Here is a 143,099-nt window from a genome sequence, read left to right on the forward strand (position 1 = left end):
ATTTATGTGAGCAGACCTTCTCAGTGATAACCTTTAAGAAAGAAACCAAACACAGATACTGTGTTTAAAGCCCATGTGCCAAAAACAGAACTTCATAGTAAAGGCATTTTTATCTTCCAAGCACATCTACCATGACGCATAGTAAATGTTTGTGTGGTGGTCATTTGCAGTGTCCTAGACATAGATTTACAAGGCCTGAGATGACCTCTGACATCTACAGCTTCTGAGCTATTCAGACACATTTCAGACAAGCCATTAGGATGAATAAACAAAGACAGAAACAAGTCAGGAGAATACAAAACAAGAGAAAAAGTGTATTCATGAACAAGCAGTTCAAGGTGGAAGAGCTTTTTAGGATGAATATTATGAGTGCGGTGTCTGTCTAATATCAGGCTGACTCAGGGCTTGACTCTATCCCATTTCTCAAGCTGCATCAACACCTTAAGGCCTTAAACGACCTCGCAGACAGGAAATGTCAATCACACCAAGTTGGGACCTGAATGCAAGGCATGAAGGGAGAGGAAAAAAGTGAAGCGCAGGCAAAAGACCATGACTCACATTCCCAAACTATAAGTTAGCACAACATCATCATCACGCTTTTAGTTTAAATCATGAAAATTAAACATAAATAATGCTGTCATTTGGCCACAGAATTCTGCTTATGACCAATCACAATGAAAATCCTACATAAATCCATGCCTGTTATTTTTATTAACGTTTTTTCTGCACACGTTTCTTGACTCATCTGTACATTGTAAAGCATCTGTTACATGTTACATTTTCATATAATTTAGAACTCTTACAAGCTTGTTTGACATACACAAATAGTTTTCTTTATTTGAAAGATTAAAAACCGGGTGACTTTTTGTTATAGATATAAATCTTAACAAACTTTGACCTTGATTTGATTTGAGTCTAAGTGGTCATGCACAAAATGTTTGCTTGTACAATTGATGGTGATTATTTTTACTACTTCGGGGGAAATTAGCATTATATGTAATTTCATTCAAAAAAGTTACACTCCTGTGGACTGTGGCATCCAAAAAACCAAAAACCCGAAAGAAGGGCCCCAAAAAGAAGATTTAGGGTTTGTTTTGTGAAAATGAGACAGAAAACTGAAAGCATCAGTGTGGTTAAATTCCTCTCACTCCCTTGTCTTCAGAGACAAAAGATGGGTGTGATAATGACAGACTGTTTTTTCTTGAAAAAAACTCACTCTCTCACAAGCCATATATATAGACACAAGACTCCTTTTTTCTTCTGCGTGGGCAGAGAGAGTGAAACAGAGGGAGAAAGAGAGAGAGCGCTCTAAAAATAAACCATCTGTTCCAGGAGCAGGTCAGGTGGGAGGCAGGTCTGACGCGGCATGACTAGGAAGATGAGAAGAGAGAAAAGCAGAATTATAAGCTGTGAGGAAAATGATACGTGATCTGTTAGATAGAAAGGACGAGGGAGAGACTGAAAGAGAGAGATGCCAAGAAGGGGGGTTTCACTGGACAGCTTGCTATACCCCTGCGTGAGTGTGTGTGTGTGTGTGTGTGAGTGTTTGGTAAAGCCACAGGCAGACTTAAAGACAAACACCAGGGCCAGCTTGTGGAGTGATGAATGTGTGGAGAGAGTCAGCAGAGAGCAGAGCCGAGCAAACGAGAGGAAATGAAGGCATAGAGAGAGAGAGAGTGAGAGCGAAGGGAGCACAGAGGGGCCCTGAAAAATATCATGTGTCATCGGCGTGCTTGTGCTCGAGCAAAAGTTTGTTTGGTGTGCTTTTTGAAAGTGTGATTTATGGGTGCAGATGAGTGAGTGAGTGAGTGAGTGAGCCGGGTTCTGTGTGAGACTTCAGGGAAAGAAAGAATAGAGTGGAAAGACGGACAATGTGTGTGATGGAAAAATTATAGCTTTAAGACACAATTGGTACAGTACAAGTTATGAGCACATTGAGGAAATGATCTGATTTCAAAAAGTTTGCCAACTGGATTTTTATGAATAAATTAAAGAATTTAAAACATCAATGTTAATACAACTATGTAAGCCATTCATGCTTGACGGTTTTAAAGTTTCGAAGTAGGGATTTTTATGGATATAAATGGATAATAATAATAAATGAGCAGCAAATCAGCATATTATAAAGATTTCTTAAGGATCATGTGACACTGAAGACTGGAGTAATGATGCTGAAAATTCAGCTTTGTATCACAGGAATAAAGTACATTTTAAAATACATTAAAACAGATATTTTCAATTGTAATAATATTTCATAGCATTACTATTTTTACTGTATTTTTTTAAAGAAATAAATGCAGCCTGGGTGAGCAGAAGAGTATATTTGAAAAGTAGTTTAGGTTGATTTTCCCAATAGTTTTTTTGAGCATTTCCAATTACGGTTGCACCGATATGAGCATATTGGCCAATACCGATAACCGATAATTCTTTGAAAGCCGATAACCGATATATTGGCCGATGAATTAAAATCCAAAGTTTTATATCATTTTTGAGAGTCTGATTACAAAAACAAAACTCTCACCATTAAAAGCCATGTCCCAAGCACATGATTATAATGTTCTCATTACAATTTTATGTAGCCTATGACAGTCTATATGACTGCACTTGTTGCAGTTGAGTGTATTTTCCTTTTTTTGAAGCTATTCCAATCATATTCAAGCGATTCAAAAGCATCATGGCGAACAGTGCACATCTGAAGCATCTCAGCTGAAGGAAATAATGCATTATTTATCGGCTTTAATATTTCAGCCAAATTTTCTTATCGGGTCGATAACGATAAAATTAAGAATTGACATATATCGGCCGATACTGATATGGTGGCTGATATACATCGTGCATCCCTAATTCAAAATCAACACACCGCAACAATGGTACAACCACTATGAATTTGGGGCGGGACTATCTATTTGTTTGACCAATGGCTGATATAGTTTGCTGGTTTTAGAGGGGTTTTGCTCACCTTTAAGTGTTAGGCTGGGATACCGCCCACTGGGAGACCACCTTAAAGGAGAACTCCGGCACAAAATAAACCTTTGGTCCAATTACACATTGGTACATAGTCAACCGTTCTCACTCTGAGATTTGTTTTCAAGATTATCGAATGTAAAGAGTTATCTCAAAAAACTGTTTAGCTTATTGTATAGAGAAATGAAAATACGAATCGCTAGTTAATACCACCAACAAGGCTCAAAATAGCCCAACACTATCACGGTAGCATAATCGGGGTCCCTGCATGCAAACCGAAGCATTGAGAACGTTGCAAGTGTACAGACCGTTTAATAAGAAGATATTTTATAAACACAGTCCACTTCGCGAAAACAGGCAGGAGCCATCTTTGCAAAACAGTCTCGAGCAGTCGAACCACGAACGGTGTTCGTGGTTCGACTGCTCGAGACTGTTTTGCAAAGATGGCTCCTGCCTGTATATGCCCCATATACTAGCATTGTAAGCTAAACAGTTTTTAGAGATAAAACTCTTTACATTCGATTATCATGAAAACAAATCTCAGAGAACGGTTGACTATGTACCAATGTGTAATTAGACCAAAGGTTCATTTTGCGCCTGAGTTGTCCTTTAAATCAGCGAAGAGACAAGCAAATCAGTGTAGTTTAGCAGGCTAAGGAACCTTTTTATGAACCAATACACAACTCAAACTTTAACATCATGACACTTTTATTTTAAACCATGCAAATTAATCATAACTAATCCTGTCATTTGGCCACAGAATTCTGCTTATGACCAATCACAATGAAATATTACATAAAGCCATGTCTGTTATATTATTTTATTTATAATATGTCAGCTATTTGAATTCAGTTTTCAGATTGATTAATTTGAGTAATGGTATCTGACCAGTTATTTCCTGGAAGAAAATGAAAATTAGTGACGTTTGTTTGCTGGCCACATCATTTACTCTGCAAGCCATAAAAATGTAATGATTGACAGGAAAAATAGGAAAACAGACAATAAAGGGGAAGGGGGCTCATCAGGCCTCTGGGAAGTCTCACAAAAAAGTCTTTCTAGTGCCCTTCTTTCTCTGTCTGTCTCCCTCTCTTCAGAGCCTCTTGTGACAGGAGTTTCCTGGAATAAAGGAGTCCATCTGCTTTTCATTCAGGCACATAATGCGTTTCAGAAGACTACATTACCCCCCCCAACACACACATACACACAAAACACAGAGTGCTCATTCACCCCTTTACCCAGAACTTCACACTTACTTGTTAATGCAGCGTCCCAGCACAGCACTATCCAAATAACAGAAGCCGTATTTCACTTTGCCATTCAAAGTTGATAACCCTTCTGTGATTACATCATAGTTTGGATAAGGACAGATTGGGTTAAAACCTAGAAAATAACCCTTTCATAATTACAAGGTAACCCGAGCACAGAGTGAAGTTAGTAAAAAGGTACAATTTCCTTGTGTATTGTCTAAATTTGAGGGTAGATATGACAGATGTGTTGCTTGCTTTACAATGAGAGTTAAATATTTCTGATCCCGTCATTGGAATGCTTCCATTTCCTGAAATGCCAACGAGCAGACTTAGGGGGCGGGGGGTTTTCTGGGCGTGTGGATGATGAGCCAATCATCTTGCGATTGCGAACGCATGGGGTGACTCGCCCCGCCCCTTCACTCACGCTGCTGAAAGAGTCTGCATGCTCATGTCCCGCAGAATCAGAGACGCGATAGAAGCCGATTAGACGCGATGTGTTATCTACCCTCCTTTTGAACTTACCCGTGGCATCAAAGTCTTTTATCAGTCTTTTTCTGAAGTTGGACAAGTATTTGGATATATCCCGTTTGATAAAACGCGGCATTTCTGTGTTGTCCCAGCCGAAGTACAGGAGTTTACTATCTTGTATCAGCCCGTTTCATGTGACTAGACGTGCTCCATCGGGCCCATCTGCACGACAGCACAGGGACGGTGGACATCACTGGACATTTACGGATAGAGACTGGGCGACACGCTGTGATTTGAATGCCTTTGCAGGGACTTTGGTGGCTTGTGTGCTGCAGACAAGGCTTCAGTTTGCTGGCTCGGGATCATGGAGAGAAAGAGGAGGAAGAGTCTTTCGAGTTACGCAATCAGGACGAACACGCACATACGGGACGGGTATGTAGACAAAACTAAAGCTGTGTCACAAAACCTAGTAAGCTGACTATCTAGACATCAAAACAAATATCTGACTGTATTGTTGTTTTTGTTTTTTTCCCCAAAAAGTGTATCATTTTCAAATTGTCTAGTAGCCAATTTAATACTTTTCCACTAGTCATTACCACAAGTAACTTTCTTTTTTTTTTCGAAATAAATTAAGTTATTTCTGTTTTTATGTGGATGGATGTGCTGTTCAGATCTCAATTCACAACTTTCATCTAGCCTATATTGCTAGTTGCTGATTGTATCCATTCCAGTTTACTAATAACTTTTTACTTGGCTACTTTGTTAGGTATGGAAACTCTAACAATAGCTAGTATTTAGTCCTTCTTTACTACTGGACTACTTATTTACTAGACACTTGTAGTCTAACGATTTCTGAGACCCTATAGTATCTAAATGACTGTCACTAGTTATATTTCTTGTCTCGCTAGTCACAATTGCCTTTTGTAATCATATCATGTAACGTAAATATGTAACGTAATAGTGTCTTTTTAATAAGTACTAGTAAAACTAATGACTTGTAGTAAAATAAATAAGTGCTTATGAAATGAATAAGTGCCAATGGTTAATGGAATGGCTTGTCAGTCAAATTTGCATAAGTGCCAGTATCTAAAGAAAAAGTGCTAAAATTGAATGAATAGTGAAATTGGAAAGGATGTTAGGGGAAAAAAGTACTGTTAACATTAAAATGATTATTATCCTTATTTATTGCCATAATCAGCCATTCACAAACATTATCTAGGCCTACATGCGTATAATGCTGGAAAGATCATGGATTTTTTAATATGGATTCATATATGTGAGAATTTTTTATTATATAGACAAAATGTTGAAATATTTTTGAAGCAGCACTGACCGAATTCATTTCATATTCATTCATTTCTCATTTGTAAGTGGTGGAAATGGAGTGTGACAAACACCTAGGCTATTCTTGCAAAACTAGTTTTACCGGTCATATTTTGAGAATTAACGTGAAGCGCTCAAGTTTTATCTAGCAAGATACCAATGCTTCCCATATATCATTTGTGTGACTTTCATTTTGAGGTTTTGAGGGCTTTTTAATCCTAGCAACCCGATTACATTAAGAAAATGAATGATACAAAATATGTAGCTGATCTTTGTCTGTAGGGCAACTGTACTTCCGATGTATTATTTTCACTGTTCTCGCACACAAGAGCTTGTTGAGGTGTTTCATGATTAGCCCATGTGTGTTAAGAAGGCACAAATCATTGTGAAGAACAGAGATGAAGGGTTCCTGTGAAATATAATGAACAGTGAAGGGCATTCAGCTGAGCCAGCACTCCAGTTCCCCATCTATTTTACGCCTCTGTGCAACTGAACACATCCGCATGATCAAATATTTAATAATGGCTCCTCTGTCAGTAAAATCTCTGGTATTGATCCCCGCTTGTACACTAAATTAGTTTTTCGACAGCCAGGGAGACTTTTTTACACTCACACAAAAGCTGTTTTGAGCTGATGTTAGGAATTAAAGCAGAAATATTTCTATTAAACCCTTTGCACTTGGGATGGATAATTGGCTACAATCGGCAGTATTCCACGCTGCATTATGACCCAACACCCACATGTAATGCTGACTTACCTCAAGTGTACTGTATGTACAGTTAATATCAGTCCTCCACTAGGCAATATGAAGAGATCTCTTGACATGTCTGGACATACACACACTTTATGAGACTAACATTTTACATTTCTAATCAGGCCCATATTGTGAAAACCATGTTACACACAATACAGTGGGCCAATCAATTAGAAACAGCCTAAGGGACCATTTGCACCAATCTCTTATGGACTGACCTCTTATCTCTCCCTACTCCTTTTATCCCCACTCCATCCATCCTCTATGGACTAATCACCCTAAAATCAATAATCTTCATATTCCCTTAGTGAAGTCTTATGCCATTAACCCATTTATTGCTCTGTGAAAGATTTCTGCGTGTGTGTGTGTGTGCATGTGTCAGGGTAATGGGGGTAGAGTATAGGAGGTTAATAGGTCAGTGCATCCCCCCTTTTCCCCTGGGTCATCATGCACCTATTTTTTAATGGCAGTCCTTGGTGTCTATAGAAAAGACATGGCCAAAGGGGAAAAAAGAGAAAAGGCATGGCCAAAGGAAACAAAAAACGTTTTAAAGTGTAATGGGAGATAAGATAAAGACCAAATTTGGACATCTGATTGGGTGATTACTGGATTTTTTGACTCAACTCATTTTGAATTTGATTGCATGATTAAATTTGATGAATTTGATCCATTGAACACAGCCAGACTCCGTTGTGTGATGTAAAACATTAGATAATGTTACGTAGTCAACTGAGTGGCAGCCATATCTTTGGGTATCACATATAAAGTAATGAATCAGCTTTTAAGACTTGATAATCAGCTTTAACTGTTTGAATGGCTATTGTAATACCATTTGCTGAGTCATTATTTAAAGGGGTGGTATAATGCCCTTTTCACAAGATAAATAAATCTCTGATGTCCTCAGAGTGCGTATGGGAAGTTTTAGCTCAAAATACCCCAGAGATATTTTTATATAGCATGTTAAAGTTGTCACTTTTTGATGGTTAGTAAAAAAGCACCATTTTGTGTCTGGCCCTTTAAATGCAAATGAGCTGCAGCTCCCGACACAGTGGGCGGAGCTTCAAGAGTGTGTGTGTGTGTGTGTTAACAGCTCCAATTACGTCATGCAGACACATGCTAAATGTCAGAAACTGTTTTGCCTTTCATGTTTAAACCGGAGTCAGACAAAGATGGAGAGACTAAGAAGTGACAACACGTAGAATGCAACAGGGTGTCTCTGAATGGTTAGTTGATGAATTTATGTTCCTGATGATGTGGAGTTAACTATCTTCAATCAGCATAGTCTGTCAGGATAATCTATAAATCACTCGTATAGGAACTGTTGTGAGATGCACACATACTGACTTTCTATTGCATGTGAAAAACAGATTGTACAGTTTGAGCTGACTCACAAATGTGCTTGACTACAACAGCTCTTTTCTTCTCATCATGGACTGTTGCGGGGTTTATGTACATTTTAGGCTTAGTGATGTCACTAACCCATGAGGAAGCTTGTGTAGTTCCTACCAGCCATTTAGTTGTTGTCCTTAAATGATTTCTTTAAAAGTAAATATCTCCCTTTGCTTTGAACTTTGAGCGTTGTAACTTTGCAGATGTTGTTTATGCTCAAACAGCAACATTATACACTAACTAAAGTTAGAAAAGTGAAATCATAATCAACCACCCCTTTAAGAGCACAGAGCCTGAACTTTTATTTTGATTTATCAGCCTTTTCTTGCTTTTGCACCACCACAATTCACTCTTGCTATTTTCATTGTTGCCACAGTGCTGTTATTGATTATTGCTGAAAGATATTGATATCTAGAGTGCATCTGCAAGGCCTGGCTTCCTCTTCATGCCAGGCAGGATCAATAGACTGAGTAACAACCTTCAGTTGTCCTTCCTTCCTAGGAGAAACTGGTATGGTTCCTGCTCAGATCTTGGAGGATGGCATCTATTTTTCTGATCTTTATAATTAGCACCCTGCCCGTTGGGGGTTTGGACTAACAAAACGGATTCTAACATGGACTTTCTAACATGTTGGAAAATCAAGCTAAACTAACTGTGTTTTGCCACATGGTAGCTGGTTTAGAACTGGACTAATCTGATTACTAAACTTGTTCAAGCTAGACATTAGCTGCTTGACCACCATGTGGTACTCCACTTTTTTGGGAAATAGGCTCATTTTACAACTCCCCCAGAGTTAAACAGTGGGGTTTTACCGTTTTCGAATCCATCCAGCTGATTTTCTGATATTTAGAAGAAAATCAGTTACCACAGAAAAAATATACTGTATACTATGGAAGTCAATGAGACCAGAAACTGTCTGGTTACTGACATTCTTCTAAATATCAGTAAATCAGCTGGATGGATTCGAAAATGGTAAAACCCAACTGTTTAACTCTGGGGGAGTTGTAAAATGAGCCTATTTCCAAAAAAGTGGAGAGTCCAAAATGGCCTACCAGCCCATGACTGGCTTTTATGTTGTTGGGCAAATTTCCGTGTGAGAAATTCAGTCATTTCAATAAGAATCCACACAAATGGGAATTTCCCCATGCAGATTTTGCCTAGAGTTCAAGTTGGTCATGCGAATTCTCCACGTTGACCAACAGAAAGCAGCTTGGTTTGAAAGTGACCTCCTTGTAAGCTGTGTTTCATACATCTCTATACTACTGACAATACACAATGGACTTCTTTGCCCACTAAATTTCACTAATGTGACCACACCTTTAGATTAGCTAGCTACCATGTTCCAATACCCTCCCCCCCAGTCAGACTTAAAACCAGGTACTTTGGGAAGGAAGCCAGGAAGTTGGGCTTTTACTGTCAACTATTATTGCCAAAGAGGAATTGCATGCTTGGAAGACATGGATGGTTCGGATAGGATTGGTTTGGCTGTCGTCTAGGAAAGCTCCGGAAACATCCAATGACGTGTTTACACAAAGACCTCCTCCATTGCACACAACCCTCTGTAGGCCACACGCTCAAGCAGGTGGTCAGACCCCACAGACGTGTGTGTTTGGATACTTCCTCTCTGCAGTGACTGTTAACGGTCCTTTTTTTTGTGCCACAGGAGACCGCAGCTGAATGTATAATCTCGACAGATCCACCTTTAACTCAAATGTACTTCTGTACTATATTTATGCTGAAACAAACCCTACATTTCATCCTACAGAATGTAAAGTTAATAATACTTTGGCTCATAACTTATTATCCTAAATTAAAGGGTATTAGTTTAACCAAAAACGACAACAAAAACGTCAAATGACTGACTTTCTTTAGTGAAACAAATTTTGAGAAATGTTTTTTCTCCATACAATGAAAGTCTGTTCCACAATGACGTTCTTCCACTGAAGAAAGCAGGTTTGGGGATAACATTAAGATACATCTAAGGCCATTTTAGTCTGTTGGAGATGTAGTGCTGGTTCAGGGATCTGCTCCTCCATGTGTGAGACTCTGACGTCAGCAGCCGTCCCCTAATCAAGCTGGCCAAACAGACAGCGGGCGAACTGAAAGAGCGCCTCTGTTTGTCCTGCATGCTCTGTGCTTCCCCCTCTTTCCTATTTTAGAGTGACAAACTACCCTTGCTTTACTCTTCTGTGTTTCTCTTGCAAAACCTTTTTATTTTTTAGTTTTGAAGATGTTATGACACGAGGACACCCGCCCACTGCAGCTGTTGAGGTGAGAAGCAGGGCATCCTGGGAAAGAACACAAACTGGCAGGAGTTTCTGGCACAGACCTGGTGCTGTTAATGTATAACTGTAGAACCACAGAGCTTTGAGATGGTATTTCCCCCACACCCTCTTCAACGAGCCAAAATCTTGTGCTATGCGGGTTGAAGTTGAGGTTTAATGTTTTGTTGTGTTCTTTGTTGGGCAAATATGGGCAAAATAAACTGATTTTCCATAATGCTACATTTGTTTTCCCCTTATGTTTTGACTTTTTAGTCTTAAAGTTTGCCAGCAACACATACACTGTAAAAATATTTTCATGATTTGTAATCACATCATTATTTCTTTTGTCAAATCAACTTAAATAATTTATGTAGTTCAGATAACATAATTAGTTTCTGATGATTAAATCAATCACCTTCATTGTATTAACTCAATTTTTCCATTTCAATGAACTTAAATTTTTAAGGCAGCCAGGTTACTTCATTTTTTTTTTTAAGTTAAACCAACAATATTTTTTTACAGTGTATTAACTTAGACAAAAACGTGTTTGACTGATGCCTTGAAATTCAATATAAAAAGTTGGTGGCGTTTCACATAACAAACCCATATTTTATTAATATTAATAATTAATATTTAATTTGAATTAATATTTAGTTTTGTTTGGCTAGTCCTGCCTGTCCCTAAAAGTCCATATAGGGTAGAATCAAAAAAAAAACAAAAAAAAAAAAAACGCACACAGCCACACATGCTTTAGAGGCCAATGGTTGGCAGGGCAGTGGCATTTCCGCCCCCTTACTCAACCCTGTCTCTTGGGACACAGGAAAGGAAGTGAGCCACGGAACAAACCCATCACTGCATCTCCTTCCCGGATGATTCATCCCGCTCCTCATCCCAGAATGCTCTTGCAAGTGCTCACACGCCATACCTTTCTCTGCTTTCCTTACTGACTTTAACGCAGATCAAGCCCCACTTGCCACTAGGATATAGAGTGCTGCAGGCCAGGGATGACATTTTTGTTGGCCAAAACCCAGTAACCAGTTATTATTTTTAGCACTTCAGGTTCCATCGTCCCGAAGTCTATGGATTTTTGAACTGGTTATTGGTTAAATGCCTGAAATGGAGTCTGTGGTTTTGAACACAATATATTTTCACTTTTTATTCTATGGCATATAATACCACACCCTAGTGATTTTTAAAAATGCTTTTTTTTTTGTCTTGAAAAGGGCGGTTGATAACAAGTGGCTAAATAGGTTATCAGGGACATTAAATGTCATCACCGAACTGGAAACCTAATCTCATTGTGTTTATAATTGCGCTCTTTCAAACTCGCAGGGAAAATGTTTTTTTTTTTTTATATATAAAGACTGAAAGAGCTTAGTGATTGTGACGCTGAAGTAATTTGACCATGGTCTTTTTATTGCCTATAGCTATTTACATCTAGTGATTATATTTAGGCTTCAAAATTCATCAATTTCATCAATTCATCAAGGGCGGCAGTAGCTCAGTGGTTCAGTGGGTTGTCTACAAACTGAAAGGTTGGTGGTTCAAATCTCGGTTCTGACACCGCCGTCAGTGTATGGATGGGTGAATGTGAGGAAAATGTAAAGCGCTTTGCTGGTCATTAGGTCTATGAAAGCGCTATAAAAAAATGCAGTCCATTCATCAATGTTGTGTTCATTTGTGAAGATTGAACCAAATGCTCATAGAGCTTTTTTCTGCAATAATCCAAAAGCTAATGGAAACATTCTATTAGGTTTTTGTTGCATGAACCAGAGAGCCGATTTTTGAAATTCATCTGGATTTTAATTCTGGTCTGTGCCTTTGTGCCTAAGCACTACGGGTTAAAAGAAAAAGCATGCACCACTCAGAGGAAGAGAAAGTGTGTGTGTGTAAGAAAAAGAGAGGTTTAATGACAGCTCTCTATCTTGCATGCTGAGCCTGTCCAACATTTATGGTGCCTCTGCACCCTGATTAAACATTAAGCAAGTCTCATTATACACACCCCCTTTTGGTCACTTTTACCTTCTTTCTCACCTCCATCCTCCTGCTCTTTTATTTCCACTGGCACTGGCAGATACCTCAGCCGTCCATCTTACTAGGCCATCATTGTGAATGCATGTGTGTACTAAACTTAGCAGCATAGTTGTAAATTGTGGCATGCTAATTGTGAAGCATCTTGCCGCTGATCCCTTTAAGTTTTTTTTTTTTACAGTACTTTTTTTCCAATAAATGCGCCTCGGTGAGTATAAGAAACTAATTTAAACCTGAAATAGAAAAAAAATTGTATTTGCTTTTCATTGAAATATTTGGCGTTTCTTTGAAAGTGTTTGTGTAAGAAAAGATCGTGATGTTTTGGCTGTTTAGCCTCCTGACCCTCAGGAGCCCCCGGTCCGGCACGGAACGTTCCTCCGAGGCTATGCCAAAGCCCAGAAACATGATACTGCAGTGTGGCACAGACTTAGACATACGCTCTCTCTCTCTCTCACACACACATTCAGACAGAGGTGCGTGTCTGTGAAAGAGGTCAAGGTGAGGGGGAGCTAGAGTTACAGCTGATGTGGAGTTTCAGACTGAGTCAGTTTACAGCCAGGATCGATTTTGATAAACCCCACCGAGTCACTGGACCAAAGGGCAGAATCAGAGCCAAAGCATACCAGCCGTTAACGGGAACCCGCAGCCCAGCCGAGCGTGGCACCGCAGCCAGGGGCTGCCAGTGGGTGGTTGACGGGTCAGATGGTCATCTCAGTGGGTAGAAATACAAGGTTGTATAAATGCGTCTCCTTGTAATTTTCCTGGAAATCAACTTTTAACTAGAATCCGCTCATAAACAGTATTTATTGCAAATTGCGGGCTGCTCGCTTGCCTGTATGGTGAAACACTGCTGTTATTGACTACAGCACCATTCACAAGAAAATTGCTGGCAAAAATGGTAGGAGCAAACTAATCCTTCAGGACACTTTTGAACATGTTTATTTGTAGCCATCACCTCCCAGAAGGTATCGGAGGCTTTGCTCTGTGTGTGTTTTAGGTTAATAGTGTTGACAGAGGCAACATAGTTCAAAGTAGGAAATGTTTCCCTCTATGTATTTTTCTCTTCGTCCCTTCCTCTCATATGCCAGTAAAGGGATAGTTCACCCAAAAATTATTCATCCTCACGTCGCTCCAAAACTGTATGACGTATGAATAAAAAAGTTTTTTGTCAATACAATGAAAGTCAGTCTTTCTTTAAAAAAATCTTCTCTGTGTTCCACAGAAGAAAGTAAGTCGTACAGTTTTGGAAGAACACGAGGGTGACTAAATCATAAAAGATTTTTCATTTTAGGGGTGAACTCTCCCTTTATTCAGGTTTACATGCATGTCAAGTAGCACAGAGAGGAAACTAAAGCTGACATCAGATCCGTTTGCAGGGAAGGGCAGTGTGTATTTACTGTCCGCTGGGTGTGAAGGGTCTGAGGGCTGGCTGCGGGACAGAGTTGGTCCAGAGGGGCTGGGTGGAGCAGAACTGGGTTGGTATTTCGTGTAGACGGATTGAGCACAAAAGCACTCTGTGTCTTTGTCAGTTCTGAGTACGGCCCTCGTTTTGAATGTTATGATCTGCCTGCAGCAGTTGTGTGCGTGTGCGTGTGTGTGTTTGAATCCACTGCCAATTACTACAGAAGAGGTGCTGTTTCTAAGTGCACTTGTTCAAAGAGGTATGTGTGTGTGTGCGCGTACTCATGACCTAGTGACTATATTACTAAAGAATGTAAGCCAAATCGGAAAAGCTCAAACGCAAAAGGGTTTGCAAAGAAACGAACAATGTTACATTTTACTGGTATGAATGAATGGATGAACATCTGCACATCATTCATTTTACTGGACGATCCAGTTATAAACTTTTGTTGAAGAGGTCAAACGTAAATAAAAAACAATAAACGAATTGTTCACAATAAGATCAATAACATACTTTTAGATAATAGTTAAAGTGATTTTTCATTTCATTTCATTTATGCAAACCGCTTATCATTTCGTTTGGTCGCTGGTTTTCATTTCATGGCGACTTTGCCTTTTATTTATGTCAGGGTTCAGGAATTGGTCACAGAAAGTAACTAGATTTTAACTCTACATTGTTTTTGTAGCATGTTTTGTATGTAGTTGCTAGGGTGTTGTGAGTGTGTATTTAGTGCGTTGTTGTGCAGTCACTAGAGTGTTTTGAGTAGTTTCAGTACGTGTCTTTGCAGTTGCTATAGTGTGCTCTGAGTCTTCTGATGGTAATTTTACCAGTTGAAAGTTGTAAGTCAACTTGGAATGGAAATAGCATACGTCTCCTCGGAAAGCTGCATAGTTTGAAATATCATATGCTAGTGTACCTAAGGGTTTGTTAAAATGCCTAAGTGTGTGTAGTTATAGTGATGCTAGCATTGTTAGCTTCATTTAAGGACAATAGAGGTCAATGGGAAGTCCAAATTTAGATTGCTAGGTAATTGTGTGTGTATGTGTGGTAGATTCAGAGCGTTACAATACAGTATATCATGTAGCAAAGAGGAAGTGTGGTCAGTTTGGCACCACTTGGCTTTATATCCGCAGAGCCTTGGAGGTTTTCTCCAACCAAGGGAGAGTTTGAGTCCAGGAAATGACCTTATGTCTCACAGCACTAGACTAGGCATTTAAACAATTGTTAGACAATTACCAAACAAATTACATGACTAAATATATCATTAATTCATGATTCAATTTCAGACTGATGAAACACCATACAGCCAGCTGACTGCCAATGTGACCAATTGTTACATTTTTCTTTTGCTTAGTTTGCTGTGAGCCACATCAAAGTGTTTCCAGGTCATTCAGGTTGACCTTTCCTGGACCTCTGCTGCAGTCCAGAGCTCTTTTCTGGTTCTGTCTTCCTCTCTTTAATATGAGCTTTGAGATTGAGAAGGGGAAGCCAGACCTGAGGAATGCACAAAAGAATCCGGACGTCCCGTCGAGCCCTAGCCTACCATGCTGTCAGTCATCTGCGTAGGCGTCAACATATTTTGAGTCCGCGGCTCTTTTTAGCACCTTTTTGAATGGCTTTGGACAACAATTAATATTTTGGTATAATACTAAACATATCATGGCAAACCAAAACTGAAGCAGCAAATCAAACCATATGATGTTTGTTGAACATATCGAAACAGAGGAAGTGAAAGAGACTGAATGTTCTCTATGTACCGCACGCACATTCTTCTAGATTAAGAATATGTAGCAGAGTTAACTGGAAAGGAAGTGTGAGATCAATACCTGCCAGATGCCCATGTGTTCTGTCCTTTCTCCTTTACAGGGGCAACTAGAGGTCACTCTGTCTCAGCCCACTCGCACAGCCAACGGCACACCCTGGTGAGTTCAGACATTAATGATGTTTAATAGGAGTGTGTGTGTGTGTGTGTGTGTGTGTGTGCACGCACATGTGTCTGTCTTGCATCTCTTTCACTTATCTGGACTGAGAGAGATGTGAATACAAATAGATTTTTCAGTCCATACGGCACATACATACCCTCACCAAAAGCCATTGTGACAGTGAAATCAGATTGTAATACCATGGTATTTTGATATAAAAGCATAATATATTTTAATAAAATAAAGCAAAACAGTATATTGTGAAATATTATTAGAATTTAAAATAAATATTTCTTAAATTTATTTTAAAGTAATTTATTCCTGTTACGTCAAAGCTGAATTTCCAGGATCATTGCTCCGGTCTTCAGTGTCACATGATCCTTCAGAAATCATTCTAATATGCTGATTTGCTGCTCGAGAAACATCTCTTATTATTATCAGTGGTTTTGTTTGAAGAGAAGGTTGAAAAGAAAAGCATTTTTTTCTTTATTATACACAGCTGGTTATACAGCCACTTATAAGATAATGGTATGTGGGCCAGCCTGACTGTGTCATAGATTTTGGGTGTGTCAGTGCAAAGAATCAAACACACAGAAAATGTTTTACAGTGCATTTAATCACTACAAATGAGCAGTTATTTTATTGTATTATCAAGATTGTGTGTGTTTGAGATTAGCTTGAAACCTTCAGCCAGACGGTGACTCAGTTTTTATTTATTTATTTTTTTATATCGCGTGTAGAGGTCACTCAGTCTCATCACAAATTAGACATGCACGTCCTGCCATCCTGAGTGCATCTTTCTGTCTCGCTCAGCTGGCTGGATGTGGAATATTTTGGATTTCTGGATGTCTTGGCAGTATTCTTGAGTAAACCGTATTATTTTTAGCAGAGGTCAGAACAACTCACTCCATCATACTGTCCTCCACCATATCTGAAAGAATGTATTGTCTTTGTATCTGTCTCTTGGTTTATTTCCTCTCCCTGCCTTTTCTAAATCTCAACAAAAGAACATTTTGTTCATGTTTGGCTGTAGGTTTCAGGTCTTTCTTCTCTTGGCCAGCTGTTCTGTACTGTCAGTCCATTTAAAGGGTCAACCTGACAGGTCACAGCTTGGTGCTAATGTGTTTCCCACGCTTCAAAAGATGAGTGCCTGGACTTTCATGGTTTCTCTATTGAAATCTGTGTTTTTGTTTTTGACTAAAATTTATATAATTCTTTTTGCTTGTTGTGCATATTCTCTCTCTCTCTCTCTCTCTCTCTCTCTCTCTCTCTCTCTCTCTCTCTCTCTCTCTCTCTCTCTCTCTATCACACACACACACACACACATTTAATTTGCTGTGTAAATGGTAGCATATCATGGACTGTTTTTATAAAGCTAATTATAATTACCAGAGACTAACCGAAATATATAAATATGTAATTATTGATAATAACTCTGAAAGAATGCCTTTTAGAATGAATTAAAAAAAATGTGTATTTTCGTTTTATGAATTATTTTTCCAAATGAGCCTTCAAACATGGCAGTATACAAACGTACTGAATATAAATGTGGTAAAATGTGTGTGCAAGCCTTCCAGCAAGGGCATAGCTTACTTGGTTACTAAATAAGCAGCAATGCATTTTAATTGGATTCAAATCAATCATCTATTGACCACAGTTCAATACGCCACATAAATGCACTATAGAGAATAGTGTGTTATAGAGATTGTTAAACAAACTTTAATTAAATAAAATTGTAAATAAGGAGTGAAGCACCTACTGAGTTCTTTGTGTCAGCTATAACAGTGGGCACATAGCAGAGCAGTTATAACAGTGATGAACCAATGATTTATTTAAACTTAGACAGTGTGTATGTGTGAGTACAATGGGTAACTGGGATATATTAGCTTTTAGCATTATTGTGTTAAGTTAACCATTGATTAATCAATCTATTGATGTCTGTTACTCTAAGTCATTTGGAGTTGGCAGTAAAAGTTTTACACACACACACCCAAAAATCCCCTTGATTCAGTGGACGTTTATGGAGGGGAGCATAAAAATGTTTCCCTTCTTTTCTACCTTTTCTCCATCCCTCCATTTCTTTTATCAGTTTCCTGTCAGTGTGGGCCACACAGATGGTTTAGGTTAGCAAGCCTAGGCCACAGAGAGCGTCAGAGAGGGAGGGATACACACATAATAGTGCTACGTTGCCTTCATATTAACCGTTTTGCCTGGCAATATTACCCACCCCAGAGTTTCCAGTTCCATGACGCTATTCCACTGAAAACTTACAAAACATTTGAGTTCAAGTCTTAAACCATAAGAAGATCAAACGGCCCCCCTCACTCATAAAACAACAACAACAACAACATCAAAAAAAACACGCTATCCTTAAAGGAGTTTTGCTGATAATTTACTCACCCACATGTCATCTAAGATATCCATGTCATTCCTTCTTCAGTCGAAAAGAAATGAAGGTTTTGGTGAAAACATTCCAGGATTTTTCTCCAAATAATGGACTTTACTGGTAACCAAATGGTTCAAGGTCCAAAAGACACTTTGAGTGCAAACTGCAAACTGTTCAAAGGGCTTTAATCGATTCCAGACGATGAATAAGGGTCTTATCAAGCGTAAAGATCGCTCATTTAAAAAAAAAACAAAGTTTAAGTTTTATAAGCTCAAATGGTCACCTTGCTCTTCTGTGTATACTACTGCTCGTGACTCTCCTGTTCGAACTCGTTTATCAAAATGAATTTCTGTATATAGATTTAATATATATATATATATATATTAAATCCGCATTAATCATTGCTTTTTAGTCTTCAGACAATACAGTTTGGGGTTAGTAATATTTTTCTTTTTACTGGTAAGTCTTTTCTGCCCATAAGGCTGCATTTATTGAATCAAAAACAAGTAAAAACAGTAATATTGTGAAATATCATTACACTTTAAAATAAGTGTTTTCTGTTTTAATATATTTTTTAAAAATGTAATTTATTCCTGTGATGTTAAAGCTGAATTTTCAGGATCATTACTCCAGTCTTCAGTGTCACATGATCCTTCAGAAATCATTTTAAATGCTGATTTACTGCTCAATAAAACATTCTTCTTCTTCTTCTTATTATTATTATCATCAATGTTGAAAACTGTTGTTGCTGTTATTGTTGGAACATTGATTAAACAATAGAAAGATCAAAAGAACAGCATTTATTTGAACTTTACAAATGTCTTTTTCACTTTTAATGCATTCTTGTTGAATAAGAGTATAAACTTCTTATTGACCCCAAACTATTCAAATAATTCTTAAACAATCCTTTTAATTGTGCTTATAAAAGCACTTCAGCTACTCAACTGTCCCCCAGGTCATTTAAGTTCAAGACCTCTAATGTGCAGGCACAGTTTTGTATTCGTGACATGAGGTGAGAGTAGTTTTTTTTTAACATGCAGGACTGCAGAGGTTTTTTGGGGGGTGAATTTGTTGTCACTTCCGCAAACAAGCACTACAGTATGTGCTTATTTTCCTTTCTCCCGTCATCAAATCAGTCATTTGACATATTTCTACAAAAAAATGGTTACATTCTTAACAGCACTTTCCACTTTCCCTTCCAAATAATCGTTCCTGTTCTCTCTTGCTCGCTCTCAAATTCTTTAACCTGTCTTATAATGTGTTGAAACGAGGTTTATGACTCTATCCCATGTGTCAGTAAAGTCAACATCCTACTTGATTGACAGTTCGGTTTGATATTTTGTCTAGGCCCTTTTATCTTATATTTCCATTTATTTGTATTTCTCTCTTGCTGTTTCTCCCTCAAGTCTCCCATGCCTAGATTTGGAGAAAGGCATTTAATTTTTCCTCTCCTCCTTCTATTATTCCTGCCGTTTAATCCTGTGTGACAAATTGTTTCCTGTTCTGCTCTCCCTCTTACAAGAAGTCGACTCGTAGGCCCCTCTTGGGGCCACTGTTGTGGACTCTGGGAAAAGAGTGGGCCGCGTGGGTTGGTTTGGGATGGGTTTGATTGGACAGCTGTGGAAACCTTGGAGACCCCCAGACCCTCCACACACACACACACACACCCCTCACCCCCCTATACAGCAGTCCAAACCTGCGTTCCAGCTGTGACTATTGAATAAACCTCTACTTTACAGTTTCCAGACTTAAACTTCAAACGCCAACATCTGACACTTACTCACTCTCCCTCACACAATCACAGCACAAATCTGCCTATGAATTTCAGTCTCCCATAGGAAAGAAAATGACAAATGAGACCTTTAAATGTCTCCATTTAATTCTTTTTTAATTTATGAAAAAATTGTGATAAAGTTCTGAGGAAATTGGCACAGTATAAACAATTGTTGTGGCATTCACTGGAAAAAAAAGCTTCTGTGACTCTTTATTACATGTAATAAGTTAATTACAATTTAAAGTGCAATTTAAATTACAATTTAAGTACAATTTAAAGATAAAATTTAAACTTTTACCAAGTTTTAGCTGTGATCATTGGTAAATACTTTGTTAGGGAACCGTAGGGACCAAACATGTTGATGGGAAATTTTAAGACGTGAATTCAGTCACATGACTTTGAGACAAAGTCACATAAGTATTTCCATCATACGTAGTTTATGCAAACGTATTTCCTATAGACAGTAAAAGAAAGGGACACAGCGACCCCATTGATTTCAACAAAGAAAATTGAGAACGTTAAAGCTACACTGTGTGATTTTTACGTCCATCTAGCGGTGAAAAGGTATATGACCATCCATTGAATATTAGTTTCTGTTCCTCTCAATTACGATTTCATTTTAACTCCTACGGTGGCCAATGTAGTCCAAGATTAACATGGCTTCCAGTTCGACCTTGTCCATGAGTGTTAACTCAAACGTAAACGCGAAAGGCGAAGCTTGAATTATCGGGTATGTCCCTCTTTGGCTAATGCACTTTCAAGATGAAGGGGCAACATGGCGACCGACATTAGAACCCCTTACCCGTATGTGTTTCCAATGACATATTATACACTCAAGAAAATACTTTATTACTTGAACGAAGTAAATATACATTAATGAGCACATATATTTTTGAAAGAACTAAGTGTTTTAGCTAAGAATAAACTAAAAGAGTTACACAGTGTAGCTTTAAAAGCTGATCGCCAGGTCGATTCGTTATGACACAATCGTTAGCCTATTTTTACAAAAACAGCTTCTACGGGGCCGTAACGTAAGATACAGGGCAATGAAGCCTTTTATACATTGTTGTGTTTCTTTATAAATAAATAACGGACAAATAAAGTCTTTGGATGCCTCAGATGTAAAGTTGTCCGCTGTCAAAATGACGCCAAAATGAATGGGAGTCAATGGGATGCTAACAGCAGGTGAAGTTCTGCTACAATGGCGGCTCCCACGAGATTTCAACTTCAGGCTGATGGATTTGATCTTACCAAATAGAACATAATATCCACTTTAAGTGAGCATATCCTTTTTTCCCCTGTGCATTATGCATTTTATTCGTATTACATCTTGGTAATTTCAGCATAAATTTAATTTCTTCCCATACTGAATTAGCTGAGCTATGCTATTCGTGTTCTTTTTATCGTTCTATAAAATTACATTTTTATTTCTCCAAACGAATTTAAGGAGAAACATCTGGGGTGAAGTTAATATGAAACTCCATAAGTCTCTTGAGCAATCGAAGATCAGTGTCTAAACAATAAAATTTGGGCAAACATATCCACACGACATGTAAACACACAGACACATCATAATTCATGATCGTCGCCATCATTTAAAAACACCTCTTCAGTCAGAATGGCAGCGTCTCGTTCATTTCTACATTTCTATAGAGGAAATAGTACTTTCTTCTTCCTCATTCAGCTGAAAGGATGGCAGAGTCAGAGCGCATAGGTTTGGCCTATAGTGCCATGCTGATGTCACTGTTTGATCTATTACATAGGATAAGAGTGGTGCACAGTCACACCACGCCAAACCCTGTGCGTTATCAGTGCCTTCGCGTGTAGGTGTGGCATTTCAAGTTCAGACACACATTAACTGCACAGAAACGCGTGTGTGTGTGTGCGCGCGCAGACTACTGCTATATAGCTATACTTTGAGAGGTTTGAACGAGACGTGACCCGCCTCGTGTCGATCGGGAGCTGGTATTGTTGGGTAATCAACGACATGTTATTGTGTTGTGTGTCATCTGGCTCCGAGGGTCCAAGGTGCTCAATTGATCTCATTCACTCAAAAGGGCATCACTGTTTAGACAGCCCAAGCCAAACTGCAACCCTTACTTCCTGCCTTTCTTGCTTTCTTTACTCGCTAACTATATTTTCCCAGAGAAAAGGGCAGATAGGTTAACATGGTTCAAATGATCATGCCTGCACTTCAAACAAAAAAGTTCTTCAGCCACTTAGATACCATTCTGTTATCAAGAGCCATTCTTCACTAGATGTGTCTATCTATATCTTTATCCATCACAAGTTCGTCATTGTTGAAGAAAGTACTCGGTAAATGAAATCACTTTATTTGCTACAGTTTGTAGAGCCATGGCTCTGTCATTTCATGTTGTGAGTCTGTGGATGCTGTTGGAAACAGGCCTTTGATTATGAGTTCCTAATTTGTAGTGCACGCTGTACGGTCTCCTGTACTGTCATGTCCTGTACAGAGCTAAGAGATAATCCGATGAGTCAGTGTTTCGTATCTCTCCATAACTTTTCAGTGAAATGCGGTGTGCGCCGACTCCGATCTGGATATATCTTGGCCTGCTCCGGTTTTACAGTTTAGCACCAAAATATCTATCCTTTTAGGTCACCGTCACAGACTTCTCTGATCCCCATATTCTTAAAAACGTTTTTAGTTTTACTGATAGTCTAGACAGATAGTAAAACAGATCTAGCCCCTGAGACATGAGTCATAAAGCTCATTTCCACTTTTACACCTCATATCCATAAGATATCTTACTGCCCTCTAAAGTCTCTATATAGCAGAGCATGTTTATCATCTGTATCTGCGTGCTGGTCTCATTCCAGAGCTCGACTCATTTTTATCTGTGTATGTGTGTATTAATGCTGTCTAGATTAGGATGAGGGTTATTCTCATGCCTGAGGGACAGAGAATGTTTTTTGTTAAAACCAAATTGTTGATCTTGATTCTGCTCTGATCCATAAACCGGTTCTGGCAGGTTCTGACCGGCTGATTCCAGCCCTCACAGCTCCTGCGAATGGAGGCTTCCTCTTTTTGTGCTGCCCCCCTCTCTCTCTCTCTCTCTCTCTCTCTCTCTCTCTCTCTTTCGGATGGATGTCTGTAAACTCTTGACTCTGCCTGAGCTTTAACTTAAATTAGAGAATGATGCAAATCCACAGGGATCTACCACTGCATCTTCATTACAAACACACACACACACACACACACACACACACACACACACACTTGTAAACAGACCTGTAAATAAATGTACAGAACATCGACATGGTTCAAGATATTCAAAGAACACAAAAATACTGCACAGCTATCATCTGTTATCTGTCATATCATGATATTATCTGTCATATCAAACTATTTCATCAGCTTGTTGGTGTCGGCTTATTGATATAAGCAATATGTTGACTTTATCAGTGTGTTAAGGAAGACAGAATGAGAGATTTTAACTTGTGTGCGGCGCGCATAAAGTATGATTGATTGTGTGTGAGATCGATCTGATCATTTGCTCTCCCATCAGATCCTATATGTGCTCCGGGCTAGTATTCGTCCATACGATCAGTGATCAAATGATCTCTGGTTACGAACCATGTTTTTCCAGGGCATTAGCAAGAGGAAGTGAGTTTTCAGGACTCTCAATTTCATTGACTTAACAAATGGCTAATTTGGGTGAGAAACTAGCAAGTCCAAATAATTAGTGTCACTTGAAGCTCTCTCTCAGATGATAACAGGATGTTCAGGAATCTCTTGTTTAATTAACCGATTCACTGCCACATTCAATTCCTCCAATACAGCCCGGTGTGTGTGTGTGTGTTTTAGTCTGTCTGAGTGCCAGTGTTATCAGAGTGATTATCTATCCGTCACTGTCTGCTTCAAGGTGCTTGTGCTCCCAGCATTCCTCAAATCCTCTATCAGTTGATGGCTACTGACGTCCTCTGACTAATCTTTTACCTGCTCATTACAAGTTGCTATTCTGCATTTAACAAGAGTCTTTTAGTCCAATTGTACAGTAGACGCTTGTGGCCTTGAACTCTATCCATAGTGATTTCTATCCTTTAACCACTACACCACAAAACATTTTACATGGCAGTACCATGGTACTTTAAACATACCTTGATACTGAAAGATTATTAATTAAACATGGTACAAATACAAATAAATCTGAAAACACTGTCCTTGGCCCAATGATGAGGAATGTCCCACTAAGGTCCTTTATAGTATAGCATATTGGAACCACCACCAGTACTATTTTCTTGCCCCTAGACCTCTCTTGTTCTCCTCGTCTCTTCCCAGTTCTCTGTTAGCGTGCGAGTGTCCTTGGCGTCTCTTAGTCACGTTTATTTTCAGTCTTTTCCCTGGCTGCCAGACCGATAAAGCTCTGCTTGCCTGGCCATGGTGGTGGAGGGTGGAGGGATGTGCGTGTGTGTGAGTGTTGTGTTTGTGTGTGAGATGTGAAATGTCTGCATATGCGAAGTGGTTTCATGCTATGTTGGGCTCTGTTTTAGCAGCAGAATTATGATGTTGACCCCAGCTTCCCTCAAGGGATGGTGTGCATATATATGTATGTGTGTGTGGGGGCCAGGGGAAGGGGTCGTACAGTACACATTGCTGACGTCTATGTTGTGTTCCATGTTGTTCAGTCTGTCAGGAGTTCCTGAGGAGAAGAGAAGTCTCATCATGCAGAAGGGGAAGATGACGATGGACGAAGACCCAGAGGTGCTCGTAAAGGGTGAGACAGAAATTCTGCTGATTAATAATTCTCTGACACCATAGTTGTCATTATGGCTGTAAGTGTATTTTTGTGTATGTAAAACCAAATGTATTTTTTTGCATGCATTGGTGCATTTGGGGGTATGAACAAAGTCCACTATTAACAACAATTATGGAATCAGATTGATTTGAAGCGTGAAGATTGCAATTTCGAAGATAGCGTGAATATCGAAGATTTGAAGGTTGCAATTTCTGAGGTTGAATTGGTTTTAACTTTGACATTCTGGTAACTTTATCTGCAGTGAGTTCATCTCAAATCTGTCTCACAACTATCTCCCTAAAAACACACACTTGTGACTTGTTTCTATATAAAGGTATTTGTGGGCTAAATATACTGAACAAAATTTGTATTATTATAAACATAATCATTATTGTTAGTTATCAGGTTTACAGATATTACCATTCAAAAGTCTGGGTCGTAAGATTTTTTTTTATATTTTTGAAAGAAGTCTCTTATGATTCTTAAGGCTGCATTTATTTAACCAAAAATAAAGTAAAACACGAAATCTATCAAATATTATTATTTTAAATATTATTACTTTAAATAAATATTATTACAATTTAAAATAACTGCTTTCTGTGTAAATATAATTTATTCATGTGATGGCAATCTGAGTTTTCAGCATCATTACTCTGCTCTTCAGTGTCACATGAACCTTCAGGAATCAATCTATGATTATTTGATGCTCAAGGAACATTTCTTATTATGGTCATCAATTTTGAAATATAATTGGTTATTGAACACTAATAATCATTATTGTTATTTGTTGTAGACAGAAAATATGAATATTGATCAATCTGACACAAACCTTACCATCAAAACAATAGTTTCCTCATTTCCTCACACACACACATGCATTTGTTATAGCTTACAGTATTATCAGTGACACACTGACACAATCATCAGACATCGTTAACCAACACCTAATTTGCTGTCCACGGGTTTAAGTGTGTGAGTGTTATTCAGAGTTGTCTGTGATCTCAGGGTGTGTAAATGTGAGCACTGTGCACATAATACTCAATCACATGTAATGAGTAATAATAAGTTGGGCAGAGTAATATTAGTGTGGAGGGGTCCAAATACTCCGCCAGCCTGTCTCATGCTGGCCCGTGGAGCTGCTAAATAAGACAGTCTTCCCCCAGTCTGTCTGGGTGACTCACTCTCTCTCTCACACACACACACACACACACACACACACACATTGAACGGGAAAGGTAGCTGATGCGGTATCTGCAAGCAGCAGTGGAAAAAGGTAACATGGTCTGGGTGTCATGAGGGTTTCTCCAAAAAAACAAAGGCAGTTTTCCCATGAAACGTATCTTGATTATTGTCTCTGAGACACATTTGTGCATAGCTGACAAACTTGGTTTGAAGGGAGATTTTATCCTGGAGGGAGATTTTATCCCCTGTGTGACCTTAACACAACCCTCTATTAAGATGGGTGAGCGATGGTTTGGTAAGCTGCTCTCGACTGGATGTGGACGGGCTGGTTTGTGCTTTCGCCTTTTTCCATGAGCGCTCTCAAACAATTATATTTCAAATTAAACTATTTATTTCTGCCAGGTTTTGAAATTGAGCCTTAATATTCTCAGATTGATCTGTTGCAATATTCATCATGTATAATATGGGTATTTTTTTCTTTCTTTTTCAGGCTGGCTCCTGCGAGAGGTGCAGGGAGGCTGGCTCCGGCAGAGGAGGTTCTGGTTTGTGTTGACAACCGACTCCCTCGATTACTACAGCGGCTCAGACAGAGATGCTCGCAGACTCGGCACGCTTGTACTCACGTCCCTCTGCTCTGTGCTGTGGCCTGATAAATACACCTACAAACAGACAGGTAACACACCTGCAAATAATCTGGAACAGTCACCATTCCCTTTCATTGTGTATGCTCTCTGGAAATTGGTTGGACAATAACTTGTTACTGGAGCAGTGCCCTTGAAGGGACAACTGTGTGCCTTTCCCTAAATGATTCAAAGTCGTACTCAAATCCACCGGAAAGGTGGATTTGACTTTCTTCTTTCAGCCAAACTTAATTGGAGTTATGTTAAAAATATCCTGTCTCTTTCAAGCTTTATAACGAGAGTGAATGTTACCTTAGATTTTGAAGCCCAAAAAAGCACATCCATCCATCATAAAAGTAATCCATATCCGGCTCCAGTTAAGGCCTTCTGGAGCGAAGAAGGTGTGTTTTTGCAAGTAAAATATCCCTATTTATAACTTTATAAACTATAATGGATTACTTTTATGATGGATGGATGTGCTTTTTGGTCTTCAAAATCTGATGTACCATTCACTCCCATTATAAAGCTGGGAAGAACCAGGATAAATATATATATTTTTTTACTTCGATTGTGTTTGGCTGGACGAAAAGTCATATTTAATTTTTTGAAATTATTGAAAGGATAGCCCATATACATGTTGGATGGCTTGAGTTTTTGGATGATACAAAGTTGTTAGAAGGTACAAAGTTGTCTTTTTAAGTGTTCTGCCCTAGTGATAAGTACTTTTGCATATTTTTGTGTATATGGAAAAAATATTTCTATTTTGGATTTTATGGTTTATAAGCGGATTTTATATTTTATTTATGCATATTTTTACCTTTTGAGTATGTCTTTAAAAGAAGGTTAAAAACAACCAATCAGAGCAGTTCTTTCTGTTTGCACTGAAAGAGTGTAAAAATACATTCCCTGTATTCACATCTTCTGAAATTTCACCTTTTGGAACAATATTTATCATGTTATTCAAAACCCAAAAGACCATTGTTTAGCTTCAAAACACAAATGAAAATATTGTAATATTTAATATTTTATTGAAACCTGAAAGGTTTCTGTCCCTCCATTCAAAGTAAGTGTAACAGAATCATAGAAGATTTTACTATGCCATAAAGGCATAGTAAAACAAATATATATGAATTGAGCAGTTATGAAGTACCATTCTGAAGTTATAAAGTAATAAAGTTTAAAAAAAACAACTTTCATTTGCTTTCAGTCTTGTGAAGAGATATGATTGCTTTATATGATGACATTTACGTTTTATTTACATCTAAACATTCATTGACAGGCACATTACATTTGGTAAACATTGGAAACTCCTTGGTTGTGTGAGAACCAATGTGGTTTGTTCACGCATGTGACGCACAAACGAGTTTCCATTATTATCATATGCGATGTGCTCTACGTATACGTGAACTAAAGCATATGTTCATATGTAAACAAAGCCTTAAATGTTAAAATTGGAATTTTTGGGTAATCTATCCATTTAATACCTTCAAGGTTGTCCTTGTGGTTAACTGTACAATATTTTTCCATCTCTCCTCATCCACATTGCAGAAATATTAGCAAAATCGCTTGTCACTTTTTTTGTATCACGGTTAGTGAACTTGCCTTTTAATGTTCAATGGAAGATAAACTTAGTATTTCACTCACTATTTTAGGATTTGTCCTCCCGATGACATCCATTTTTTTCGAAGAAAACAGATCTTTTGGTCAGATCACAGGCACAGAGCAGGCGTGAGACTGCTGATCTCTTTTTGACATTGGGTTTGAAATCTTTCTTGTGGGAAGACTTTGATCACAGAAATGAAATGCAGGATTGTTTGAGAGCAAAAGCGAAATGAAGGCAGACAAATGGCATGCATTGTTGTCTGGGGAGATTGTGATGACCAGACAGAATCAAAGACTTATACTGTACAGTGTGTGTGTGTGTGTGTGTGTGTGTGTGCATATTCACATGGCAAATGTTTGGATTTCTGAAACACACACACATGCAAACTTTCAACCAGCACAGTCTACAGAACTCTAAACTTTTGCCAGATTAACTTTAGGGACTTTCCTAGATAAAAGTGTGTGTATGTGTGTATATGTCTGAAAGTGTGTGTACAAGAGCAGCAGTTGGTCAGGAGTCATTCATTATCCAGCACAGCGGACACGATGGCAACAGTTTCTTATTTTAACAAACAATTCGTCATATAATATCATGTCTAATGGCTCGTCCACAGAGTAAAACAGCTCTTTTAATGAATACATTAATGAGGTACAATTTCGTGGCCAAGAAATAGGAGTTATTTACAGCGGACACCGAATAACACAGTGGTCCTGAAAAACCCAAATTAATTACAGGAAATTTTCCACTGTGAATATACATTGTTCTGCTCTAAAATATTTCATATTGTTGAGAGCAAGATCTTGCCTAGTCTAGAGAGATTGGTGGGCTTTATGGAGATTGTAAAGAATTGCTGTGTCTTTTATAAGTCTCAGTTAATTTGAACCAAAACTTCATTCTTTTGACTGCCAAAGTTAACAAAAAAAGGGAGAAATTATGTATTCGTAAGATCCTCATAAAAGATCCAGATCCGGCTTTAGGAACATCTGAACACATTTACTGCAGGCCAGGCACGTGAAATATGAGGTTGTCAGAAATCTGGAGCTCTCGTACATTTGTCTTTAATCAGAAATAGCACAAGCACATACAAGTTTTCTTGCATTTTTGTTTTTACTTTTCTTTATGTACATACTCTCGTTATTTGTTAGGAGATGCTATTTTTGTGTTGTACCGCTTCTGTGAATTTTCTTCACAGAGCAGCACTAAAATATTTGAAATGTGTGCGACAGGTTACTGGAGTCTGACGGTGTATGGCCGCAAACATTGCTACAGACTATTCACAAAGCACTACAATGAGGCGGTGCACTGGGCGTGTGCCGTGCAGAAAGTCATCGACAGCAAAGCGCCGGTGGAGACGCCAACACAGCTCCTCATACGAGACATCGAGGTAAGAGAACACGCCTACATGAAGCGATTATAAATGCCAGAGCTAAGTGTGTGTATATATACATTCAGTGAAAAAATATTACATTTTATTAGTTCATTCAGCTTAGCTCCTAAACTGTCCATGGTCAGGATGGCACACATACACAGACACGGTGTGTAAACCGTCTAAACCCCACCCACTGTCGTCTCTCTGCCTCAGTATATTATTATTAGTTTGTTGGCTGGTGATTTTACACTTATAGATATGCTGCTCGGTATCTCGTGTCCCTGGAAATAGTTTTGATGGCAGTGAGTAGCTCTTTAGAAGAACCCTGTTGTTATGATGTAATGCCGGCACTCTTGGAGAGATCTATATTAATAGGATGTTAGTTGCTAGCCCACAGAACTCCCAGGAATCTCATTGACAGACAGGCAGACAGACAGGCGTGAAAACCGTAATGGTTGAAATGTTAAGTGGACCGACCCAAAAATTATCGTGCTGATTACTATATTACTCTTAAAGATAAGTTATGTATGGATATTAAATATTGAAGCAAAAAGACATGGGAGGCTATGCTATATTCTCAATAAAGTCATGACTATGTTCTTGCCTTATTATTTTTTATGGTATTAGAAAATTTTGTTTTGATGAAGATATAGTTCCTGACATGGATACCATAAACTTAAGTTTAGTATCTATACTATTATTTTATGGTACTATTTACATATACTATTTATTTGACCTCTCACATACTCAAACACAAAGTACATAGTGGTAAGGTTAGGATATCTTGTCATGTTTAACTGATCTTGGGATGGTTTATAAGGTAATTTTTAAGCAAACACCCCACAACCAATATAAACAGGCCCAATTCACACTTGAAATGTACACAGCAGCTTTCATTATACACACATACACAGAGCTGGCCTGCAAGCTGAAATTAATTTCCATTTACATTTGAAACACCATTTCATTACCAACCCCATAACAAAGAGGTCATCTGTTTATAGTGACATAATGGTACACAGAAGATATATTTGTCTTGAGTTTATTTATTTCAAGGTGTTTAATTGTCCTTGCATTACTGTATGTGTGTTTATGTGCAATGTTTTTGTACAGGAGAATAAATTCAACCCAGAGGTTGTGGAGCACATCTATCAGCATAATCCCATCCTGAGGTACACACAGAGCCCCCTCTACGCCCCACTGCTGCCTTTCCCCTACGGCAGTCTCCACAACACACGTGAGTCAAACTTTGGCTCTCTTTATTTAACTCTGTCTGCCTATTTCTTTCAATTTATCATAAATTAAAAATGGACAAATCGTTTTTTTTTTTTTATGGAAAAACATAAACTTCCCTTCCCCTCGCAAGGGAATCTCCATCAACGTGTCAGTCACATAAGATTGCAGCGAATAGCAAACATCAAAGATCTACTGATCCAATAGTGTCCTGATAGAAGAACTCAAGTCAAGCCCTGCATTTTTTTTCTTTTTAGAGAAGCCATTTCACTCAGCTATACACCGATGAGCCAAAACATTAATGACCACCTGGCTAATATGTTTTTGGTCCTCTTCGTGCTGCCAAAACAGTGCAGACCAGCCGAGACATAAACTCTTGTGTCTGGCACCAGGACATTAGCAGCAGTCAGATCCTTCAAGTCCTGTAGGTTGCCAGGTGGAGCCACTGTGGATCAAACTTGTTGGTCTGGCACATCCCACAGATGCTCGACTGGATTGAGATCGGGGGAAATTTGGAGGCCAGGGCAACATTTTGAACTCTTTATAATGTTTCTCAACCCATACCTGAACAATGAGTGCCATTATAATGCAGGTGCATTTTCCTGCTGAATGAGGCCACTTTCACCGGGGAACAACATTGTCATGAACCAAATTTTTCCCTTGTTGGGGAAATTTTAATCTTACAGTGATTATTAGTAAGGATTACTAGGTAATTTAAGAGATTAGTTTTTTTTTTGTGAAACCAACTGCATGAGCAAAATGTTGGTGTGTGCATGAGAATGACCCACAGGAACAGATGGGACAGGACCTCTGACCTTAGACACAGTTAGAATAGACCAAGTTATTTCAGCGGGCTCTGGCCTTGTGTAGAAACTCACGGAGTGGTCTGGGGTGTTCACTGATATGCTCACACAAAAATCGCTGCAAAAGATGCTTTCCAACAGGTGTTTTACCATTCGTTGTAAAACTGTAGACCTATTTTTCCGAACGCCTCACAACCGTACATTCTTCCGGTGAGAGCTTGAATAATAGACACTCCAGCCCAGTTGGTGGCGATAATGCACCTTTGCCAATTGCAAGCAAACCACTTGTATAGTGCAGCCTACGATACCGCGACTGCATGAGACTACAGAAAGAATACAAACAACCCCATTTCTGTTTCCGGTGGCGGAGTAATACCGTACATCACAGAATATACAATACAAGTCAATGTAGTTTTACAAAAACTATGATAAAACCTGTTGGAAAGCATCTTTTGCAGGGATTTTTGTGTGAGCAAATCAGTGAACACCCCAGACCACTCGTGAGTTTCACGTCTTTGTAAACTAAAGTTTTATGCGTTTTTAAAGGATTGTTCCTTTACACCTATGCTACCTTTGTGAAGGAAAACTAAAACTGAAAATTCTCGGGACAGCAGCATCTGTCTAAAAAACAATCTTAACCATTTTATTTCATCAGAAACTATCTTAAAATAGGGCTTTAATTGTAAAATACCAAACTTGTCCTTTAATATGTGGTCCTGTTAGAAGATGATCAATGATATTCGCTTCACCCGTTTGGCTGTGTAAGCTGTTCTTGACACATTTTGTATTCTCCAAGCTCATGAAGTTTATCTATCATGCTTTCAGCATCTGGCTTAAAGACTGCTGCTCTGAATGTGCAAAATGATTGGCTGGCGTAAATCACCTCAAAGGTTGTTCTGATTGGTTAAAATTGGTTCTGATCTGCCATCCATAAAATTTAATCACATCTGATTTTAAATCTTTAGAAATTTTTGAAAGTTGAAACACCAAACATTTATTTTCACAGAAAACGGGAGTCGGGAGTCCTTAAAAAGCTGGTTTATATTGTCCTATTTGATTTCTTCCCATTGTGCCAACACACCTTCTGTCTCTCTTCTTCTTAGATATGGCTGGTAAAGGCTACACATCCGTCCGCGAGGAGGCGGTGAGGCTGTTTAACTGCCTCCAGCAGTTAGAGTCGGCCCACGAGCCCATTCCTCTCATACAGGGAATCCTCCAGACCTGCCTCGACCTCCGGCCGCTCCGAGATGAACTCTACTGCCAGCTCATCAAACAGACCAGCGTTACCAAATCATGTGTGCAGACGCAGCCAAACCCGCAGCTCAGATACTGGCAGCTGCTCACCTGCATGAGCTGCACCTTCCTGCCCAGCTGCAGCATCCTCAAATACCTGCGCTTTCACCTGAAGAGGTCAGTTACACACGAATAATACAGATCTCTCAAAAAGTAACATCATGAATATATACACTCCTCAGGATGTGTATGCTCACTCACCCACCACAATGTCAAAATTACTTTCAATTTCACTTTTAATTCAATGCGTTTATTGCCGTGTCTCTGTAATTGTGAAATTTTCTGTCAATTTCTGAATGAAAATTGCTTCCACACCAAGACGCACAACTGCGGTTGAGTGTTTAGGAAATATGGGCTGCCTGAGACTGGATTTGAAAGTTGGTCATTTGGATATGACCATGGCTAATTGACTCTAAATAAGAGAATGGCTAAATAAACGAGTGTGCCTTAAGGAAATGGTGCGTTGACCACAGGGCTTTGATTACAGAGGCGGCTGGTGTAATGGAGACGGAAGAGTCTCTGTTCTCCTGAGGCCTCCGGTCGCTTCCCGCATGTGTTTACTTAACACAATTAGGGCCTACGGGCATGCATGTGATTACCAAGTGGCTGACACTTCATATCGCAAATAGACAAACTAAACAGAGAGGCCACACAACTTCCCCCAGATTTTTTGGGAGGGAAATTTTGTGGTTTGTGTGTGAAATCCTGTAAATGGTCCCAATAAAGTTTAAAATCTCTTTCTTTGTTTGTCTTCCCCCATGTATCAGGGTTCAAAGTTTGAGTGCGGACTCGGAGGTGGAGAGCTACGCGTCCTTCATAGCCCAGGCTCTAGAGAAGACGCGCGGCCGTGAGTGTGTGCCCTCTTGGGAGGAGATCCAGGGGCTGATGGGAAGGCAGGAGATACTGTGTACTGTGCACTACCCTGGACCGGGCTGCTGCCAGATACCGATCACCTCGCACACTACGGCTAATGAGGTATTGCATCATTTGTTTCCTCTACAGCAGGGCTTGGGAACCTTGTGCCGCTCATGTGTCACTATTGACACACAAAGTAATCATTAGCATACAAACATAAGAACGAGACATTCAGTTAGTAGTTTATTATTTTTGTATTAGTTCTTAGTTTTTTAATAATTTACTAATTAATTAATTTAATAATTTTCTTTTAGCAGCTATCCTTCCACATAAATGTATTGCTTTATTCATTAATGGAAGTAAATGTACTTTTTGTTGCGTATATTAAAGAAAATATTCGACAATATTTCTTTAATTGTTTTTTTATGGTCTTAAATAGTTTTTTTTTTTTTTTTTAATGTAACCAACATTACCTCCCCCCCACACATATACTGTATATATATATATATGAAGAGCTCTTTTCCAAAACGCGTTAAACGACATTTTTAAAAAAAATGAGTTTGTCGTGTCATTCTGCTGCGGACAGAACCCTTTCACTGCTCTATCAACGTTTCATGCCGAATCGCTATATTTCCTTGTTTAAAATGTACTGCAAGATACAGTTTCTTTCCAAACCACGATAAGCGCCAGCCCTGTTTTTAGCCTAAACACGATAAATCCTCAAATTCAATGAGCGCTCTACACAATCCAGCACGGCGGCACTCTGAACAGAGGTTTATTATGTTCATTCATTCCTCAAAATGAGTCCTAGTTTTCTAGTCGACTAGTAGTAGATCATTTAAGCCATTTGTATTATCAGTAATCACATATATTGATTTAATTAAATGGGAGAGAAACCATATGAGCGTTTTTAATTGCATATTCCGCATCTCAACGTATGCATAAAGCTTGCCACAAAGAACCGGCAAAAGTAATGATTATGCATGAAACATTTGAATTGTTTATTAATAAACTAGTGTTTTCTGTCAGACCCCGTTTACACCTGGTATTAAAATGCGATCTGTATCCAGATAAGTTATCCGGATAATAAAAAACGCATGTTGTAAACGCGTTGTGATCGGATCGTGATCGGATCTGCCTGACCACATCTGGAGGTAGTCTGGCTCGCATTGTGTCCGGATCTTTACTAGGTGTAAACGCAATCTGGTTGTTGAAACCACATATGTATATTTTACTCCTCCCAAAAATGCTAAAAAATAAACGAGTGAGAGCGTGTTATATAGGCTATATGTCATGTTATAGCCTAGTCAGATGCGACACGCGACACGCATCACCGCAGATGAGCAGCTGAGCGTCTATTCAACGTGCAAACATCGCAAATAAAAGTGAAAGTAAGTCACAGACGCAGTTAACACATCTTCAAGTAAAGAAACGAAATTATCTTACCAGGCCTGTTGCCACTCTCTCTTATTGATGTCTCTGATTTGGAAATTAGCTGATGATCAATAAAATGCCGCTCAGATCTGTTGCTTTTGGTGGCGTGCAATCCAATAAATCTGCATATAACGCAGGAGGTGAAGATCGGATTTATATCCGTTTTGCAAAAACACATTTATGTGGCCAGGTGTAAATGGAATCAGTACTTATTATCCGGATAACTTATCTGGATACAGATCGCATTTTAATAAGCAGGTGTAAACGGGGTCTCAGTGTCAGCAACAAAGATAAAGTTGATGATGCTTACTCGCCATCTTCGCAGTGAACGCGCATAGAGAAACGCATACTTCGAATTAGCCTACATACGCAGAGAGTTGCCAATTTATTTTAGTTTTTAATTGTTTTGTTTAAAAGTAGATATTTAAAGCTTTCTGTAGCTTAGTTCTCAGGCCTGTGTGAGGCAAGCATCGCGGTGTTTCGGTTCATATTATGAGACGCGCTCCGGTTCACCTGCGCGCCTCTGTGTCCTGATTATATTGTCTGATATTTACTTCTAATGTATTAATCCAGTCAATTTGTCGATGAAACATTTATTAAAATGAAGATACAATTTATATGAAACGAAATTTACAAGCTTTCTACAAAACAAAACTTAATAAGTGGTCAAAATCATGTCTGACGCACTGCAAATATTTTCCGATATTGGGCAGCTTTTGAATTTTGATCCTATCTTACTCATCTCATGCGGTTTCCTTTTCATAGCCTACTCAACATAGATGAAATAATAAAAATAAGTAATGTAATATTATTAAAAACAAATGTGAAATGTTTATTTTGTTTTTTTGTTTTTTTTTTAACTTATATTTAAGCGTCATGCTGCTCCGCTTTGCTCACATGTTATGTAGCCTGTGTGTGTGTGTGCATGTGCTGGAGGGGTGCCCATCCCTTTTTTGAATATCGTTATCATATATTGATTGTTTTTAATAATTCGTTTTTTTCATGCATATGTTGAAATTGGTATTAATAATTTGTTTTTTTCATGCATATGCTGAAATTGGTACTATTTGTTTGAGGTTTATTTCGATTTATAGCGTTTTGGAAAAAAATAAAATTAACTTTTAAATTATCATTAACAATATTGTTGTTTGATTTAATAATTATTGTTCAAAATGTTCAGACTGAACCAATAAAACATTTAAACAGGATAATTTGAATATTCACAAAATGTGTGGGTCTAGGTAAAAAATGTAGTTTTCCTGAAAACTATTGAAATGGATTTATAGCGTTTTGGAAAAGAGCTCTTCATATATATATATATATATATATGTATAAACGAAGGGAAAAAAAATATGTATATACTGTACATAAACTAAGAAAAATGACAAAACCACAGAACAAAATGACCAGAATTTAAATATTTAAATGAGAATATTATAATAAAAACTACAATAACACTAATTTTCTTTGTCCAGGTTGTGAGGAAGTTGGCGGAACGCCTCGGACTGCAGGACAGCCGAAACACATTTGCTCTTTTTGAGCAGAACACATGCTGGGAGAAAGCTATCGGAGGCAGCACCATTATTGCTGATGTCATCACCAGATTTGAAAAGTAACTCAGTCTAAATTTCTTCAATCAGTTGTATTATGTGGAATACAACAAATAGCTGAATGTACCAAACCTGAAGTACCACGTCTATACCAGTCTTTGTTGGACATTGTACTAGGGCATTACTGTTTTTTTTTTTTTAACATGTACCATGGTAATACTATGGTATTTTTTAAGTACTATGTAAAGACCATGTTACATGAATTTGGTAATCATTCATTACCATGATATTACCATCTACGATTGTGCTACAGTACAGTGCAGGTCTGTTTTTTCTTTATCTTTTGATTTATTCACTTTCCCAACACTTTATCACACTTTAACCGACACTGTGAGAATGGACAAGCAGCTCTTTATTAGTATTCAGTAAGCCAGCAGGGATCTCAAGGTGAGACTGATGTCATCGCTTTAACTGATGTGGAAAGCAAACTGAAGGAGAGATAAGCCCAGCCAGCCAGAATTCAAGGCATCCGCTTTATTCTGGGAAGTGTGTTTGTGTTAGTCTGTGTGTGTTCTCCGTGCCAACTCTTCCCAGAAGTGGGTTCATGGACACACGCCTAGTCTTTCTCTCACACTCATACATGCGTGCAGACTCGAACACAAACTCGCGCATGCAGCAGAAAAAGCTGAGTGAATCAGGGTGCCATGTGATTGAGAATGATGACTTTGCTCTGTTAGGGTGGTTTTAGCCATGTGTTCAGGGAGCATTGGCGGATTTCAATTGTTATCGTCATGCCATGCCTTCCTAAGACTTGTGGACTTGTGTAAACAGTTGAAACAGTTTTGGGGTGCTTGAGGGATAGTTCACCCAAAAATTGAAAATCTGTCATTTACTCCATATTTTGGATAATTTCATTAACCAAACTGTAGGTCACTGGGTTCCATCAACTGTTTGGTCATTTTTCATAATATTTTTAAATTAAGCCCTTCTTTGTGATGCCCATTGGACCCCTATGGTGTGGTGTGCATGAGTTGTATCTACTGTATATTGGAAAGTGTATTTGCTTAATGCTTCACATGTAATGCTTCATCTGATCCATATGCATGTTCCATTAACCAATCCTTGTCTTTCTGTCTTCCAGTTTGTCAGCTAAAGACCCAGACTCTGTCTGCCAGTTCCGACTCTGCTTCAAACTCTATTGTCTGTTGGACACCGATAACATCAGTACCGACAGCATTGAGTACCTCTTCTTCTATGAGCAGGTAAAACGACACGAGACAGACATGGACGAGCAGAAATGAGAAAGTTGAATAGATTAAGTAAACTATAGGCCGAAAGAGAAATGAACCTTCTGTGGAATGTGTTTTATAAAGACCTAATGATGGATGCCTTCCTCAGAACATTTATATTACAAGCCATTAATTCTTACTGAATAATATAAACAGGATTAGTGTTACACGACTGCTCTCAACCTAGTTTGGATGTGTCTGCAAACATCCGTTGAATGCATTTTATATGTGCATGAAACAGCAGAGAGTGGCTTGGGGGCATAGAGAGAAAGAGGGATTTCCAGTTCTTCCTTTCTGTTTGTGTTAAATGTGGACTAGTTTCACACTTGTGTGGACAGATGTGTGCATATCGTCTTTATCAGTCGGATGAAAAGCAAACATGCAAACACAACACATTAGTGAACTCAGTAAACCTTCCCATGCTTGACTTCCTCCCTCCCTCTCTCTTTCTGTATCAGTGTCATGAGATGGTAGTGCGTGGGCAGCTGCCAGCCTGTGAGGATGACCTTCTTTCTCTGGCGGCACTGAGACTGCAGTGTCTGCTGGGAGATTTCAGCGCCCTCTCTCCGTACCCGCCGTTGGAGCAGCTTTTTCCGGCTGAAGTGGTGGAGGCCCGGGCCCTACTTGCTCCCGTCGATCCCCCTGGCTGCCCTTCCTTCCCCGGGGGTCTGCTGGCTGGGACATTATGGGGGCACAAGCGGCGTCAGGAACAGGACCAAAGACTCCGAGCCAGGCTGAGAGAGGAGGGAGCCGTGGTGATGTCGACCATTTTAGAGCACTGGAAAGCACTAGTGGGATACAGTCGCAGAGACAGCATGGCCGCCTATCTCACCATCGCCCGGCAGTGGTCAGGGTTTGGCTGCACGCTCTATGAAGTGGACTTCTACATTGTGAGTGGATGATTGTTACTGGTGAAACGTTTGTAATCAATAACCCTTTCCCCACCAGTGTTTCAAAAAAAGAAAAAAAAGAAAAAAAAGTTGTCCGCCACTGTCACACGCCAACTTTTTGATCTTTTTCACAAAATTTGCATGGCCCCAAGCAGTGTTGTAGTACTCGATACTCGGACTCGTCTCGGACTCGGTCTCGAGACCATATTTTAATGGTCTTGGTCTTGTCATGGACTCGTGTCCATTTGAACTCGGAATTGACTCGTACTCAAACATTTTTTTTTTAGGACTCGGACTTATTCCCGAGTCCACTCGAGTTCAATTAAAAATCTTTTTCATGATTATTAATGTATGTTAATAAAATATTTCTTTAAATTGATTGACACGCCCAGTGATTGGTGATTTTCTAGTGCGCAACTGCGCATGACAAATTGTAATAAAATTACTTTTAACACCATCTACTATGTGGCCTTTTTACCCTAAACTGATCATATTTTTTAAACTCTAAGTAAATTCAGTAAATAAAAGTAAATTAGGTAATCAACCCTCACTGGTCTCGGTCTTGACTCGGACTCGACCATCTCTGGTCTCGGACTCGACTCGGACTCGACTCTCTATGGACTCGGTCTTGACTCGGACTCGACTCTCTATGGACTCGGTGTCGACTCGGACTCGAGTGAGGTGGTCTCGACTACAACACTGGCCCCAAGAATATTTTGTTGTCTGAATATCTGAATATCTGAATATGCAATATTTTAAAAGAAAGAACATACCCTCTTCTTTAAACAAACCAAAAAAAAAAAGTTATATTCTAGTTTATTAAATTATTTTTCCATCAACATGTGGGTATAAGTTTCATTAAATAAGCAACATTTCGAGTAAAAAGCTGAGAAAATTACATTTTTTTTCAAAGACTGGATTGGATTCAGTAGATCGAGTCCATCAACACCCCCAAAGCTTGCACGGTCCTGTAGCTCATCCTGGGTCGACATTTCATTCATAACATTAGGCAGTTTTGATTTATATGCGGTGTAATGTTAATGATCGCGTTATTTTACGTATGTATATGCTTACATATGGTATTGCTCATAGATATCCATAGAAGGCTAGATGTCTCGTCCGCGCTGCTGGACAATGGAGGTCGACATCCGCACCTGGCGGCCATCTTGTCGCAGGCAGTTTCGCTCACTCGTAACATTGTGTTTCACTGGTGCATGTACTTTTTAAATAACCATAACTATACCAATTTTCAAACGGATTGGTTTGTTCTAAACGTCAGAATATTAAGTGTATAAATAAATAAATAATCATCCAGAATTATAGCCATGTTAATAATGTTTGTAAGAAACCAAACCGTTTGAAAATCCGTCAAGATTTCAACGAGATAAGAGTATTTGTGTTTGTGCTGATCACTCATCTTACATCAGCTTGCCTGTGACAAGATGGCCGACGGTGATGACGATAAAGACTCCATCGTAAGACATTCTATGGATATCTATGAAAATGCTTGTTTCTGCTTCTTCTTCGCCTGTTTTGATCAGGAGAGTCAGTAATCTTTCAGATAATGTGTTATAGCGCCCCCTACCGTATAACAGTGAAAACACAGAAAGCTGGAAATTTCCGTCAATGGCAGGGAAGTGTTGTCTCATAACTGACGGAAATTTCCGTCAAATGGCGGGGAAAGAGTTAGGATTCTTTTGTTTCGTAAAAGAAGTCTTTTATGCTCACCTGGTCTGCATTAAAAATACAATAAAAACAGTGATATTGTCAAATTCCACAAAAATATTTAGCAGCACATCTGTTTTCAGCACTGATAATACTCAGAAATGTTTCTTGAGCACCAAATCAACATGATAGAATGATTTCTGAAGGATCATGTGACATTTTGAATCACAGCTGTGCCTAAACATCCTTGTGTTTCTTGTAGAGCTCGACAGGAAGCTTCTCTCAGAAGTTGTGGCTGGGTGTGGCGGCTTCCTGCGTGTCTCTGTATCGTCAGGGTGAAGCTGAAGCGTTGGAGTCGCTACCGATAGGTCAGATCTGCTCCTATGGCGTCTCTGATAGCAACACATTCAGGATCACAGCAGGAGATCGAGACCTGCTCTTTGAGACCACAAAGGTAAGCAGGCTCGAACTGCTATCACAACGTTTGTACTATGGACTTTCAAATATTCTTCAAACCATGCAACTTGTTAAAAATATATATTTTTTGAAGTGGCTGGAGTTACGTTGTTAGTCTGTTAAGCAATTAAAACACAACATAACTATGAGCTAGTTGCCATACAAGCCAGGTCTTCCTGCCATAGCTTTACTCTAGCAATAATGTGCATATGCAACTTGGCCATGTTATCACTGTGCATGATACAGTTAGGCCAAAATATTATAGGGAAGGCATATACTCCTAGCCGAGACAGAGTGTTAACATGAACCGTGATGCTTTTAGACCTAAAATAACATCGACGTTGATGTCAAAAGGGTTTTTATCATGTATACTTTCCAGTACTCACACAATACAGGTCAGACCAGCTGTGACTTTTAGTGTGTACACATGTGGAAACACTGAGACAACCAGTTTTTCTTCTCCTGATATCAGCTACAGGCTCACACCCATCCTGTGCCCTCAGTCCTATACGTTTTAAGCTGAAAAATCTCTTGAGTTTTCATGCCAAACTACATCTGCCTGCCTCCTGAGTGATGCATGAATGTCTCTGCTAGCTCACACATACACCATAAATAACAGACAGTCATCAACCGTCGCCCAAAGTTGTTCTAAACCCGAATAACTCTTATAAAAAGCAATGCGACAAATTCTAAAATTTAAATATATATAGGGGTGGTGATGGCACAGTGGATGAGACACATGCCTTTGGTGTGAGAGACCCGGCTTCGAATCCACTGTGAGACACCAATGTGTCCCTGAGCAAGACACTTAACCCCAGAGGCGTGCGACCTCTGACATATATAGCAATTGTTAAGTCGCTTTGAATAAAAGCATCAGCTAAATGAATAAATGTAAATATAAATATGACCAATTAAAAGTGAGGTCATCTGTAAGTTGCTTTTTGATTTAATTTAAATTCATTTATATAGCACCTTTCACTATATTTACCAAAAATATTGCCCCTTATAAACCTTTTTTAAATTATTATATATTAGTTTTATTTAATGTAGCAATTATATTTAAATGAATATTTTTTTATTTAATATTTACATGCAATTATGTTGAATGAGTAAAGCATTTAGTTTATGATTTGTTGCCTCTTGCTAAAAAAATAGATAAAACTCTACTGCATTGTTTCACACTACATTCAATACCGAATTTAATTAAAAATTGATACTTTTATTCATCAACGATGCATTGTTGTTTCCACAAAAATATTAAGAGAGTAGTTCAAAACTTTTGCTGATGAAAACATTCCAGGAATTCTCCATACAATGGACTTCAATGGGAACCAAACGGTTCAAGGTCCAAATGAGAGTTTCAGTGCAGCTTCAAAGGGCTTTAAACGACACCAGACGATGTATAAAGGTCTTATCTAGCGAAACGATCGCTCATTTAAAAAAATAAATAAATTAGTTTAAGTTTTATAAGCACAAATCCTCACCTTGCTCTGTTCTGTGATGAGCGTTCGTGACTCACCTGTTCAAAATTGTTAATCAAAATGAACAAATCTTTTTTGGATCATGACTTGAAGGGTCCTAGATAAGACCCTTATTCATCGTCTGGTGTCGTTTAAAGCCCTTTGAAGCTGCACTGAAACTCTCATTTGGACCTTGAACCCTTTGGTTCCCATTGAAGTCCATTATATGGAGAAAATCCTGGAATGTTTTCATCAAAAACCTTAATTTCTTTTCGACTGAAGAAAGAAAGACATGGACATCTTGGATGACATGGTGGTGAGTAAATTATCAGCAAAAGTTTTTTTTTAAAAGTGAACTACTCCTTTAAGCAGAACAACGGATTTCAACACTTACAATATTTAGTGTTTCTTGAACAGTAAATCATCATATTATAATGAATTCTGAAGGATCATGTGACACTAAAGACTGGAGTAATGATGTGGAAAATTCCAATTTGCATCACAGGAATAAATTCCATTTTAAAATATATTAAATCTGAAAACCGTAATCTTAAAGTTTTTTGAACTAATAAATAGTAAAACAAATGCAGCTTTGTCAGTATAAGAAACTTTTTACAAAAAAGTCATACTAACCTCAAAACCATGTTAACTCAGGATTAAGTGTAGTGTACAAGGACTTCTAGAGCATAACAGAGTCATTGTACTAGTGTAAACTGCATAGCACTGACAAAAATGTCTGTAACAAATTTTACAGTGGAAATTTACTACAGTCATTTCTCTCTCTCTCTCTCTCTCTCTCTCTCTCTCTCTCTCTCTCTCTCTCAGCTGACTGAGATCATGCAGCTGATGAATGCTTACTTCAGTGCCACCCGTCGCCAGCTAGGCAAAGATGACTGCATCTCCATAGAAACAAACCCTAAGCTCCACCCCTCCCTACTTGAGCTCCCCTCTCACCCGGTGTGAAGAGAGAATGACTTGCTCGCTCATGCGCGCACACACACACACGCACACACACACTGAGACTGACTCTGACTGATGCACACATGCATATGCAGTCCTGGCTGATTGCTTCCCTGTGAGCTTTGTAATGAGGACAAACTCTGATGAGACTGAAAGGAGCAGATGCTGTGGAAATGGAAGAGGAGTGGAAGGTGTCCAGGGAGCCACAAACAGGAGAAGACGGTTCAGGAACTCACTTGCTACACACCGCCAGCCAAATCCAGAAAGGACACGGAGGCCCTCAACAGCCCCTGCCACCTGGGAGCCCGCCAAATATCACAGAGAGGAAAATAGCGTGACTTTAGAGATCAACAGTGAAAAAAAAAACATTTTCTTAAGGAGAATTTTGGTCTTGCTTTTTTTAGTATTCAAAATACTTTTACTTAATTTGAAAAATTAATTTGGTTTTACTTCAACTCATTAAATATTAAGACTTATTTTTAGACCATCTTTTCAATTTACATGATAATTTAATTTGTTTTAGGGATTTTTTTTTTTTTAAAAACAAGACAAGATTTTTTTTGCAGCAATGTCTTTGTATTGCACTACAGGAAGACTACACAAACATGCTGCCGTTGCACTCACACACACACACACACACACACACACACACACACACGCAGTTTTTGCGCTTTAAACGTTCCTTTCGAGACTCCTGCCTGGCTCGCTGTTAAACTCATTCATCAAACCGTACATGACCTTGAAACGAAAGCAGGTGAATGTCACTTTCACACCGACCTTTACCGAACTGACAGTGGTGCATGTGTGGGTGAGAGACGTATTTGAATATTTTAAGCTGTAGAAACCAAAGGATCCTTAGCTCATCTGAATGATGCAAGTGTATTTGTGAAAAGCTTTGAGCCCGACCTGGTGCTGCTTGACTGTGCTGTTAGCTTACGGTAACTCTGCACTGTTCGTCCTGTAGCCACAACAGCCTCAGATCTTTAGATTATCTTAACTCTTACATCCGCATACCTGTGAGGGTAAATTACATTTTGACATAGAAAAAATAATAATACAATTTTGGGTCAAACCAAGCGTCCCAGACCTCTCGAACACTGAAGATAGACACTATTGATATACAACACTATCATCCCATATTCTAAAGAAATTACATTTCCATTAAAAGGGATAGTTCATCCAAAAATTTACATTTTGTCAGCATTTAATCATGCGCATGTTGTTCCAAAGCTGTGTGACGTTATTTTATCTTGCTGAACACAAAATAAGTTTTTTTTTTTTCATTTAATGGAAGTCAACGGGATCCCAAAACGACATTGTTTGGACCCCATTGACCTTCATTGTGTGGACACAAAAAACACTGAGACCTTTTTCAGAATGTCTTCATTTGTGTTCCACAGAAGAAAGGTTGACACAAAAGTAAGTAAATCATTTTTGAGTGAACTATCCCTTTAAGCCTAACCTGTAGCCTCTGTCTGTTGTGCTATGTTACGAAGCCTCATTTCGGCTTCATGACGGCTTATTGTCTCCTTTAATGTGTGTTAGTTTCTACTAGTTTTATTTATGGCTGTCTGTTGAATACATTGTGTGAAAGTTTTTTTTATTGTCCTTTTTTACTTTTGTTTTATATATCTTTCATAAAGACCCGTATTTGTATTTTAGAGCTTGCATTGAAATAATTACAAAAGAGCTGATGATGTCATAGGTAAATTATGATGTCATAATGTTTATTTACTTTTTGGGTTATTTGTTGTTTATTTTCCCCCGTAATGTGAGGTCTACGAGTGACAAAAAAAACTTGATAATAATCAGTTTATTTTGTAGATCTTATTATTTTGTCATAACCAAAAAATTCAAAAAGTCATTCGCCCTTTTAAAGTCACATGGACCAAATTTCTTGGGGTTGGGGTCTTTTTTCCCCTTTGAATGACTGCCAAACTATCACTGTAGCAATAAAACCTGCCCAGTTGTCCTGAGGATGAGCCCATTTTCAGTATGAGGCTTCAGGTTGCCTTTGAGGAACCACTAGTGCCTGTCAAACAGTCTGTACAATCTTTAATTCGCTCTTACTCTATGAATACAGAAACACTTGAGCCTGATTATGGAGTATTTTGGTTCTGCACTATCTTTGCCCCACAGCAGTTTGTCTGCCTGAATACAAATTTGAAAAAAAGGTTGCCAGCTACTTGGAAGTTCAAAGGTGGAGGGCAATCATGCCTTGAATGTTGTTTATATTGTTTAAAGAAGTTTATTTTGCCCAAACCATGTTCCTCCTACAGCCCCTGTGACGGCCGTAGTGGTTGTCACATTTGCTTGTCTTCTTTTCATGGCACTCTTTAGCTGCAGGCAGCTCTGACCCAATGTCATATGTAACAAAACTTGACAAACTCTGATGCTTTGGTTTGTATGCTGCATGGTACCTTTATTATGTTACACGTGTAATAGTCAGTTGCACTATTGTTTGTACAGCTAACTTAAATGTGCAATAATGCAAAATGATGAATACTGTATGTAATAAAAAGCAGCACCATTACATCACTTGAGTGTCTGTTATAATATTGGTGGGAATAAATAAATTATATATATATATATATATCGCTCATTTAAAAAATAAATAAAAAAGTTTAAGTTTTATAAGCACAAATGCTCGCCTTGCTCTGTTCTGTGATGAGCGTTCGTGACTCTCCTGTTCAAACTCGTCCATCAAAATGAACAAATCTTTTTGTCATGACTCGAAGGGTCCTTGTTAAGACCTTTATTCATCGTCTGGTGTCGTTTAAAGCCTTTTGAAGCTGCACTGAAACTCTCATTTGGACCTTGAACCGTTTGGTTCCCAATGAAGTCCATTATATGGAGAAAATCCTGGAATGGTTTCATTATGGACAACATGGACATCTTGGATGACATGGGGGTGAGTAAATTATCAGCAAAAGTTTTTTTTTTTTTTAAAGTGAACTACTATATTGGTGGTAAAAAAAAAAGTATATATATATATATATATATATATATATATACACTGATGGGAATAAAAATAAATAAATATATATTAATATATTGGTGGAAATAAAAAAAATAAATAATATCAAGTTCCACAGGATTATTAGCAAATTTTAGTTGTGTCAGGGTTTCCTTTCATTAAACATATTTAGATATATCGAAATCGTCATCCATTACGATTTCCCGTATTTCTAAATATCAGGCATGTGATTGGCTAAGGACAAAAAAGCAGGAAAATATACGAGCCCCCCCCCGGATCGATATATATCCCAATATCTTTTCCGCAAAGTGAGAGCAAATGTTCAATCAAAGTCAAATATAGTCTTCACTGTATAAATTATACATTGATTATTATCAAAGCTACTATTAAAGTTCTCAGTCAAGAGCAGTGAGTGATTTCCTCTGTGTTTTGTTGTACATTTAACAACAAATAGTACATTTAACATTAAATAGATAGTTCTCCCAAAAATTGTAATTGTCATCATTTACTCTCTCAAGTTGTTTTAAACCTGAATAAGTTTCTTTCTTCTGTTTAAGTTATTTGGAAGAATGTGGGTAAACAAACAGTTGATGTACCCCAGTGATTTCCATAGTAAATTTTTCCCTATGGAAGTCAATGGGGACCAGCAACTGTCTGGTCACGCACATTCTTCAAAATATCTTCTTTTTTGTTCAGCACAAGAAATAAATTAATACAGGTTTGAAACAACATTACAGTGAATAAATAATGACATAATTTTTATTTTGGGGTCAACTATCCCTTTAAGAACAAGCGGCTGCATTTTTATTTTTAGGGCTACTGTCACTTTAAGACCTGTACGCGACACGTCTAATATACACGGAGCATTTGACAAGCAGATTTCTCGCAATTTTCTCGGTTTGCATTGAGTTTAGACATAACCAAATGTTCTTATGTAAACCTTGTATGTATTTGAGAGTATTAGCGAAATAATACTCAAAAGATAACTTAGTCCAGCAACCAGGCGCTGTTAGACAAGCTTTTAGTTCATGTGCGCGTCGGGTGTTCGCGCTCAGAACAGCGCATCAGCAGTGAATGACATGTTTAACCGGCAAGGCTTTTAAAGCACATGCAAATTAACTTTTGTGAACTCGCTGAACTGATGTAGCCGTTCCTCTGTGTTAATATTGCGAGTATTTGTCGCGTTGTACACTAATGCTGTTGAGACGGAGGTGTCAGGACTGCAACTGACTGAATGCACGATATACATATTTCTACAAAAGCAGTCAGCAGCTTGCTTGGAGCAAGGATCATAGCGCAAATTTGAAATATATTGATACATCGCCCAGCCCTGGTGACCTAACTGTGATGATGTTCTTGTCAACTGACGACGATACCAGCGCGAGAGCGACTGAGATACGAAATTGAGCAGGTGAACAAGCTGAACCAATTAGACATTCTCTGGCTGAACGCAAATACGTCCTTGTTGATACTTTGAAAGGAACTTTCTGAACGCACGTCAGCCAGTTATGGGTTAATTAATTAATTAATTAATATGGATTAATCCGGAAAAATCACATCCCTGAAATATGTTTAGTAAAAGGTAAAACTTCCGAAATCTCGGTGTAAACAATGCGTGAAGTAGACGCGCGAGAGATCACTTCCGGCGTAAAGTCTGGAGACGGTTCAGTTCAGTTCAGTTGGACATCTGATTCAGATCAGTTCGACGGCTGTTAAAAAGAGGTAAAACTATATAAATACTGTTCGTTTTCTCACACAAACCGCTAGTTTCGTGTCTTAGGCCATCAATGTGTACTTACATTCAAGAGTCATTCAATCATGTTTAATTTTGACTTCTCTGTGCATGCTCTTTGAGGTGGACCACCTCTGCATCATATGACTGACAGACAACACCGGTTTGACCGAAAAATGTCAAAATTGAAAATACTGTGGAAACAAAGACACCTACATCTTGGATGCCCTTGAGGTAAGCTGATTTAAAATTAATTTCAAACTGAACTAACCCTTTAAAGGGATATTTCACCCAAAAATGAAACATTGTTTACTCACCCTCGAATAGTTCCAAACCTGTACGAATTTATTTCTTCTGCTGAACACAAAATAAGTTATTTTGAAGAATGCCATTAACCTGTTGCTGGGCCCCATGGACTTCCATAGTATGGAGAGAGAAAAAAAAAATAATGATGTAAGTCAATGGAGCCCATTAACACTTTGGTTAACAGCAATCTTCACAATATTTTTTGGGTGAAATATCCCTTTGGAGCAAGATTGGATTCAGTATGTCTTTGATTCAGTTTATCAGTATACATCTGGTTTGGTAAAGAGATGAAGACCAGTTATTAGAGTTAGCTTCCATTTCTGAGCTATTTCATGTGTTTTAAGGCCAAATGACATCTGTTTTGAGTCATTCTGACCTGACTGCAGATGGTCTGTGAGAGTTATCAATACAAATGGAAATGTTATTGTACAAAAAACATTTATTCAATCTCATGAACTTCAAGTAAATGCATCAAGTCTGACAGCAAACTATATACACAGTATAATATTAATAAAAAGAACATGTGGTAACTGAGGAAAAGAAAGCACTGAGAAAGGAGTTTCATGTGAAGGGTCTATCACTTCCCAATACAATAGATAAAATAAAGAGAGATAGGAGCAGAAGAATAAATTATTCAAAAAAAGGAAATGTGACATTTGTTGGGATTTTGGTGTATGATTGAATCTGCCAGACTTTGAGGTAACATCACTGATGGAATTGACTAGAAAAAGAGCCCGGTGACGGTGAGGCTTCACTGATTGGATAGGATTGAGGTACAGCACAACACTTGACTTACTGATCATCTCTCAAAACTCTGAGATAATCGCCTAGAGTAATCCATGACAATAAAACAGAGGAAAATCGAGTCAAATCACACAATCATAGTCTATCCCCTGAAAGCAAGCGCCTTTTGTCTACAAGCATGCATGCGTGAACGTGAGGGAGTTAGATGGGGTATTCATAAGCTGCTTCTAGTCTGATCTTTTCTAAGAGGCTTAATCTTTCACACTCCCTCCTACGGTTACATTCATCCGAGACCACCCAGTCTTATCGGTGTAGACGTCCAACATGTGTGTGGTCAGGGAAATTTATGTGCAGGCCACCTTGACATAGATTGATGTAGATTGTGTGCAGAAGAGTGCCGAGTGCAGTACAAAAATAGATTAAGACGGGAGCCATAAATTCTCTGATCAAAGAAAGGAAATTGGGGAGAAAGAGAAAAGTTACAGCTCAGGATAGAGGCACCAAATTATTAAGAACTTTTGATAGGCTTCTAAACATGAGAAATCACATTACATAAATGAGTGTCTCTTCCCATAGCAGTAATGCGGAAATAGGCTCCGGAGGAACAGTATGACGAACCACGAAAGATTTAATGACATGAGTCTTAAGAAGTGCATTCACTACTGAAATTCTGCTAGAGTCTGCTGGAGTCATTGCGTATTTTATAGGATGAGTTTAGAGGCTTTCTTTCACTGCTCTTGCGTGCCCCAGGAGATGTAGTCGGGACGCGTGGCGGCGCTGTACTCATCCACAAGCTGTTGAACCACCTCGCGAGAGTTATCTAGCTCGTCAAAGTTGTCCTTGAATATGTCCTCCTTCCTGAACTGCTCGAGGAAGGCCTCCCTCTTCCTCAGCTTATCATACTGACGACAGGTTCGCTCAAACAACTAGGAGTGAGGGAGAGGAGAACAGAGATTAGAAGGTCTGCCCACATTTTGAGCAATGAATTTCCATGACTTTTCCAGTTTTGTAGCCAATGGGAAAATGGCTTATAATGTTGAAATAGAATAGACAAACAAAGAAACTCACAATTGCCAAGTTGCATAGGCTTTCTATTATTAATATTAGTCTACTAGAAGCAACATTTTAGTTAAGGACTGCCTGTTTCACAAAGTCGGAATTTGATGGCACCGTAATCTTGCCCCATTAACCTACGAACTTCCCTCGTCACAAAAGATGCAGCTCGTTCTGATTAGGCTAAAGGTTCAGGCTGTTCTAAATCGCTATAAAATGATGCATCAGTTAAACACGTCACAATGAGTGTGTTTTATAGTAAAGCAGACAATAACTTTTGGTCGTAGCCGTAAAACAGCTGAAATTGTGTATTTAAAATGTATATACGTATGTCTTTTTGTCTAAAACGTGTACATTTCATGGATATCAATGAGTCAATTTTTTTTTGAATATGTTGGCCTATTTTACAATGCTCTGCCATCTGTATTTGCTCAGTAGCTTGTAGTAACTTGTAGGAGTGACAGGTTTGTATATGGTCCAACAAATATGTGAATGGGCCACATTATGTTTTTCTAGCTGGGGATAGTTTGTGCTACATCATCACCTCCTTTCATTACTTCATACTCTTTGGTGATTAGCTGGTGTTGGCTCTGCTGTACATGGATTTTTTTCAAACATTTTATAGCAACTGCACTCATGAACAGTCTAGCTGATGAATTACTTGAGAGTTGAGCATAATCAGAAATGCTTATATTTGCTAGAGAATTTTCCAGGCCTGGATATCACAAGTTATACATTTCCTGTCATTTCCTAGTTTTCCATACACATGGAAACCCTGTTCAGTGGTGTTTTGGGACTCTGAGAGAGGAACTATAGGAACTTCTCTGCTTGGCCCACAGTGAATGAACTGGGCTAGTTAAATGCGATCAAATTGTTGAGAGAGGTATGTACCAACTCGTCTTAGTTAAGGGAATAACATAGTTTAATATATATAAAAAAAACGGTGGAGTGTCCCTTTAAATCTTTAGCAAATCACAAAATATCAATTTTACAAAATGTAATATTTTGAGATTTGCAAGAGATTTAATAGCGTTATTAAACAGTGTCAGATAACTGTAAAAGTAAGGCCCTGTTTACACCTGGAATTAAGATTCATTTTGGTCGATCGGATCACGTATCAAGTAGACAAGGAAGAAACATTCACGTTAACACCTGGAGTTTTAATCCGTCTCTTTTGTCCAGTTTCAACCAATACTGTCCTGATTTCTTTGAGGGAAGGGTCTACACGCGGGTACATTTATGGGATTTTTCAGATCCTTCTGCTTTGTTTCTGCTCTGATAGCCACAAGAGCACAGTAAAGTGAACGAAGTGAATGCGTGTTGGAAATCTGGAATGGTGTGAAAACATCAGAACATTGTGCTTGGTGTGTTTTTCTGTCTTCAAACCAAACTAGGGTCTTCAGCCAAAAAGTTTAAATCCCATCTGGCTTTAAATCCCATCTGGCTATTTGGTTCCCCATAATGTTTACGCATTAGGACCGTCTTTTGTGGCTGTTCTAAAGCCTTTTCAACTACCTCTGGAAGTGGTTTGAATGTGGACAAGCTCAAATCTATTTAGACCCCATTTACACCTCTATTTAGTACCGTCCACTTGTGATCCGATCGACCATGACGAAAGAGTCCTCTTTCAAAAACATTGAAAAATCTTACTGATTCCAAACATGTAAACGGCAGCGTACATCCAAAAGATTCATTCTGATAAACTATTTTTTGAGTTCATAAATAAAGGTCAGGGCTTACCGAAGAGATGCTGGTGTGATTAGCCATCATAAGTCCACTAACACGGTGAGCTGAGGGCAGGTAGGGAGATCTGCGGGACAGTGCCACCTGGATACTAGCTGGACCCCATGGGATGAAATTAGCTAACTTCCTCTCCCTGATTCTCTGCAGACTCTTATGGACCTGCAAGGACACAAACATGAGGACATGCACAACTAAAGGCCAATTTATACTTCTGCGTCGAGGGTACGCCGTAGTGCACGCCGTTGGCTACGCACGTAGGCGACGCCGTGGTGAGCATTTATACTTCTGCGTTCAGGTCTTGGTTGCTCTGCAGTACTGCTCCGAAACGCTAGTTGGCGGCGGAGGGTTTTAATGTTCCACTGTGTTTAGATTCCTCACGGCTAGGTTACTACAAGCAATATCGACTGAAAGAGAGCTGATCATGTTGGAGTTGGAGCTTATTGAGGTGGAAAAACAGTTCACTTTAGTGAAATTACTAAAACTGAAAGGCAGAAATGACAGAAGACGTCGGAGGAGATGGTACGTGTGGAAATCATAGACAGTGGTGGAAATGCGTGAGAAGGTACGTACGGAAATGCGTAGGAGGAAATGCGATGCTACCAAGCCGACCAATCACCGATCTTGCGGTCCGCGTCGTCGCGACGTGTAGTTACATTTTTGAAGAGGTGCGCGTCAGGCGACGGCGAAGGGTACGCGGTATGGGACGCGTCTGTGCGTATGCTACGCCATCCCTACTGCGCGCACCCTACGCAGAAGTATAAATTAGCCTTAAGGCTCAGAATTTGCTGTGTTTATTGAGCAAGCGCACACCTGTGTGGGGTCCACCTCTCCCTGGATGATGTTGAGAATGGCAATGTAGCAATGAGTGGTCTGGCGGTCTCTACCAGTGGACACCATGACATTCTTAGGCTGCAGGAGTCTCCTCATCACATCAAGAACTGTAGTCTTCCTCACACTTGCCACCTAAAAAGAAGAGAGAAAAAAATTACAATATGATTTAAAGAGCCATTCCTTTAAGAAAAATATTAAAAACCAAGACAGTGAACACAAAGTCAAAAGAAATTAAATTAGATCTTAATAATGAAAAGGCCAGATCGACAAACAGAAAGAACAACAGATATAGATAAATGACAGACAGACATGGATAGATAGATGGAAAGAACGACAGACAGAATAATAGATGTATAGAATATGAAAGAGAGATTAGATAGTTCATGTAATTAAAAATGGGTCTTTAGCTTAGCAACATGCTAACATAAGACTAATTGAATCAACAGTGAGTTAAAAAGTGAGCTGCCAATGAAGAGAGTTTCAAATCAGTCACTTATGAGGCTCCATTTTGGTTTGGATGTTGCCTAAGAAGGGAATTGTATATATAGACTGCAGACAGAAGCTTACAGTACTAGACTTTAGAACAGCACTAAAAAGCTTATTTGCATTTCAGCAAAGGATCTTTATGCTTAGTCACATGTTTGAACAACTTACGGACTGATCGGTGGTCAGTGGTGTGTATCCAGTCATGAGGAAGTGGAGGCGGGGAGTGGGGATGAGTGATGCAATGAGACCAATCAGATCATTGTTCATATATCCAGGGTAACGGAGGGTTGTTGTGCTTGCTGACATTATGGTGGACACCTGTTAGAGAAGAGGAACACTTGTCTTTTGACAGTCTAGGGTGGATGGGTGACAACAAGAATGTGAAAAAAAAAAAAACAGTCAAGTTTTAATTTTATATTGTGTCTTCTTAATTATTTGGGTGTGCTAATGGTCCATTTGAAACCTGTTGTGCATGTAAAAGCAGCCAGTGTTTCAGAACACAACAGCCTGGACTGGTGAAACAGGTTTTCTTATAGCACCCTTCACAGAAATCTATGCACTGTTCTGTGAAGTTCACTATATGACACATTTCTTTAAGAGGCGATAAAGACAGTGATGGATGAGTCGACAAACTGAACTATTCACCATGGTATAGATGAGCTCTGAACGGGATGTCACTGGTTATTTATGACCTCTTTATTAGAATGTGACATGACAGCATGTCAGGCTGCTGATTACAACTTACAGAATAGGCAACTCCCCATGTTGCTTCCTCCTGAAACTGAGCAGTTTCAAATTTTGTGGTTTAGTAATTCACTTTCTTGACAGCTACGTATATATATTTTCCAGACTCATGCTTTCATTTATCTCGTTACTTAAAAATGCATGTCTTATCGTATGAGAGCTGCCAGCGCCTAACTGTGATAAATATATGAGCAGTGACTCTACTGTCCCAAAGTGAACCACACCTCTGTTGCAGGGAAGGGCTTTACAATGAAAATGACACTAATATTTAATTGAAAGATGGCATCATGTTGGGGACGGTTTATTTAATTGCCAAATGTGTCATGTTGGGGACGGTTTAAAAATGTTTAGGATCAATGTCAGTGAGTGAGTTCATCAATAATGCTCAAAGGGGTCATTTGATGCTTTTTAATGTTTTCCTTTTCCCTTAGTGTGTTACGTATCTGTTTGTGCATGTACACGGTCTGGAAAGTTACGAGTTATCCTCTAGATTTCCCCTAATGTTATATTCTAAGAGGGTTTGACATAGAACAGAGGAGGATAATAGCGTTGTCATGGAGTTAATAGTGATAGAAATAATCAGTGGTTGTGTCCTCCTAAAAGAACTCACCAGTTGGTTGATCTGAGAGAACGAGGGGTTCTGAATGTGCAGCCGGTCTGTGGCGATTCTGTTCAAAGCCGTGTTGTCCAGCACTACCTGAAAGAGACATGGAGAGAGAATGAAAAGATAACTATGTTAGGACTGTGTGTTAGAGGTGTTCTCGGCGTTGTTATGGAATTAGTTAGTATGTATTCGTTTTAAACATTAAAATATTGTTAAACGCTAAAAACAAATAAAGAAACTATTTGACATTTGTTAGAAAAGATCTGGTCTTCTTGGGTTTACATTTATTTTAAATTACCCGAGACCCAAGTGGAGCCGGGAGGACCTACTACTGTGCTATTACTGGATTTGAATCGAAGTAGCAAACAGGATGCAAAATTGTAATTCAAACTAGAAAATGGAGAATCTTGAAAACAACTCAACAGGAAGGGCATGACACTAACAACGGTGTGTTGCCAGAAAACACACAAACAAAAGTATGCCTTACAAACACTGCAAGTGTCTTTAAATTAAGGAAGTGGAATCAAAATGAAAGAAATTCATATAACTGCTTTAAGAGTTTAATTCAGAATTGCAATCTCACTTGCAGTCAGTGTAGAACAATGTCAATATAATTTTTATTAATAGTATTTAATATCAATATTTTTATATGATCAAAACCCGTAAGACTTTTGTTGATCATCAGAACAAACATGATGATCTTTTTAATGAAATCTGAGTTTTCTCTGTAGACAAATACACAACTACCACTTTCAAGCCCCAGAAAGATACTAAAGATATCCAAAAATGCGACTCCATGGTTTAACCATTTGTTTGCAAATGTTTTTTTTATTATACCACTTTATGTGCAAAATATAAATCTCAGACACAGGTTCAGAAGACGCATGCGTGTTGACGCAAGAGCAGACGTTGATGCGTGAATGCGGATCGGAGATTAATATTTTCATTTTGGGGTGAACTGACGCTTTAAGTGTTTTTTTGTTTTTTTTAGCAAAACTTTATGAGTACTACTGTAATTTAACTTTCAGTAGTTTAAATTTCAGCTAATGAACAAAGCAAACCGGTTCTTAAAATAAATTTTGTCCCTAATTAGTATTCCATTTACACGATACTTACGCAATATTTTTTTGTACAGAAAGGATCACTGCATATTTTGTACAACTAGAGGATGTTTCCTCTAAAAGAGTAAAAGGGATAGTTCCCTTTATGACCTTTACAACATTTTTGAGGCCAAAATGTTTTAGTGAAATGGATTTCCAAAAAAGGGACAGAAATCTCACCAGGTGAGTAAAAATGTCTAATGTCTTAAATTGCAATTTAAAGTTGACCAAAAGGCTTATGGGTTTGGCAGTGAATAAATTTTGTCATCAAAATAATTTCATTTTGGGGTGAACTATCCTTTTAATTAAAAGTGAAGCTGGCATTATAAACGTATCAGACTTGGAGTCAAGTCTAGATTTGCATTCTCATCAAAGAAAGACAGAAAGTCATCTACCTCTATTAACCTTCTCATCTTTTGTGCTGACTCTCTGCTCTGACGTTATTATATAAGTCAGAGAAGAGAATGAAGCTAACAGACAGCTGCAAGAAATATAATATGCATAAAACAGATCTTACCCTTTACTAATGACATCTGCTCCACTAAAGCTAAATCTATTCTGAAGCACAGCCCTTACACGTGAATATTTGCTGGTGATATGAATAATGATGTATTTTGCTGGGGTGATCAAACCTATCAATTCCTATAAAACTCAAATAAGGATATACGTAATTATTGGCCCGTCAGATATTTATTCGACAAACAACACATCCTGTTGACAATCATGTGCTGATGGTTATCAGTCAGAAACCACCAGTTTTTGACACATCTATAAACTTCCATTCCACATGTACAGATAACACAGCACTCTGCATGGTTTATGGAATGAACTCAGTAGCTTGGTCCATGTTAATAAGGAGGAAATGGAAGGAGATGTGGACAATCACATAAGACTATATTCTCCACCTGCTGGTGTTTGGGGAATGAAAGCAGGAGAGAAAGAAAGAAGGTCTTTTTGGGGAGGTGGATTGTGAGGAAATGTGCAGTTAGAGTAGCAGGCTGTATATGAGAAGGGCTCTGTTTCAAATAGAAACACATTCATTTAAGATCTACAACCTAGGAGGGAGAGAGAGAGAGTGTTTGTAACACCTCCCAAACTCTAGGCCAGCTGAAAAGGTTAGCAGACAGTGTGTGTATGTCTGCACTTGTGTTGTTCAGTCACTCACCACACAATCGGCATTCTGGGTCAGTCTCTTTAATGTCAGAAGAGAATTATATGGCTGTACGACAACATCACTCATCTCATCCTGGTTAGGAAAGACAGAGTAGGTCTGAACTAGTTTTTTAGGATACCTAAAAAAAAAGAAGAAGAAAATAGCTGAAAGTTTAAGGCACAAGAACACGTGGCCTTGAGGTTGCACACGCAATGGTATTAAACACATCCCTAAAGAGAGGTAATTACACCCAGTGATGTCTGCTGCCTGCATCTCCCTCTAATTACACTGACTGCCACCCAAACGCTTCAGGGCTGCGAGTCTAGACGAACAATGCAACGGGTGTGGATTTACACTTCAGGAGAGGGAGTGTAGACTGCAAAAATCACTCAGAGCAGGGGGATACAAAGTCCTCTTGAGAACTATATCAATGTTTTTTCTCACCTGTCGTTCAGTCGTTCCAGTAGGTAAGATCCCAGACCAGATCCTGTTCCCCCGGCAATAGAGTGACAAAGCACAAAGCCCTAGAAAAAAACACACAAAACAGAATGCTAAAAATATACAGAAAATACATGTATAGTATCTCACAAAAGTGAGTGCACCCCTTACATTTTATTATATCTACTCAAGGGACAATACTATAGAAATGAAACTTGGATATATTTTAGAGTAGTCAATGTGCTGCTTGAATAGACCTTATGTAGCCCCGCCCCTTTTCAGCGCTGCGCTCGTTGTCTTTTGACTTCCGGTCTGTATTTTCACAGCGATCTTGCATAGGTATGAATGAACTGCTCGTAAAAAATTTCCCGGTCGAAATTTGTTGAGACATTTGCTTTACAATGTTTATGATAACTTTTGTTAACTCTACAATAAGTAAATCCACTTTACCAGCTAATTACTCCCCGACAGCGATACCATAGAAATATAAAGAGCGACCGCAAAACCGGAAGTTCAAAGACAATATTCTAAACATGACGGCGCCCGCGTTTCTTTGGTGCATAAGGTCTATAGCAGTATATATTTACTGTCCTCAACATAGATTAAATAGCCATACATACAGCCATTGTCAAAATAGCTGGCAACAAAAATTGAGTACACCCTAAGTGATAATAGCTGTACGTCTTTTAACTATGCAAAGCCACAAGTCCTATTCACCATTTTCATGTTTTTGACGGTTGACAGGACCATACAAATTGTTGCATCTTGTATTAGTGGAGTTAAAATTTGTGCTTTGAGTACAATTCTCTCATGCTGACCACTGGATGTTTAACATGGCAAATAACTCTCTATGGATTTAAGAATTAGAATAGTTGCTCTCCACAAAGTCGACCTATGCTGTAAGAAGATTGGTAACACCCTGAAACGCCGTGTGTCCACCAAAGCCTTTTTCCACACGCCTGGCGTATGTTTTCAATTTTTTTCAATGGGAGTGTCGCGTTATGCCATAAGCGTAACAAGGCCCTGAACATTTTTTTTCACGCTGAAGCGCCGGGCGCCCAGCGTTTTTTACTGGTCACTAAGAGTTGAAAAAATGTTCAACTTTGGATAAAACGCAGCGCTCATCACTGTCACTTTTTACCCACCTGTCCAATCACAGTGGAGGAGGGGCGGGATTAAACCACAGTGACCAACTGTCACAACATTCTTTCTGTACAACGACATCAACCAACAGAGCTAACCGAACAAATGGATGAAAAATACATTTTTAGCATTAAACAAATTATCTGCGAAATCACAAACGTGCATGCAACTAACTGACTTTTAACATCATTCTCCAAACCACTCCCTAACCTCCACTTACATTCAAGTTACACACACGCACACACCAGTAATTGTGGGTAATAAAGTGAACGACACAGATTACGCAGGGAGGCTCGAGTCTGTTGTTTTAATGGGTGGAACATCTGTATCTTGTATATTAAGAGTGCAAAATAAGGCATAACATTAGCACTTTTGTTTAAATCTCTATAACTTTGACATACACATTTATATATATATATATATATATATATACACACACACACACAAATATAGATTTATGTATACATAGTAATATGTGATATAGCAATCTAAACGAGAGTAGACAGAGCACTGTAAAAAGGGGTAGAGGAGAGAAAAAAAAAGGGATGGAAAGTACGTCAAATGGTACGTCACTTTACCATCTGGAGATCATCAGAAAGCGTTTTACTTTGTTTAAAAATATAATCCGTTTAAAAGACCAAATATTCCCAAAGTCAGAGAGAAAAAAAAAATAGTATTAATGAATGACAGACCCATTCATAATACATTCTTACTTTCAACATTTACTTTAAGCTACTTTTTTGCGGCATTTATTTCTACACCAACTACATTTGAAATTGTATGTTAAATCGCCCCAATCTCCAGTTAGCGAAGTGTACAGTAAATGAGTCATACCTCAAGACTGTCACTGCCATCTGCCTCCCTGTCAATGATGTCAAAGATGTCCTCATGGATTTTTTCTCCCTGAAATGAACAAATATGTTGACAACATTTCAATTTTAAGACAAAACCTAAAAAAGTTGTCAAACATGACAGTTTTACTGTTTTAGCTTGTCCAGTATTCATGGGTAGTTGATATCATTTTGAATTATTAGCCAGTATTAGTACTCATTTAAAAATTAATTTGTCACACTATGTCAGGGGTGTCCAAACTCGGTCCTGGAAGGCCACTGTCCTGCAGAGTTTAGCTCCAACTTGGACAGTGGCCCTCAAGGAGCAGGACTGGACACCACTACACAATGTGAACAGCAAATAATATGGTTAAACATCGTGAAATAGAAATGATAACCAGTTAAAGAACCGAAAATATAACATAAGTTTAATCTAAAATCTTGATAAATAAAATAAATAATCTCATGTCTAACATGACTGTACCTGAGAGAAGCCACTGGCCCAGTTGTTACCAGCTCCACCGCCATGCTCCGACAGGTAGATGTTCTCCGGGTTGTATAGGTTGGCGTAGGGGGAGTTCAGGATGGTGTGGATGACACGGGGCTCCAGGTCCAACAGCACAGCACGAGGAATGTAGTGCTCATCATCTGCCTGAAACAATAGAAAAAAAGGAGCATTTTCCATGTGCTTCTCCATACTCAATCCAAGGAAATGACGGTGCACAATTTAAGAAATGAGAAGCAGCTCAGGTCTACTCAAGATGCCTGTGCAGTTTAGGCCTGCAAAAGAACCTTATAATGTGTGATACCAGTAGTAAACTGACTACTGCCGATATTTTTGTATCTTTTATTATCAGCATCAACCAAAAATGTATCTAGCCGATAAATGTCAGAAACCTTTATTTTGACCGTGCAGAGAAAGCGAGCTATTTATTCATTGGAACAGTGAACTCTTTCTTATTGGAACACTTTATTAAATGGTAAAGCGATTTGCTGGCATAAAGTTTGGTTGTTACCACAGAGGGTTTACATTACAAATAAGGTTTATAGATTTTCCCCAGATAATCATTATGTACAATTTTTTTTTGAAAGAATATGTACATTTAACCTGCACATTTATTTTGGCATTGTACTTGTTCTGTTATATTGTTGGTGTAAGACACAGAAATGAATTAATCAAAATATTCAGTGTTTAAGACCCGTCTCTCTCTTTCCATTTTTTCTTCGGTTTCACATATTATCCTGAAATTAATGAAAAATGCTTTTATTTAATCACTCTTTTGAATATATATATATATACATATATATATACACACTTTCTCATATAATGTCATCATTCATCAAATTCTCAATTTATATTTTTTAAACAAGTCTTAATAAAGTAATAAATAAACAAATCTGTAATAAATATCTTATTCCACCAGCCACACAAACTTTAGTGAATTCAGCTCAAAGTGTGCATTTGTACCCTGTATAAAAATGTTTTTTACATTTTCTTTAACACTATATTAGGATTTCAAAATCAAGATGGTATCTATTCTAAAGTAAAAATCTGTTTATTTTACAGGTTAATTTTACATTACATTCAGTTTTTTTTTTCATATTGAATGATTTTCAAGTTATTTGTTTCTAATTTAATAAAAAAATATGTAAAAATAAATATAATTGTAATTGCAGCTTTTGTTATTTTCTATATACCTTTAGCATCACCATCCACAATGGCAATAATAGAGGAAATTACTATAATACTGCGACTGACAGAATCTGTGAATCAGTGACAATTCACATCAGAAGAGCTGTAACATCAAAAGCCTTTTATTAAAATGCCCCCGCAGTTTCACTTAAATACCTCATTTAGGTCTTTAATTAGAATAATCTCTTAATCTGACAAGTGATCTTAATCTGACAAATAATCTGAACTAGCAGCTGTGCCATTTATTTCAAATTAGTTGTTAAGATGTTGAAAACTAAAGGCCTCCACATAAAAACTGCAAAGAAACAATGTTGACATAATGACAACTGAAAACGTTGGAACATGGTTCCATCTGGTGGTAAATTATGTGAACTCCTCACTAAGAATGTTGAAGGGATATCACCCAAAAATGGAAATAGGGCACATCAACCGTACCGACATTCCTCAAAATATCTTCTTTTGTGTTCAGCAGAAGAGAGAAATTCATACAGGTTTGGAAAAACTTTAGGGGGAGTAATTAATGACAATTTTCATTTTTGGGGGAAATATCTCTTTACATACCTATATTTTATTATTTTTTATATTATTTTAGTCATTACTTGGCACATTATTTTAATACTCATTTATTGTTGTTTATTATTATATAAATACATATATTTATTATTTAATATTGTATATTTGTTTTTAATTGTTACTTGTTTTGTATGTAATGCTTCTGCAATGTAAACACAACCTTGCCAATAAAATAAAAATTGTTCACACTAGCCATAATGGCCCATCCAGAAGCCAATGTTAACGGGATAGTTCACTTTGAAGATGTAGGTGTCTTTTTGTTTCCACAGTATTTTCAATTTTGATATTTTTAGGTAAAACCGTTGTTGTCTGTCAGTCATATAATGGAGGTTTATGGGGTCCACCCTGGGTTCACCTCAAAGAGCATGCACAGAGAAGTCAAAATTAAACATGATTGAATGACTTGTAAATGTAAGTACACATTGATGGCCTAAGACACGAAACGAGTGGTTTGTTTAAGAAAACAAACAGTAATTATATCGTTTTTACCTCTTGTAATCACAGCCATGTCCAACTGATCAGAAGGCATGGGCGCTTCGGTCTGCACATGCGCTGGAAGTGATCGCTTGCACGTGTACGTCACTCATTGTTTAGAGAGATTTCGGAAGTGTTATCCTTCAATGTGAAGATCTAAACATATTTTGATATACAGGAAATTGCAATGGAAGACGATTTTGATATATCAACAGACAACATTGATTTTTTTTCCGCAAACGCACAAGAGATCACTTCCGGCACTTTCCGTCGCTTGCGCAGACCGAAGTGCCCGTGCCTTCAGATCACTTGGACATGGCTGTGATAACAAGAGGTAAAAACGATATAAATACTGTTCGTTTTCTCACACAAACTGCTTGTTTCATGTCTTAGGCCATCAATGTGAACTTACATTTACGAGTCATTAAATCATGTTTAATTTGGACTTCTCTGTGCATGCTCTTTGAGGTGAACCCAGGGTGGACCCCATAAACCTCCATTATATGACTGACAGACAAGAACGGTTTGACCTAAAAAATATGAAAATACTGTGGAAACAAAGACACCTACATCTTGGATGCCCTTGAGGTAAGCTAAAACATGTCAAAAATTAATTTCAAAGTAAACTATCCCTTTAAGGTCACAATCAGTATGTTGGTTAATGCCATGATCATACTGCAAGTGTGTAAATAGCAACTCCATGATTTATATATAATAATAAATAAGATTTAGGATATGATGTGGTTGTGGCTGGCAGATTGGCATGCTCTGAATGCATCATCAGCCTGTATTTGTGTAACTTACCTGATAGAAAAAGACATCTTTCCGGTCAGTGCCCTCAGTTGCGAACTCCTCCACGATGCCCTCTGGGCTGATGCCATGCTCAGCACAAAGCTGCTTCCAAAACTCAAAACCAACTGCACAGAGACAATAAAGACACGATTCAATTCAGTCCTTTAATGCAGGGTTGCTTAAGAGCACTCGTATTAATATTAATAATGCAATGGCTATTGTATAACATCTTTGTTAGAAGTAACAGCAAAACTTGCTTCATTTGCTGACCAAGTCTGACTCCTCTGATTGCATGGAACTCCATCTTTCTCAGAGTAAAATGAAACACGATGTAAGTTTCTCTAGCTAAAACTATCAAACATGACGGTAAATAATAAAAAGCAAAATAAAAAGTTTCGAATCATGTGCATAGGAAAACACATTAGCTGGCCAGGTTAGTTAAGTTACACTAAAATTGTATAGTTATGTTATCTCCAAATGACAACATGAAATATTTATCAGTATTGATTAGCAAACAAAAACAAAGAGAAGTCATTAATTAAAGAGTTCTTGGTTTCTCGCAAATGGATATATCATATAAAGCCCCTGGTCATATTAAATGTATTTATTAAATGTGTCATTGTAAAGCTGCCCAGACTGATAACGTTAACGTTAGCTAGCTAGCTAACTGTTTATGTAGAGAAGATGGCAATCTTATTAGCAAACAGAACGTAATAAAGCGAATGTCTCACTCTGGTTCCCGCACTGCCCGAGCTGCAGGGTGATGATTTCTCGAGGCATGCTATCCTGTTATTTCAGCTGTATAATTACTTAAGGAGAGAGATGTGCTGCTGTCAGTCAATCACAATCCCTATACGCCGTGTTCCCGCTCCAACAGCAACGGCCTAACGGAGGAGCAGTGCGCATGCGCAGACTCCGCCCACGCTACGCGTCAGTAAGGCCAGCAAACGTGAATGGTTCAATATTTGTTAAAATGTATCAACAGAACTCTTTTATCTGGATTTCATCTGGAAAAATAAACCTCACAAATTAAAAAGAGAAGTACTCTCCAATTCCAGAGGTGAAGGTGGCCTTGACTTTTTGGACTTTGCCGATACTATAAACACCTTTAAAGTAAACTGGCTGAAAAGATGCCTTGCGAACCCAGTATCGTTATGGTTTTTCATTCCTAATAATATCTTTAACAAACTTGGTGGCCTATCTTTCCTATTAAAGTGTAACTTTTTGCCTGGTAAGTTACCCATTTCCTTATCTAACTTTCATCAACAATGCCTTCTCTCATGGAAATTGTGTTTTGTCCATAGCTTTTCCCCCCACAAAGTTCTCCTTTGGAACAATATGTATATAACCGTTAGAAATAAGTCTCTTTTATTTCATAGATGGTTTAATAATAACTTTAACTGCATTCTATCAGTCTTTGATGATTTTGGTAATATTCTATCTTATGAGCAATTTTTGAATCTTCATAACTTTCCTGTTCCACCAAAGGAATATAATACCTTGATAAAAGCTATACCAGCAGGCTTAATCCAATTAGTTAAAAATCACCTTTGCTTCAATAAAGGTAACATTGTGTATCCGTCTTTACGCTTGGGTGGTATTGAATTGTTAGATCGAAAATGTAACAACAGACATATTCGTAAAATTTTTCAAATGAATAGAAAGATTACCCCTAGGGGTAAATTCTACTGGGGTTCCCTTGTAACAAACGTAAATTGGAAGAAGGGCTGGCTTTTGCCTTGTAAATTTTGTGTGTCCAACAAAGTTAAAGAAATTCATTATAAGATCCTTCATAAGATCTACCCTGTTAACTCTTCTATTGCTAAATATTCTGATATTGATAATACTTGCTCCTTCTGTGGTTTTGTTGAGGAAACAACTGCCCATTTATTTTGTGAATGTAATGTAACCAATAGATTTTGGAATAAATTAAGTTCTTTTGTTTTTAGCCCTACAAATACGACCCACACCTTCACTCTCAAAGAGGTTATTTTTTATTATGAAAATCCAAAGTTGCTTTCCCTTGAGTATGTTGTTAACTTTTTTATTTTGTATGCAAAATTCTTCATCCATAAGCAAAAATGGCTTAAATCTCCTTTGAGCTTTCCTCTCTTTCTTGCTGATTTTGACTCTTTAATTTCGTCCCTTAGACTTATAAATAACAAGAAAAGTGAACAATTTTTGATGTATTTTGATGATTTATTCAAAGACATGACTTGGCCTTAAAATTATGCTTTTCTTTTTTTTTTATGTATTACATAATTTGATGTATGCATACCCATGATGCTTATTTTCTGTTAGGTACTATTGTTTGTTTGTTTGTACACCTTGCCTTACTTCCCTGTGTTGGTATTTTTGTATAAGTTCTGCAATAAAAAAAAAAAAAAAAAGAACTCTTTTATCGAAAAGAGCCAAAAATAGATAATGAGATATACACAGAAAACAGACAGAACAGACGTAGAGAGCATAATTAACGTAACACATGACGTAGTGCGGGTTTACATTAAACAACATCAAGGCTTCGCGTCAGTTTCGCAAACAAATGGAAAGTGCCTATCTATCATAGACAGTAAAATAAGTTCAAATGACAACTATTTGATTTATTAGTTGAAATTGCGTCATCAAACTGCCCTTATGACACCATTTTATAACATAATAAAGCATTGGAGCTGGGACATTTGGAAAGTAATTCATTATGAATGATCTGTGAAGGCATTTGAAGAGAGATTTCGCTGATGCTAGATGTTGTTTGTTATTCACCAGCTCTGACTGTAATAATCCTGATGCCATTGGCCAGATCAAGCCCGTCCTCCATGCCGCTCCCCCTCTCTCTGTTGCTCCCGCGACAAAAACAACGACTGGACATGACAGCTGCACGGTGACACGGTTAAATAAGACCCGTGCTGACCCATACAAGTATTAATATAGCAAATTAGACCCAATAATGGGTTTTGTTTCACGTTTGTTCTGTATGAACGGCGGCAGCCTCTTGAAAACACGAGGTCTGCCTACACTTGCTCAGTCCTGAGCGGCTTCCGGCTAAGCTAGCTCGCGATCTCCAGCTCGGGTTTTGTTTCTTGGCATTAACTTAAAGTATATTTTGTTGGTGTTCTTGCCGTCACGTGTTTAAAACATGTCTCATACGGGTGGAGCAGCGGTAGACGCGACTGAAAGCAGCGGTTGTTCGATGAAGCTGCGCTCCTCCGCCAGCGTCGGCCTCCGGAGCGGCTCGTGCTCCGGCGAGAGGCTCGAGCAGCTCCGCGCGGTGAAATCAACGCTGCTTGAGCGGCTGGGACCGCACGAGCGCACGCTCACCTATCTGCAGTCTGTATTGTTGTGGGAGAGACCCTTTCACAGCGTCCTATTGTACATGGCCGCCAACGTCATGTTCTGGTGAGTGGATGAGCTTTATCTCCATGGATTTAAGTTATCTCTACTTGGGCTCTGTTTACAACCCGGACCCGGTGCTTTCATTTGAAACGTTTACATTATTCATGAACATTTTGAGGATCTTGTATAAGCCTTTCTCTTTTATCTGGATGCATACGTGTCTTACTTGTTCCAGACGTTTCCCCCTTTATTTAAGATAAGTAACAGATGGTCAGGCTGAGTGTCATTCTCTTTCTTGGTGCCTATATTTAGACAGTGGCTGTAGTGGTGCTACTGTAAACACAATGCTGTGTGTGCGTGCAACATTGTGTACATTTGTGATTCACAGAACCTTGCATTGGGTGCCATGTTTGATGCCTTTACTAATGCATGTTGAGCAAAGACATATTTGCACTGTTTATATATATATATATATATATATATATATATATATATATACACACATTAAAAAGTAGTACTGTGTCCTATATGTTGCCTGTTGTATAGCTTATTGTCTTCTACCTCCCACTGTCAATTATTATTGCAGATAGTAGATAACCACACACACACACACACACACACATATATATATATATATATATATATATATATATATATATATGTGTGTGTGTGTGTGTGTGTGTTCCCAAACTGATTGGTTGGGCCTGGTCTTACAGTGGTGTGATCTTGTTGGTCAATGGGATTTTGCCAAGTAAGACTTTCCTGTATCAACATCTTTTGTTGATTCTGGAACAACATTCCTGTCCAAAAATTTAGTATTAACACTTCCCCTAAACTTAACTCTACCCTAAAATCAGAAGGAAATGATAAGTGAATAACCCTAATATAGAACCATCTAACCCTGGTTGTAATCCTAAACTTATCCTAGACTGTAAACTTGTCCATAATCTGATTGGTTGATTGTAATGTTGTTCCACCAGGATCAACAAAGATGATGATCTAGGAACATGTTGTTCTTTGTGAAATCACTGTTACATAGTCGCCTAACATAGTAAGCCATGTGCTGTGTGTACACACTATGACATCTGTGCTTTTAAAATCAATAACAATTCAAAATGAACCTTATGCTATTTACTTTCTTAATAACTATCCTTGTCTTATTATTAGTGATTCATCTGTGCATTTTATTACAGGCAAAAGTTTGTCTTTGTACTGTAGTCTGCGTGTAATAACACGCTTTTCCTCTTAAATTACTATTGCCCTTTTTCGAATTATAATAATTATATTATAATAATTTTTTTTTTTTTTTTTTTTTTTTTTTTTAGAATTTTTTGGCAAATGTTTTTTTTTTTTTTTATTGAACACAAAGCACAGGGGATACATCAAGTAGAAAAATAGATAACATTAAAAAAAAAAAAAAAAAAAACATTATGCACAAAGACGACGTAAGCAAGGCAGTACAAAAGGGACCGTTCAATAAACAAAAAAACAAACAAAAAAAGATCATGAAACAAGCACATCAATACAGGAGGTGATTTACAAAGAAACCATAATTTTTTTAAGCAACAAAGTAGTTTTAGCAGCTTTCTTATTAGCTGATAAACAAAGAGAGTCGTAAAATAATTTAAAATCAACACAAAAAAGTTGAAAGTTGGGCTTAGATTCAGTTACTTTACATTTATGAAGATGAAATTCACCGCATAAAGTAAGCAGCTTTAATCTGTCATCCATCTCCTTTGACCCTGAGTCCCAAGTCAAAAACAACACATTAATAACCTCAAAAGTAAAGAGTTTGTAATAAGCAGAAAAAATAAGCCAGGCTACTCTTTTCCAAAACTCCTTTACATAATCACATTCAAAAAACAAATGTGGTATTGTTTCAAGGTAAGAATTACAGAATGTGCAGTGTGAAGAGACGTCCAACTTAAATTTAGAAAGAAGAGAGTTACAGGGATAGTAATTTTGTAAAATTTTAAAGTGAAGCTCCTTCCACTTGTTAGGTAACAGAAACCTATTAATGCCAGTCCATGTATTAATGGTAGAAAGAGAAGGATAATTTAATTTCCATTTGAAAAAGGCTTTGGGATGACAGCTGATCTTCCTAATAAGAAATCTTCTAATCCAAAAATTGTTACATTTGCCATTGGAAATCTTATATTATAATAATAATGTTAAACAATAGCCAAATAGCTGTTTTAGCATTTGTTATGCTAACATCCCCATTCTTATATTGAACTCCAGTTTTCACAGATCCAGATCTGGATGATATTGACATAGTGACAGTAAAGAAGTAAAATGGGCTGTGAACGATATTTCGTGTTGACTAAATACTATAAAGAACGCCCAATAAATCTGAAAAGCTTTAGTTGAAATGCTTCAGGAAGGAAAGCTGTGCAGGAAAGACACAATTGTTATAGGTTGGATGTCCCTCTCTTTTTCTTCACTGTTCAGGCATGCAGTCTTCATTCACTTAGTGCAGTCACCCTCTCCATCAGAGGAATATTCCCCCTGATCTTATTATCTCCTTTTATTTGCCTCAGTGAGCAGCAGAGGAATGCTGCTTGTGGTATTTCTTTTCCCATAGAGGCATTTATTTATCTTGGAGAATTGTAATCTGAATGCTCTGCCTGATTATTATCTGGCTGGGGGTAAATGGTGTACTATGTATTTTTTTATGATGGAAGACAGTAGTTTTTCTTTCATTCACTAAATGATAAAATCTGCCTTGTTTCTCTTTTAATATTAGGCCTTGCCGCCTTGGTTAGATCTTTCCATTTACAAATCATATTCCACATAGTCCAGTCCATTCAGAAATAAAGGATTGCCACTATCTCAGAACATTTCAACTGCCCTTGGTTGTAATGCTTTTGACAGGTCATGTGGTGTTGTTGTTTTATCTAGTCATCAAACAGCATTAACTGTCTTATTCACACTGAGAGATCAGTAGGGTTTAGCCTGGTCTCAGGGCTTGCTCACCTTTTGGTCAAGTAATGTTGCACATACATAGCCGTAATTAGCAATGATGCTGTGAAACTGTCAGAAATCACAACTGCTCACGCAGCGGCAGCACATGCCGCCTCTGAGATTTGCACAGGAAAGACACTGGGGCCGGAAATACCTGTGGAACAAAGGTTTCCTCATACATTCAGGTTTTGGTATACAAGGGTTTGGTTAGAGAGTCCACAACAGAGGTAGTGTTTCAGAATAAAGTGTTTACTTTTTTGTAATTGTTTTCTTTCTCAGGTTTTTTGCTCTGAGCTCTTTGAGGTTGCTCTTTCTGCTGGCATCAGGTCTGGCCCTGGGAGTTTGTGTCGACACATGGAGGAATAAGATCTGGCCTAAGATCAGAGGTAAAATTGACCTTCCTCTCTTGCTTGTGTACAACTATTACCCAAGTATTTAAAACTTTGTTGTCTCATCTTTCTTCCATCTGTCTATCTTAATATTAATACTGGCTGTAATTAAAACCACTCTATTCCCTGTGCTGTGTCCCACTCAAGTTTCATTCTCTTAGAGAGTTATGAAACTAGTGCCATTTCCTAGCAGTGCATTTCCAGGAGGTGCACAGTATCGACCTGAATCAATATTTTGCATGCAGCCGAAAGCCAGTGGCTTATTAGCATTTGATCTACACTCTGGGACAACTTTAATAGAACTAAAACCAAATCCTAAAAAGAAATTGCTGATACACTCATCTTTTTAAAGGGAGTGAAAATATATTTAAGCATTAATGTTTAAGAACTAATAACTGAGTCTTCTAACAGTCACAAATGTGTCTGAAATTGTTTTTGATCTCTTGCAGTTAAAAGACAAGATGAGAGTGAGAATGAAAGGTAATGTCTGGTGTATTTGTTTACTCTTTGAGGTTTTTCTGTGGTGTTTCATACAAAATAGTTTAATTCTCTTTTCTGATTGGCTTACAGCTGGGGTCTGGTACAACCTGGGACTTTGAGTGTCCCTGAATTATGCCACCACCTGGCTGAGATTTGGGTTACAGGGTCTTCCTGTGCAACAGATATTGTGCAGTTTAAACGGCAAAATCCAGGGAAGGTGAGATTTGTTCCCAAACTAGCAACAGTGTTAAGTAGGGGTGTAGCGATACTCTAATGTCACGATTCAATACATATCACAATACTGAACTCACAATACAATATTATTGCAATAATCCAAGACATATGGTAAAAGGTTAACAAAAAATGTACTGTTTATTAAATTGCTAAATTTGGTATTATATTGGGTGTGGAAATGAGTAGGTTTGGACTTGGTGCTGGAAACCCAATGCACAGGACAACGGTGACACCAGATTAAAAATATTAGGATTCTGAAGCTGAAAATACAGAATTATTTTAGATGAATATGCTTGCACTCTGTCACTGGCTAGATATATTTAAAATAATGTAGGTCACTTTTTACTGGTAACATAAGACAGTGGCATTATCAGGACCATCAAATATTCTCCCATTGTATTATTATACATAATATTCAACATTATATATAGTAGTTTAATGTAGTACTGACACTAAAACTCTGTAAACTTGAGTTTTTGTCCTCAAACAGAAATTAATATATACTGTACACATTACAGATTGTCACTATCCACGATGTAAGATATAGATGCATGTTTGTATTGCAATATATTGTGACAGATCACTGTTAAAATGGTATAGACATTATCAAGTCTATAGTTTTGTGGAGCAGACAGTGGACGTGTGGTGCAGTTTGCAGCTTACTCTGGACAAGAACTGCCCACTTAGACAGGAAGAGACTTTTTGAGCATGGAAACATGTAAAGTGACCAACCACAATGTATTTTGTTTTTACATGCCATATAAAGCCTATAATTAGTATTATTGCTTTCACGACTAATGATAATTTATAATAAATTGTTAATACAAAGGCTTTTGTTTTGATTCAAAATGTTTATCAAATCCTAAAACTCCATTCTCTTGCAGTTTTGTATGCTGTTTTGTGGCCTGTTCACCTTAGTGGCCATGGTGGGGCGCTACATCCCTGGACTGGTGCTCTCATACGTGGCTTGTGAGTTGCAGAAATCCTTCAGGGTTTACTTATCTTCTCCAGTGCCTTAACAACTGCAAAATATTTACTTAAATATTTTCTCTCTCTGTCTCTCTCAGTGCTGGGTGTGTTGCTGTTTCCACTGGCTTTGTATTATCGGCTATGGCAGCGTGGATGTTTGAAGCTGGAGCCAGCCCTGCAGTGGCTGGACTTCAGCGCCAAAGGATACATGATGTTAAAGCCCATAGAAAACCCATGTAAGTACATGGCAGATCTAACTAGGTGTGGACTGATGGTCATGCTGAGAACAGTTCCTGCCTTTTTGGAGTTGTATTTAAGGACTGGATTGTTCTTGTGTCATATGGCCTGTGTACACCTCGTCACTTAATGCGTTTTTTACTGATTGGATAGCTATCGTTTTTGTGTAATGCCATTTATTTCATAAATGTGTCTCCGCAAAAAGGATATCCTATCTTCAATTTCATGCAAATATAGCAACGAAAGCAACAGATGTGAGATGCGATTTATTTATGAGCTGATTTCAAAGACAAAGACTGTGTACCTATGATAAAAATGTATAACTTCCAGATGTTTTTTAAGTGTGAAAACCTGCAAAATTAGCAGTGTGTCAAATACTTGTTCTCCCCACAGTATATCCGGTCAGAGAAAAAGCATCAAGTGACCAGGTGTAAACAAGCCCTTCCAAAATGTTGGAATTTTTCCAAATTTGCATGAACATTTTTGCAATCTGGGTAAAACTTCTAGATCTTGTGGATTTTGCTTGGGAAATGTCTGGCTGTTGGATGCGAGAACTAATCGAAGTGCTGTTTAGCTGATGCTCTTTTTCTACAAATCAATGCAAAAAACGTTCCTTTTTTTATGATATATATATTTTGTTGACATAAAGAATTTGTGATCTGTAGTTAACAGCATATTACAGCTTTCAGAAGTTTTGATAAACCCCTCTGTGGTTGCAGTTCTTCGAAAACCCATCAGGAGAGGGACCTCAGATGATGCTAGTGATAGCGAAGAGGAACTGGCTGCGTTCTGCCCAACGGTGAGGCCAGATACAGGGGTTATTTATTACATGTGGATTTAAAGCAGCTGCATGGTCATCATGAGGTTTGAATATCTATAGAGGTTCATGATAGTAAAAAGCAAGTTAGAAGATATTGTTTTTTTAATAAGCTCACACTTCTCTAATATTCTGCACCTGTAGTTTGACGAAGCATTGGTTGCTAAGGAACTGGCTCTGACTGACTCTGAGCACTCGGATGCAGAGATGTCGTACATGGATAACGGCACCTTTAACCTCTCCAGGGGTCAAACGCCCCTCACAGAGGGCTCGGAGGGTAAGTCACTGAGCTCTTCTGCTCTTTAACTCTCTTCTTATTCTCTCTATATGGGTCAATGACATATAAGAGTGTCTAGAATAAAGAAAGTTCTTAGAAATCTTAAATCTCTTTGTATTCATGATTGTTTTAAAAAAAAACATTTTACGATTAAAAAAAAGTTTTAGTTTAACAATTCTTGTGGTGCAACCATCAAGTAAAATGAACACATGTGAGTTTACACATCTAATCATAATCATTATTTTTGAAGTGTAAATATATTTGTACGTTTAATCTTTCTAGATCTTATATTAAAGTTATTGTATGTATAAATTCCATTTGTAATATAATACTGTTAAAATTTTAGGGACAGTTTAAAAAAAAATCTTTTATTTTTATTGAGCAAGGACACATTAAATTAATCAAAAGTGACAGTAAAGACATTTTAAAATGATATATATTAGGGCGGTCAAACAATTAATCGCATCCAAAATAAAAGTTTGTGTTTACATAATATATGTGGGTGCACTGTGTATAATTATTTTGTATATATATAAATACACACACATGCATGTATATTTAAGAAAAAAATATTATTTATGTATAAAATAATTATATATATATATATATATATATATATATATATATATATACAGTATATACATGTAAATATTTCTTAAATATATACAAGCATGTGTGTGTATTTATATATATATATATTTAAAATATTTATACACAGTGCACCCCACATATATTATGTAAACACAAACTTTTATTTTGGATGCGATTAATCGTTTGACAGCTCTATATATATATTAAGCAGCACAACTGTTTTCAATATAAGAAATGTTTCTTGAGCAGCAAATCAGCATTGAATGATTTCTGACGGGTCATGTGACTAGAGTAATGATATGACTAGAGTAATAATTCTGAAAATTCATTTTTGTATCACTGGAATAAATTTCATTTTAAAGTACATTCAAATAGAAAAGTTATTTTAAATTGTAATAATATTTCACAATATTACTGTTTTTACTGTATTTTTGATCAAATAAATGTCTCTTTGGTGAGCAGAAGAGATTTCTTTCAGAAACATTTAAATATCTTACCAACACCAAACTTTTACATGAGGTGTATATTTTCAAATTAATTAGTAAATGGGGATTTTTACAAAAAATTTGTGTTACGTCATTGACACGTGTATCATCTTTGTTTATTCACTGAATAGATTTAGACAGGCACAGTGATCCAGAGGAATCATTTGCCTGTGGGCTTCCAGACTTTCCCTCCATCAACCCAGATGCCACCCTTATGGAGGACGATGATGATGCCAGCTTCGGGCTGCCCAGTCTCAACTCGGCCGCGTTCTCCGGCCCTCGCGGCTCTACTACCTCTGCCCTGTTGGATCTGGACACCCAGATGGACTCTGATCAGGAAGACCTCGACCCCGAGATCTCCCTAGGCTCCCTAAATACTACCTCTGACCTTGCCAGTAACCTGGCAGGGGTCATCGCCAGCAACATGATCCAGGCAGCCATCGCAGGAGCCATGCAGCCCCGGCCACCGCAAGGTCCTCGGAGAGAGAGTGGCCCACGGCCAGGAGCAGCTCCGAGGGGATTCAGAAAGCAGTCGAGCTCAGAGCTGGACACAGACCTGGACTTTGATGGAGAGGACTTTGAGATGTTGGATCAGTCCGAGCTGAACCAGTTGGATCCTTTGGGAGGTGGGCAGGGAGGTCAGAACAGAAACCAGGGGTCGAGTTTCCTATCCAACTTACTGGGGAAGCCACAGTGAGCCCGTCTTACAGATGCTACCTCCGTCTGTTTGCTCCTCATGTCCTTGCACCTTGATCCTAGTAGAAGTTGTTTGCAGTGTCGCTTTGAATGTCTACTGAGATGCTTTCAATTTATCTGAGCGAGTGAGACAGACAGAGAAAGAGAGAGAGAGTTTGTTTGTTTTGCACTGTTAATGTAATATTAGATTCTCCTTCCAGGTTTCCTCCACTGGCTGCAGTTGATATCACTGTGAAGTAATCTAGTCTGAATCTTCTCCTTTTATGCTCCGTGAGCTTCCTTCCTTGTCCTCTCGTTTAAAAGACTCTTGGTAGGCTAAGCAATAGCACAACAATCAGAACCATTTAAAATGATCCGAAATTTCTTTAAGTTCTTATAAACCAGCAAACAGCATACAAGTCTTATAGATCTTTCACATGTTTCTTTTTCATACAGACTGAATTGTTGTTATCTTCAATAATAACACACATGGGACCAAATCAGACATTCCACCCCCAATGCTGAGTCAAGATGATTAATGTATGCAAAATATTAAGTTGCCTGTAAGGAAGATTGTGAAATCTACAGTCAATACGTCATTGAGCAGAGGACACTAAAGAAGTAGCAGTTACTTATTATCTCATGAGGTTATTAAAGGGGATAGTTCACCCAAAAATTAACCTTCATTTACTTTTTCTCATGTCATTCCAAACCTGTATGACTTACTTTCTTTTATGGGGAAAAAAAAAATGTTTATACAGGTGTGGAATGACATGAGAAAGTAAATGATGACAATTTTAATTTTTGGGTGGACTATCCCTTTAAGACTGAGACATGATTAATAAACAGCAGGCAGGTCATCTCACTTTGCCATGTATTTGCTCCTGAGTTTTTTTTCCACCCATTCATTTAAAAAATTTTTTACTTACTAACTGCACATTCTTTTCACCAGGTCTTGTCTGATGGTAAAGTTATTTCTTCATTTCTTGAAAACCAAGGAATAGGGTTAATAAATGACAGTAACTCTTATGAAGATAACTCCTAATGAAGATCTTTGTTGTAAAATTGGGGCAAATTTGCAGTATATTGTATTTAAAATTGCTGTTTTTCATCTGTTCATCTGTCAAAAAAGAAGAAAAAACAACAACTAACAGCCCAGCGATGCTGTCCATCTGGATAGCACGGCAGTGCATTGATTTTGTTTGTAATGACTCTACCTCAAACAAGACATAGGGCTGTAACTGCCACCTGTTTGTACACAGCCTCCTCTCTTCAAAAACACCTTTAACCGTTCGGACTTTATACAGGAACTTTTATACAGGTAGCAGCAGGAAAACTGTAGATGTCTGCACCCTCTCATCTGGTCTGGTCTGATATGAGATTTAACATTCAGTACATTACTGAAGCACAAGAGGATTTGAGAAATCACCTTTCTTACTTCCTTTCTTGTGTTATGATGGAGCTGGCGGAATTAAATGAGTTGAATTTGCTGTGTTTTTAGTAGATGCTGACCCTTTTCCCAAGCTCAGTTTCTGTTTTTGACCCAATGCTAATAAACTCGTCATTGCTGGCTTTGATCGTTGTGTACACTGGAAAGTAGGAAACACACTGGGAAACTGCTGTACCAATAAAAAGGCATAAAGTTACCAGGGATCAGTGAAGTGTTTTCTATTTTCCAACTGTACCATTTTTTTTTTCTCATTTTAATTTGAAGTAGTGGAGCGTTGAAGAAATGTGATGAATCAGCTTTTATCTTTCACTTTCTGCTATTCCATTTTGTTTATTACATTTAAAACAAGTCTTAATCCAGGTTAGAAGAGTTAGAAGAGTGCTGTTTATTGGAATGTTTCGTCTTTTGCAACTTTTCTCTTGTTTTTGCTTGGTTGTGAGCCCTAAGATTTTGAATTGCTGATATTTTTTGATTGCTGTGTTAAAAAAGGTTTGATTGTGAAAGTTGTGGGATACTTATTTTTTTTGAAAATGGTTGAAGTATAATGCAGATTTTCCCCTTTTTAACTTTTATGTTTATTCATCATTATAATTAATGATTTACTGTTTATATGGACACACTTTTCTGTTTAAAAACCTTTTTTTTTAATTGATTGATAAATTCTCCATATTTATTTTGAAAAAGCATCAATATATATATATATTTTATAAGTGTGTCAGTGTGAACACCATTTAGTGGGAAAAATCTCGGGACATTTTCCCCTGTCTCTTCACCTCTTTGTGGTCGATTTAAAGAAACGTCACCAGCAATTCAAATTGGACAATGAAGTGGTGTTTTATACATAAAACAAAATTATGCCCTGTGTCATCTATTGATGTTGTTTTGATGTTAGTGATTTAAAAATAAATCAGTTAGCAGTCTGCCATGTTGAGGAAAATGTAAAATACAGAATCAGTCATCTTTTCTTTCTTTGTGTGAGTGTTTTTACAGGAGTCTTTCTGTAGCTGGATTCTGCAATGTCAGTGATTTTTATTTCTGTACAGTAGTACTGCCCTCTTCTATTCTCTGTAATTGATTTTGATAACTTTTGATGTGCAAGACAATAAACAAGTGAATGAATATATTATAAATAACATTTATTGATGACTAACAGATATTTTTTGACTTACTGAGCTAATCAAAATTAGGATTCAAGTCTATAATTTGTCCTATTTGTTAATAATAAGGACTATTATTATAATAGGGAAACAAATTTTGATAACAAATGTTTTTTTTTTTTACATTATACAATATTACAGGATAATATACAACCAATCTGTGGTGAAAGGTAATACAATTAAAATATTATAATAATATTATATTTAAGTAGTAAAAAGCCCTGATTTTACAGCAAGTTATTTTTTTTTATTTTTTTTACAAATTATAATCAAATAACTTCTATTTGTTACAACTTTTTAATGTAAACCAATTTTAGTGTTGAAAATAATTTCTAAATATAAACAGCAAACTTAATTTGAAAAACTTGCATTATAGATCTAATGTTTTACCAATATGGTAATTTTTTGCACATATTTTGTCTTCTTGTTTAAGTTTCATAGGTAAGACATGTCTAAGGTTATGCAGGTAGGGTCCAAAGATGAGACAGCAAGTTTTAAAGTTGAGAGCAGAGAAATACAAACACACACACACACACACCGCATATTAATTATACTATATATATATATATATATATATATATATATACTTGCAAGTTGCAACAAGAAGTTGGTTGGTTTGGACACTCGTTAACACTAGCAACTGCACAGGAAAAAAAATCACCTCTTATTATTTACTTGGTTTATGATTTTTTGTTTATTTATCTTATTATGTATATTTATCTTTATACATAATATTGGGTGTGGCTTTCGGTTAAGGGGCGTGGTTTTCGCAACTGGTCCAGTAGTAAGTATTTTTTACAGTCTATGGTAGTACCGTCACACTGGTATTTTATACTTTATGCAGTTCCAAACAGATAGACTACAGACTACAATTATTAGCCATCATCATCATCATTGACCATAGGTTCCAAACGGCAACATTATGGCACGCAACTGACGCAAGTGCCCTCCAACTCAGTTTCAAAACCCCCACTTCAAGGCCTCTGCCCATAATCGAGAACATGGAGCGAGGACAGAACAAATGACGTCTTTCGAGATGACGTACGTGGTATTGTGACAAATGCAGTCCAGGAAATATGGAAAGTGTAGAACATGTATTGTTGAAGTGTGAGGCGTATACGAGAGAAAGATTTAAATTATTACAAGAATTAAGAGAAATAGAAATTGAAGATTTGTCTATCAAAGCATTATTAGGGAATGGCCCAAAGCAATTTAAGATATATGAATTATTATTTCATTTTTTAAAGGATACTCATTTAATTAACAGGATCCACACTCCAATTCAGTAGGTGGCGGGAATGCACCATTAAAGTTTGGTTTGCCAAGTGCCATTAAACCTGAAAGAAGAAGAAGAAGAAGAAGAAGAAGAAGAAGAAGACGTACGTGGCGTCATCATCGGTAGACCCACAATTCAACTCGGCGCGCGAAAGCTGACTGAACTGAAGTAAACAACATAAGAGTGCTGCAGATCGATCGTCGACTGTCTAGTCTGAAGCTGAATTAACAATGAGCAAAAAAGACAGTTCAGGTACGCGATGTTTCTTTAACTTACACGAGTGAACGTGTTATGCCTTATTTGGTTGTAATTGTATTACGTTAATGATATAGGACTAACGTTCCGCTGCTAGAAAATAATCATCTATAATTTAATACATTCGAGGATTTGCATTCTTCTCTCTCTGACACACACACAGGTGTCGCACAGATCCTCGCTTACCTCAATGAGAAAAACAGACCCTATAGTGCTCAGGATGTTTTTACCAACCTACAGAAGCAGTGTGGTCTGGGTAAAACGGTAAAAAGCAAAACATTTCAGATCAAACACTTTTGTCCAGTTTTGTTTTGATGACATCTGTCCAGCAGTTTGTGATACCTCAGGAGCTCTTTGTGATATTCACTGTATTTGTTAAATGTGGTCATTTGTGCAGTTGTTTAATTGAGTGTACTGTATGATCACTTTTTTTTTTCTTCTTTTTTTTAACAGTCAGACATACATACAAACAAACCAACATAGTGCAGTATTGAGCAATCTTGTAAATCCATAATTCCAGCAGTGGCAAGAGTGATTTAAGTGTTTGATCTAAGTGTGTAAGTGAGTGTGTATGAGCGTGGGTATGTGTATGCGTGTGTACACAAAGTAACCATTTATTATTTATTACCATTGTCATTACCATCACTCCCCACTACCACCATACTGCCCATATTGTTTTTGTAGATTTTTATTTCCATCCTTCCTCCTATGTAACAATTGCCATTGTCAATCCTGTACAAAATATAATAATATAATATAATAATATAATATAATATAAGACAACCTTCCCCCACATCTCATCAATCCCTATCTTTTCCTATTTTTCTGTTTTTTTTTTTTGTGTTTTTTTTTTTGTGTGTGTGTTATGTGCAATGTCTAAAGTGCATTAAAAGAGGGAGTACAGTGCGAGAATGTCTCAAATTGGGCCAGAGATGCTGTCCCGTTGAGACTACTTCTTGCCTGCCTTGGTGTTTGCGATGTTTTTCCAAATATTTATTCTTTTTTTTTTTTTTCTCCCTTTTCTATGTTGTGGTGCATTAAAAACCCATGAAGAGATAAGGGGGAAGTTATTGTATTAGTGATGACAATGATGCTTAATTCTAGTTCTACATTCTAATTCTACAGCATTGACAATGGCAATATTGATGATAATAATAATAATAATAGTAATAATAATAATAATAATAATAATAATAATAATAAATGACAATGATGATGGCAGTGGTGATCACAACGGTGAGAGCAAAAGACAGCAACAACAGTAATTACAACAATGAAACAACAAAAAAATAAAATAAAAGTGAAAATAGTAATCATAACAGTGACAGTAAAGATAGCAATAACAATGATGACAAAAACAAGTTCGAACAACTAAAATGCACAAATATTCGTGGGTTGGTTATAGTCTGAGTTAAGAACAGAGAAGGGATTCATAGCTGTAAGAGGTCAGAAAGTGTTGGACGGTAGAGGTCAGTTTCAGATGTGTAATTATGAAGGGGAGATGCGAGTTCCATTGCAATGAAGTCTGTAATAAGATTTTTCCAAATGTTAATGTGTAATTTATTTCTGGTTTTCCAGTTCATGAGGATAGTTTTCTTGGCGATGGTTAGCGCTATGAGGAGTATTTTAGAGTTTATAGTTTTATCAGTGATTATTGTGAGGTCCCCCAGCAAGCAAAGGGAAGGCGACAATGGGATGTGGCAGCCAACTATAGTGGATAGTGATTGTGTGACCTCTTCCCAAAAGTGTTTGATTGGAGTGCAGTGCCAGGTTGCATGGATGTATGTATCTGTAGAATTTTGATTGCAATGTGTGCAAACTTCTGATGTGAAACCCATTTTAGCTAATCTATTGCCTGTGTAATGTGTTCTGTGGAGTATTTTGTATTGTATTAACTGAAGATTCGCATTTTTGGACATGAGATAAACGTTTTTACAGATTTGGGTCCAGAAGTTGGCATCAGTGGCTATTGAAAGATCATTTTCCCATTTTATTGTTGGTAAGTATATAGTCTGAAGTTGATTTGAGATAATTTTGTATATTTTAGAGAGCAGTTTTTTTGGAGCGGTAATGTTGACCATGTCTGATATTGCCGGTGGAAGTTCTAAATTTGTATCTCTGATGTTTATTTTTGCCAGGACAGAAGATTTGATTTGTAGGTATTTTAAAAATTCGTTGTTACCGATGCCATACTCCTGAGCCAGTTGTGGAAATGGTTTAAATGTGTTGGATTTGAAAATATGCTTAATGTGGGTGATACCCCTTTCCGCCCATGTGTGAAAATTCAATGTTTTTTTATTGCTTATAAAATCACGGTTGTTCCATAGTGGAGTGAGGTTAGATGGAGCTAATGTAGAGTTTGTGATTTGGTGAAATTTCCACCAGGCTGTCAGAGTGGCGGCTATAGTCACTGCATTAAAACATGTGTGTTGTTTAATTGATTTGGTGAGGAACGGTATGTCAGCTATATTTAATTCTTTGCATAGTGATTGTTCTATATCTAGCCATATAATATCAGATTGGGTGGGGTGAATCCATTTGTATATGTATTGCAGTTGGTTAGCCATTGAGTAATATTGGAAATTTGGTGCTTCTAGTCCTCCTTGAACCTTACTCTTTTGTAGTGTAGTGAGTTTTATCCTTGGCGTTTTATTTTTCCAGTAGAAGTGAGTTATAATGGAGTCTAGTGATTTAAACCAGGTGAGTGTGGGGTGGGTTGGAATCATTGAGAATAGGTAGTTAATTTTTGGTAGAATCATCATTTTTTTGCTGCTATCCTGCCGATTATGGAGATTGGGAGGTTGAGCCACCTGAGCAAATCATCTTCTATTTTTTTTAGTAGTGGTGTGAAGTTGAGTGTTACCAACTCTGACAGTCTGGAGGAAATCTTAATGCCTAAGTAAGTGATGTGATCCTGACAAATAGGTATTGGTGATTGATGGGGTGCCACATCCCATTTGGTTTTATGTAAAGAGGATGGAGGATTTATTCCAGTTTATTGCATAATCGGATATTTTTGAGAAGGACTGGATTGTTTTGATTATTTCTTGAGTAGATGTTAGGGGTTCTTGTATATATAGTAGGATATCATCTGCATAGAGTGAGATTTTATGTATTTGTTGTGGTGTTTCAATACCTTTGATTGCTGGGTTTTGACGGATAGCTGCTGCTAAAGGTTCAATAAAAATGGTAAATAGGGATGGAGAGAGTGGACATCCCTGCCTCGTCCCCCTATGCAGTGCGAAGCTTTGTGATGTTAGTCCATTCGTTGTGACTGTGGCCGATGGTGATGTGTATAAAATCTTGATCCAGTTAATAAATGACTCTCCAAAGCCGAATTTTTGTAACGTGGTGAATAAAAATTTCCAGTTGACCCTGTCAAAAGCTTTTTCGGCGTCTAATGTGGCAATGAGAGTATCTTTCTGTTGTGTTGATGAGTAATGCATTAAATTGTATAATCTGCGGGTGTTATTAGATGCATGTCTACCTTTTATGAAGCCAGTCTGATCAGGATGGATTATATATGGTATAATTTGTTCAATTCTATGGGCTAATGCTTTGCTAATAATTTTTATGTCGACATTTATGAGTGAGATAGGACGATAGTTAGATGTGAAGGTGTGGTCTTTGTTAGGTTTAGGAATGAGTGATATAAGTGCTGTATTCATGTGGGAAGGGAACTTTGCATTGTGTTTTATTTCTGTTATTGTTCTGCTAAATAGTGGGTGTAAGGTTGACCAAAAATGTTCGTAAAACTCAGCAGGGAAGCCATCTGGACCTGGTGCTTTATTATTTTGCATGCTTTTCAGTGCAGAGTGAAGTTCTTTTTCTGTGATTGGTAATTCTAGTGTGTTTATTTGTTCCATGTTGAGTTTTGGTAGAATGATGTTATCGAGGAATTGGGTTATGTCTTCTTGGTTCGGATCAAGATCGGATGAGTATAATTTAGTATAGTAATCTTGAAATGTCCTGTTTATCTCAACTGGTGAATTGGTTAGCTTCCCTGCCGAGTTTCTGATGGAGGTTATAGCTGTTTTTTCTTTATTTCTTTTAATTTGACTGGCTAAATATTTTCCGGATTTATTGCTATGGTGAAAAGTTTCTTGACGGAGCCTGTGAATCAGAAATTGGTTTCTTTTGTTTATTATTTCATTGAGCAAAAATTTGTTTTCTCTAATTTCTTTATAGGTGCTTTCTGATTGATTATTTGCGTGTAAAATTTCTAATTCTTTTATTCTTTCTTCCAGTTGTGTTTCTTTTTCTCTGTCCTTTTTCTTTTTATGTACTGAATATGATATAATTTTCCCCCGTAAAACTACTTTCCATGTTTCCCAGAGCAGTGATGCTGACTAGGGTTGTAACGGTATACCGGTATGGCGGTTTATCGCGATATTGACATGTATGATTATCATATCGTGCACTTTTGCTTATCCGCGGTTAAAAAAAAAAAAAAAAAAAAAAAAACAGAATTAAACCTGCACTGCCGCATGCAACTTCTTTCAGCTTGACTGCTTACTCCATATCCGTACAGCGCTGAAAATGTCCGAGACAGAGGCTGCGAATCTCTATCTCCCGCCGAAAAAATAAATAAAATCTGCAGTATGGGAATATTTTGTAACTTATATCCGAAAAACGATCGTGGTGTTGTCCTTGAAGATGGATATCCAGTTTGCAAGGTGGACGAAGAGTGGCTGCAAAAGGAGTAAACACGTCGAACATGTTCTCCCATATTCAGGAACACCATCCCTCCGTGAAGATAAAGGTTATTCATAACTTTTATAACTTAAGGCCATATTATTTCTGTCATGCTGAGGGAATCCCGGTCTGTCAAAAAGACGCACACATGCGTCTTTTTGCGTTACAAAACAGATGCCACGTAAAATGTGCGATTTAAAAAGATAGATGGATGAATAAAGCAAAATATAGCTATGCAGTAGCCTAAATCAAATCGCGATTTGCGTGTCTGTGAATATACAACGCAAAAAGACTGGTGTGCAAGCCCCTTCTATATTCAGCGCGTCTCTGTATGAATGAGCAGCAGCGCCGTTTCGTCTAGTTAGTAGATCTAGTACACACTCAAGTACGCATGACGCTCATGGTTTTTAAAGCTGTCTCAGCCACTACGAAGACGTGAACACATGAACATATCTAGACAGAGAACACTTAATGTGCACTTTATAATTATTTTTTTAAAGAATAATCATCAAATACACTGACTGAAACTCATAGGTGTTCAGTACAACCTGGAAAAAAAAAGTTTGGTTTAGCCTATGACTAAAATATATTACTATTGTGTATAGTTTTTTTGTCCATGTTTTAATTTATTAAACTTCTCTTGTGTAGACAAACTAAAGTTGTTACATTTTATCTGATTGCATTCTCAAAAATACATTTTGTATTCAATCACAGAATCCAGACCAGTTATTTCAGACAACCCAGAATTTCTGAGGAAATAAATATACATTTCATAAAGACTATTGAAAAAAACTTTGTTACAATAAACCATGTTCAACCAAAAACAATATCTGTTTTTATTCATTGAAGGGCCATTGTAGCTGATGATGATTATAATAATGATAGTTTAATATCGTATACTGTGAAACCGTGAAACCGTGATATTTTCTGAGACGATTATCATACCGTGAAAATCTCATACCGTTGCAACCCTAATGCTGACGACTTTGGAGAGTTACCGGAGAGTGGTCACTGATAGTGATCGGATGTATTTTGGTTTCTAAAATATTTGGTATGATTGAATTACTGGCTACGAAAGAAATCAATGCGGGAGTAGGTTTGGTGAACGTTAGAATAAAAGGTGTATTCTCTGGCGAGTGGGTGTTGTAGCCTCCAACCATCGCAAAGACCAAAATCACTCATGAACTGCTTTATTGTTTTGGAGGATTGCGAAGATTTACCTGTATGTTTTGACCTGTCAAATGATGGATTGATTACAGTATTATAGTCTCCCCCTATAATTATTGGACCGTTGGAAATGTTTGAAAGAGAGGAGAAGAAATTTGCAAAGAAGGAGGAATCATCAGAGTTTGGTCCATAGATGTTGCCAATTGTGATTGGATTATTATTGATTGAAATGTTAATAATGATAAAACGGCCTTCAGGATCGGAAATGGTTGTATGGTGGTTAAACTGTATTTTTTTGTTTATTAAGATGCATACTCCTCTTTGTTTTGAATTATAGTGGGAGGAAAAACAGTGGTTGAAATGTGTAGTTTTTAAGCTATTTTGTGTATATTGTGAGAGGTGTGTTTCCTGTATTAGACATATATCTGCTTGTGTATTTTGTAGGTAATTTAAAACTTTATTTTTTTTTGTTAGTGAACCAACTCCACGAATATTCCAAGTTATGAACTTCAAATGCATGAACCTATGTACATTTCATAGTTACCTTGTGTGAGTATAAATCTGTGTGTGTGGATGTGAATGCGGTTGAGTGTGTGTGTGTATATAAATCTATAACAACAAATGACAAATAAAAATGTATGAGAAATGTATGAATGTATGTACTGTATGATCACTATTGGTCACTCACTATTTTGTTTTCACTGCATTTACACAGGCTGTGGTCAAAGCCATGGATCAGCTTGCCCATGAGGGAAAGATTAAAGAGAAAGTCTATGGAAAGCAGAAGATCTACTTTGCGGACCAGGTCGGTGTGATACCGTTTTATAAGAGAACCAGTGTTTGTGAATCAGCCTGACAGATGTCCCTTCTGTTCCTTCAGTCTCAGTTTGGAGATGTGAGTGATGCTGAACTTAAGAAGATGGACAGTCGTATTGCGGAGATCAGCACTGAAGTACAGACCATCTCACAGAGCTGCAGGCAGCTTGATACAGGTGTGCACTTAAATTGTGCTGCTGGGAAAAGACGAATGGGTTGAACTTGTGCACAGATTGTCAGTGTTTGATTAGAAAGTTCACAATTTTGCCCACAGAGCTTAAGGAGTTGAACAGCTCATTAACCACAGCAGAGATGAAGGCACAGTTCCAGGAGCTACAGGCAGAGTGTTCTGGGTACAGAGAGAGGCTGGATAAAATCAAGTCAGCTACAAACCATGTGACCCCCGAGGAGAGGGAGAAGGTTCGAATTCACTGTGCTATTTACTGTCTGCTGATCCTTTGGCATTTGCTTGTCAAATGCACAATGCAGGATCTAGTCAGGGATAGGGCTGCACGATTAATCACAATTAACATGAATTTGTGCTTAAACCGATTTGGTTTATTGCGATTATGAATTGCAAAGGCTGCGATTTATTTGATTTACGACTCTATGATGATGATACATTTTATTTTTAGCAACATGCTTTTTTTTTTTAAAGAAATAACTATCATTCAAAAATTTGGGATCAAGAAGTAATATTTTTAAAATAAATTAAGTTTTTTATTCAGCAAGGACTCAATAAGTTGATCAGTTGATATTGTATAAAGACATTATAATGTGACAAAAGATTCCTATTTTAAATAATCAAAAATCTATTGAACTTCATATTCATCAAACAACCTGAAATATTTGGAGTTGATTAGTTTATGTATGTGTACTGTAGATAAATAAACAATTTTTTAACCTTGATAATAAATGTTTCTTGAGCTTTGCCAGTACATGAATAAATTACATTTTAAAATACATTATAATAGTCCCTTTAAATTGTAATATTTCACAATATTACTGTTTTAATGCATTTTTGATCAAATAAATGCAACATTGTTAAGCATAAGATGATTCTTTCAAAAACATAAATCATTCAATCCCCAAACCTTTGAATGGTAGTGTAGTATATTTTAAAGTTTACTTTACAATAAAAAAAACCTAACATTTCTGTAATATTGTAATTCCATAACAGCTCCAAATTCTTAGATGCACTTTTGCAGAAAAACTGTGGCATGTGGTGGAAAACATTCTCAAATGCTATGTTCACAAATGTGTCGGTCCAAATCTGATTATTAGTGTATCCGATTGGAATCTGATCTAAATGATTGACTGTCCACGTTTTGTTTCGCAACCGATTTTTATGTCGATATATGAATGTAACTCGAAACGGATTTGTAAAAATCTATTTCATGTCTATTTGCCGTTGACACTTGCTAAATCTGATCGGGTTTCAATCGGATAAGCACAAAAATCGGATTTGGACTGACAGTCTGAACGTAGCCAAAGTCTGTTTCGACATCTTTCACCTTAGTGACATTTGAATTAGCTGATTCTACAACAATTTTCAATACATGACAGAAAACCAAATGTTAACATTAGCCAGCCTTATACATGATTAATGAACTCAAAATGTAGTGCCGAATCATTGCAAATGACTGTTCCATACACCGACCTGAATCTCTCCCACATTTGCCCCAAGCCAACTTTATTATTGAGGATTGCCCATTAAATACTTTTTTGCAAGTAATTCAAAAAGACCAAACTAGTGCCTTCTAGCATATCTGAAATATGTTTAATTAATTAGTTGAAGTTTATTAAAATGTTGCTGTCTTGAGGCAGTCAACAATATATTATGCTTATGTTGCTGACAAATGTATTTCTTGGCCTCCAGGTTTCCAAGGAGCGAGAGACTTATGTGAAAGAGTGGAGGAAGAGAAAGAGAATGGTAATGATCCATAAAAACATCTATTTACAAGTTTAAATTCTACCCAGGAGACAAAATGCCAGCTAATGTTTAATGATACCACTGTAAGGCGTGCCAACAGTTCAGTGATTAACCATTAAGATCAGTTGGATTAAGTGTTGGTCAAATGTATTTATGCAAATCAAATGAGAAGCATTTCAAAAGTATTGTTAGCACTGCATTGTGAAAAAGTCAATTACTTCATATGAAAGGTTTCTTTAGGTGTGGTGGAAAAAGTTGAATTTTTGATGATCTGCTATGAGTTTTTTTTTTTTGTTCTAACAGTTGTGGGGTTTTACCACTTACTTACTTGCGATTAAAAAAAAAAATGTACGAATGGAAACTGCACACTGGTATCAACTGAACAGTCCTAGCAAACAATACTTGATAGTGCTATATAACCTCCTACACTATACAGACATTTAGCTTGAAAGGTTCTTGTGCCCTGAAATGAAACTCCTAGCACAGCTTTTGAGAATTTTTTTTGTCCTTTTACCTTCCAGGTTTCTGATATGGTTGGAGCTATTTTGGAGGGGTATCCAAAAAGCAAGAAACAGTTTCTGGTGAGTCATTACTGGCAAATGAGAAATATTGGAACTTTCTCAACATGTAATTTTTTTATTTTTTTTTATCATTGTTAATGTTGCCTATCTGAGTCGTCCCTTTTCATCTTGTGTATGTGTTTGAAATCAGGAGGAGGCTGGGATTGAAACAGACGAGGACCATAAAGTGACAATGCCCAACATCTGATGGAGGACTCGCTGTTTAAATTCAGATGCTGTTGCTGGGACGCCAGACTTTTGGAAAGGTTGGAAAGTAACAGAGAATTCTGTGACGGCAAGATAACTGTTTTGTTAAAAAGCAATTCTATTTTTTAAAAGTTATGTTGAAAAAGAAAGAACAAAAGCTGTACATAAGTTTGAATATTGTTTATTTTTCGATTAAAAGTATACTGATACAAAAATATTTCAACCAGATTCTCTCGCTGGAGTCTAGTTTTACATGACATAGCCTCGTTTCTATCTTAACTTGTAAAGAAGTCCCTTATTCCAGCACAGGTCAAACAGTTGATTTGTACAATCATCTGTTATTAAAAAAAGATCTCGATACATAAAAATAATCTGTGTCCTGAGTAGACTTCGATTCAAATTTTTGTCACGTCTAAATTAACATTCATTAAAACACAAATAGAATTGGGCGGTCACACCATGTGAAGTTGCTACCCCGCATGAAAGCGACTGTGCCTTCAATGATAGCTTATGCAGCACAAAACATGCTGATCACAAGAGCTCAAACCATTAACATAAATGTAGAATAAAACACTGGATATTATTGCGCGACACACAGGTGATTAAAAATGTACATAAAATGATTTGAGGTTTATCTTCCATTATTTCTGCTTTGACACTGCAATCTTTGGTCACAGCATCCCTAAGTACAGATGAATAAAGATGGCTCAGCCTGGCATAACTTTAAATATATTAAAGCATGTGGGACAGCTGTTTTTGGATGTAAAATCCAACTGATAGTGATGCATCACAGTGTAATTAGACCTCTCAGCTCCCCTTTCCAGCACTAAGCTCTTCTCAATGGTGAAAATGTTGCTTGTTGTGCTTTGGAAAACGACTTAAACATGAGGTAAAGATGATAACTGAATGCAGCACGCTAAACATAATCATTCAAAGGCAACTGAGATATCTCACACCTCAGCACTTGGTGTGTAATCGGACAGCTGGGTATTCCTCATATTTGTGGTTGACTTGTGAAAATCCAAATACTGATGAAACGGTTCTTGTTTTAGATGAAACAAGTACATATGATTAAACTTTAGGAGTAAGGTGTGTTTTCAGAACAATTAAACAGAACGTGCATGATAGGTGAATGGTGTATGAAGAAACAGAACATGACATAACAAACATGTTTTCCCCTCTTACTAGAGGAAAACCTCTTACTCCTTATTAAATTATTACATTTCCACACGTATTGATTGGAATCAATGCTATAAACACTTCACAAAATCAGTCAATACTTAAGCAAGCGCTGCTTCATCTCTTCAGAGTTCTTGAGTGCACCCCAGTCCAGTAGTGCGTGTCTGTGTGTGAGAAAGAGACTCTGTTCTTGAATGAGAGGTTAGCCTGAAGGACAGACAAATTGCCAACTTCAGTACAGCTGACTATTCACCTGCTGCAGCACAGTCACCACATACTCTCTCAGCGTCTGTCAATGATACAGAAAAACATGGTCAGTCAGGGAGTTTCAATGTTTATCTATGCCTGTGCCAGTGAATGACAGAAAAACAATTAAGCTTTCTGATCATAAAAAGAGCAAGTTTGTGTAAATGTCTTATAAGACTGTATAAGAGTGATTCTTCAACTAGGGGGCCTCAAGATGACTGATTTAAAATGAGCAAAAACAACACCAAACATATTATTTCTTATTTAAAGGGGTCATGAACTGACTTTTTAAATTTTATTACATTGTTGTCTGAAGTCAGCTTACGACGTTCACTTGGTTTTTACATTAAAAAACACCATAATGAATAAGTAATGCGTTCTTTTGTTCTCTAATTTAGAGCCTAGCTCAAACGAAATCTCGCAAGACTATTCAACATGTTGAATATTTACGATCAGAAATCCTGATGTGTGGGGCGGATCCCCGAGGACAAACGCATGCACGCTCTGGAGATTATCACATGAAACGAAACAATATCAATATAAACAATATAATTTTGTTTTGTTTTTTCGTAAATTTTCTGTGAAAATCATTCCCAAAACTATCATCGCAATTTTTTTCCAGCATATCCTTTGCCATTCTGAAGTCTTGCGAGATTTCCTTTGTTAACAGTTGAGACTCAGTTGAGACTGGTTGAAAATCTGTTAGTGTGTGGTGTGCTGTCTTCATCACATCATGGCACACCATGTGTGTGTGGTCTATCACATTTTGAAAGTCTTATAAGATGTAAAAAATCTTTTGGTGTGTACAGCGCATGACTCTGTGTGCGCTTCAATGAAAACAGCACATTAATATTGAACGGTGATTCAACTGACTTGGAACATTATTGCACACCTTCCAGATATCAATCGAGTATTCAGTGTAAATGATATTTTATAAATATACTTTTGTCGTTATACCAAGTTCTAAAATATTTTATCGAGTAGAAATTGTAAAAACTATTTTTTTTAAATTCTTAATCCTTATCAGTAAATCAGAATCACTGGAAAAGTCATGGGGCTTTTGAATATTGTTGTGGACAACGGCGGCCCTTGGAGTCAAAAATGTTGAGAGCCCCTGCTCTAAGACACATTCAAGACAAAATGGTGTTGTGCATCTCATAATTCAGCAGTGAATAAGCCTCAAATGTGTGCTACCTGTGGCTTGCAGTGTTCCTCGATCCAGCTGAAGACGCAGGCAGAGAGATCCTGAAAGTTGCTGACTGACACTGCAGCATTGAAGGACTGGAACAGAGAGTCCATGATGCTCTGAAACACGCTGAACTTCACCTGATCTGAAACCTGCTCGCTGCCCTGCTGAGGGTTATTCTGATGAGCCTTCACAATGTGCTCATAGTTCCTGAAACAAACACCACAGTGTCTATTAGGCCACATTTTAGATGGCTCAAGTGACCCAATTCTGATTTTTCCCCCTCCCATGTGGCACAGATCGGATATTCCCGTCAATGTGAGTTATGTCATTGAAAAAGCGTTGATGGCGAATGACTCTGCTGGTCACCAACTGCGATCACATGACTCTTTTCAATGGCGCAATGGAGGAAGAAGGCTCAACCCAGTGGAGTCATGCTGAAGTTTGTCTTTTAAGCCTTTGGAACAACTTCTAAAGATGGTGCAGAAAGCGAAAGCTCGTATTATCATTTCGCCTGCATCCATTGCAAATCACGCCATTTTAATTTCCTTTGATATCCGCATTTACGCCACACACTTGGCCCAGAAAAGCTTGGGTATAAGAGTCACCTTTAAAAGATTTAAAGCAAAAGCCTGACTTTTTGGGACTTAAGCTTATTCACCGTAAATGTCATTTATTGGGGGCAGTATACTAGCTGGATAGGCTAATGGTGAGTGCGTCAGACAGAGTTACAGCACGGATGGAGATGAAAAGCGTGTGTATGACTATGGACTTATCTAACTCTGGGGGATACAGTGAATTAGTCCCAAAAAGTCAGCATGTTCCTTCAAGCTGGTTGTAAACTTGTTTCGTCAACAAATTGGAACCGGCAATCAAGACCTGAAGCATAATTGCGGCCTTAGTGGTCACATTAGTTTGTTTGGTTGTTTATTAAGTTTTTAATGCCATGTCAGCATCAGGGATGTTTGTATGGCAACCACAAGGTCAATATCACAATCCATAAAATTGTAACTATAATATAAAACATTTCAACTTGATGAGTTAGAAATTCTAAAATACATTCGGGTGATACATTCTGAAATAATTTTCTAGCATTTTCATAAAAATTACAATCCAACAGAATATGAACAGTCAACGCGAGAGACATAAAGGAGGAACTTCCACATTAGTATGTGAAGACTTCTCCCTCTCTCAAAGGTCTTAAAGGGTGTTATCTTTCTTGGCAGAAGAGTGACACTGTCAGATAAAGCCCTATGTCACCCAAAAACAGCCCCGCAGGACAATAAGGGGAACTATATTTGTCAACTTCAGCAGTTAAATATGTTTCTGGCCCCCCTCTGAATTACCAACCACTCACGTTTTCATTATTTTCAGCGCCATCACCTCCTTCCTAAGTGTGGAAACATCCTCTTCCTGCTTCTTCTTTTCTTTGTGGAGAAACTGAATGTAGTCGATTGCTGTTAAAAACAAACACACACACAGAGTTGCTTAGCTTTTCCATTCTGGACTAAAAGATGTTACAAGGAAATATTAATCGGCAACAATGAAGGTCCTCACTCTTCTGCAGAACTGTAGCTTTGCTGATCTTCTGTGTGGCCATGGTAAAGTCAGACTGCTGCTGGCATGTAGGCACTATAGACTGCAGGTCATCGTAGCCTTTCTGTGGGATAGAGATCCAAACAGACACTTTTGAGTGATGAGCTGCATGTGTGAAGCATGGCACTGAGTACTTTTACACATGGGGAGCTCATGATACACTGTTTTTAGTGGCTCAGTTAGTATCTCTGCATCTGTTCTGAGTTTGGGTCGCTTATAACGTATATGGGAAAACAACATGTGCCTACCACCTTCCACCATAAGCGCTTATGAACTGGCTGTTGAAAACAAAATAGAAGGGCTCCCTGTGGTTCTCTGTGTATATATATTATCTTGGTGATTTAATGTTAGAAAATTAATAAATGAAGACCATAAAAATGAGTATACAATTTAAAAACGCATCTTAAAAAGGCACTGTTCCTTTTCATTGCATCAGGCTCGCTCTTTCTCCCATATTTTAAACATAACGTGTCCCATGTTTACCCTCTCTAAACAGATTTATGAGCACCGTTGCTGCCCTGAATTGAGAGTCACCGTGTGCAGCTGCTGACAGACCAATCAAAACAAGACCACCATTGCAATATTAAAAATGAAATGTTTTGAAGTTAATGTGCTTTTATGATTGATCATAGCGTCACTTCCAAGTACTTAGGTTCCCGTGGCATCCGTAATATGAAATTTTATGCTATTCTCAGTCTTACCTTGATGGCGTCCCTGCGTTTCTGCTCTGCCTGTGTGTGTGCCTGTCTCCTCCGGTCTTTATAGGACTCCTTATAGGGCGTCTCATGTCTGTTGTCACTGTCTTCGTCATCTAAACCAAAGGGAAGAACAACCATCTGTTAGCAACTAGTGCTCATGATTATTATCTGTCTACAGTATCAACTTTTTTTTGTATTATGATGTACATCCAAATATAACAGATATTGAAAAAGAAAAATATAGGAAAAACAAAAGAGGCAAACAAACGCTAAATGATTAGAAAGTCCTGCATGTCAGAGAGGAGATAGTTACAACATTTATTAAAAATTACAAGGTCAAAAATAAGAATAAAATGTATAGAAGAATCGTTCACAATAACAATTGACTTGAGATGCATTTAGAAAATAGATGCATTTTTGATTTCTTTTTAACTGTAACAGTGGAAAACCATCCAGAAAAGGGGAGCAATTTTAGAGCAAAGGGTATTTATCAATAAAAAAAAAAAATGGCCATGTTTGATATTAGATGATTGCGATTTGTAGTATCATCACCTGTGTTTGGAACTGAAGAGGCACTTGTGGATCCAATGCTGTTGGCTCTTGACACCAAACTTCCTTTGCAAGCATTTTCGGCAAAGAAACCTAAAGACATGGAAATTTAAATATGTGTAAATATATAACCTACATGTGTTACACTTTGGCTACTTAAACTACAATATTTGACTGACAGCACAAACAAATTAGTTTGAGTTTGTCAAATCCGCCTTTTATGTACTTAAGTTTTCATAACTGTCTCCATCAAACCTATCCTGAAGTCTAACCTTCATCTTTAAAAACACAATGTAGTCTGTAACTGTGTAGTTGAGTACTCACTGTGATCAAAACCGTTGTCGCTGAAGGTGCCATCTGTCTGCTGAGACATGGTGATAGAAAGACAAACAGAAGAACAGTCAAAGCCAGCCAGACTAAACATCAGAGACCAGCCAACTATTGATCATATATGTCTGACCTGTCCTGCCTTGCCTTGCCTTTTACTAGGACACCTCTAACTCCCCACTGTGAGGTGTCCCAAATAAACCCCTTTGAAAGGTAATATTTAATCTACATGCATAATGTCTCTCCAAACTCTCAGATTGAGCAATCATCGTCATATTGTCAAGCTGTCATTACAGCTTGTGGAAAAGAGGGCATATTTTATTCGTTGCTTATGAATATGCGGCAGGAACTGAAAAGAATAAATACAGTGAGGAACAAAGACAACTGAATCGAACCGTATCCCTCTGGAGAGTCGATTCGGTCGTTCGATGCCCAAGAATTATCGTTCTAATGTATGCTTTTTGAAAACTGTCAGAATAAAAGTCAATGTATCCAACAAGCGAATTAGCTTAGCAGATTCAACTCTTAAGTTAAACATCTGTGTCACACAGCTTCCACTCGGTTATTTTCAACATAAATGGTTATTTTAAGCACAGAACCGTTTTTTGCAGTGTTTCTTCAGTGATTTATTGTCTAAATCAACGCTAATTATACTACATTTAAAGATCACGGCCGTGGGAAGCTGTAATTCTTTTGACTTGCTGAACTTTAAGGCTAGCAAGCTGAGCTAGAAAGTGAAACCAACCGTTGCAGACTTACACAGATTAACAGAAACACACGTTACGAAATCGATTTTGAAGGAAACGGCTGTTAAAAATCACCAGACGGTCTTTATCTGAATAGACATTTTTACCTTTAGCCAGGGATCCTCCGGCGACGCGCTGTTTTCCGTCATTTTGAGATGGTCCTCACTGCAGAACATGAAATCCACGGGGAGGAGTCGGATCCAGAGATCCAACTCCTCCCACTATATATTCTTCGCCCCCACGCGCCTGACCACAACCAGTACCAGCATTTTGATGAAAGTGGTCCATTGTTTGCTCTCATCAGTGTAAGTCTACCTTTTGATTACTAATATAATCGCGATAGATTAATAATTTAGTGTGTGTATTTGAGTAAATTTTTGATAGTGTTCATACTTTTTGATAACGCCGAGACATGTTTAACTAGTCCGCCAAACTGCCATCCATAAATGGTAAGTTTAGGTCGTTTTTAGCGTTAACTTGAACGTTATCACACACGTGTAGATGTGGTCTACCTATCTAAAGTAACGTTAAAGTAACGTTAGTTAGTTTAGGATAATACTGCTGGTACTGTTTATAGCTAGGGTAAGCTAACATGTGTTGTCAGTCTAGCTAACGTTACTCACTAGCCAGGATATGCATCGCTAACTTCGCAAGAAATAACCTTTGAAATGCATTTAACGTTCTTCATAGATGCACAGAACAGTGTTGCGACATGAGCAGGTTGTCATTCAGAGATGCCAGAGCTGTTGCTGTAATTATCATTGCCCGTTCTGCGGACCAAAAGTTTTCAAACCCACCACAGAACTTCACGTGGTAAAGAATCATGTCTCCCGTTGGCAGTACAGCATCAAGGCAAGTTGGCATTGATTTTATTTTTTATTCGAAATAATTTAAACGTTTTTCATTATTATACATGTTCATAATGTTGAAATTACTGTACTGACGTTATCGTTTGCTTATTAGCCTAATTTGCTTTATTTAAGTCTTATAGTGTTGTAATGCTTGAACAACTAAATAACATATTGTTGACCTTTTTTAGCATGCTTCTTACATCAGTCTATCTCATAAGTAAAATAGTCATAATCCCAATAATACATGAATTGTTTATTTAATCAGTTATACCATACCCACATTACCACGACTTATGCCATTATGACTCAGGACATTAAGTGTTATCCCTTTATTTACATTAAAATTCATATATATTTTTTATTTATTTATTTATTTATTTTTCAGAATTCCTTATTGTCAAGTGCAACTTGCAGTGCAGAGTACAGGCACATTTTCACTGTTGCTACTGTTCAAAAACAGTCATAAGGAAAGTCCAGATTATAAAACATCTACAAGTATGTTCAAAAGACAAGTTCCACCCACAGAAACTGTTGAGACAGCTGCATTCATTGAACCAGTTGCCAGCAGTGAACCAATTATTCCAAGTGAACCGATTATTTCAAATGAAGAAGTTTCCTTTAAAGAACCAGCTGTGGCTGAAGGTGTCTCCTTGCCTGTAAAATCCCTGGCTGTTCTCAAAAATGTTCGTATCCAGAAAAAAGTGCAGTGCGTTCACTGTGGAGTGACCATCAACAAGTAAAATCTTGATGTTCATGTTAAAAGAAAACACACTAAAAAGATCTGTGATGTTACAGAAAATCGTCACCTACCTTCACAGTGCATAGACCCAGTTAATGGTATATATGCAGTTGAAAAGTCATTTTACAGACCATGTTCTGTAATCCATGTCCAGAAAAAAACCTCATGTCAACATCCAGTTGTAAAATGTGAAACCGATGAATGCAGTACCAATGCAGAATTAGCCAGACGAAGTGGCTTTCAGCACTTTGAGTGTATGCATATGAAGTCGTTGCAGTTCTGTCCATGGCCTAACAGGACACCTGTTGTCCTTGAGGAAGATGTCCTGTTAGACATGATATCTGCAAATGTGTTTGGGGAACCGACAAAAACATCATGCATGGTCGCCAAGGCAGCAGCAAGTGCAGCTGGTGTTCCACTGTCTGTTGAGGTGACTATTGGAGGTCCATCTACAAAAAAATACATTTCTTTCTGTGTATGAAAACAAAGTCTCGTACTACAGTAGACTTGGTAGAGTCATTGCTTCCTATGACAGCAATCGCAACACGTGGCATTGTCCCTGTGCAAAGCCAAGAAGATCTTGTTTGCACAAAAACATAGCTAGGTGGCATCTCTTCCAGGTACAAAGGCAGTTGTTTACATCATCACCCATTGCCAGACCTGCTCAGGGCCTAGTACAAGAACATGCCTTTCAGGAAAGTACCAGATTGGAATATCCCCCCAGTGGTGAAGGTCTCAAACAAATGGTGTATTACTTGATAAAAAAAACAAAACACTGCCAGCCGAACTCCCCCAGAAGTACATCACAGGCTCAATGACAATCAAAGACATTCCCAAACACCTTGTGCCAAAGGAGACTGTTTGCTCAGAATGTACAGGCAATGTGGTCCTAAGTGAGCCAGTGTTGATTACTTCCAAAGGAAAGTGTATAACGTACACTGGCATTGTTGAGGGTAAGTATGAGTAAAATACCTATTTAGTGTAACATCACTGTGTTAAGCTGTCTCAATGAATATTTTTAAATTATTTAATTATTATTATTTTTTTTTTACAGGATTTTCTACCTACTGCCGCATGTGCAGCAACTGTGGTCTAAAATATCGCTATCAAGAGTGGACTGATGGTCTTCACAATTTTGATGACCATTTGCTGATGTCATTACACATGTGTGTTGTCCTGCGCCATTCACTCCAGGTTTGCTATTATTAAAGGTTTTAATTGGCTTTATGCACAGCTGCACTACTTCCTGAACTTAAGCCAGCAGGCACACCTGGATTAATCAATTTGACCAATAATGGCAGACAGGAAACAAGGAGCTGGCTGAAGTTCAGGAAGTAGTGCAGCTGTGCATAAGGCCAATTATATGGTGTTCTTTTAAATTATCTATATGCTAATAACTAATCTTGTCAAAACAGACTCATCATGCCATTAGCAGAGCTGTTGAGGTTTTGGAGACCACAACACAACAGAAATTTCCACGTAAAGAAAAAATCCTTCATGCATATATGCATTTCGAAGCACTAACAGACCATGACTATGCATACTCCTGTGTTAAGTGCGGCTACCATCCCGCGGTTGTGATGGATCTTCACAAAAAGGCGGCATTTAATATGCCTGGTAAGTCATATCAACATAAGAGCTATTAATAATATAAAAAATATTCTATAAACATGTTCTTTGTTTCATTGAGAATTTTTATTACAGTGAGTGAGATTCCTCCTCCACCACCTGAATATGACGGTCAGGTCAATTTGAAAGACTTTTGGACATCTGTGACTGCCGAAGTAGTTTGCCGCGGCCTATTGGGCAGTAAGGAGTTATTTTGTTTTTGTAAGACATACAAGTCTAGCACGTTGCATAATGGATAGCAACAGTTGTTTTAAAATAATTGCATTAAACTAAATTAGCAAGGGAAATTACCAACCAAATGTGTATATATTTTAGTTTTTATTTATTGAAATAGTACATTTTTTCAGGTGCCCTTCAAAATCCTTTTTTGGTGTCACCATCATACCACTACTGGGCTCCCTGGATTGGTCCCAACACCAGAAGAGAAGATATTGTTTTAAATACTGAGTATGCCAAGATGCACGCCCCACGACCAGCTACTGAAGATGCCGAACTTCAAATTACAGAAGAGAGGCTAGAAGAAGTGCTTACTGATCTAAAGGTAATTTTTTTTATTTTGTTTTCTTCATAAACAAATCAATATATTGTTTTTTTTTTTTTATTGCAACCTTGTATGTGCAGGTGGATGTGGTGCGGCGCCTTTGCAAGCAATGTGGTCTGGACCCATCAGGTTCCAAAATGGATCTTGTTCTGAGACTTAGACAGGAGATGAGAAACAGGTCATCTTATGACAAGGTTTTCCAGAAGGTTTGGGGGGCTTCAGGTAGGATTACTTTTGAGAAATATTTTAGTCCATGTAATGTGAATAGTGTTGTGTTTAACACAGGGTATTGCTGTCAATATAGTTTTTGTTTAAGACAGCTTAGAATTGTATATTTATTAGCATAACCAAAACATATTTATTATGCTTTTTAGGGGGTTGGGCAGTCATCACATGCCCCTGTGGAGTTGTGTATTCCCTGAAGTTTCTCCTTCGGGCAGAGTCTCCGCGGGACTACGCAGATTGTCTTTTGTCTTTTAAACATTTCCCAAATGTCAATATCTATGACTTTGCAAGGGGCTTAGCCACACACACTAACCTTAGGGAGCCAGAATGTATCCCTTTCAGACCTTATGAGGGACGACTAAAAGAGCCTACTCCAGAAAATATCAAACTAGCTGTTGACGGTCAACTGAAAGTAAACCTCCTTTGGTTGAAGGAAAAGAAGGACAATGTCGATCCAGATTGTCACCCTGTTACAGGTTCAGCTGAACATTATGCGCTTTACAATCTGTTTCATGAAAATAACACAAAAGATGCCCGAGATGCACTGCGTAAAATTCAGATAGTCCCAGAATTGGCAGGCTGGGTGAATAGTCAACGTGCTGAACAGCTTTTTTCTGACATGAGAAAAAACAATTACTTCCTCAACACACTCATTCATCTGGACACATTTTCATGATGCGGAATATACTACAGCATTACAACACAAAACAAAATAAGAAGATAGAAGATGGCATCAGAAAGATTGTACCACAAAATGCCCAGTTGCATTTAGATGTACATGGCCAAATAATAATGGGTAACTCGATTGTTTATACATTTTTATTCCTGTCATGACTTTTTCTGTTGGTTATAGTACAATTTTTGTTTTGTTTTTTGGTGCTACCCCAGTAGCCACACCCTCTGATGGGACACCTGCAGCCACAGCCTCTGATGGGACACCTGCAGCCACACCCTCTGATGGGACACCTGCAGCCACAGCCTCTGATGGGACACCTGCAGCCACACCCTCTGATGGGACACCTGCAGCCACACCCTCTGATGGGACACCTGCAGCCACACCCTCTGATGGGACACCTGCAGCCACACCCTCTGATGGGACACCTGCAGCCACACCCTCTGATGGGACACCTGCAGCCACACCCTCTGATGGGACACCTGCAGCCACAGCCTCTGATGGGACACCTGCAGCCACAGCCTCTGATGGGACGGATGGATCCGTGGCTAGGCTGATGCATGCGGAAAGGGAAATAAAAGACTTCCGGCGCTGGGAAGGCCCGAAAACTTTGGTAAATTTCCTTTTGCCAGTATCCAATGGACATTTTCATTGTCATTTCACCAACACTTGTTCGTGATCCACAAAATAACTCAATTGTTGAGTCAGGGAAATTGTGGAGAGTGCTGATATGTATTTTCCATTTTCCAGCATGACTTTGTATTAGATTGCACAAAGCCACAGGACGAAGTAGTCTGTTCTGTTGGCACAACAGTCTTAAGAAGAGCAGATTGTGTTGGTCTGGGAACCAATTGTGAACTGGAGGCAACAGTAAGTAACATTTATATGGTTCCATTATGGTTTGCCTGCGCTAACATTATTCTTTTGCTAGGTTGTAAACTGCTGCCTTTCATTGATCTGCTACCTTGCTGGACAGAAGGTATGTTATGATTTTGCTTATATTTAATACCATATGTGAATGCATAGGTTGTTATGAAAGTTATGGTTTTGATATAGCTATACTTAATCACTTTCATCTGATATTAGGGGTTAGATGTCCTTGCTGTGGATTCCTATGTATTGGCATGTTGGAGTCCACCTCAATGCGTAGACCCCTTTGAGTCACTACCAGTTAGTGGTTATTACTTCATATAATTACAATTTGATTAAAGTAATGTGTTTGTACTCTACACTGTTGTTGCACTATAAACTTTGATCCGTTTAATTTGCTCACCAACAGGCAGATGCAGCATTTAAAGACTGCATCCTTTTTCCTATATGGACACCTGGACACTGGCACTTGTGTGTAAGTTTTGACTGTCAATTGTGTCATCTTTTAGCATTTTAAATAGGTGTTGAAGACAGACCTGTTGCAGTTTTAATGAGGAGTGAGTAAGCAGTAGGTTTGTACATTCCAACGTGAGATAAACAAGACCAATGCACTGTTCTGTCAACATTGTTTTAATTGATTTACATATGAAGAGCTCTTTTCCAAAACGCTATAAATCCATTTCAATAGTTTTCAGGAAAACTACATTTTTTACCTAGACCCACACATTTTGTGAATATTCAAATTATCCTGTTTAAATGTTTTATTGGTTCAGTCTGAACATTTTGAACAATAATTATTAAATCAAACAACAATATTGTTAATGATAATTTAAAAGTTAATTTTATTTTTTTCCAAAACGCTATAAATCGAAATAAACCTCAAACAAATAGTACCAATTTCAACATATGCATGAAAAAAAACAAATTATTAATACCAATTTCAACATATGCATGAAAAAACGAATTATTAAAAATGATCAATATATGATAACGATATTCAAAAAAGGGATGGGCACCCCTCCAGCACATGCACACACACACACAGGCTACATAACATGTGAGCAAAGCGGAGCAGCATGACGCTTAAATATAAGTAAACAAAAAAAAAATAAATAAATAAACATTTCACATTTGTTTTTAATGATATTACATTACTTATTTTTATTATTTCATCTATGTTGAGTAGGCTATGAAAAGGGAACCGCATGAGATGAGTAAGATAGGATCAAAATTTAAAAGCTGCCCAATATCGGAAAATATTTGGAGTGCGTCAGACATGATTTTGACCACTTATTAAGTTTTGTTTTGTAGAAAGCTTGTAAATTTAGTTTCATATAAATTGTATCTTCATTTTAATAAATTTTTAATCGACAAATTGACTGGATTAATACATTAGAAGTAAATATCAGACAATATAATCAGGACACAGAGGCGCGCAGGTGAACCGGAGCGCGTCTCATAATATGAACCGAAACACCGCGATGCTTGCCTCACACAGGCCTGAGAACTAAGCTACAGAAAGCTTTAAATATCTACTTTTAAACAAAACAATTAAAAACTAAAATAAATGGGCAACTCTCTGCGTATGTAGGCTAATTCGAAGTATGCGTTTCTCTATGCGCGTTCACTGCGAAGATGGCGAGTAAGCATCATCAACTTTATCTTTGTTGCTGACACTGACAGAAAACACTAGTTTATTAATAAACAATTCAAATGTTTCATGCATAATCATTACTTTTGCCGGTTCTTTGTGGCAAGCTTTATGCATACGTTGAGATGCGGAATATGCAATTAAAAACACTCATATGGTTTTTCTCCCATTTAATTAAATCAATATATGTGATTACTGATAATACAAATGGCTTAACCCTTGTGCATTGTTCAAATTCACTACCCTTTCGTTATGTTCGTGGCTGAAAAAAGCCACTACTTTAAACTGCTGTAAAAATGTATCAGATAAATATTTTTTTCAAATTTTTTGCATGAATCTATTAACCGACCTCAGTCCTGATCAAAACTACTAATTTTTTTTAAAAAATTCAGGATTTTAACTCTTTAATTGCCAAATTCATAAATGATGTCACTGATTTGGGGGGAAAAAAACACAAAATGACTTATTTTCAATATAAAATATGATTGTGGACTGGATTTTTTTTTACCTTTTATCACAGTCTTGGACATGTCAAAGATTAGAAACAACATTGGTTTTGATGCATTGTTAGTTTTTGTGTAGCATCAGATTTTAACTTTTTCTCCCTCATTTACTGTTCGTGGCTGTTTTTGCCCCATTGACTTCCATTATAACCACATTTTTTGATTGCAAAGCCATGACACCATAAAATCATGCATTTTTGATTGTTGATGGTTTTCCCTGTTGGTAAGAGGTAAAATTTGTAATTTTTACTGTTGATAACCAGGTGGAACCATTTAACCCTTTAGACAGGCCTGTGCAAAAAAAAGCTTAGTTTCTAGCTTTTACATGCAGTTATATGGAGTATAATAGCATATTACAGTGTGTATATGTGTGTGTGGGTGTGCGTGAGTGTGTGAGAGAGTGTGAGAACTCACCTTGATGCGTCTGAGAAAATAAAAATAAACACTTCAGCTCTCAAAACTACATGGAGTAAACAAAAACAAAGTAAGTGTATTTATGCATCTGCTGCCTTTTGATGGTGAGAAATGCAGACTAAACAAAAACAAAGCAAGTGGATATAAACGCTTGTCATATGATGGTGAGAAGAGCAGCAAGCAACATGAGAGAGGGCTTGACTTGTAGTGAAGTTTTAGAGATGATTATGCAGTCTGACCCCTCCAGCGAGCTGCAGGAGGTATTGTCTTCTCACTCTGACCGCAGACTCAGGACAGTCAGATCCTGGTTTGGATGTGGCACCCTCATCATCATCTCAAGCTTCCACTGAAGGCGAGGAGGATTCAGATGATTCTGGATCTGGATGGACTGGGAGAATCTTGAGAGGGACATGGTGGTTCTGAAAATCGCATGACCACTGCGATCATCCCACAGGCAACGTGTGGACTCCCCTCTGGATCTGTAGACGCTGGCCAAAATCAGTAGCCCCATGCACAGAGATATGTGGAGTCCACAGATCCAGGATCCTCTGAATCCTCCTCGCCTTCAGTGGAGCTCTAGCTTCCACTGAAAGCAGGAGGATTCTGTGGATCCTGGATCTGGGTGGATTGGGAGAAATGGTGAAGTATGGTTTTCCACCAGTGCGGAGACAATTCCCTTTCTTCAGCCTGCAAGAGGCGTGAGTCGAGGGCCGACACGCAATGCTATCGCAATGGTTCAGAACATGGATTCTGTGTTCAATCTGTTTTTTACGGAGGAGACGACTGACCTCATTGTTAGCATGACCAACCTCCATGGGCACCGCACAATGAGAAACTGGACTGGGGTGGACTCCACAGATCTCTGTGCCTACATGGGGCTACTGATTTTGGCCAGCGTCTACAGATCCAGAGGGGAGTCCACACGTTGCCTGTGGGATGATCGCAGTGGTCATGCGATTTTCAGAGCCACCATGTCCCTCTCAAGATTCTCCCAGTCCATCCAGATCCAGGATCATCTGAATCCTCCTCGCCTTCAGTGGAAGCTTGAGATGATGATGAGGGTGCCACATCCAAACCAGGATCTGACTGTCCTGAGTCTGCGGTCAGAGTGAGAAGACAATACCTCCTGCAGCTCGCTGGAGGGGTCAGACTGCATAATCATCTCTAAAACTTCACTACAAGTCAAGCCCTCTCTCATGTTGCTTGCTGCTCTTCTCACCATCAAATGACAAGCGTTTATATCCACTTGCTTTGTTTTTGTTTAGTCTGCATTTCTCACCATCAAAAGGCAGCAGATGCATAAATACACTTACTTTGTTTTTGTTTACTCCATGTAGTTTTGAGAGCTGAAGTGTTTATTTTTATTTTCTCAGATGCATCAAGGTGAGTTCTCACACTCTCTCACACACTCACGCACACCCACACACACATATACACACTGTAATATGCTATTATACTCCATATAACTGCATTTAAAAGCCAGAAACTAAGCTTTTTTTGCACAGGCCTGTCTAAAGGGTTAAATGGTTCCACCTGGTTATCAACAGTAAAAATTACAAATTTTACCTCTTCCCAACAGGGAAAACCATCAACAATCAAAAATGCATGATTTTATGGTGTCATGGCTTTGCAATCAAAAAATGTGGTTATAATGGAAGTCAATGGGGCAAAAACAGCCACGAACAGTAAATGAGGGAGAAAAAGTTAAAATCTGATGCTACACAAAAACTAACAATGCATCAAAACCAATGTTGTTTCTAATCTTTGACATGTCCAAGACTGTGATAAAAGGTGAAAAAAAATCCAGTCCACAATCATATTTTATATTGAAAATAAGTCATTTTCTGTGTTTTTTTTTCCCAAATCAGTGACATCATTTATGAATTTGGCAATTAAAGAGTTAAAATCCTGAATTTTTTTTAAACATTTAGTAGTTTTGATCAGGACTGAGGTCAGTTAATAGATTTATGCAAAAAAATTTGAAAAAAATATTTATCTGATACATTTTTACAGCAGTTTAAAGTAGTGGCTTTTTTCAGCCACGAACATAACGAAAGGGTAGTGAATTTGCCCAGAGTGTACTGTTGAGTTTTTGAAAAATTTCAAAGCATTTTCCCAAAATATGTGTCAAAATAAGATTTGTCACCAAAAATCATTCCATTTGCTGAAACAAAGAAATAGTTACGGCCAAATTAAGACAAAAAAATACCCCTTAGTGGCTGAAAAAAGCCACAACAGCACATAAGGGTTAAATGATCTACTACTAGTCGACTAGAAAACTAGGACTCATTTTGAGGAATGAATGTACATAATAAACCTCTGTTCAGAGTGCCGCCGTGCTGGATTGTGTAGAGCGCTCATTGAATTTGAGGATTTATCGTGTTTAGGCTAAAAACAGGGCTGGTGCTTATCGCGGCTTGGGAAGAAACTGTATCTTGCAGTACATTTTAAACAAGGAAATATAGCGATTCGGCATGAAACGTTGATAGAGCAGTGAAAGGGTTCTGTCCGCAGCAGAATGACACGACAAACTCATTTTTTTTTTAAATGTCGTTTAACGCGTTTTGGAAAAGAGCTCTTCATATATTCACAGGTCATGAAGCCCAAACTTAAAAGGATGTACATTCTTGATTCATCCGATCCTTGTGGTTTTGGGCAGGCGTATAATGTGTCCATGTTCAGGTTTTCTACTAATATGTAGGGACTGTTCTTTGTCCCCCGTTCAGTGCGAGGTTTGGGACTGTTCTTTGTCCCCTGTTCAGTGCAAAGTTGACTGCTGTTTGTGTACTTTTTAATGTTTGCATGTTTGGTGTTGAGATGGTCCTTGCCTAAAAGATCCAACTGTATCTCTGTCATAAAGACTGAGCCAGAGGTTTTTATTTAGAAATGTAACTATTCTTTTACATTTCTTCAATGCCCAAATCTTTTGAAATTCAGTAGTATGCACAATGTTGGTTTAGGCCTAGTCAACCACTGAAAGAATGGCATTGAAAGAACTGTAACAGTAAAGAACAAAGTGCATGCCAAACTTGCTACTGCAACCCAAATAGCGGGTTTTTCAAAATCGGACCTATAGAGGTGGTTCCTAAGTTTAAAACTGTTTTCAACTTTTAAAAAGTTTTAACTCTGTATCTGTTCTCTTTTGAAGCATGATCGCAACAAAATTGATAGCTGGAAACTGGCAACTCGTTAAGAACAAGGTACATTGCACTCAGCATTCAACACTGTTTTCTGACAACTGTCATCACTACAAAATGTATATAGTATGTTTTGGATTTTTGTCAGGATATTCCACCATCGCAGAGAGACCACTTGGACTGTGGAGTGTTCATGCTAATGGTATGTGACAAATGAAGCTTCAAGTTAACCTTACCTGACTTTGGGGATTGCATTTCAAAGGCAATGAGTATAGGAAGAATTTGTAAGTGATTGGAAATGAAAAATGTTATGTGTTACAGTATGCACTATACATTACTTTTGAGTGGCCATTTGATTTTACCCAGGTGAGAGCCTTTAATTTATTAGAGACATGTTTTGATGACTCTTTCATTTTGTCTCAGTTTTTGATGTTTTTTTGTTTTTTGTTTCCTTAGACTGACATGCCTTTAATCCGAGGGTGTTGGCTGAACCTAGCATTAAAGTGCATGAGCCATGAAAGGTGAGAATCAGATTTGCAAAACAAAAAACAGTCTTTCCAAAGTTTTCACTTTGTTTTTATTTTTCAAACCATTTACCATGTTATAGGGAAGCCTCAAGCCTCAAGAAGTATCAAGTGGATTACATGCATGGTTGTCACAAGGACCACTGGATTCTTATGGTATAATGTCTGACAAGTTACTAGCAATTTGCACATTGTACAAATTTTGCCTCACAGAATACCAGTGATTGTATTCCTTGTACAGCGAGTATGTGGATTTTATACAACCTTGACTTCACAATCACTCTAGATTTTACTTCACAATAAAAACAGTCTGGCCGTCACGTATATATGTATGTAGTATCCACTATCCACTTTGGTATATATTTATGTAGTATTCACTACATACATGTATACTAAAAACAAAGACCTAGATAAATTGAAGAACTGGGCTTTTGGGCCATTATCTTTTCTTTTGTTTCTCTTTTTTGTACATTTGTTCACAGTTGCCAGCATCTGTTCTGGAGGACATTTTTATTGATCTGGTTCTCCAGGAGGGTGATGAGGCAATTTTGAAGCTGGCCCTTGTGTGCACTCGCTTCAGAGACCTTGTGACACGGGAAGGCTTCAGGAGACGAGCCCATTTTCTTTGGCTTGATACTGATAGTAAGTGTTTATTTTTTGCGTTATTTTTATTTACTTATTTATTTTTTGCTTGATTGGCTGGTCGATGAATTCCAGCCTTGTGTATTTTTGTGTGTGATTTAAAAAAAAAAGTTCTATGTGTACAGGTGTCACAAATTGGACTGTTTTCTCACCGTACTACAAGGCGGAGTACTACAAAATGTACAAACTGGAAACGTGTCGGCAATGTGGAGACGTGTACAAACACTGCACTCCAGGTATGCATTGTTAGTTGTTGCCATGGAGTGTTTTACTTTCAATGATGAATTAATACATTGAAATATTTACTTTCTATGCTAACCCACAGGATATGGAGGTCGAGGAAGAAAGGGGGAACTTTTTAGAATAACAAGTGAAGACACCCACCCAGACTTCTGCAGCGAGTTCTGCCAGATCTGTTTTGACCATTTTGGGATGAATTAACTAATTGTGAATGGTTTCCCTGTAATGTTTTTGTCGTTCTGCGTGTTTTCCCAATGTGGTTTTCCTTATGTTTTGCCTTCAAAGTTTCCCTACTGTTTTCAAATGTCTGTTTTACCTAGTGTGTTAATAAATATGTTTTTCCCCTCCGATTTAATCCTATTAATTTTTCATGCATTTATGTAATTGAGATGCTCTTATGTTATGTAAATGATGTCAGATTCCATTGTGAAGTCATTTATAAGTATAAAATGAGTGCTGCTATAATATAGTCACTTACAGTTGCATAATCAGTTGTGGAAAAAGCAAACATATTTTCTGCTTGAATTAAAACTTGATTTAAAATCTCTGAAAATTGGTATTTCAAAATACCAGAAAATTGGTATTTTTTTCAAAAATTGGTATTTCACGTAACAATGAACCACATGTTTTTCAGGGAAGATTAAATGTAACCAATCTTTTTATTTTTGATTATAATTATATGCTTGTTCCAAATAATAATAATTAAAAAAATCTAATAAAATACTTGGCTATTGCCCACCACTATACGTAATAAAAGGTACACATTCACACAATGTACAAACTACAGTGTTTGTAACTTTTTAAACTTTATTAAATAAGATTTGTTTTCAGCAAGTTTGTTTTTCCCGTCAAAAGTCGTCATCATCTTCATTTATATTGCGCTAACATTGTAGATTTGTTACAAAGCAGCTTAACAGAGATAAACGTATAATTTAAGGTAACTGAGATTGTTTAGCTAAATTGTGGTTCTTTAATAAAGTTACTTTCAGCTAAAGTTAGTTTTGATTGATTCGCTTCCGTCGCAACGATCTTTTGTTATTAAATTAGGGGCCGCTAAAATGACGCCATTTTCTCTAAACAGCTAGGAATCTGTCGACCAATCAGAATGCAGTGCGAGGAAATCCAACTCCGCCCCCTGAATCTGGATCCGACTCCGCCCCTTGGATCCTGATCCGACTCCTCCCCGTGGATTTCATGTTCTGCATTGAGGTGCTACTGGAGATTTTGGAATAAACAACGACGGGATATAACGACCTGTGCCCCCTAGTGGCCATTACCTGATCCTCATTCTGATTTTTTTTCTATTGTTCAAGACTCATCCCTCACTCTGTTCATCTCTCTTTAAAGTTTAAACCAGGGGTCTCAAACTCAAATTAACTGAGGGCCGCTGGAGATAGAGTCTGGGTCAGGCCGGGCCGCATCAAGTATTCCAAAAAAAAAACAAACAAACAAAAAAACAAATGTATTTAAGTATTCCAAAAATGGAGCACAACTGTTCCATTCTTCTCAATCTTTATTATTAATGTTTCTTCTGAACTGTTCCTCTGAATTTGATCATTCTTTTCTGTACATGATTGGTTCTTCATGAACCGTCCTTCTGACAGTTGAAGTTAATTTTACAAACGTTCTTTGTCTTTTTCTTATACACAACATCTTTGTGATAGTCATATTTGCTTTTTATTTTCTTTATACAACACTATTATATTGAATGTTTTTTTTTTCTTTTTTCGGAAGGCAGTTTTTTTTATTATAATTTTAAAAACGACAGTGGTTAAACTATTATTTTAACCATGGACAGTTATTAAACTATTATTGCTTTTGAAATACAAATAATTCTTTCTACACATGAATAGTGTCTCAGGCAAATTACTGACTTTGCACATATCAAAGCAAACCTTATCAACCTGTTGGATCAAAGTTCAGTTCACAAATTTTAAAATGAACTAGTTCAGTTCATATTTCATACTTCAAAAAATTAACTAGTTCATATTTCTTTTTTTCCATATGTTGCCTGGAGCTTCTTTTTTATTAGTAGGCTATTATTATTGCCACAGCCAATATACAACCACAGATAATAATTATTTTGTCGACGGGCAGAGTTTGCACAGACATGTAAGATGCTAACAGTAGCTGTGGCCTGATTCGGTGGCACGCTCAAGTTTGTTTCAAATGTATGCGCGCATCAAGCGCGCTCATAATTGAAGCGACGCGCTCATTTTTTTCCGGGCGCAGTATATGTTCGTACTTCGTGGTTGTCTATGGCAACTTGCAACAAACCCACCGTAAGCTGTCACGAGGCTATCTGGTAGGTAGGGGGGGGGGGGGGGGGGGGGGGGGAAGCGGCAAACGCAACGGCGGGCCGCACTCATATTAAACTTTAATGTCAAGTGGGGGGCCACAAAATATCACCCCGCTGGCCGCAAGTTTGAGACCTCTGGTCTAGAGCCTCCATTTTTGCACTCAAGTCTAAGTCTCATGGCACTCTACCAGAATCCAGAGTTTTGAGAAGATTAGAGAAACTTAATTTTTAGCCCGAAAAAACAAAACGAAAGGGGTACCACTGTCGTTTTTTTTTTTGGGTCGAATTTTTGAGTTTCGATATCTCAGCTCTGGAAGGGTCTAGAGCCTCCATTTTTGCACTAAGGTTTAAGTCTCATGGCCCTCTATCAGAATCCAGAGTTTTGAGAAGATTGGAGAAACTTAATTTTTCGCCCAAAAAAAAAAAAAAAACGAAAGGGATAACACTGTCGTTTTTTTGGGGGGTCGATTTTTTGAGTTTCGATATCTCAGCTCTGGAAGGGTCTAGAGACTCCATTTTTGCACTCAGGTTTAAGTCTCATGGCCCTCTATCAGAATCCAGAGTTTTGAGAAGATTGGAGAAACTTAATTTTTCGCCCAAAAAAAAAAAAAAACGAATGCGGTACCACTGTCGTTTTTTTTGGGGGTCGAATTTTTGAGTTTCGATATCTCAGCTCTGGAAGGGTCTAGAGACTCCATTTTTGCACTCAGGTTTAAGTCTCATGGCCCTCTATCAGAATCCAGAGTTTTGAGAAGATTGGAGAAACTGATTTTTTTGCCCGAAAAAAAAAACGAAAGGGGTACCACTGTCGTTTTTTTTTTGGGTCGAATTTTTGAGTTTCGATATCTCAGCTCTGGAAGGGTCTAGAGCCTCCATTTTTGCACTCAGGTTTAAATCTCATGGCCCTCTATCAGAATCCAGAGTTTTGAGAAGATTGGAGAAACTTAATTTTTTGCCTGAAAAAAAAACAAAAGGGGTACCACTGTCGTTTTTTTTTTTTTTTGGGTCGAATTTTTGAGTTTCGATATCTCAGCTCTGGAAGGGTCTAGAGCCTCCATTTTTGCACTGAGGTTTAAGTCTCATGGCCCTCTATCAGAATCCAGAGTTTTGAGAAGATTGGAGAAACTTAATTTTTTCGCCCCAAAAAACAAAAAAACAAAAGGGGTACCACTGTGGTATTTTTTTTTGGGTCGAATTTTTGAGTTTCGATATCTCAGCTCTGGAAGGGTCTAGAGCCTCCATTTTTGCACTCAGGTTTAAGTCTCATGGCCCTCTATCAGAATCCAGAGTTTTGAGAAGATTGGAGAAACTTAATTTTTCGCCCGAAAAAAAAAACCAAAGGGGTACCACTGTCGTTTTTTTTTTTCGGGTCGAAATTTTAAGTTTCGATATCTCAGCTCTGGAAGGGTCTAGAGCCTCCATTTTTGCACTCAGGTTTAAGTCTCATGGCCCTCTATCAGAATCCAGAGTTTTGAGAAGATTGGAGAAACTTAATTTTTCGCCCGAAAAAACAAAAAACAAAAGGGGTACCACTGTCGTTTTTTTTCGGGTCAAAGTTTTGAGTTTCGATATCTCAGCTCTGGAAGGGTCTAGAGCCTCCATTTTTGCACTCAGGTTTAAGTCTCATGGCCCTCTATCAGAATCCAGAGTTTTGAGAAGATTGGAGAAACTTATTTTTTCGCCCAAAAAAAAAAAACCGAAAGGGGTACCACTGTCGTTTTTTTTTTTTTGGGTCGAATTTTTGAGTTTCGATATCTCAGCTCTGGAAGGGTGTAGAGCCTCCATTTTTGCACTCAGGTTTAAGTCTCATGGCCCTCTATCAGAATCCAGAGTTTTGAGATGATTGGAGAAACTTAATTTTTCGCCCGAAAAAACAAAAAACAAAAGGGGTACCACTGTCGTTTTTTTTTTGGGGGTCGAATTTTTGAGTTTCGATATCTCAGCTCTGGAAGGGTCTAGAGCCTCCATTTTTGCACTCAGGTTTAAGTCTCATGGCTCTCTATCAGAATCCAGAGTTTTGAGAAGATTGGAGAAACTTAATTTTTCGCCCCAAAAAAAAATGAAAGGGGTACCACTGTCGTTTTTTTTGGGGGTCGATTTTTTGAGTTTCGATATCTCAGCTCTGGAAGGGTCTAGAGACTCCATTTTTGCACTCAAGTTTAAGTCTCATGGCCCTTTATCAGAATCCAGAGTTTTGAGAAGATTGGAGAAACTTATTTTTTCGCCCGAAAAAAAAAATGAAAGGGGTACCACTGTCGTTTTTTTTTTCGGGTCAAAATTTAGAGTTTCGATATCTCAGCTCTGGAAGGGTCTAGAGCCTCCATTTTTGCACTCAGGTTTAAGTCTCATGGCCCTCTATCAGAATCCAGAGTTTTGAGAAGATTGGAGAAACTTAATTTTTCGCCCCAAAAAAAAAAAATGAAAGGGGTACCACTGTCGTTTTTTTTTTTCGGCTCGAAGTTTTTAGTTTCGATATCACAGCTCTGGAAGGGTCTAGAGCCTCCATTTTTGCACTCAGGTTTAAGTCTCATGGCCCTCTATCAGAATCCAGAGTTTTGAGAAGATTGGAGAAACTTATTTTTTCGCCCGAAAAAAACCCCGAAAGGGGTACCACTGTCGTTTTTTTTTTTGGGTCGAATTTTTTAGTTTCGATATCTCAGCTCTGGAAGGGTCTAGAGTCTCCATTTTTGCACTCAGGTTTAAGTCTCATGGCCCTCTATCAGAATCCAGAGTTTTGAGAAGATTGGAGAAACTTAATTTTTCGCCAAAAAAAAAAAAAATGAAAGGGGTACCACTGTCGTTTTTTTGGGGGGTCGATTTTTTGAGTTTCGATATCTCAGCTCTGGAAGGGTCTAGAGACTCCATTTTTGCACTCAGGTTTAAGTCTCATGGCCCTCTATCAGAATCCAGAGTTTTGAGAAGATTGGAGAAACTTAATTTTTCACCCGAAAAAATAAAAACGAAAGGGGTACCACTGTCGTTTTTTTTTTTCGGATCAAAATTTTGAGTTTCGATATCTCAGCTCTGGAAGGGTCTAGAGCCTCCATTTTTGCACTCAGGTTTAAGTCTCATGGCCCTCTATCAGAATCCAGAGTTTTGAGAAGATTGGAGAAACTTATTTTTTCGCCCGAAAAAAAAAATGAAAGGGGTACCACTGTCGTTTTTTTTTTCGGCTCGAAGTTTTTAGTTTCGATATCACAGCTCTGGAAGGGTCTAGAGCCTCCATTTTTGCACTCAGGTTTAAGTCTCATGGCCCTCTGTCAGAATCCAGAGTTTTGAGAAGATTGGAGAAACTTATTTTTTCGCCCGAAAAAAACCCCGAAAGGGGTACCACTGTCATTTTTTTTTTGGGTCGAATTTTTTAGTTTCGATATCTCAGCTCTGGAAGGGTCTAGAGTCTCCATTTTTGCACTCAGGTTTAAGTCTCATGGCCCTCTATCAGAATCCAGAGTTTTGAGAAGATTGGAGAAACTTAATTTTTCGCCAAAAAAAAAAAAAATTAAAGGGGTACCACTGTCGTTTTTTTTGGGGGTCGATTTTTTGAGTTTCGATATCTCAGCTCTGGAAGGGTCTAGAGACTCCATTTTTGCACTCAGGTTTAAGTCTCATGGCCCTCTATCAGAATCCAGAGTTTTGAGAAGATTGGAGAAACTTAATTTTTCGCCCAAAAAACAAAAAAACAAAAGGGGTACCACTGTCGTTTTTTTTTTCGGGTCGAAGTTTTGAGTTTCGATATCTCAGCTCTGGAAGGGTCTAGAGCCTCCATTTTTGCACTCAGGTTTAAGTCTCATGGCCCTCTATCATAATCCAGAGTTTTGAGAAGATTGGAGAAACTTATTTTTTTGCCCGAAAAAAAAAACGAAAGGGGTACCACTGTCGTTTTTTTTTTGGGTCGAATTTTTGAGTTTCGATATCTCAGCTCTGGAAGGGTCTAGAGCCTCCATTTTTGCACTCAGGTTTAAATCTCATGGCCCTCTATCAGAATCCAGAGTTTTGAGAAGATTGGAGAAACTTCATTTTTTGCCCGAAAAAAAAAACAAAAGGGGTACCACTGTCGGTTTTTTTTCCGGTCGAATTTTTGAGTTTCGATATCTCAGCTCTGGAAGGGTCTAGAGCCTCCATTTTTGCACTCAGGTTTAAGTCTCATGGCCCTCTATCAGAATCCAGAGTTTTGAGAAGATTGGAGAAACGTAATTTTTCGCCCGAAAAAAAAAAACGAAAGGGGTACCACTGTCGTTTTTTTTTTTTGGGGTCGAATTTTTGAGTTTCGATATCTCAGCTCTGGAAGGGTCTAGAGCATCCATTTTTGCACTCAGGTTTAAGTCTCATGGCCCTCTATCAGAATCCAGAGTTTTGAGAAGATTGGAGAAACTTAATTTTTCGCCAAAAAAACAAAAAAAAACAAAAGGGGTACCACTGTCATTTTTTTTTTCGGGTCGAAGTTTTGAGTTTCAATATCTCAGCTCTGGAAGGGTCTAGAGCCTCCATTTTTGCACTCAGGTTGAAGTCTCATGGCCCTCTATCAGAATCCAGAGTTTTGAGAAGATTGGAGAAACTTATTTTTTCGCCCGAAAAAAAAAATGAAAGGGGTACCACTGTCGTTTTTTTTGGGGGTCGATTTTTTGAGTTTCGATATCTCAGCTCTGGAAGGGTCTAGAGACTCCATTTTTGCACTCAGGTTTAAGTCTCATGACCCTCTTTCAGAATCCAGAGTTTTGAGAAGATTGGAGAAACTTAATTTTTCGCCAAAAAAACAAAAAAAAACAAAAGGGGTACCACTGTCATTTTTTTTTTCGGGTCGAAGTTTTGAGTTTCAATATCTCAGCTCTGGAAGGGTCTAGAGCCTCCATTTTTGCACTCAGGTTTAAGTCTCATGGCCCTCTATCAGAATCCAGAGTTTTGAGAAGATTGGAGAAACTTATTTTTTCGCCCGAAAAAAAAAATGAAAGGGGTACCACTGTCGTTTTTTTTGGGGGTCGATTTTTTGAGTTTCGATATCTCAGCTCTGGAAGGGTCTAGAGACTCCATTTTTGCACTCAGGTTTAAGTCTCATGACCCTCTTTCAGAATCCAGAGTTTTGAGAAGATTGGAGAAACTTATTTTTTTGCCCGAAAAAAAAAAACGAAAGGGGTACCACTGTCGTTTTTTTTTTTCGGGTCGAATTTTTGAGTTTGGACATCTCAGCTCTGGAAGGGTCTAGAGCCTCCATTTTTGCACTCAGGTTTAAGTCTCATGGCCCTCTATCAGAATCCAGAGTTTTGAGAAGATTGGAGAAACTTAATTTTTCGCCCGAAAAAAACAAAAAACAAAAGGGGTACCAATGTCGTTTTTTTTTTTCGGGTTGAAATTTTGAGTTTCGATATCTCAGCTCTGGAAGGGTCTAGAGCCTGCATTTTTGCACTCAGGTTTAAGTCTCATGGCCCTCTATCAGAATCCAGAGTTTTGAGAAGATTGGAGAAACTTATTTTTTTGCCCGAAAAAAAAAACGAAAGGGGTACCACTGTCGTTTTTTTTTTGGGTCGAATTTTTGAGTTTCGATATCTCAGCTCTGGAAGGGTCTAGAGCCTCCATTTTTGCACTCAGGTTTAAATCTCATGGCCCTCTATCAGAATCCAGAGTTTTGAGAAGATTGGAGAAACTTCATTTTTTGCCCGAAAAAAAAAACAAAAGGGGTACCACTGTCGTTTTTTTTTCGGGTCGAATTTTTGAGTTTCGATATCTCAGCTCTGGAAGGGTCTAGAGCCTCCATTTTTGCACTCAGGTTTAAGTCTCATGGCCCTCTATCAGAATCCAGAGTTTTGAGAAGATTGGAGAAACGTAATTTTTCGCCCGAAAAAACAAAAAAAACAAAAGGGGTACCACTGTCATTTTTTTTTTCGGGTCGAAGTTTTGAGTTTCAATATCTCAGCTCTGGAAGGGTCTAGAGCCTCCATTTTTGCACTCAGGTTTAAGTCTCATGGCCCTCTATCAGAATCCAGAGTTTTGAGAAGATTGGAGAAACTTATTTTTTCGCCCGAAAAAAAAAATGAAAGGGGTACCACTGTCGTTTTTTTTGGGGGTCGATTTTTTGAGTTTCGATATCTCAGCTCTGGAAGGGTCTAGAGACTCCATTTTTGCACTCAGGTTTAAGTCTCATGACCCTCTTTCAGAATCCAGAGTTTTGAGAAGATTGGAGAAACTTATTTTTTTGCCCGAAAAAAAAAAACGAAAGGGGTACCACTGTCGTTTTTTTTTTTCGGGTCGAATTTTTGAGTTTGGACATCTCAGCTCTGGAAGGGTCTAGAGCCTCCATTTTTGCACTCAGGTTTAAGTCTCATGGCCCTCTATCAGAATCCAGAGTTTTGAGAAGATTGGAGAAACTTAATTTTTCGCCCGAAAAAAACAAAAAACAAAAGGGGTACCAATGTCGTTTTTTTTTTTCGGGTTGAAGTTTTGAGTTTCGATATCTCAGCTCTGGAAGGGTCTAGAGCCTGCATTTTTGCACTCAGGTTTAAGTCTCATGGCCCTCTATCAGAATCCAGAGTTTTGAGAAGATTGGAGAAACTTATTTTTTTGCCCGAAAAAAAAACCGAAAGGGGTACCACTGTCGTTTTTTTTTTGGGTCGAATTTTTGAGTTTCGATATCTCAGCTCTGGAAGGGTCTAGAGCCTCCATTTTTGCACTCAGGTTTAAATCTCATGGCCCTCTATCAGAATCCAGAGTTTTGAGAAGATTGGAGAAACTTCATTTTTTGCCCGAAAAAAAAAACAAAAGGGGTACCACTGTCGTTTTTTTTTCGGGTCGAATTTTTGAGTTTCGATATCTCAGCTCTGGAAGGGTCTAGAGCCTCCATTTTTGCACTCAGGTTTAAATCTCATGGCCCTCTATCAGAATCCAGAGTTTTGAGAAGATTGGAGAAACTTAATTTTTCGCCAAAAAAACAAAAAAACAAAAGGGGTACCACTGTCGTTTTTTTTTCGGGTCGAATTTTTGAGTTTCGATATCTCAGCTCTGGAAGGGTCTAGAGCCTCCATTTTTGCACTCAGGTTTAAGTCTCATGGCCCTCTATCAGAATCCAGAGTTTTGAGAAGATTGGAGAAACTTATTTTTTCGCCCGAAAAAAAAAACGAAAGGGGTACCACTGTCGTTTTTTTTTTTGGGTCGAATTTTTGAGTTTCGATATCTCAGCTCTGGAAGGGTCTAGAGCCTCCATTTTTGCACTCAGGTTTAAATCTCATGGCCCTCTATCAGAATCCAGAGTTTTGAGAAGATTGGAGAAACTTAATTTTTCGCCAAAAAAAACAAAAAAACAAAAGGGGTACCACTGTCGTTTTTTTTTTTGGGTCGAATTTTTGAGTTTCGATATCTCAGCTCTGGAAGGGTCTAGAGCCTCCATTTTTGCACTAAGGTTTAAGTCTCATGGCCCTCTATCAGAATCCAGAGTTTTGAGAAGATTGGAGAAACTTAATTTTTCGCCCAAAAAAAAAAAAAAAACGAAAGGGATAACACTGTCGTTTTTTTGGGGGGTCGATTTTTTGAGTTTCGATATCTCAGCTCTGGAAGGGTCTAGAGACTCCATTTTTGCACTCAGGTTTAAGTCTCATGGCCCTCTATCAGAATCCAGAGTTTTGAGAAGATTGGAGAAACTTAATTTTTCGCCCAAAAAAAAAAAAAAACGAATGCGGTACCACTGTCGTTTTTTTTGGGGGTCGAATTTTTGAGTTTCGATATCTCAGCTCTGGAAGGGTCTAGAGACTCCATTTTTGCACTCAGGTTTAAGTCTCATGGCCCTCTATCAGAATCCAGAGTTTTGAGAAGATTGGAGAAACTGATTTTTTTGCCCGAAAAAAAAAACGAAAGGGGTACCACTGTCGTTTTTTTTTTGGGTCGAATTTTTGAGTTTCGATATCTCAGCTCTGGAAGGGTCTAGAGCCTCCATTTTTGCACTCAGGTTTAAATCTCATGGCCCTCTATCAGAATCCAGAGTTTTGAGAAGATTGGAGAAACTTAATTTTTTGCCTGAAAAAAAAACAAAAGGGGTACCACTGTCGTTTTTTTTTTTTTTTGGGTCGAATTTTTGAGTTTCGATATCTCAGCTCTGGAAGGGTCTAGAGCCTCCATTTTTGCACTGAGGTTTAAGTCTCATGGCCCTCTATCAGAATCCAGAGTTTTGAGAAGATTGGAGAAACTTAATTTTTTCGCCCCAAAAAACAAAAAAACAAAAGGGGTACCACTGTGGTATTTTTTTTTGGGTCGAATTTTTGAGTTTCGATATCTCAGCTCTGGAAGGGTCTAGAGCCTCCATTTTTGCACTCAGGTTTAAGTCTCATGGCCCTCTATCAGAATCCAGAGTTTTGAGAAGATTGGAGAAACTTAATTTTTCGCCCGAAAAAAAAAACCAAAGGGGTACCACTGTCGTTTTTTTTTTTCGGGTCGAAATTTTAAGTTTCGATATCTCAGCTCTGGAAGGGTCTAGAGCCTCCATTTTTGCACTCAGGTTTAAGTCTCATGGCCCTCTATCAGAATCCAGAGTTTTGAGAAGATTGGAGAAACTTAATTTTTCGCCCGAAAAAACAAAAAACAAAAGGGGTACCACTGTCGTTTTTTTTCGGGTCAAAGTTTTGAGTTTCGATATCTCAGCTCTGGAAGGGTCTAGAGCCTCCATTTTTGCACTCAGGTTTAAGTCTCATGGCCCTCTATCAGAATCCAGAGTTTTGAGAAGATTGGAGAAACTTATTTTTTCGCCCAAAAAAAAAAACCGAAAGGGGTACCACTGTCGTTTTTTTTTTTTTGGGTCGAATTTTTGAGTTTCGATATCTCAGCTCTGGAAGGGTGTAGAGCCTCCATTTTTGCACTCAGGTTTAAGTCTCATGGCCCTCTATCAGAATCCAGAGTTTTGAGATGATTGGAGAAACTTAATTTTTCGCCCGAAAAAACAAAAAACAAAAGGGGTACCACTGTCGTTTTTTTTTTGGGGGTCGAATTTTTGAGTTTCGATATCTCAGCTCTGGAAGGGTCTAGAGCCTCCATTTTTGCACTCAGGTTTAAGTCTCATGGCTCTCTATCAGAATCCAGAGTTTTGAGAAGATTGGAGAAACTTAATTTTTCGCCCCAAAAAAAAATGAAAGGGGTACCACTGTCGTTTTTTTTGGGGGTCGATTTTTTGAGTTTCGATATCTCAGCTCTGGAAGGGTCTAGAGACTCCATTTTTGCACTCAGGTTTAAGTCTCATGGCCCTTTATCAGAATCCAGAGTTTTGAGAAGATTGGAGAAACTTATTTTTTCGCCCGAAAAAAAAAATGAAAGGGGTACCACTGTCGTTTTTTTTTTCGGGTCAAAATTTAGAGTTTCGATATCTCAGCTCTGGAAGGGTCTAGAGCCTCCATTTTTGCACTCAGGTTTAAGTCTCATGGCCCTCTATCAGAATCCAGAGTTTTGAGAAGATTGGAGAAACTTAATTTTTCGCCCCAAAAAAAAAAAATGAAAGGGGTACCACTGTCGTTTTTTTTTTTCGGCTCGAAGTTTTTAGTTTCGATATCACAGCTCTGGAAGGGTCTAGAGCCTCCATTTTTGCACTCAGGTTTAAGTCTCATGGCCCTCTATCAGAATCCAGAGTTTTGAGAAGATTGGAGAAACTTATTTTTTCGCCCGAAAAAAACCCCGAAAGGGGTACCACTGTCGTTTTTTTTTTTGGGTCGAATTTTTTAGTTTCGATATCTCAGCTCTGGAAGGGCCTAGAGTCTCCATTTTTGCACTCAGGTTTAAGTCTCATGGCCCTCTATCAGAATCCAGAGTTTTGAGAAGATTGGAGAAACTTAATTTTTCGCCAAAAAAAAAAAAAATGAAAGGGGTACCACTGTCGTTTTTTTGGGGGGTCGATTTTTTGAGTTTCGATATCTCAGCTCTGGAAGGGTCTAGAGACTCCATTTTTGCACTCAGGTTTAAGTCTCATGGCCCTCTATCAGAATCCAGAGTTTTGAGAAGATTGGAGAAACTTAATTTTTCACCCGAAAAAATAAAAACGAAAGGGGTACCACTGTCGTTTTTTTTTTTCGGATCAAAATTTTGAGTTTCGATATCTCAGCTCTGGAAGGGTCTAGAGCCTCCATTTTTGCACTCAGGTTTAAGTCTCATGGCCCTCTATCAGAATCCAGAGTTTTGAGAAGATTGGAGAAACTTATTTTTTCGCCCGAAAAAAAAAATGAAAGGGGTACCACTGTCGTTTTTTTTTTCGGCTCGAAGTTTTTAGTTTCGATATCACAGCTCTGGAAGGGTCTAGAGCCTCCATTTTTGCACTCAGGTTTAAGTCTCATGGCCCTCTGTCAGAATCCAGAGTTTTGAGAAGATTGGAGAAACTTATTTTTTCGCCCGAAAAAAACCCCGAAAGGGGTACCACTGTCATTTTTTTTTTTGGGTCGAATTTTTTAGTTTCGATATCTCAGCTCTGGAAGGGTCTAGAGTCTCCATTTTTGCACTCAGGTTTAAGTCTCATGGCCCTCTATCAGAATCCAGAGTTTTGAGAAGATTGGAGAAACTTAATTTTTCGCCAAAAAAAAAAAAAATTAAAGGGGTACCACTGTCGTTTTTTTTGGGGGTCGATTTTTTGAGTTTCGATATCTCAGCTCTGGAAGGGTCTAGAGACTCCATTTTTGCACTCAGGTTTAAGTCTCATGGCCCTCTATCAGAATCCAGAGTTTTGAGAAGATTGGAGAAACTTAATTTTTCGCCCAAAAAACAAAAAAACAAAAGGGGTACCACTGTCGTTTTTTTTTTCGGGTCGAAGTTTTGAGTTTCGATATCTCAGCTCTGGAAGGGTCTAGAGCCTCCATTTTTGCACTCAGGTTTAAGTCTCATGGCCCTCTATCATAATCCAGAGTTTTGAGAAGATTGGAGAAACTTATTTTTTTGCCCGAAAAAAAAAACGAAAGGGGTACCACTGTCGTTTTTTTTTTGGGTCGAATTTTTGAGTTTCGATATCTCAGCTCTGGAAGGGTCTAGAGCCTCCATTTTTGCACTCAGGTTTAAATCTCATGGCCCTCTATCAGAATCCAGAGTTTTGAGAAGATTGGAGAAACTTCATTTTTTGCCCGAAAAAAAAAACAAAAGGGGTACCACTGTCGGTTTTTTTTCCGGTCGAATTTTTGAGTTTCGATATCTCAGCTCTGGAAGGGTCTAGAGCCTCCATTTTTGCACTCAGGTTTAAGTCTCATGGCCCTCTATCAGAATCCAGAGTTTTGAGAAGATTGGAGAAACGTAATTTTTCGCCCGAAAAAAAAAAACGAAAGGGGTACCACTGTCGTTTTTTTTTTTTGGGGTCGAATTTTTGAGTTTCGATATCTCAGCTCTGGAAGGGTCTAGAGCATCCATTTTTGCACTCAGGTTTAAGTCTCATGGCCCTCTATCAGAATCCAGAGTTTTGAGAAGATTGGAGAAACTTAATTTTTCGCCAAAAAAACAAAAAAAAACAAAAGGGGTACCACTGTCATTTTTTTTTTCGGGTCGAAGTTTTGAGTTTCAATATCTCAGCTCTGGAAGGGTCTAGAGCCTCCATTTTTGCACTCAGGTTGAAGTCTCATGGCCCTCTATCAGAATCCAGAGTTTTGAGAAGATTGGAGAAACTTATTTTTTCGCCCGAAAAAAAAAATGAAAGGGGTACCACTGTCGTTTTTTTTGGGGGTCGATTTTTTGAGTTTCGATATCTCAGCTCTGGAAGGGTCTAGAGACTCCATTTTTGCACTCAGGTTTAAGTCTCATGACCCTCTTTCAGAATCCAGAGTTTTGAGAAGATTGGAGAAACTTAATTTTTCGCCAAAAAAACAAAAAAAAACAAAAGGGGTACCACTGTCATTTTTTTTTTCGGGTCGAAGTTTTGAGTTTCAATATCTCAGCTCTGGAAGGGTCTAGAGCCTCCATTTTTGCACTCAGGTTTAAGTCTCATGGCCCTCTATCAGAATCCAGAGTTTTGAGAAGATTGGAGAAACTTATTTTTTCGCCCGAAAAAAAAAATGAAAGGGGTACCACTGTCGTTTTTTTTGGGGGTCGATTTTTTGAGTTTCGATATCTCAGCTCTGGAAGGGTCTAGAGACTCCATTTTTGCACTCAGGTTTAAGTCTCATGACCCTCTTTCAGAATCCAGAGTTTTGAGAAGATTGGAGAAACTTATTTTTTTGCCCGAAAAAAAAAAACGAAAGGGGTACCACTGTCGTTTTTTTTTTTCGGGTCGAATTTTTGAGTTTGGACATCTCAGCTCTGGAAGGGTCTAGAGCCTCCATTTTTGCACTCAGGTTTAAGTCTCATGGCCCTCTATCAGAATCCAGAGTTTTGAGAAGATTGGAGAAACTTAATTTTTCGCCCGAAAAAAACAAAAAACAAAAGGGGTACCAATGTCGTTTTTTTTTTTCGGGTTGAAATTTTGAGTTTCGATATCTCAGCTCTGGAAGGGTCTAGAGCCTGCATTTTTGCACTCAGGTTTAAGTCTCATGGCCCTCTATCAGAATCCAGAGTTTTGAGAAGATTGGAGAAACTTATTTTTTTGCCCGAAAAAAAAAACTAAAGGGGTACCACTGTCGTTTTTTTTTTGGGTCGAATTTTTGAGTTTCGATATCTCAGCTCTGGAAGGGTCTAGAGCCTCCATTTTTGCACTCAGGTTTAAATCTCATGGCCCTCTATCAGAATCCAGAGTTTTGAGAAGATTGGAGAAACTTCATTTTTTGCCCGAAAAAAAAAACAAAAGGGGTACCACTGTCGTTTTTTTTTCGGGTCGAATTTTTGAGTTTCGATATCTCAGCTCTGGAAGGGTCTAGAGCCTCCATTTTTGCACTCAGGTTTAAGTCTCATGGCCCTCTATCAGAATCCAGAGTTTTGAGAAGATTGGAGAAACGTAATTTTTCGCCCGAAAAAAAAAAAACGAAAGGGGTACCACTGTCGTTTTTTTTTTTGGGTCGAATTTTTGAGTTTCGATATCTCAGCTCTGGAAGGGTCTAGAGCATCCATTTTTGCACTCAGGTTTAAGTCTCATGGCCCTCTATCAGAATCCAGAGTTTTGAGAAGATTGGAGAAACTTAATTTTTCGCCAAAAAAACAAAAAAAACAAAAGGGGTACCACTGTCATTTTTTTTTTCGGGTCGAAGTTTTGAGTTTCAATATCTCAGCTCTGGAAGGGTCTAGAGCCTCCATTTTTGCACTCAGGTTTAAGTCTCATGGCCCTCTATCAGAATCCAGAGTTTTGAGAAGATTGGAGAAACTTATTTTTTCGCCCGAAAAAAAAAATGAAAGGGGTACCACTGTCGTTTTTTTTGGGGGTCGATTTTTTGAGTTTCGATATCTCAGCTCTGGAAGGGTCTAGAGACTCCATTTTTGCACTCAGGTTTAAGTCTCATGACCCTCTTTCAGAATCCAGAGTTTTGAGAAGATTGGAGAAACTTATTTTTTTGCCCGAAAAAAAAAAACGAAAGGGGTACCACTGTCGTTTTTTTTTTTCGGGTCGAATTTTTGAGTTTGGACATCTCAGCTCTGGAAGGGTCTAGAGCCTCCATTTTTGCACTCAGGTTTAAGTCTCATGGCCCTCTATCAGAATCCAGAGTTTTGAGAAGATTGGAGAAACTTAATTTTTCGCCCGAAAAAAACAAAAAACAAAAGGGGTACCAATGTCGTTTTTTTTTTTCGGGTTGAAGTTTTGAGTTTCGATATCTCAGCTCTGGAAGGGTCTAGAGCCTGCATTTTTGCACTCAGGTTTAAGTCTCATGGCCCTCTATCAGAATCCAGAGTTTTGAGAAGATTGGAGAAACTTATTTTTTTGCCCGAAAAAAAAAACGAAAGGGGTACCACTGTCGTTTTTTTTTTGGGTCGAATTTTTGAGTTTCGATATCTCAGCTCTGGAAGGGTCTAGAGCCTCCATTTTTGCACTCAGGTTTAAATCTCATGGCCCTCTATCAGAATCCAGAGTTTTGAGAAGATTGGAGAAACTTCATTTTTTGCCCGAAAAAAAAAACAAAAGGGGTACCACTGTCGTTTTTTTTTCGGGTCGAATTTTTGAGTTTCGATATCTCAGCTCTGGAAGGGTCTAGAGCCTCCATTTTTGCACTCAGGTTTAAATCTCATGGCCCTCTATCAGAATCCAGAGTTTTGAGAAGATTGGAGAAACTTAATTTTTCGCCAAAAAAACAAAAAAACAAAAGGGGTACCACTGTCGTTTTTTTTTCGGGTCGAATTTTTGAGTTTCGATATCTCAGCTCTGGAAGGGTCTAGAGCCTCCATTTTTGCACTCAGGTTTAAGTCTCATGGCCCTCTATCAGAATCCAGAGTTTTGAGAAGATTGGAGAAACTTATTTTTTCGCCCGAAAAAAAAAACGAAAGGGGTACCACTGTCGTTTTTTTTTTTGGGTCGAATTTTTGAGTTTCGATATCTCAGCTCTGGAAGGGTCTAGAGCCTCCATTTTTGCACTCAGGTTTAAATCTCATGGCCCTCTATCAGAATCCAGAGTTTTGAGAAGATTGGAGAAACTTAATTTTTCGCCAAAAAAACAAAAAAACAAAAGGGGTACCACTGTCGTTTTTTTTTTTGGGTCGAATTTTTGAGTTTCGATATCTCAGCTCTGGAAGGGTCTAGAGCCTCCATTTTTGCACTAAGGTTTAAGTCTCATGGCCCTCTATCAGAATCCAGAGTTTTGAGAAGATTGGAGAAACTTAATTTTTCGCCCAAAAAAAAAAAAAAAACGAAAGGGATAACACTGTCGTTTTTTTGGGGGGTCGATTTTTTGAGTTTCGATATCTCAGCTCTGGAAGGGTCTAGAGACTCCATTTTTGCACTCAGGTTTAAGTCTCATGGCCCTCTATCAGAATCCAGAGTTTTGAGAAGATTGGAGAAACTTAATTTTTCGCCCAAAAAAAAAAAAAAACGAATGCGGTACCACTGTCGTTTTTTTTGGGGGTCGAATTTTTGAGTTTCGATATCTCAGCTCTGGAAGGGTCTAGAGACTCCATTTTTGCACTCAGGTTTAAGTCTCATGGCCCTCTATCAGAATCCAGAGTTTTGAGAAGATTGGAGAAACTGATTTTTTTGCCCGAAAAAAAAAACGAAAGGGGTACCACTGTCGTTTTTTTTTTGGGTCGAATTTTTGAGTTTCGATATCTCAGCTCTGGAAGGGTCTAGAGCCTCCATTTTTGCACTCAGGTTTAAATCTCATGGCCCTCTATCAGAATCCAGAGTTTTGAGAAGATTGGAGAAACTTAATTTTTTGCCTGAAAAAAAAACAAAAGGGGTACCACTGTCGTTTTTTTTTTTTTTTGGGTCGAATTTTTGAGTTTCGATATCTCAGCTCTGGAAGGGTCTAGAGCCTCCATTTTTGCACTGAGGTTTAAGTCTCATGGCCCTCTATCAGAATCCAGAGTTTTGAGAAGATTGGAGAAACTTAATTTTTTCGCCCCAAAAAACAAAAAAACAAAAGGGGTACCACTGTGGTATTTTTTTTTGGGTCGAATTTTTGAGTTTCGATATCTCAGCTCTGGAAGGGTCTAGAGCCTCCATTTTTGCACTCAGGTTTAAGTCTCATGGCCCTCTATCAGAATCCAGAGTTTTGAGAAGATTGGAGAAACTTAATTTTTCGCCCGAAAAAAAAAACCAAAGGGGTACCACTGTCGTTTTTTTTTTTCGGGTCGAAATTTTAAGTTTCGATATCTCAGCTCTGGAAGGGTCTAGAGCCTCCATTTTTGCACTCAGGTTTAAGTCTCATGGCCCTCTATCAGAATCCAGAGTTTTGAGAAGATTGGAGAAACTTAATTTTTCGCCCGAAAAAACAAAAAACAAAAGGGGTACCACTGTCGTTTTTTTTCGGGTCAAAGTTTTGAGTTTCGATATCTCAGCTCTGGAAGGGTCTAGAGCCTCCATTTTTGCACTCAGGTTTAAGTCTCATGGCCCTCTATCAGAATCCAGAGTTTTGAGAAGATTGGAGAAACTTATTTTTTCGCCCAAAAAAAAAAACCGAAAGGGGTACCACTGTCGTTTTTTTTTTTTTGGGTCGAATTTTTGAGTTTCGATATCTCAGCTCTGGAAGGGTGTAGAGCCTCCATTTTTGCACTCAGGTTTAAGTCTCATGGCCCTCTATCAGAATCCAGAGTTTTGAGATGATTGGAGAAACTTAATTTTTCGCCCGAAAAAACAAAAAACAAAAGGGGTACCACTGTCGTTTTTTTTTTGGGGGTCGAATTTTTGAGTTTCGATATCTCAGCTCTGGAAGGGTCTAGAGCCTCCATTTTTGCACTCAGGTTTAAGTCTCATGGCTCTCTATCAGAATCCAGAGTTTTGAGAAGATTGGAGAAACTTAATTTTTCGCCCCAAAAAAAAATGAAAGGGGTACCACTGTCGTTTTTTTTGGGGGTCGATTTTTTGAGTTTCGATATCTCAGCTCTGGAAGGGTCTAGAGACTCCATTTTTGCACTCAGGTTTAAGTCTCATGGCCCTTTATCAGAATCCAGAGTTTTGAGAAGATTGGAGAAACTTATTTTTTCGCCCGAAAAAAAAAATGAAAGGGGTACCACTGTCGTTTTTTTTTTCGGGTCAAAATTTAGAGTTTCGATATCTCAGCTCTGGAAGGGTCTAGAGCCTCCATTTTTGCACTCAGGTTTAAGTCTCATGGCCCTCTATCAGAATCCAGAGTTTTGAGAAGATTGGAGAAACTTAATTTTTCGCCCCAAAAAAAAAAAATGAAAGGGGTACCACTGTCGTTTTTTTTTTTCGGCTCGAAGTTTTTAGTTTCGATATCACAGCTCTGGAAGGGTCTAGAGCCTCCATTTTTGCACTCAGGTTTAAGTCTCATGGCCCTCTATCAGAATCCAGAGTTTTGAGAAGATTGGAGAAACTTATTTTTTCGCCCGAAAAAAACCCCGAAAGGGGTACCACTGTCGTTTTTTTTTTTGGGTCGAATTTTTTAGTTTCGATATCTCAGCTCTGGAAGGGTCTAGAGTCTCCATTTTTGCACTCAGGTTTAAGTCTCATGGCCCTCTATCAGAATCCAGAGTTTTGAGAAGATTGGAGAAACTTAATTTTTCGCCAAAAAAAAAAAAAATGAAAGGGGTACCACTGTCGTTTTTTTGGGGGGTCGATTTTTTGAGTTTCGATATCTCAGCTCTGGAAGGGTCTAGAGACTCCATTTTTGCACTCAGGTTTAAGTCTCATGGCCCTCTATCAGAATCCAGAGTTTTGAGAAGATTGGAGAAACTTAATTTTTCACCCGAAAAAATAAAAACGAAAGGGGTACCACTGTCGTTTTTTTTTTTCGGATCAAAATTTTGAGTTTCGATATCTCAGCTCTGGAAGGGTCTAGAGCCTCCATTTTTGCACTCAGGTTTAAGTCTCATGGCCCTCTATCAGAATCCAGAGTTTTGAGAAGATTGGAGAAACTTATTTTTTCGCCCGAAAAAAAAAATGAAAGGGGTACCACTGTCGTTTTTTTTTTCGGCTCGAAGTTTTTAGTTTCGATATCACAGCTCTGGAAGGGTCTAGAGCCTCCATTTTTGCACTCAGGTTTAAGTCTCATGGCCCTCTGTCAGAATCCAGAGTTTTGAGAAGATTGGAGAAACTTATTTTTTCGCCCGAAAAAAACCCCGAAAGGGGTACCACTGTCATTTTTTTTTTTGGGTCGAATTTTTTAGTTTCGATATCTCAGCTCTGGAAGGGTCTAGAGTCTCCATTTTTGCACTCAGGTTTAAGTCTCATGGCCCTCTATCAGAATCCAGAGTTTTGAGAAGATTGGAGAAACTTAATTTTTCGCCAAAAAAAAAAAAAATTAAAGGGGTACCACTGTCGTTTTTTTTGGGGGTCGATTTTTTGAGTTTCGATATCTCAGCTCTGGAAGGGTCTAGAGACTCCATTTTTGCACTCAGGTTTAAGTCTCATGGCCCTCTATCAGAATCCAGAGTTTTGAGAAGATTGGAGAAACTTAATTTTTCGCCCAAAAAACAAAAAAACAAAAGGGGTACCACTGTCGTTTTTTTTTTCGGGTCGAAGTTTTGAGTTTCGATATCTCAGCTCTGGAAGGGTCTAGAGCCTCCATTTTTGCACTCAGGTTTAAGTCTCATGGCCCTCTATCATAATCCAGAGTTTTGAGAAGATTGGAGAAACTTATTTTTTTGCCCGAAAAAAAAAAACGAAAGGGGTACCACTGTCGTTTTTTTTTTTGGGTCGAAGTTTTGAGTTTCGATATCTCAGCTCTGGAAGGGTCTAGAGCCTCCATTTTTGCACTCAGGTTTAAATCTCATGGCCCTCTATCAGAATCCAGAGTTTTGAGAAGATTGGAGAAACTTCATTTTTTGCCCGAAAAAAAAAACAAAAGGGGTACCACTGTCGGTTTTTTTTCCGGTCGAATTTTTGAGTTTCGATATCTCAGCTCTGGAAGGGTCTAGAGCCTCCATTTTTGCACTCAGGTTTAAGTCTCATGGCCCTCTATCAGAATCCAGAGTTTTGAGAAGATTGGAGAAACGTAATTTTTCGCCCGAAAAAAAAAAACGAAAGGGGTACCACTGTCGTTTTTTTTTTTTGGGGTCGAATTTTTGAGTTTCGATATCTCAGCTCTGGAAGGGTCTAGAGCATCCATTTTTGCACTCAGGTTTAAGTCTCATGGCCCTCTATCAGAATCCAGAGTTTTGAGAAGATTGGAGAAACTTAATTTTTCGCCAAAAAAACAAAAAAAAACAAAAGGGGTACCACTGTCATTTTTTTTTTCGGGTCGAAGTTTTGAGTTTCAATATCTCAGCTCTGGAAGGGTCTAGAGCCTCCATTTTTGCACTCAGGTTGAAGTCTCATGGCCCTCTATCAGAATCCAGAGTTTTGAGAAGATTGGAGAAACTTATTTTTTCGCCCGAAAAAAAAAATGAAAGGGGTACCACTGTCGTTTTTTTTGGGGGTCGATTTTTTGAGTTTCGATATCTCAGCTCTGGAAGGGTCTAGAGACTCCATTTTTGCACTCAGGTTTAAGTCTCATGACCCTCTTTCAGAATCCAGAGTTTTGAGAAGATTGGAGAAACTTAATTTTTCGCCAAAAAAACAAAAAAAAACAAAAGGGGTACCACTGTCATTTTTTTTTTCGGGTCGAAGTTTTGAGTTTCAATATCTCAGCTCTGGAAGGGTCTAGAGCCTCCATTTTTGCACTCAGGTTTAAGTCTCATGGCCCTCTATCAGAATCCAGAGTTTTGAGAAGATTGGAGAAACTTATTTTTTCGCCCGAAAAAAAAAATGAAAGGGGTACCACTGTCGTTTTTTTTGGGGGTCGATTTTTTGAGTTTCGATATCTCAGCTCTGGAAGGGTCTAGAGACTCCATTTTTGCACTCAGGTTTAAGTCTCATGACCCTCTTTCAGAATCCAGAGTTTTGAGAAGATTGGAGAAACTTATTTTTTTGCCCGAAAAAAAAAAACGAAAGGGGTACCACTGTCGTTTTTTTTTTTCGGGTCGAATTTTTGAGTTTGGACATCTCAGCTCTGGAAGGGTCTAGAGCCTCCATTTTTGCACTCAGGTTTAAGTCTCATGGCCCTCTATCAGAATCCAGAGTTTTGAGAAGATTGGAGAAACTTAATTTTTCGCCCGAAAAAAACAAAAAACAAAAGGGGTACCAATGTCGTTTTTTTTTTTCGGGTTGAAATTTTGAGTTTCGATATCTCAGCTCTGGAAGGGTCTAGAGCCTGCATTTTTGCACTCAGGTTTAAGTCTCATGGCCCTCTATCAGAATCCAGAGTTTTGAGAAGATTGGAGAAACTTATTTTTTTGCCCGAAAAAAAAAACGAAAGGGGTACCACTGTCGTTTTTTTTTTGGGTCGAATTTTTGAGTTTCGATATCTCAGCTCTGGAAGGGTCTAGAGCCTCCATTTTTGCACTCAGGTTTAAATCTCATGGCCCTCTATCAGAATCCAGAGTTTTGAGAAGATTGGAGAAACTTCATTTTTTGCCCGAAAAAAAAAACAAAAGGGGTACCACTGTCGTTTTTTTTTCGGGTCGAATTTTTGAGTTTCGATATCTCAGCTCTGGAAGGGTCTAGAGCCTCCATTTTTGCACTCAGGTTTAAGTCTCATGGCCCTCTATCAGAATCCAGAGTTTTGAGAAGATTGGAGAAACGTAATTTTTCGCCCGAAAAAAAAAAACGAAAGGGGTACCACTGTCGTTTTTTTTTTTGGGTCGAATTTTTGAGTTTCGATATCTCAGCTCTGGAAGGGTCTAGAGCATCCATTTTTGCACTCAGGTTTAAGTCTCATGGCCCTCTATCAGAATCCAGAGTTTTGAGAAGATTGGAGAAACTTAATTTTTCGCCAAAAAAACAAAAAAAACAAAAGGGGTACCACTGTCATTTTTTTTTTCGGGTCGAAGTTTTGAGTTTCAATATCTCAGCTCTGGAAGGGTCTAGAGCCTCCATTTTTGCACTCAGGTTTAAGTCTCATGGCCCTCTATCAGAATCCAGAGTTTTGAGAAGATTGGAGAAACTTATTTTTTCGCCCGAAAAAAAAAATGAAAGGGGTACCACTGTCGTTTTTTTTGGGGGTCGATTTTTTGAGTTTCGATATCTCAGCTCTGGAAGGGTCTAGAGACTCCATTTTTGCACTCAGGTTTAAGTCTCATGACCCTCTTTCAGAATCCAGAGTTTTGAGAAGATTGGAGAAACTTATTTTTTTGCCCGAAAAAAAAAAACGAAAGGGGTACCACTGTCGTTTTTTTTTTTCGGGTCGAATTTTTGAGTTTGGACATCTCAGCTCTGGAAGGGTCTAGAGCCTCCATTTTTGCACTCAGGTTTAAGTCTCATGGCCCTCTATCAGAATCCAGAGTTTTGAGAAGATTGGAGAAACTTAATTTTTCGCCCGAAAAAAACAAAAAACAAAAGGGGTACCAATGTCGTTTTTTTTTTTCGGGTTGAAGTTTTGAGTTTCGATATCTCAGCTCTGGAAGGGTCTAGAGCCTGCATTTTTGCACTCAGGTTTAAGTCTCATGGCCCTCTATCAGAATCCAGAGTTTTGAGAAGATTGGAGAAACTTATTTTTTTGCCCGAAAAAAAAAACGAAAGGGGTACCACTGTCGTTTTTTTTTTGGGTCGAATTTTTGAGTTTCGATATCTCAGCTCTGGAAGGGTCTAGAGCCTCCATTTTTGCACTCAGGTTTAAATCTCATGGCCCTCTATCAGAATCCAGAGTTTTGAGAAGATTGGAGAAACTTCATTTTTTGCCCGAAAAAAAAAACAAAAGGGGTACCACTGTCGTTTTTTTTTCGGGTCGAATTTTTGAGTTTCGATATCTCAGCTCTGGAAGGGTCTAGAGCCTCCATTTTTGCACTCAGGTTTAAATCTCATGGCCCTCTATCAGAATCCAGAGTTTTGAGAAGATTGGAGAAACTTAATTTTTCGCCAAAAAAACAAAAAAACAAAAGGGGTACCACTGTCGTTTTTTTTTCGGGTCGAATTTTTGAGTTTCGATATCTCAGCTCTGGAAGGGTCTAGAGCCTCCATTTTTGCACTCAGGTTTAAGTCTCATGGCCCTCTATCAGAATCCAGAGTTTTGAGAAGATTGGAGAAACTTATTTTTTCGCCCGAAAAAAAAAACGAAAGGGGTACCACTGTCGTTTTTTTTTTTGGGTCGAATTTTTGAGTTTCGATATCTCAGCTCTGGAAGGGTCTAGAGCCTCCATTTTTGCACTCAGGTTTAAATCTCATGGCCCTCTATCAGAATCCAGAGTTTTGAGAAGATTGGAGAAACTTAATTTTTCGCCAAAAAAACAAAAAAACAAAAGGGGTACCACTGTCATTTTTTTTTTCGGGTCGAAGTTTTGAGTTTCGATATCTCAGCTCTGGAAGGGTCTAGAGCCTCCATTTTTGCACTCAGGTTTAAGTCTCATGGCCCTCTATCAGAATCCAGAGTTTTGAGAAGATTTGAGAAACTTAATTTTTCGCCCAAAAAACAAAAAAACAAAAGGGGTACCACTGTCGTTTTTTTTTTCGGGTCGAAGTTTTGAGTTTCGATATCTCAGCTCTGGAAGGGTCTAGAGCCTGCATTTTTGCACTCAGGTTTAAGTCTCATGGCCCTCTATCAGAATCCAGAGTTTTGAGAAGATTGGAGAAACTTATTTTTTTGCCCGAAAAAAAAAAACGAAAGGGGTACCACTGTCGTTTTTTTTTTTGGGTCGAATTTTTGAGTTTCGATATCTCAGCTCTGGAAGGGTCTAGAGCCTCCATTTTTGCACTCAGGTTTAAATCTCATGGCCCTCTATCAGAATCCAGAGTTTTGAGAAGATTGGAGAAACTTCATTTTTTGCCCGAAAAAAAAAAACAAAAGGGGTACCACTGTCGGTTTTTTTTCGGGTCGAATTTTTGAGTTTCGATATCTCAGCTCTGGAAGGGTCTAGAGCCTCTATTTTTGCACTCAGGTTTAAATCTCATGGCCCTCTATCAGAATCCAGAGTTTTGAGAAGATTGGAGAAACTTCATTTTTTGCCCGAAAAAAAAAAAACGAAAGGGGTACCACTGTCGTTTTTTTTTTTTTCGGGTCGAAATTTTGAGTTTGGACATCTCAGCTCTGGAAGGGTCTAGAGCCTCCATTTTTGCACTCAGGTTTAAGTCTCATGGCCCTCTATCAGAATCCAGAGTTTTGAGAAGATTGGAGAAACTTAATTTTTCGCCCGAAAAAAACAAAAAACAAAAGGGGTACCACTGTCGTTTTTTTTTTTCGGGTCGAAGTTTTGAGTTTCGATATCTCAGCTCTGGAAGGGTCTAGAGCCTGCATTTTTGCACTCAGGTTTAAGTCTCATGGCCCTCTATCAGAATCCAGAGTTTTGAGAAGATTGTAGAAACTTATTTTTTTGCCCGAAAAAAAAAACGAAAGGGGTACCACTGTCGTTTTTTTTTGGGGTCGAATTTTTGAGTTTCGATATCTCAGCTCTGGAAGGGTCTAGAGCCTCCATTTTTGCACTCAGGTTTAAATCTCATGGCCCTCTATCAGAATCCAGAGTTTTGAGAAGATTGGAGAAACTTCATTTTTTGCCCGAAAAAAAAAACAAAAGGGGTACCACTGTCGTTTTTTTTTCGGGTCGAATTTTTGAGTTTCGATATCTCAGCTCTGGAAGGGTCTAGAGCCTCCATTTTTGCACTCAGGTTTAAGTCTCATGGCCCTCTATCAGAATCCAGAGTTTTGAGAAGATTGGAGAAACTTAATTTTTCGCCAAAAAAACAAAAAAACAAAAGGGGTACCACTGTCGTTTTTTTTTTTCGGGTCGAAGTTTTGAGTTTCGATATCTCAGCTCTGGAAGGGTCTAGAGCCTGCATTTTTGCACTCAGGTTTAAGTCTCATGGCCCTCTATCAGAATCCAGAGTTTTGAGAAGATTGGAGAAACTTATTTTTTTGCCCGAAAAAAAAAAACGAAAGGGGTACCACTGTCGTTTTTTTTTTGGGTCGAATTTTTGAGTTTCGATATCTCAGCTCTGGAAGGGTCTAGAGCCTCCATTTTTGCACTCAGGTTTAAATCTCATGGCCCTCTATCAGAATCCAGAGTTTTGAGAAGATTGGAGAAACTTCATTTTTTGCCCGAAAAAAAAAACAAAAGGGGTACCACTGTCGTTTTTTTTTCGGGTCGAATTTTTGAGTTTCGATATCTCAGCTCTGGAAGGGTCTAGAGCCTCCATTTTTGCACTCAGGTTTAAGTCTCATGGCCCTCTATCAGAATCCAGAGTTTTGAGAAGATTGGAGAAACTTATTTTTTCGCCCGAAAAAAAAAACGAAAGGGGTACCACTGTCGTTTTTTTTTTTGGGTCGAATTTTTGAGTTTCGATATCTCAGCTCTGGAAGGGTCTAGAGCCTCCATTTTTGCACTCAGGTTTAAATCTCATGGCCCTCTATCAGAATCCAGAGTTTTGAGAAGATTGGAGAAACTTAATTTTTCGCCAAAAAAACAAAAAAACAAAAGGGGTACCACTGTCATTTTTTTTTTCGGGTCGAAGTTTTGAGTTTCGATATCTCAGCTCTGGAAGGGTCTAGAGCCTGCATTTTTGCACTCAGGTTTAAGTCTCATGGCCCTCTATCAGAATCCAGAGTTTTGAGAAGATTGGAGAAACTTAATTTTTCGCCCGAAAAAAACAAAAAACAAAAGGGGTACCACTGTCGTTTTTTTTTCGGGTCGAATTTTTGAGTTTCGATATCTCAGCTCTGGAAGGGTCTAGAGCCTCCATTTTTGCACTCAGGTTTAAGTCTCATGGCCCTCTATCAGAATCCAGAGTTTTGAGAAGATTGGAGAAACTTAATTTTTCGCCAAAAAAACAAAAAAACAAAAGGGGTACCACTGTCGTTTTTTTTTTTCGGGTCGAAGTTTTGAGTTTCGATATCTCAGCTCTGGAAGGGTCTAGAGCCTGCATTTTTGCACTCAGGTTTAAGTCTCATGGCCCTCTATCAGAATCCAGAGTTTTGAGAAGATTGGAGAAACTTATTTTTTTGCCCGAAAAAAAAAACGAAAGGGGTACTACTGTCGTTTTTTTTTTTGGGTCGAATTTTTGAGTTTCGATATCTCAGCTCTGGAAGGGTCTAGAGCCTCCATTTTTGCACTCAGGTTTAAATCTCATGGCCCTCTATCAGAATCCAGAGTTTTGAGAAGATTGGAGAAACTTCATTTTTTGCCCGAAAAAAAAAACAAAAGGGGTACCACTGTCGTTTTTTTTTCGGGTCGAATTTTTGAGTTTCGATATCTCAGCTCTGGAAGGGTCTAGAGCCTCCATTTTTGCACTCAGGTTTAAGTCTCATGGCCCTCTATCAGAATCCAGAGTTTTGAGATGATTGGAGAAACTTAATTTTTCGCCCGAAAAAACAAAAAACAAAAGGGGTACCACTGTCGTTTTTTTTTTGGGGGTCGAATTTTTGAGTTTCGATATCTCAGCTCTGGAAGGGTCTAGAGCCTCCATTTTTGCACTCAGGTTTAAGTCTCATGGCTCTCTATCAGAATCCAGAGTTTTGAGAAGATTGGAGAAACTTAATTTTTCGCCCCAAAAAAAAATGAAAGGGGTACCACTGTCGTTTTTTTTGGGGGTCGATTTTTTGAGTTTCGATATCTCAGCTCTGGAAGGGTCTAGAGACTCCATTTTTGCACTCAGGTTTAAGTCTCATGGCCCTTTATCAGAATCCAGAGTTTTGAGAAGATTGGAGAAACTTATTTTTTCGCCCGAAAAAAAAAATGAAAGGGGTACCACTGTCGTTTTTTTTTTCGGGTCAAAATTTAGAGTTTCGATATCTCAGCTCTGGAAGGGTCTAGAGCCTCCATTTTTGCACTCAGGTTTAAGTCTCATGGCCCTCTATCAGAATCCAGAGTTTTGAGAAGATTGGAGAAACTTAATTTTTCGCCCCAAAAAAAAAAAATGAAAGGGGTACCACTGTCGTTTTTTTTTTTCGGCTCGAAGTTTTTAGTTTCGATATCACAGCTCTGGAAGGGTCTAGAGCCTCCATTTTTGCACTCAGGTTTAAGTCTCATGGCCCTCTATCAGAATCCAGAGTTTTGAGAAGATTGGAGAAACTTATTTTTTCGCCCGAAAAAAACCCCGAAAGGGGTACCACTGTCGTTTTTTTTTTTGGGTCGAATTTTTTAGTTTCGATATCTCAGCTCTGGAAGGGTCTAGAGTCTCCATTTTTGCACTCAGGTTTAAGTCTCATGGCCCTCTATCAGAATCCAGAGTTTTGAGAAGATTGGAGAAACTTAATTTTTCGCCAAAAAAAAAAAAAATGAAAGGGGTACCACTGTCGTTTTTTTGGGGGGTCGATTTTTTGAGTTTCGATATCTCAGCTCTGGAAGGGTCTAGAGACTCCATTTTTGCACTCAGGTTTAAGTCTCATGGCCCTCTATCAGAATCCAGAGTTTTGAGAAGATTGGAGAAACTTAATTTTTCACCCGAAAAAATAAAAACGAAAGGGGTACCACTGTCGTTTTTTTTTTTCGGATCAAAATTTTGAGTTTCGATATCTCAGCTCTGGAAGGGTCTAGAGCCTCCATTTTTGCACTCAGGTTTAAGTCTCATGGCCCTCTATCAGAATCCAGAGTTTTGAGAAGATTGGAGAAACTTATTTTTTCGCCCGAAAAAAAAAATGAAAGGGGTACCACTGTCGTTTTTTTTTTCGGCTCGAAGTTTTTAGTTTCGATATCACAGCTCTGGAAGGGTCTAGAGCCTCCATTTTTGCACTCAGGTTTAAGTCTCATGGCCCTCTATCAGAATCCAGAGTTTTGAGAAGATTGGAGAAACTTATTTTTTCGCCCGAAAAAAACCCCGAAAGGGGTACCACTGTCATTTTTTTTTTTGGGTCGAATTTTTTAGTTTCGATATCTCAGCTCTGGAAGGGTCTAGAGTCTCCATTTTTGCACTCAGGTTTAAGTCTCATGGCCCTCTATCAGAATCCAGAGTTTTGAGAAGATTGGAGAAACTTAATTTTTCGCCAAAAAAAAAAAAAATTAAAGGGGTACCACTGTCGTTTTTTTTGGGGGTCGATTTTTTGAGTTTCGATATCTCAGCTCTGGAAGGGTCTAGAGACTCCATTTTTGCACTCAGGTTTAAGTCTCATGGCCCTCTATCAGAATCCAGAGTTTTGAGAAGATTGGAGAAACTTAATTTTTCGCCCAAAAAACAAAAAAACAAAAGGGGTACCACTGTCGTTTTTTTTTTCGGGTCGAAGTTTTGAGTTTCGATATCTCAGCTCTGGAAGGGTCTAGAGCCTCCATTTTTGCACTCAGGTTTAAGTCTCATGGCCCTCTATCATAATCCAGAGTTTTGAGAAGATTGGAGAAACTTATTTTTTTGCCCGAAAAAAAAAACGAAAGGGGTACCACTGTCGTTTTTTTTTTGGGTCGAATTTTTGAGTTTCGATATCTCAGCTCTGGAAGGGTCTAGAGCCTCCATTTTTGCACTCAGGTTTAAATCTCATGGCCCTCTATCAGAATCCAGAGTTTTGAGAAGATTGGAGAAACTTCATTTTTTGCCCGAAAAAAAAAACAAAAGGGGTACCACTGTCGGTTTTTTTTCCGGTCGAATTTTTGAGTTTCGATATCTCAGCTCTGGAAGGGTCTAGAGCCTCCATTTTTGCACTCAGGTTTAAGTCTCATGGCCCTCTATCAGAATCCAGAGTTTTGAGAAGATTGGAGAAACGTAATTTTTCGCCCGAAAAAAAAAACGAAAGGGGTACCACTGTCGTTTTTTTTTTTTGGGGTCGAATTTTTGAGTTTCGATATCTCAGCTCTGGAAGGGTCTAGAGCATCCATTTTTGCACTCAGGTTTAAGTCTCATGGCCCTCTATCAGAATCCAGAGTTTTGAGAAGATTGGAGAAACTTAATTTTTCGCCAAAAAAACAAAAAAAAACAAAAGGGGTACCACTGTCATTTTTTTTTTCGGGTCGAAGTTTTGAGTTTCAATATCTCAGCTCTGGAAGGGTCTAGAGCCTCCATTTTTGCACTCAGGTTGAAGTCTCATGGCCCTCTATCAGAATCCAGAGTTTTGAGAAGATTGGAGAAACTTATTTTTTCGCCCGAAAAAAAAAATGAAAGGGGTACCACTGTCGTTTTTTTTGGGGGTCGATTTTTTGAGTTTCGATATCTCAGCTCTGGAAGGGTCTAGAGACTCCATTTTTGCACTCAGGTTTAAGTCTCATGACCCTCTTTCAGAATCCAGAGTTTTGAGAAGATTGGAGAAACTTAATTTTTCGCCAAAAAAACAAAAAAAAACAAAAGGGGTACCACTGTCATTTTTTTTTTCGGGTCGAAGTTTTGAGTTTCAATATCTCAGCTCTGGAAGGGTCTAGAGCCTCCATTTTTGCACTCAGGTTTAAGTCTCATGGCCCTCTATCAGAATCCAGAGTTTTGAGAAGATTGGAGAAACTTATTTTTTCGCCCGAAAAAAAAAATGAAAGGGGTACCACTGTCGTTTTTTTTGGGGGTCGATTTTTTGAGTTTCGATATCTCAGCTCTGGAAGGGTCTAGAGACTCCATTTTTGCACTCAGGTTTAAGTCTCATGACCCTCTTTCAGAATCCAGAGTTTTGAGAAGATTGGAGAAACTTATTTTTTTGCCCGAAAAAAAAAAACGAAAGGGGTACCACTGTCGTTTTTTTTTTTCGGGTCGAATTTTTGAGTTTGGACATCTCAGCTCTGGAAGGGTCTAGAGCCTCCATTTTTGCACTCAGGTTTAAGTCTCATGGCCCTCTATCAGAATCCAGAGTTTTGAGAAGATTGGAGAAACTTAATTTTTCGCCCGAAAAAAACAAAAAACAAAAGGGGTACCAATGTCGTTTTTTTTTTTCGGGTTGAAATTTTGAGTTTCGATATCTCAGCTCTGGAAGGGTCTAGAGCCTGCATTTTTGCACTCAGGTTTAAGTCTCATGGCCCTCTATCAGAATCCAGAGTTTTGAGAAGATTGGAGAAACTTCATTTTTTGCCCGAAAAAAAAAACAAAAGGGGTACCACTGTCGGTTTTTTTTCCGGTCGAATTTTTGAGTTTCGATATCTCAGCTCTGGAAGGGTCTAGAGCCTCCATTTTTGCACTCAGGTTTAAGTCTCATGGCCCTCTATCAGAATCCAGAGTTTTGAGAAGATTGGAGAAACGTAATTTTTCGCCCGAAAAAAAAAAACGAAAGGGGTACCACTGTCGTTTTTTTTTTTTGGGGTCGAATTTTTGAGTTTCGATATCTCAGCTCTGGAAGGGTCTAGAGCATCCATTTTTGCACTCAGGTTTAAGTCTCATGGCCCTCTATCAGAATCCAGAGTTTTGAGAAGATTGGAGAAACTTAATTTTTCGCCAAAAAAACAAAAAAAAACAAAAGGGGTACCACTGTCATTTTTTTTTTCGGGTCGAAGTTTTGAGTTTCAATATCTCAGCTCTGGAAGGGTCTAGAGCCTCCATTTTTGCACTCAGGTTGAAGTCTCATGGCCCTCTATCAGAATCCAGAGTTTTGAGAAGATTGGAGAAACTTATTTTTTCGCCCGAAAAAAAAAATGAAAGGGGTACCACTGTCGTTTTTTTTGGGGGTCGATTTTTTGAGTTTCGATATCTCAGCTCTGGAAGGGTCTAGAGACTCCATTTTTGCACTCAGGTTTAAGTCTCATGACCCTCTTTCAGAATCCAGAGTTTTGAGAAGATTGGAGAAACTTAATTTTTCGCCAAAAAAACAAAAAAAAACAAAAGGGGTACCACTGTCATTTTTTTTTTCGGGTCGAAGTTTTGAGTTTCAATATCTCAGCTCTGGAAGGGTCTAGAGCCTCCATTTTTGCACTCAGGTTTAAGTCTCATGGCCCTCTATCAGAATCCAGAGTTTTGAGAAGATTGGAGAAACTTATTTTTTCGCCCGAAAAAAAAAATGAAAGGGGTACCACTGTCGTTTTTTTTGGGGGTCGATTTTTTGAGTTTCGATATCTCAGCTCTGGAAGGGTCTAGAGACTCCATTTTTGCACTCAGGTTTAAGTCTCATGACCCTCTTTCAGAATCCAGAGTTTTGAGAAGATTGGAGAAACTTATTTTTTTGCCCGAAAAAAAAAAACGAAAGGGGTACCACTGTCGTTTTTTTTTTTCGGGTCGAATTTTTGAGTTTGGACATCTCAGCTCTGGAAGGGTCTAGAGCCTCCATTTTTGCACTCAGGTTTAAGTCTCATGGCCCTCTATCAGAATCCAGAGTTTTGAGAAGATTGGAGAAACTTAATTTTTCGCCCGAAAAAAACAAAAAACAAAAGGGGTACCAATGTCGTTTTTTTTTTTCGGGTTGAAATTTTGAGTTTCGATATCTCAGCTCTGGAAGGGTCTAGAGCCTGCATTTTTGCACTCAGGTTTAAGTCTCATGGCCCTCTATCAGAATCCAGAGTTTTGAGAAGATTGGAGAAACTTATTTTTTTGCCCGAAAAAAAAAACGAAAGGGGTACCACTGTCGTTTTTTTTTTGGGTCGAATTTTTGAGTTTCGATATCTCAGCTCTGGAAGGGTCTAGAGCCTCCATTTTTGCACTCAGGTTTAAATCTCATGGCCCTCTATCAGAATCCAGAGTTTTGAGAAGATTGGAGAAACTTCATTTTTTGCCCGAAAAAAAAAACAAAAGGGGTACCACTGTCGTTTTTTTTTCGGGTCGAATTTTTGAGTTTCGATATCTCAGCTCTGGAAGGGTCTAGAGCCTCCATTTTTGCACTCAGGTTTAAGTCTCATGGCCCTCTATCAGAATCCAGAGTTTTGAGAAGATTGGAGAAACGTAATTTTTCGCCCGAAAAAAAAAAACGAAAGGGGTACCACTGTCGTTTTTTTTTTTGGGTCGAATTTTTGAGTTTCGATATCTCAGCTCTGGAAGGGTCTAGAGCATCCATTTTTGCACTCAGGTTTAAGTCTCATGGCCCTCTATCAGAATCCAGAGTTTTGAGAAGATTGGAGAAACTTAATTTTTCGCCAAAAAAACAAAAAAAACAAAAGGGGTACCACTGTCATTTTTTTTTTCGGGTCGAAGTTTTGAGTTTCAATATCTCAGCTCTGGAAGGGTCTAGAGCCTCCATTTTTGCACTCAGGTTTAAGTCTCATGGCCCTCTATCAGAATCCAGAGTTTTGAGAAGATTGGAGAAACTTATTTTTTCGCCCGAAAAAAAAAATGAAAGGGGTACCACTGTCGTTTTTTTTGGGGGTCGATTTTTTGAGTTTCGATGTCTCAGCTCTGGAAGGGTCTAGAGACTCCATTTTTGCACTCAGGTTTAAGTCTCATGACCCTCTTTCAGAATCCAGAGTTTTGAGAAGATTGGAGAAACTTATTTTTTTGCCCGAAAAAAAAAAACGAAAGGGGTACCACTGTCGTTTTTTTTTTTCGGGTCGAATTTTTGAGTTTGGACATCTCAGCTCTGGAAGGGTCTAGAGCCTCCATTTTTGCACTCAGGTTTAAGTCTCATGGCCCTCTATCAGAATCCAGAGTTTTGAGAAGATTGGAGAAACTTAATTTTTCGCCCGAAAAAAACAAAAAACAAAAGGGGTACCAATGTCGTTTTTTTTTTTCGGGTTGAAGTTTTGAGTTTCGATATCTCAGCTCTGGAAGGGTCTAGAGCCTGCATTTTTGCACTCAGGTTTAAGTCTCATGGCCCTCTATCAGAATCCAGAGTTTTGAGAAGATTGGAGAAACTTATTTTTTTGCCCGAAAAAAAAAACGAAAGGGGTACCACTGTCGTTTTTTTTTTGGGTCGAATTTTTGAGTTTCGATATCTCAGCTCTGGAAGGGTCTAGAGCCTCCATTTTTGCACTCAGGTTTAAATCTCATGGCCCTCTATCAGAATCCAGAGTTTTGAGAAGATTGGAGAAACTTCATTTTTTGCCCGAAAAAAAAAACAAAAGGGGTACCACTGTCGTTTTTTTTTCGGGTCGAATTTTTGAGTTTCGATATCTCAGCTCTGGAAGGGTCTAGAGCCTCCATTTTTGCACTCAGGTTTAAATCTCATGGCCCTCTATCAGAATCCAGAGTTTTGAGAAGATTGGAGAAACTTAATTTTTCGCCAAAAAAACAAAAAAACAAAAGGGGTACCACTGTCGTTTTTTTTTCGGGTCGAATTTTTGAGTTTCGATATCTCAGCTCTGGAAGGGTCTAGAGCCTCCATTTTTGCACTCAGGTTTAAGTCTCATGGCCCTCTATCAGAATCCAGAGTTTTGAGAAGATTGGAGAAACTTATTTTTTCGCCCGAAAAAAAAAACGAAAGGGGTACCACTGTCGTTTTTTTTTTTGGGTCGAATTTTTGAGTTTCGATATCTCAGCTCTGGAAGGGTCTAGAGCCTCCATTTTTGCACTCAGGTTTAAATCTCATGGCCCTCTATCAGAATCCAGAGTTCTGAGAAGATTGGAGAAACTTAATTTTTCGCCAAAAAAACAAAAAAACAAAAGGGGTACCACTGTCATTTTTTTTTTCGGGTCGAAGTTTTGAGTTTCGATATCTCAGCTCTGGAAGGGTCTAGAGCCTCCATTTTTGCACTCAGGTTTAAGTCTCATGGCCCTCTATCAGAATCCAGAGTTTTGAGAAGATTTGAGAAACTTAATTTTTCGCCCAAAAAACAAAAAAACAAAAGGGGTACCACTGTCGTTTTTTTTTTCGGGTCGAAGTTTTGAGTTTCGATATCTCAGCTCTGGAAGGGTCTAGAGCCTGCATTTTTGCACTCAGGTTTAAGTCTCATGGCCCTCTATCAGAATCCAGAGTTTTGAGAAGATTGGAGAAACTTATTTTTTTGCCCGAAAAAAAAAAACGAAAGGGGTACCACTGTCGTTTTTTTTTTTGGGTCGAATTTTTGAGTTTCGATATCTCAGCTCTGGAAGGGTCTAGAGCCTCCATTTTTGCACTCAGGTTTAAATCTCATGGCCCTCTATCAGAATCCAGAGTTTTGAGAAGATTGGAGAAACTTCATTTTTTGCCCGAAAAAAAAAACAAAAGGGGTACCACTGTCGGTTTTTTTTCGGGTCGAATTTTTGAGTTTCGATATCTCAGCTCTGGAAGGGTCTAGAGCCTCTATTTTTGCACTCAGGTTTAAATCTCATGGCCCTCTATCAGAATCCAGAGTTTTGAGAAGATTGGAGAAACTTCATTTTTTGCCCGAAAAAAAAAAAACGAAAGGGGTACCACTGTCGTTTTTTTTTTTTTCGGGTCGAAATTTTGAGTTTGGACATCTCAGCTCTGGAAGGGTCTAGAGCCTCCATTTTTGCACTCAGGTTTAAGTCTCATGGCCCTCTATCAGAATCCAGAGTTTTGAGAAGATTGGAGAAACTTAATTTTTCGCCCGAAAAAAACAAAAAACAAAAGGGGTACCACTGTCGTTTTTTTTTTTCGGGTCGAAGTTTTGAGTTTCGATATCTCAGCTCTGGAAGGGTCTAGAGCCTGCATTTTTGCACTCAGGTTTAAGTCTCATGGCCCTCTATCAGAATCCAGAGTTTTGAGAAGATTGTAGAAACTTATTTTTTTGCCCGAAAAAAAAAACGAAAGGGGTACCACTGTCGTTTTTTTTTGGGGTCGAATTTTTGAGTTTCGATATCTCAGCTCTGGAAGGGTCTAGAGCCTCCATTTTTGCACTCAGGTTTAAATCTCATGGCCCTCTATCAGAATCCAGAGTTTTGAGAAGATTGGAGAAACTTCATTTTTTGCCCGAAAAAAAAAACAAAAGGGGTACCACTGTCGTTTTTTTTTCGGGTCGAATTTTTGAGTTTCGATATCTCAGCTCTGGAAGGGTCTAGAGCCTCCATTTTTGCACTCAGGTTTAAGTCTCATGGCCCTCTATCAGAATCCAGAGTTTTGAGAAGATTGGAGAAACTTAATTTTTCGCCAAAAAAACAAAAAAACAAAAGGGGTACCACTGTCGTTTTTTTTTTTCGGGTCGAAGTTTTGAGTTTCGATATCTCAGCTCTGGAAGGGTCTAGAGCCTGCATTTTTGCACTCAGGTTTAAGTCTCATGGCCCTCTATCAGAATCCAGAGTTTTGAGAAGATTGGAGAAACTTATTTTTTTGCCCGAAAAAAAAAAACGAAAGGGGTACCACTGTCGTTTTTTTTTTGGGTCGAATTTTTGAGTTTCGATATCTCAGCTCTGGAAGGGTCTAGAGCCTCCATTTTTGCACTCAGGTTTAAATCTCATGGCCCTCTATCAGAATCCAGAGTTTTGAGAAGATTGGAGAAACTTCATTTTTTGCCCGAAAAAAAAAACAAAAGGGGTACCACTGTCGTTTTTTTTTCGGGTCGAATTTTTGAGTTTCGATATCTCAGCTCTGGAAGGGTCTAGAGCCTCCATTTTTGCACTCAGGTTTAAGTCTCATGGCCCTCTATCAGAATCCAGAGTTTTGAGAAGATTGGAGAAACGTAATTTTTCGCCCGAAAAAAAAAAACGAAAGGGGTACCACTGTCGTTTTTTTTTTTGGGTCGAATTTTTGAGTTTCGATATCTCAGCTCTGGAAGGGTCTAGAGCATCCATTTTT

General features: G+C 38.2%; 5 protein-coding genes, 1 long non-coding RNA gene and 1 other non-coding gene across 12 annotated transcripts; 5 read left to right on the forward strand and 2 right to left on the reverse strand.

The window, feature by feature from the left end:
- The first annotated feature begins 4,681 nt into the window (after positions 1-4,681).
- On the forward strand, positions 4,682-45,881 carry plekhh3 (pleckstrin homology, MyTH4 and FERM domain containing H3). 3 transcript variants are annotated; one of them, XM_039687030.2, is made up of 13 exons: positions 4,683-5,111; positions 15,709-15,764; positions 24,572-24,660; positions 26,354-26,536; positions 29,313-29,470; positions 30,569-30,692; positions 32,595-32,901; positions 33,552-33,759; positions 36,549-36,685; positions 37,765-37,885; positions 38,371-38,802; positions 40,730-40,921; positions 43,209-45,881. In XM_039687030.2, exons 1-13 carry the CDS (start codon positions 4,977-4,979, stop codon positions 43,344-43,346), a joined length of 2,280 nt encoding a protein of 759 aa, XP_039542964.2. In that variant the 5' UTR covers positions 4,683-4,976; the 3' UTR covers positions 43,347-45,881. The 3 variants fall into 3 exon arrangements, with proteins under 3 accessions (XP_088984776.1, XP_039542964.2, XP_088984777.1); XM_089128651.1 differs by lacking the exon at positions 4,683-5,111 and adding an exon at positions 25,891-25,954 and having other exon boundaries at positions 15,741-15,764; XM_089128650.1 differs by lacking the exon at positions 15,709-15,764 and having other exon boundaries at positions 4,682-5,111.
- Positions 45,882-49,678: 3,797 nt separating this feature from the next.
- On the reverse strand, positions 49,679-63,657 carry tubg1 (tubulin, gamma 1). The gene is made up of 11 exons (XM_039687032.2): positions 63,491-63,657; positions 62,772-62,884; positions 59,712-59,879; positions 59,232-59,300; positions 57,261-57,340; positions 56,829-56,955; positions 54,570-54,656; positions 53,384-53,533; positions 52,709-52,861; positions 51,896-52,057; positions 49,679-50,028 (listed from the first exon to the last, which is right to left on the reverse strand). Exons 1-11 carry the CDS (start codon positions 63,537-63,539, stop codon positions 49,831-49,833), a joined length of 1,356 nt encoding a protein of 451 aa, XP_039542966.1. The 5' UTR covers positions 63,540-63,657; the 3' UTR covers positions 49,679-49,830.
- A 2,091-nt stretch (positions 63,658-65,748) lies between these two features.
- On the forward strand, positions 65,749-74,288 carry retreg3 (reticulophagy regulator family member 3). Its single transcript, XM_039687031.2, has 9 exons — positions 65,749-66,152; positions 69,333-69,439; positions 69,892-69,922; positions 70,013-70,139; positions 71,041-71,125; positions 71,224-71,361; positions 72,082-72,161; positions 72,324-72,456; positions 73,664-74,288. The coding sequence occupies exons 1-9, from the start codon at positions 65,893-65,895 to the stop codon at positions 74,227-74,229; spliced, it is 1,527 nt and encodes a 508-aa protein (XP_039542965.1). The 5' UTR covers positions 65,749-65,892; the 3' UTR covers positions 74,230-74,288.
- A 3,894-nt stretch (positions 74,289-78,182) lies between these two features.
- On the forward strand, positions 78,183-87,820 carry psmc3ip (PSMC3 interacting protein). Its single transcript, XM_039686318.2, has 8 exons — positions 78,183-78,342; positions 78,509-78,609; positions 84,923-85,012; positions 85,088-85,199; positions 85,298-85,443; positions 86,903-86,956; positions 87,478-87,537; positions 87,668-87,820. The coding sequence occupies exons 1-8, from the start codon at positions 78,321-78,323 to the stop codon at positions 87,722-87,724; spliced, it is 642 nt and encodes a 213-aa protein (XP_039542252.2). The 5' UTR covers positions 78,183-78,320; the 3' UTR covers positions 87,725-87,820.
- A 68-nt stretch (positions 87,821-87,888) lies between these two features.
- On the reverse strand, positions 87,889-94,454 carry mlx (MAX dimerization protein MLX). Of its 4 annotated transcripts, none has more exons than XM_089128652.1 (9): positions 94,358-94,454; positions 93,502-93,541; positions 93,181-93,270; positions 92,632-92,741; positions 91,892-91,994; positions 91,692-91,791; positions 90,343-90,544; positions 89,156-89,191; positions 87,889-89,066 (listed from the first exon to the last, which is right to left on the reverse strand). In XM_089128652.1, exons 1-9 carry the CDS (start codon positions 94,424-94,426, stop codon positions 89,028-89,030), a joined length of 789 nt encoding a protein of 262 aa, XP_088984778.1. In that variant the 5' UTR covers positions 94,427-94,454; the 3' UTR covers positions 87,889-89,027. The 4 variants fall into 4 exon arrangements, with proteins under 4 accessions (XP_088984778.1, XP_088984779.1, XP_039542250.1 ...); XM_089128653.1 differs by having other exon boundaries at positions 93,502-93,538; positions 94,358-94,449; XM_039686316.2 differs by having other exon boundaries at positions 87,889-89,191.
- A 9-nt stretch (positions 94,455-94,463) lies between these two features.
- On the forward strand, positions 94,464-95,813 carry LOC148982036 (uncharacterized). The gene is made up of 3 exons (XR_016155150.1): positions 94,464-94,555; positions 94,941-95,102; positions 95,487-95,813. It is a non-coding gene; the product is annotated as an uncharacterized LOC148982036 (long non-coding RNA).
- Positions 95,814-95,841: 28 nt separating this feature from the next.
- Positions 95,842-106,483, forward strand: LOC120469862 (uncharacterized; the record flags this gene model as incomplete). Its single annotated transcript, XR_016151032.1, has 17 exons — positions 95,842-96,793; positions 96,895-97,034; positions 97,256-97,457; positions 97,545-97,649; positions 97,817-98,010; positions 98,091-98,232; positions 98,385-99,031; positions 99,124-99,521; positions 99,659-99,778; positions 99,840-99,887; positions 99,995-100,078; positions 100,188-100,253; positions 105,495-105,546; positions 105,632-105,685; positions 105,805-105,849; positions 105,940-106,004; positions 106,091-106,483. It is a non-coding gene; the product is annotated as an uncharacterized LOC120469862 (transcript).
- Positions 106,484-143,099: the final 36,616 nt, after the last annotated feature.

This window comes from Pimephales promelas, chromosome 3 (genome assembly GCF_988280905.1).
Source record: "Pimephales promelas chromosome 3, fPimPro1.hap1.1, whole genome shotgun sequence".
Lineage (NCBI taxonomy): Eukaryota > Metazoa > Chordata > Actinopteri > Cypriniformes > Leuciscidae > Pimephales > Pimephales promelas.

What these genes read in the sequence shown, in the direction of transcription:
- plekhh3 (XM_039687030.2), top strand. Translation starts at nt 4,977, where the DNA reads ATGCCTTTGCAGGGACTTTGGTGGCTTGTGTGCTGCAGACAAGGCTTC. An exon ending in CGGCAGTCTCCACAACACAC is followed by an intron (nt 30,693 to 32,594) that starts GTGAGTCAAACT and finishes TCTTCTTCTTAG; the next exon opens with ATATGGCTGGTAAAGGCTAC. An exon ending in TGCTCTTTGAGACCACAAAG is followed by an intron (nt 40,922 to 43,208) that starts GTAAGCAGGCTC and finishes TCTCTCTCTCAG; the next exon opens with CTGACTGAGATCATGCAGCT.
- tubg1 (XM_039687032.2), bottom strand. Translation starts at nt 63,539, where the DNA reads ATGCCTCGAGAAATCATCACCCTGCAGCTCGGGCAGTGCGGGAACCAG. An exon ending in CTGGAACGACTGAACGACAG is followed by an intron (nt 56,956 to 57,260) that starts GTGAGAAAAAAC and finishes CTTTTTTTTTAG; the next exon opens with GTATCCTAAAAAACTAGTTC. An exon ending in CCCAGAATGCCGATTGTGTG is followed by an intron (nt 54,657 to 56,828) that starts GTGAGTGACTGA and finishes TGTCTCTTTCAG; the next exon opens with GTAGTGCTGGACAACACGGC.
- retreg3 (XM_039687031.2), top strand. Translation starts at nt 65,893, where the DNA reads ATGTCTCATACGGGTGGAGCAGCGGTAGACGCGACTGAAAGCAGCGGT. An exon ending in AACGGCAAAATCCAGGGAAG is followed by an intron (nt 70,140 to 71,040) that starts GTGAGATTTGTT and finishes ATTCTCTTGCAG; the next exon opens with TTTTGTATGCTGTTTTGTGG. An exon ending in AAAGCCCATAGAAAACCCAT is followed by an intron (nt 71,362 to 72,081) that starts GTAAGTACATGG and finishes CTGTGGTTGCAG; the next exon opens with TTCTTCGAAAACCCATCAGG.
- psmc3ip (XM_039686318.2), top strand. Translation starts at nt 78,321, where the DNA reads ATGAGCAAAAAAGACAGTTCAG. An exon ending in GAGCAAAAAAGACAGTTCAG is followed by an intron (nt 78,343 to 78,508) that starts GTACGCGATGTT and finishes ACACACACACAG; the next exon opens with GTGTCGCACAGATCCTCGCT. An exon ending in AAAGCAAGAAACAGTTTCTG is followed by an intron (nt 87,538 to 87,667) that starts GTGAGTCATTAC and finishes GTTTGAAATCAG; the next exon opens with GAGGAGGCTGGGATTGAAAC.
- mlx (XM_089128652.1), bottom strand. Translation starts at nt 94,426, where the DNA reads ATGTTCTGCAGTGAGGACCATCTCAAAATGACGGAAAACAGCGCGTCG. An exon ending in AACGCAGGGACGCCATCAAG is followed by an intron (nt 91,995 to 92,631) that starts GTAAGACTGAGA and finishes TCTATCCCACAG; the next exon opens with AAAGGCTACGATGACCTGCA. An exon ending in AGCTACAGTTCTGCAGAAGA is followed by an intron (nt 91,792 to 91,891) that starts GTGAGGACCTTC and finishes TGTTTTTAACAG; the next exon opens with CAATCGACTACATTCAGTTT.